This window comes from Malaclemys terrapin, chromosome 10 (assembly GCF_027887155.1).
Source record: "Malaclemys terrapin pileata isolate rMalTer1 chromosome 10, rMalTer1.hap1, whole genome shotgun sequence".
Classification (NCBI taxonomy): Eukaryota; Metazoa; Chordata; order Testudines; family Emydidae; genus Malaclemys; species Malaclemys terrapin.
The window spans coordinates 34,224,785-34,346,680 of record NC_071514.1 but is presented as its reverse complement, the minus strand read 5'-3'; the positions used below and the strand labels follow the sequence as shown (position 1 = coordinate 34,346,680).

Genomic DNA, 121,896 nt, shown 5'->3' with positions numbered 1-121,896 from the left:
CAAGGGCGGTCTGCGACCTATCCTGGACCTGTGAGACTTGAATTGCTTCCTAGCAAAACTGAAGTTCTGCATGGTCTCTCTGGCCTCCATCATCCCCTCTCTGGATCTGGGAGACTTGTACACCACCCTCAATCTGAAAGATGCGTACTTTCACATCGCAATCTTCGAGGGACACAGACGCTTCCTCCAGTTTACGGTAGGTCCCAACCACTGTTAGTTTGCAGTCCTCCCATTTGGCCTAGCGATAGCACCGCAGGTATTTACCAAGTGCATGTGATTAATGGCTGCTTACCTCAGATGTCGGGGTGTCCAAATCTACCCGTACCTTGACGACTGGCAGGGCAGCTGCAGGTCCCAGGTCCAAAGGGATGTTGCGATGCTGTTAGCCACTTGCCGTCGACTCAGCCTGTTGGTGAACGACAAAAAATCCACGTTAGTTCCCAGTACAGAGGCTAGAGTTCATCGGAGCAGTGCTCGACTCGACCTGCACCAGGGCATTCCTGCTGCTGGAGAGATTAGGGCACTGACGGACCTCATCGCGGAAGTGTCCACGTTTCTCCTAACCACAGCCAGGGTTTGCCTGCACTTCCTAAGGGCAAATGGCAGCTTGCACATATGTTGTGTGCCACGCCAGGCTCCGGATGCGACCCCTGCAGCAATGGCTGGCGACTGTCTACTCCCAGTCCAGGGACCACCTGGAAAAGATCTTTACCTTCCCCGGGGCGGTACTTACCTCACTGCGATGGTGGACCGACCCCAGGAAAGTCCTGGAAGGAGTTCCCTTCATCAGCACTCCTCACTCACTCAAGTTGGTTTCAGACACCTCGGCACTCTCTAGACCCAGGGTGTGTGGTCCCCAAAGGAAATGACACTACACATAAACATCAAAGAGCTCAGGGCGGTGTGCAGACTGTGCACGGTCTTCCTACCTCACCTGTCAGGCAGAGTGGTCAGAGTCTTGACCGACAACTTAGCCTCGATGATCTACATCAACAGACAGGGTGGAGTGCAATCCTCGGCCCTCTGCCAAGAGGCACTCCATCTCTGGGGCTGCTGCATCGACCATGGAATCCACCTAGAAGCGTGTCACTTTCCGGGTGCCAAGAAGATGCTAGCAGATCACCTAAGCAGGGACTTCTCCTCTCACCATGAGTGGGTGCTCCACCCAGAGGTGATCGGCATGAATTTCCAGAGGTGGGGAACTCCCCAAGTGGCAGAACAGGAGGTGCCACAGGTTTTGCTTCAGACAGGGTCTGGGCAAGGGCTCCCTCTCTGACACCTTCCTCCTGCCATGGACAGGAAGCCTGATGTACACGTTCCCTCCAATTCTGCTCATCAGCAAGGCCCTAGCGAAAATCAAGAGATACAAGGCTCAGGTTATCATGATCACCTCGGCATGGCCTCGCCAGCACTGGTTTGGGACGCTATCGAGCCTGGCAGCGAACCCTCCGTGGCTCCTGTTGAACCGACTGGATCTGCCGTCACAGGATCTCAGTCGACTCTTGCACCCCAACCTCACGTCCCTCCACCTCACTGCATGGAAGTTGCGTGGCTGAACCCTTAGGAACGAGCCTGTTCGGAAGGGGTCCAGAAGGTCCTCCTCGAGAGTAGAAAGCCCTCGACTACACAGACTTACCTGGCAAAGTGGACGAGGTTCTCCCACTGGGCAGCCAAACGGGGCCTCTCCCCTTCGCATTCTGCAGTACAGTCGATCTTAGACTACCTGTTTCAGGTTCCTCAGAGGTCTTTTTTCATAAGTTTGGTCCCCGGTTCCTCAGTGGGATCTCAGCTTGGTTCTGTCTAGGCTCACGGGCCTGTCCTTTGAGCCTTTGGCCTCGTGCTACCATCTCACCTACCGTGGAAGGTAGCTTTCCTGGTGGCAGTGATGTCGGCGAGGCGAGTCTCTGAGATACAAGCCTTGACCTCAGAACCACTGTACATGGTCTTCTATAAGGACACGGTTCCGCTCTGGCCCCACCCAGCCTTCCTTCCCAAGGTAGTGTCTACTTTCTACATGAGCCAGAACATCTTCCTTCTGGTCTTCTGCCCTAAGCCCCATGAGACTAGTGAAGAGAGGCGCCTTCACTCTTTGGATGTAAGAAGGGCCCTGGCTTTCTACCTGGATCGGACAAAGCCTTACCATAAGTCGACTCAACTTCTTATCTCTACAGCTGATAGGATGAAGGGCCTTCCGGTGTCCATGCAGAGGATTTCTAACTGATCACCTCTTGCATTTGGACCTGATATGGGTTGGCGAGAGTCCCTCTGCCGCTAATTGTCAGAGCCCACTCGACCAGAGCGCAGGCATCTTCGGCAGCCTTCCTGGCACACTTCCTGATCCAGGACATTTGTAAAGCCGCAATGTGGTCCTTGGTGCACACGTTCATGGCCCACTATGCCATCCCTCAGCAGGCCAGGGACAACGCTGGGTTCGGCAGAGCTGTGTTACAATCTACTCTATCCACCTCTGAGGGATACTGCTTTGGAGTCATCTAAGTTGAATGGTGTTAGCCCACTGTCCCTGAGCTAGCACACAGGTTGCTGAGAGTCCCAATTATGGTGAGTTCACGGGGGGTGGGGGGAGCCAGCAGCACTATATCTATCACAGCATGTGTGCGCCACTCCAGGGGGCGCTGGAGCTGGTCCTTTATGGATACTGCTGCAGGAAAAATTTCCGACACCGGGGCATGTGGCGAGCAAACACACCCAAGTTGAATGGACAAGAGCAAAACACCTCAAAGAACACCAGTTCTGGAAAAAGGTAACTGTCTTTTCTTGTGTCTTGCTTACAACACTTCTGCTAATACATCCCAGAATGATGTTTGCTTTTTTTGCAACATTGTTACACTGTTGACTCATATTTAGTTTGTGATCCACTAGGACCCCCAGATTCCTTTCCACAGTACTCCTTCTTGTGCAGTCATTTCCCATTTTGTATGTGTGCAACTAATTGTCCTTCTTGACGGGAGTACTTTGCATTTGTCTTTATTGATTTTCATCCTATTTACTTCAGACCATTTCTCCAGTTTGTCAAGATCATTTTGAATTATAATCCTATCCTCCAAAGCACTTGCAACCCCTCCCAGCTTGGTATCATCCGCAAACTTTACCATTTACTTTACTTTTGAAGAAAACTCAGACATTCCTACTTGAGATAAGCTTTTAAAGGAAAGTCTTACAATAGATATATTTCATATTAGGTGGGGGATCCAATTGTTCACTTGGTGTTTGGTGTACTGATGACATTCAGACTAATTTTTGCAGTTTTATTGTTTGTCAGTGTTTTGAGATGCATTTTGTATTAAATGGAAATGAAAGGCATGTGTGTGTGTGTGTGTGTGTGTGTATATGTATACATATATGGAATCATAGAATATTAGAGTTGGAAGAGACCTCAGGAGGTCATGTAGTCCAATCCCCTGCTCAAAGCAGGACCAAAACCAACTAAATCATCCCAGTCAGGGCTTTGTCAAGCCGGGCCTTAAAAACCTCTAAGGATGGAGATTCCACCACCTCCCTAGGTAACCCAGTCCAGTGCTTCACCACCCTCCTAGTGAAATAGTGTTTCCTAATATCCAACCTAGACCTCCCCCACTGCAGCTTGAGACCTTTGCTTCTTGTTCTATCTGCCATCACTGAGAACAGCCGAGCTCCATCCTTTTTGGAACCCCCCTTCAGGTAGTTGAAGGCCACTATTAAATCCCCCCTCACTCTTCTGCAGACTAAATAAGCCCAGTTCCCTCAGCCTCTCTCTGTAAGTCATGTGCCCCAACCCCCTAATCATTTTAGTTGCCCTCCGCTGGACTCTATCCAATTTGTCCACATCCCTTCTGTAGTGGTGGGTGTGGGGGGCGGGGGCAAAACTGGACACAATACTTGAGGTGTGGCTTCACCAATGCCGAATAGAGGGGAATAATCACTTCCCTCGATCTGCTGGCAATGCTTCTACTAATACAGCCCAATATGCTGTTGGCCTTCTTGGCAACAAGGGCACACTGCTGACTCATATCCAGCTTCTCATCCACTGTAATCCCCAGGTCCTTCTCTGCAGAACTGCTGCTTAGCCAGTCGGTCCCAACCTGTAGCGGTGCATGGGATTCTTCCTTCCTAAGTGCAGGACTCTGCACTTGTCTTTGTTGAACCTCATCTGATTTCTTTTGGCCCAATCCTCCAATTTGTCTAGGTCACTCTGGACCCTATCCCTACCCTCCAGCATATCTACCTTTCCCCACAGCTTAGTATCATCTGCAAACATGCTGAGGGTGCAGTTCATCCCATCATCCAGATCACTAATAAAGGTGTTGAACAAAACCAGCCCCAGGGGCACTCTGCTTGAGACCAGCTGACAACTAGACATCAAGCCATTGATCACTACCCGTTAAGCCCGACAATCTAGCCAGCTTTCTATCCACCTTATAGTCCATTCATCCAATCCATACTTCTTTAGCTTGCTGGCATGAATACTGTGGGAGATCGTATCAAAAGCTTTGCTAAAGTCAAGATATATCACATCCACCACTTTCCCCATGTCCCGAGAGCCAGTTATCTCATCATAGAAGGCAATCAGGTTGGTCAGGCATGACTTGCCCTTGGTGAATCCATGTTGATTGTTCCTGATCAACTTCCTCTCCTCCAAGTGCTTCAAAATGGATTCCTTGAGGACCTGCTCCATGATTTTGCCGGGGACTGAAGTGAGGCTGACTGGTCTGTAGTTCCCTGGGTTCTCTTTCTTCCCTTTTTTAAATATGGGCACTATATTTGCCTCTTTCCAATCGTCCGGGACCTCCCTGATCACCACGAATTTTCAAAAATAATGGCCAATGGCTCTGCAATTACATCAGCCAACTCCCTCAGCACCCTTGGATGCATTAGATCTGGACCTATGGACTTGTGCATGTCCAGTTTTTCTAAACTTGTTCTTTCACCACTGAGGGCTGCTCACCTTCTCCCCATACTGTGTTGCCCAATGCAGCAGTCTGGGAGCTGACCTAGTCTGTGAAGACCGAGGCAAAAAAAAAAAATTGAGTACTTCAGCTTTTTCCACATCATCTGTCACTAGGTTGCCTCCCCCATTCAGTAAAGGTCCCACATTTTCCCTGACCACCTTCTTGTTGCTAACATACCTGTAGAAACCCTTATTGTTACCTTTCACATCCCTTGCTAGCTGCAACTCCAGTTGTACCTTGGCCTTCCTGATTACACCCCTGCATACTCTAGCAATATTTTTATACTCCTCTCTAGTCATCTGTCCAAATTTCCACTTCCTGTAAGTTTCCTTTTTTTAGTTTAAGCTCACCGAAGATTTCACTGTTAATCCAAGCTGGTCGCCTGCCATATTTGCTATTCTTTCTGCACATCGGGATAGTTTGTTCCTGTGCCCTCAATAAGGCTTCTTTAAAATACAGCCAGCTATCCTGGACTCCTTGCCCCCTCATATTAGCCTCCCAGGGGATGCCCATCAGTTCCCTAAGGGAGTCTAAGACTGCTTTTCTGAAGTCCAGGGTCCATATTTTGCTACGCTCCTTTCTTCCTTTTGTCAGGATCCTGAACTCAACCATCTCATGGTCACTGCTGCCTAAGTTGCCACTCACTTCTTCCCTGTTTGTGAGCAGCAGGTCAAGAGGAGCACAGCCGCTAGTTGGTTCCTCCAGCACTTGTACCAGGAAGTTGTCCCCAACTCTCCAGAAACTTCCTGGAATGTCTGTGCACTGCTATATTGCTCTCTTAGCAGATGTTAGGGTGACTGAAGTCACCCATTAGAATCAGGGCTTGTGATCTGGGAACTTCAGTTGTCCAAAGAAAGCCTCATCTACCTCATCCCAATACAGGCTGCTAGCTTCTCATCTTTGAATAAGTGTGAATTTTTAATTAGTTTGTGGTGGTATCCTAGTTTTCATTTGTACAAATCACTGTCCATGCAGTTTACTGGACTAATCTTTGCAGTCTTGAGATAATCAGGATGTTGAAAGGAGACCTGAGGTTCATTGGCAGAGCTGTGCTAGGGAAGCTTGGACAGACCTGCACCACTACAGTTGAGGAGACAAGACCAGACTTGTCACTTGCCAAGGAAGATGTTTGACTCCCCATTCAGGAACACGGGACTAGCACCTTGGCCAAGCTTTTACACCAAAAGCTACTAGAACTGTTTTACAGCTCTTGGGAGAGAGTTCTGCAGCATATTCAGTATCCCAAGGAAAAACCCTGGTACACATTAGAACCTGCCAGAGCTGTTATGATCCACCTGGCAAGAACTCTGGAATCTAGGGCTCTTTGTTCTGACTCTCCCAAGAGCAAGAGAGTGGCTAAAGTATAGCATTAAATAGGAGCATAAAGCTATTTGTAAGTAGGGTGACCAGATGTCCCAATTTTATAGGGACAGTCCCAATTTTGGGGTCTTTTTCTTACATAGGGTCCTATTACCCCCCACCCCCTGTCCTGATTTTTCACATTTGCTGTCTGGTCACCCTATTTGTAAGCAACATGATTTACTTCAGCACCTAGAACAGTGGGGCCCAACCTTTAGACAGTACTGCAATATAAATGTAAATAACAGAATGATCTTCCCTGTAAGATTTTTCTCTATGTGATGGGCAGAAAAGCCGTTCATATCCTAAAAAAAAAATCTGCAAGGCAGCAGTTTGCTCATCTTGTCACTCATTTGCTAGACACTAGGTGAAGCAGATGGACATTGCTTTTGGTAGGAGGGTCTTGGATACTGTGGTAGCACCATGAGCCTTTGAAAGCTATTGCACACCTGGATTTGGGAGGATGGGGAAGAGGAAAGGAGGAAGAGATCATTTTGCTATCCTAAGGATTTCTCTTCTGTGACTATACAATGCTCTTCATTCTAACCCACCCTATACTTATAAGGACAAAGTCACTATGCTCAGTAGATGGCTTTAATCAGGAGAAGCTAATGATTAGTTAGTTATCTGATAAAGTAAAGCTATTTTTCCCACTTTAAAGCATACAGACCGGATTATGTTTCCAAGTGAGCAGTCCAGCCTCCTTCCTTGTGATTGAGAAGTCTAGTTTTGTAGAAAAAGATAAATGATGAGGTATTAATTTTACCCATCCATCATTATCATAAGTACAAAGTTCTTAAGAGGCTTATGATGGGTGGGGAGAGAAAGTTTGAGGCAAAAAGGTAGAGATTGGGATTAGTCGCAACTGATGTGTGTTATTGATATAATTCTTTTGGAATATAACATTTCTTGACACATTTAAAGTTTCGATTGCCTTAGATAAGTTACCTCCAGTATTGCTGTGTTCCTGGATATATTTAGTATGAAGTATAACGATGATTACAAGTTCTGAGGTAATGTTACCTAAAGCAAAAGGCTTTTAATGGCAACCGCTGTACGCTGGTCTTGTGCAATAAACTGAGCATCAGGAAAATTAAGGTTAGCTTATCTATACCCAAATGTAGAGAGAGGTGGACATAAGTCTTGAAACCTGGCAAGATACAAACCCCAGTTGTTTAAGAATCTGACCTATATTACAATGTATTTTGTCTAAGGCAGTGGTTCTCAAACTATTTTTTTCGAGGACCACTTGAAAATTGCTTAGGGTCTCAGCAGACCACTTAATGATATTTCCAAATATTGTTTGTACCATTAACTAACTATTGTAAAGCACTTTGGATAAAATTGCTATATAAAAAAAATCTTAATAATAATAAAGATTTTTTTGTTCTACAAATAAAAGCACACAACAACTCATATTTTAATATCAGTCGTCTTATCTTTCTAATGCGATGGATGTGCCCTTTCTCCCCCGCTGCGGCAGCCCCCAAGCTGGGGCTGGGAAGTCTCTCCCCTGCCACAGCAGTCAGAGAGCTGAGGCTGGGAAGTCTCTCCCCTGCCACAGCAGTCAGAGAGCTGAGGCTGGGAAGGAGGGCCGTCTCCCCCAGCAGCCCTGGAGCTGGGGAAAGTCGCCTCTTTCTCTGGCCACTACAGCCCTGCTCGTCCCAAATTCCCTCCACCCCCTCTTCTCACTCCACTGCCCCCTCCCACCTACCCCCTATTTCCCCCCCAAGGCCACCACCTCACCTTACATGTGCATCTTCTCCAGGGTCCAGGCATCTAATTAGTGGAGCCACACCTGCACGGCTCCACTAATTAGGTGGGCGACCCTTCATTCTCTTGTGTGCGGCCGCCCACCTTAGAGGGAACTATCTGTGAACCACTTGCACGGAGCTCGCAGACCACCGGTGGTCCATGGACCACAGTTTGAGAATCTCTGGTCTAAGGCCAATTTTAGACGAGATAAAGATAGTGCTGACCATTTCAGTGTAATCTTTCAGTATAATACAATATGTGGCATCAAAACCACATACGGTAGTACTGTGCTCTACATGTGTTGTTGTAACAGTTTGACTGCTGCGCACTGCCCTCCATGTGGTTTATTACTGCACATGGGTGGGGTTGGGTGTATAAAATCCTCTGATTTAGACAAATATATCATTGCTGTAGAAGGCTTTCGAAAAGAGAGTTTAAGGGCACTTTTTGTAAATGGGTTCCGACAGTTGTGTAAACAAGCTTCTATTAATGTTCACTTTACATCACTGTAAATAGTAATGTAAGTTTAAGCGTAAATTGTCAGTGTACATTATGTAAATAATGGTAAAAGCTTGGTTTGCACACATTTTCATAGCACTTATGGTTTAAATAAAGTACACTAACCGCTCACATGTAAAGTATAGTAAGTGACATTTGTCAGGAGTGAGATCTGCCTTAGCAGAAAAAGTGAACATGTGACAGAGAGAGGCTCATTACCTACTTAGAATTCATGATCCTTCTCTGAGAGAACTGGCACATGCATGATATTTCCTTAGAAATAAAAAGTTTGTTATCCATCCCCTTGGGCCCTGAGATTTGGATACATCAGCATACATGTTAGCCAAGCAAAATATACCACAGACTTCCCCACAATGAGGAAGACTCTCAGCAGGGTCATTATCAGCTAGTCAGGATTTACCATCTCCTTTGTGCCAGCACAGGGAATTTTCCAGTATGAAGGACCAGTGGTATCAGACAATCACCATCAAGGTAAACTCCTTACCCAGGTGAAATGGGAGTATTTGTGAAATTTATAAAATATTCTTTCATAAACAAAGCCAATATGCATATAGATAGGCTTAATTACAAACTGGGTGGAACCTCAAAATGTCAGTCTCTCTTCACATATATTGAATTACTGGAATCGGTCCCTCTTAGTGCAGTACCAGTTTTCTCACTGCTCTTTCAAGCATCAATTTTTCCCCTGGTTCGTGGTCTGGAATCATGTCTGCACTTCTCTCTGCTTTCAGCATTACTGAAGGACATTTTTCCTGGACTGTCTCCAGACCAGCCTGAGTTATGTTCCGGCAGAAATCCACATGGAGGGTTTGTAAAGAGGTCCCATAGAGGGTCACAGCTTCCAGAGTCCGGTCAGTGATCCGCACACAGTTTTCCAGTTTAAGTATCTTGAGGTTTGGGCAGCTCTTGAGAAGCAACAACAGGTAATCATCTGTGACATGGCCACATCCAGAAAGGGTCAGGGACAGCAAGTTTGGGCACCTGAAAACATGGTCATTGTATGTGAGACAGAAGAATAAGGTGTAGAATCCGCAAAAGCAATTCCCACTTAAAGATTCCCCAAATCAAGTTCTGAAAAGCAATGCAAAGCAAGCTCTTCCAGCAATGGTCTGGGAAACAAGACATTTGGGTTATAAATCCTGAATCTACCACTGACTTGCTGGGCAATCTCACAGAAGTCACTTGACTTCTCTCTGCCTCGGCCCATCTATTCAGGTCAACAACAACCTCTGAACCCTGTTCCTAGTGCCCTCGCACATTAGGGAATTCCAGCATCAGGGCCTGGACAGAGATTTTAATGGATACCTGCTCTGAAAGGACTTTGGTTGGCTGATAATAGCAAGAGGGAAGGAGCTGGCTTGGCCCTTCCTGGAAGATAAGTATTGTGACTGCAACTCAGAGAGAGAAATGGTCATCCCCCAGAATTAAGGAGCAGGGATAAATATAGACTGATATTAAGTTGGGGCCAACTTAACTGAGTAATTCATTAGATTTGATCAAAACTGCTTGGTTTTACTTAATATGTACACATCAGTTATCCTCTCCAGTAGCCACAATATTGAACCACCTGCACATATTAACACACACTCCACAAAGGGAGGAAAGGAGCACAGAGTACTTTTGCTTTTAAACTACTGCATAACAGATAAAAGTCAAGGTCTAATAATTAGATGTATGGAATCCACTCTCCTAATAAGTTTCATTTAAACCCTGCCCAGAGTCAAATGCAGAATCTTCTGAGGACACTTGTGCCAAATGCTAACAAAAAGGATCAGTGTCATTGTTCCTGTTTCCCTTCTATTAGCTCTAGAGTGACTTGTGCTAAATGTATGTAAAAACTGGCAGGACTGGTAGCTTCAGGATCAGAAGTTGATGGGAGATCTGGACTCTTTGCAGACATACAACCCTTCCATCCGAAATGATTTTTGACAGCTTCCTCAGGGAAGCAGTTTTAAAAGCACTGGTTTTACTATCTAATTTATTCAACTAAATCAGTTTTGAGATGGAGCTCCTATAGGATTGTTTGGATGGAATCTGACTACAGAAGTGCTTAATGCAACTTCTGATGGGATTGATATGCAATTCTGCAGCCAAAGTGGATGCTGTTGGAATCTCTGGAATTGAAGAATACACACCCGCACCATTTCCCGCTCCCATTCTCAACAATCATTTTGCTAATTAAAACCAAATAACTGGAAACGTTTCTTTAAAACTAGTTCTATCACAGTTACTTTTGTGATACAGGTACAGCCTTAGATATACATGGCTTGAAGAGAGCCACCACTTCCAACTCTGCCTGCCTCTGCGAAGAAAAAAAAAAAGTAATCAGTCTAGACTCTACCGTCATCCATTTGATTCCCTGTTGCTCTGACCATCTTTTGCACTTGGCCAACAGGTGTTTATATACAATACAAATTCAGAACTAGTGCAAGCTAAAAGGCCGCAAATATTAAAGTATTTCTAGCTCTCACGTTCTCTTTCTTGTCCCATTGGTCACTTAGAACTGCAGACTCTGCAGCATAAGCTCACAGTTTAAGGTGCAGGTGGTAGAAATCTTAGTTTTTAATTCCAGATCTAATCTAGCAGCAGCAATTTTCTGTTGTTGCTAAACTGTACAAGAAATGGCTGTGCCTCCGCATCGTTTGCTCTTCTGATTGGTGTTACTTTTGTCTTTGTAATTTACTTTAGCTAGCACAGCTCAAAGCTGCTGATGCAGTTGATTTGCACTGACGTCTGCTTTTCCTCACCGTACTGTCTCCTTGTCTGTATGACCTCCAAAGTAGTTTATATAAAGCTCAGAAATATATTTATAATCACTCAACCTCAGCATAGATAACATGGGCATCATCATTTTACAGAGAAATAAAGTTAGGCTGCTCTAACACAGAATAAAATGATGTAAACCTTAGATCCATCTACCTTCACATGTAGCTGCCTGTTACTTGTGAGGAAAAGTGGAATTTGAGCTTACCAACATGTTTAGGGAGATGCCAGTTTTATTCATAAAAAAGAATCCCCCTCTCTTAGAGATTCAATCTCTTGCTCCATTTCTGAGGATATTTTTGTCCTGCGCAGAACGGTGTTATTAAATAGTTCCTTAGTCACATTTTTTTAGCATGCATTGTCACTACTACCCTGGGAATGTCACATGCATTCGTCAAGCAAATGAGGGCTGAGGGAAGCCCAGTAAAATTCAACAGAAAAATGCACTACGTTTTCACTAAAACCAATTTCTTATGTGATGCTAAAACTAAATAATGGTGCTCCAAAGCCAGAATGTTTTGGTATTCAGTGTTCTGTTCCAGAAAGGATGTGTAAACAGTTAAAAGCTTCAATGCTTTCAATTTAATGACCTTAAACTTTACATTAGATGTAAAATTTCACACCCCAAGAACATACCTGTTGCAAACTTGTATTAAAAAATCATTGACAGCATTTTCATGCTTACGACAGATGTCTTTCTGGAATGTGTTTTTCATCCAGTCCTCAATGTTACACACCTTGACTCTGCTTGAATGCCAGCAGATAGACAGGTACCTTAAAGCTGGTCCCAAGAGAAAATTATCCTTCTTTAGTTCCACAGGAGAATGGAAATTCAGTACAGGCCACAGAAAAGGATCCTGAAACACTTCTAGCAATTTGTGACATGTCTTGGCTAAACTCTTTCTACTGTTTTTGTCCAGGAAAGAAAATAGGTGCAAAAGGCATTCCCGATTAAGCTGGGTTATATGCATAGCCCGTGCAGAGCCGTGCTCTTAGGAAAGAGGATCGTATATTCTGGCAGGGTGGACTAACAGCAATCCTGGAGGGGCCTGACCAGCCTCAGAATCACCACTGGGCTGTTGAACATATAAGGTTGTGGAATGGTGTTTATTTTTGGCCAACAACTGGTGCAGGAGTTAAAAAAAAAAAAAAAAAAAAAAAAGCAGCAGCTCAGAGTCCCACGTGCACCAGGCTGTTGCTCCATTTCTCGTCCAGGGGAATGGACTGGCCAAGTAGGAAAGAAGCAATTGAGTTAAATCAAATGTCTCCTTAAAAGGAATTATTTTCCTTTTGTCAATCCTGATGTTTAGCAAAGGGCTTGAGGCAGTTTAAATGAACGCCTAGTAGCCACAGCTGCAAAGGAAAAGCTGTGCAGGCCTCTGCTTTGGGGGAAAACCATGATATTCTCAACACTATTGTTTTAGCCTTGTTAGAAAATACTGACTATTCTAGGGGGTCTTGCTTATACCCTAACAGGCCCAAGGATCAAGTCATGTATTATTGATGATGGGATTTAAAAATACCTTGAACTAGATGTGGTGTTCAATAAGCATATAGTAAAACACACTTGAGCCAAGCAAATCTTAAGTGATTGGAAACATGTATTTAGTGTGAAGCTCTAAACCAAGCCGGCACACTGATAGCTTTAAATACATCAAAGGGTTTTAAGGTTTCCATTTACCTGAATTGAGCACCAGTGTAATTTCCTGCTGCCACTTTAATGATTAAATGCCATTGCCTGTTGTAACTGTTATATTTCCTATCACAGCAAGATCAGAACAGCAGTTCTCAAAAGTGGGCTTTTAGAGAGGGAGTCCCCATGACTTATCCTACATGGATGTATTCATGACCCTGATGTAAAACTTACCTTGAAGAGAACTACAGAAAATGTCTGCAGTTCTCTCAGGTTCATGCCTGTCCTGCTGGCCATTCTCAAGCTGGTGAATTAGCCACTTTCTTGCTGAGACATTGCATTTTAAGATACAGAATTTGTGATTTAGCCATGTTATAGGGTAAGTAAATTGTTCTGAACACCTCCAGTCACTTGTTATTAGTCTCCATTAAAATAAGTAAGTTAAAAAGTTTTATCATCTTTATAACCATGACAGAAAGATAGGGTTACCATATTTGGTGCCTCCAAATGGAGGACACTCCACGGGGCCCCGGCCCCGCCCCCAGCCCCGCCCACACCCCCTCCCCAACTCCGCCCCCTCCCCAAAGTCTCCGCCCCCTCCCCTGCTTCCCGCGAATATTAAATTCGCGGGAAGCCTGAAGCTGGTAAGGGGGGGTGTGGGGGGAAGCAGGCGCGGCCCAGGCTGGCCCCCCGGTGGCGCCAGCCTGGGTCGGCTCGGGCCCTGGGGTGCCAGCCCCGGCCGACCACCCCCAGCCCGCCCAGCACTGCCGGCCCCCGGCGGCCCAGCGCACCCCCCCCGCTATCCCGGACCGGCTCCCGGCCCAGCTCGCGGCCCGGCGCACCGCCCGGCACCGCGCCCCCGGCTCCCCGCCCGGCCCCGCGCCTGGCCCGGCACCATGCCCCCGGCCCCGCGACCCCGGCCCGGCCAAAGAGGCCCCGCCCGAGCCCTCCATCCCTCCCTCCCGATTTTCCTGGACATGCCCGGCTTTTGGGGATTTCCCCCCGGACGGGGATTTGAACCCCCAAAAGCCGGACATGTCCGGGAAAATCCGGACGTATGGTAACCCTAAGAAAGAAAACTTTACTAAGCCCTTTCCAAAGACACTGTAGCAATTTTTGCCTGAGTTAATGAATCTAGTGTCTAGATTGTTTTCCATCTCATTAATGGAATAATACATCCTTGATATTTTTATGCTTTTTGTCTTTGGTTTGTATGTGGCAATTAACAGATGAATATTAATGTATCTTGTGAGGTAATGGGATAAATTACTCAGCCTGGCTTCAGCCTATGCTCCTCAACACCACTAAACTGCTTAAGCTGTTGCTAGTGCCCTTGATCTAGGCATGGGAGAAGTAGACTGTTTGAAAGTGGAAAAAAGTACTGTAAAAATATAAAGCGGTAGTTAGGTGATGTCTAATCTCTGACAACAAAAAGTCTGGGGTTGGGTTTGCAGTTGGTACTAGGCAGCAACAGCACCCTCACTCTAAGGTGTGACCCAGCCTTTACTTCAGTAGATTTTAAACAAGAACTTTTTCACTTGTATAGCACAGAAGGTATTTGAAAAGAGGAACAGAGGGAAGCAGTGTGATTACACACAATTGTAGCTGTTGATATTGTAATAGGATTTTTTCTTCTATGTCTCTCTGAATGCAGGATTGTTCCTTTCAGGGTATTTATAAGTACATGGGCCAGTTGGCTTTTAAAAACATCCAGCACTGGAGCCTCTTCCCCCTTCGTTTAGGAGACTTTCCCAGCACAAAATGAATGAGGCTGTGTTAAGGTTTTCCTGCTAGTCATCAGAAATGTCCTTACATTACTTCTGCTAATTTTTTTGCCTCCTTGGAGTTTGCCCACAAATAATTGGAGGCCATTATGTAAGTTATTAAGCCTTTTTGTTCCAAAAGCACTAAGTGAACACCTAGCTACTGAAACAATGGAGAAAAGGCCTATGTGTGGTAGCATTGTTCATGCATTATCCCCCATAAGGGTCTGCATGCAGGGTAGAAAGTGGTGCATGAAAATAACAGCTCTACCAGCAGAAGGGGCTTAGGTCTCCACATCTCTGATAGTGGAGGGGCTGCAGCAAAAATGGTCTAACTCATTAGTGCACCATTGCTAAATGTGGTGGTAATTAAGCAGGCACCAGCTCCAAGCCACTGTTGGCTTGAACAAAAAGATTGTGGGAAGATAATATCTATGGTTGGATTTGGAAAGGAAGATACTCAACAGAGACCCAATGACCAATCACTAACTGGGAGGCCCTGTAGTGCCACTTCCATTTACAATATTTTTCCAGCAACGATTTGTTAGCAAAGGCATTTTGAGCCTCTCGTGGAGACCAATCTAACACATGATTTTGTAAAGTGTCCTCCTGAATTACTGCAGTGCTCACAGGACAGAAGTGAAATTTGAAAAACAGGTAGCTGGTAAGACTGTTTTCAGTGGCAAGACCATAGAAAAGAACTAAATATATTGTGGAATTTGATACTAAAGATGGCAATTTTGCATAGCTAGCTGAATCTCAATCCATTATAAATTACTTATTCTCCTCTAACATAGCTATGCTAAACCTAAATTGTCCGTTTGCACAGGGTTTAATAGGCACTAATAACTTCTGGTATTTGAGTACAATCAGTAATTAAGTAATATGGCTACAGTTACACTTTGAATTGAGCTTAGTTGCATTTAACACCTTCCTTCTTTCCCTAGAGGCACCTTGAAATTGTCTCTTTCTGTCAGGATCTTTCAAGACTTAGGCTATGGATTTCAATCTGTTCTTAAGCCTTGTCTACACCCCCCTCTTCATCCGACTAGTGCTGTCTACATCTGGGGTTAAGTTGGCATGGAGGGGTGTGGAATTTTCACGTAAGTGCTGTGGGAGGGTGACAACTTTTAGCATAGGCCAGGCCTCAAACAGTTATTGTGCCTCATGCACTGGGCTTCCTGTTGTGTGTGTATATTAAAGACAATAGCTTGAGGAAGGAACAACTTGGGGGTGACAGTGGCCTCTTCACAAGGAATTGTTAATTTCTATTGTAAAGCTAAAGTATTTGTATATAATTCCTGTTTCGTAGCATGAGGCAGTTGCTCAGGGTGGATGAGAAGGGGTCTTTCCCCCAGTAACTAGTAAGAGGCATTTCAAAACAAGAGGCTGTGATATCTTTGCCACCTATTCTGTAGTTTTACAGCAACAGTAGTGAAGGAAAGGGGGGAGGATTGTTGCCCCACCCACTGCTTTTACTTGTGAACAAACAGCCCCTGCTGATAAAGGGTTTTTGCTTTTGTGATCACTCTGTGCAGAACTTTATACGGTCAGGGCTATGCACAGGGTGTATTACTTTTGGTATAAATGTATATGCCCGGTGGAAGTTAAGTGCACTGTAAACATGCCAGATCCCAAGTAAGTCAGAGGCTAAATAGCAAATAGACGGATCTAAAGAAGTTTTGAAAAAATGCTTTTGGCATCAGCTATTTTTCAGGAGGTAAAGAAGCTGATTCTATTGCCCCTGCACAAGATTCTAAAACGCTGTTTTACTCACACCAAGTAGTAATATGCTGAGAACCTGGGGCAGGATAGGAAGTTTTTCACATTCTAAAGAGAGCCTTTAATGGCACATTTTCCATAAAAACATTTTATGATTGAGTTGTTACTTGCATTCACCCCATTAATGCACAGTCAGTGGTCCTCACAGAAACTTACACATTCATGGTAAACAATTACATCTATGGCACTACAGTACTTGATATTCTAAAACACAATGGAACGAGAGTTTTCAAGGTGCTGATTACCTCATTAGTAAGACACAGACACATCAGTAATGAAACAGCATTAGGCAAACTTTTGAACAAGTCTCATGCTTTCCATCCATCTTACAAATGGCTTTCTGCTTTTGATACAGGTCCACACTGCCCTGCACCATCAAGAAAAAGATTTAAACTCACTCCACATGACATCAGTGATCACTAGGAAAAGCACCTTCTGAATGTACTCCTTGTAGGAGCTCACCACCATACTGTATGGGATCAATCACCATGCAATCTGCTGAAGCAGGACTGAACAACTGGGAATTCCCCCTTTTGTTTTACATAAACTGCATCTCCAGTTGTAGATGCGACTTTAAACAATGAACACCACACCCAGACAACCTTTTTCTTTTGGTGTAGAATACTGACCAAGTTCTTGAACTGCAAAAACCATGTGTTTGCAGAAAGCAAATCAGACCAGCAGTGAATAACAGAAAAGAAACAGATTGGGCTTAAAATGTCCTTTTCCCCACCCTGCTCAAAAAAAGTAGATAAATATAGGATATATATGTAAGGTTAAAAATCTAATACTAAGCCAGGTGCAGTATAGGGTACTGGTTTAGTGCTCAGTTGCCTTTTGGGGGGGGAAGGGGGGGGCAGGGACGACACTGACTAGAATACAGTGGATAAGGAAAGTTCTCCACCAGGAAGAGAAATACTTGTGTTGCCACAAAAAATTGTTTATACTGTCCATCTGTGTTTGCAGTGGAGTAAGCTACATTAGGAAAGGATTTACAGTATACTTGTCCCATAGACGCATATGGCTGAGTTGTATCGGAAACTGCTTCAAGAACAAACTATGACAACTGCATGGTGTTCTGATGGCCATGTCCTAAACAGAATATGATGTATGCCATTGGCTAAGACAATTCACTTATGATACATGGAAAATGGTATTGAGAGGAAAAGTGTAAGACAATAATTGGGCAAAAAAGTTGATGACTCAAGACAGAAACAGTCGCCTTTAAAATAAAGGGAATAATGTTGATGAAGTTTACAAACAAGTTCCTAAAAATACAGAAAGGCACATTTACATCACTGGGTAGCTGAACAATATGCACTAAATTCACTGCGAGTTAAATAAATTGACCAGATCATGTCATGATTGTATTTCTGAACACATCTATTAAATTCTAGAGCAATTTAAGTAGCATATAGCGCTGGCTCAACTGCCAGTGGCCTAAGGTTTAATCCCCAAAATTACATCCTGAATTGCCATCAGTTAGTGGTGAAAAAATAATAATGAATTCTGCCAATTACCTTTTTATTGTGTTTAAATGTGATAACAGCTGCTGGTTCTGATCATAGGCTCTAGCTGCAAAGGTCCGAAAACAGTAGTTAACAAGCTGAGGGCTACAGTTTGAAGCAATGAATAATCTATTTATTGTTCAACAACAAAATAAAGACATCCTGGCATATCTGCCACTTAACATATCAAGTGATAGTCACTATTAAGTGTATAGTTTACATATTTTCATACACAATTTAGCAATATTGAATACTTCTGCAGTTTTATACAAAGCCAATTACTTTTTAAACGATATCTGAGACTGATCAAACAGGTAATTAAAACTTTTTTTTTTTTTTTTTGCAATTATCAGGTTCCCCCCCAGTCAGGAGTGCTGGTGCTTAGTCAACTAATACTGAAATGCATCCTACATCTACCTGCTGACTAACATGGCCCTTCAATGAGATGCAACCAGGGGAAGACAGATGTTTTTAATCAGTTAAATATAAACACACCTGTCTGGGAATATATTGTGAGTAAGAGGAGTCTGGTGGGCTAGCTGACTTGGCAGGCAGAGAGCTCCAGCCTTCCCACAAACTTTTGAGCTTATGGGAGTGTGGAGAAAGGCAGTAGGCAAACAGAGGAGGAGGGAAAGCTGAGTTCAGTGTCATTCAATCTATACTGGGCTCTTCTCTCTCAGCAGTACCAGAACAGCTGAAATTCCAGCTGCTAACACTGAATTCTTCTTCCATTAAGCTGATAAGAGGTTTAATATAAACAGATGTCTTACATTTCAACTTCAGAAATAATATCTGGCCTCTTTTGGTCAAGAGACCATGAGAAATGTTGAACTACTAATTAAATACTGCAGTTAGTGAGGGTATGCTCACCTAAAGGGGCAGTGTTAGCTCCACAATTTGCATGAACTGTAATATCCCTGCATATAGATTTGAATACACCTTCCCTACCAGTTTGAGCCTGAGTCTGGATTAGGTATAACAACATGCCATGCAAAGTCTATCTCCAAACCCATGACAAACCTGCCTTTCAGTCCTAAACAGATACTGGTGGTTTTTAATCAAGCTGAAAGGGGATGTGGGCAAATGGGAGTTATATTGAGACAAAAACCTCTCCTGTGTGAAGCCCCCACACTGAACTCTCATTTTAGGATATAAAAGGGACAGTGGCCCAATTCCATGGAGCCTGCTAGCTTCAAAAGCAAGTGCTTGCTATCAAACTTTGGGATAAATGCTAAAAATTGAGACATCACCCTAGCAATTCCATTTCAGTTTAAAAAAAGTAAATTAAAATCCCAAGACACGTATAAAGACACGTATATGATTAGGGTAATAATTTAAATGTCTCTTTTGTAGGGGAAAAAGTACAAATGAGAAACACTTGAATTTGCAGTACAAATACAACTGAATCAACTATTTATTTACAAGGAGTCCTGAAAGACAGCAGCCTTGATACACACTGATAGCAGCAATTACCCAGTCTACTTAATGATGCCATATCTCATCTCTTCTGCAGGCAAAGAGTGATTGTTCAGAGGTCACTGTTAAGTTTCTTGCACTGGGGCAAACAGTATGTGCAAGCAATTCCTTGATTTAAAAGTGATTCAATCTTATCTACATAACAGCTGTGAGAGCAGCATGAAATTCTATTGCTCTTCATAATCAGGAACACATTTCTCTTGCTTATAAAGAGGATACAAAGCTTCTCTGATGTAAATGTGCCTTTAGAAAGTGAGAACTGAAAACATTAATATAAAAATCAAATAACTAAGTAGTTCATGAAACTATATATATAAAAATTGAGTTATCACAACTAAAGCAGCAAATCAAAATATCTGCTGAGGTTTTCTGGTAGAACTAAAAAAAAAAAAAAGTTAGTTTGTGTCCAAGTTCAATAAATCAACTGCTACCATTGACACAACAAAACTAAAACCCACACGAGGAAGTTGAAAAGTGCACAATGAAATTAATAGTCTTGGATCAAGTATTTATGGAGAATTGGAAATGTTTTGTCCGAAGGACTTGATAAGTGAGTATTAAAAGGAGGTATTAAAGTTTATCAGATCCAGATTTGGCCTGCCGGTCCACATAGAAGAGGATGTAGGCCTTTGCCTTTACCACGGTCTCCTCGTCGGTCAGAGTTACAGTACTGTCATTGAAATGGAACCAGCGACCTTCATGAGTTGCATAGGCTGTGTAATGTCCAGAGCCAACGCTGAAAGCAATGAGAGACACAAAGTGGGATCAACAAAAGGAAATTTAGCACCTCGTTCTCCGCTGTACAGGACAAAAACAGGGCAAGTGCTAATAGACTATATTCTATCACAAGGCTTCACCCAGGTTGGGGGGGGGGGGGGGGGGGGAGGAGGAGAAACTGAACAGCCTCCATAATTGTTAGCTTAAACCCAAAGGTGTTTTAAAGGGTAAGAAAGATATTCCATGCAAAAGCATCTTTAATAGTGTCATGATTTGATAGCAACCACATGCAAACAATTGCTTCCTTTTTGGGACTTCATAAAAGGTATTTATCAAAGTTTTAGCATAATCCAAGCCCCCAAGTCCTTTTGCAAGCAAAACTCCCAGTGAACTTCAATGCAAGTTTTGCCTCTGTAAGATCAGGTTCAGTAGCATTTTAAGATAAAGTAATCATCAGCTTACAAACAGAAATAAAATTTGAGTTTTTACCATGTTCTGTCATTTAATTTTATATTCAGAATTCCTTCCAACTAGTTCTACCTGAATCCTGTTTGAGTTACCATGATTTCAAACCAAGCACACAGGGAAAGTGTCATCACAATGAACATAGGTTGGAAACTAACTGCAGTTTTTATACAGATCCCATGTCTTGGATCCTTGTACATATATTTAAGAACCAGAAAACAGCCAAGTTTCATTACCCATGCTGCCTCAAGACAAGGCCATCTCCCACTTGCATGGCTAACAGCTGTATCTTATATATCATCATAGTTCACACCCATCTAATTCATTCCAATCATGTCCAGTTTACACTGATGTCCATTACAACTACCGTTTTGTTTTCTCTGAGCTTTGAAGCCGCTGCCATGGGCGTTCTGTGGTGGTGCTAATGAAGACTCCATTTGAAAGTCACAGCGTTTGATTTAGTGCTACTACAGATTCAGACCACTCATCTTTGGCAGAAAGTAACATGGGTAGCCTGCTAGAGTGAACGTTTTCAAATATATGTTTGCTGAAGACACCCTCAATTCAACTGAGATAGAACAGTGAGTTCTTCTAGTGACAACAGCAAGAACTCCCACTATTAGAAAACAGCGTAGTTTCTTCTAAAGAATTGTCCCACCATCCCTCAATCTTGGGACTTGATTACACAATAATATCCTGGAAGAAGAAAGTCATCATGTCACTACTCCTGACTCTCAAAGGATCCATCAAAGTCTGCAAAATATCTTTAATTCAAAATACAATTACTGTCCAACTCCAGAGCATCCCAGTTGGCTCTCAGTTTGAAGCTTCACTCCTGTGGGAGAGGACCACTGCTGTCAGTCTGCCAGTCTAAAGTCTACATTGTTCTAGATGAGCACTTTCCCTTCGCATAAACCTGCACGTGCTTTCAAGTTGAATAAACGAACAAGAAACATTGAAATTTAGTTGTTAGTGGCTAAGTGAAATGTCAGTTTTTATGGCCACAGGACCTCTCACTCACTTTAAATACTTTCCAGAATGACTTTACTTTCCAATTTGAAAGAAGCAAATGGACTAGCCTCATTTTCAATAAGTTTAAGATTTCCACCTATTACTCAGGGGACAAGAGTGGAGATTCACAGCAGAACACCTCTGATATTTTGAACAATTAACATTTTTGGTAAAATGTTCCCCATTGGAATATAAAGCTGCTTTTTATTTCCATGTTAGCACAGCTGCTAACAGAACCGACATGCACATTAGGGATGAAGTCCTGACCCCAATGAAGTCAACAGGAGTTTGGCCGCTGCCTTCAATAAGGCTAGTACTTCACCCCAGATACTCACTGAGCATACTTACCCTGACCCATGATGTACAACAACAGCTGCAAGATCATATAGACAGCTTTCTGGGCCACTGTTCTCCGGCTGCAGTTCAAAGTAGAGAAAACAGCTTTTAAGAAGTCAACTGACACCTTCTATGTTCCATAACATACGATAAAACAGAATACATTTCCAGTGTATACATCAGCAAGAGTCTCTGTACCTCTAACAAGTAGCATTTCATGTCTAGGTCCCGGAGGGGAAATTCTACATATGTATCAACCTTGTTTCTCAGATATTCTGTCCAGTGAAATCGTTTCAAGTGTAAGCATAGCACCTAGTATTAAACATGAAAGAGAGTTCATTAGGTTAAGTCTTTGATTATGGTTACATATGTTATTGGTCAAGTTATTAATTTCCTTTAAAGTTTCACCACACACTGATATTTGCACTAACCTTTGGTAGTTTCTGAATCCAGAATTTTTTGGTGGATTTCTGTTTCTTTTTACATTTGTGGCACATATAGAGCTCTGTCTCATCGAGTTCTTCCAAGTCTGTAAAACTGCGAAGACAATCTAAAAGGAAGATAATTCAGAAGCACCAATAAGAGACCAAGAGATGAGTTCTGGCTGGTTTTTAGTGGGCAGTTACTCTTTGTAGGCAATCTCTTCATAAAGGCCAAGAATTGAACAAACACGGACCCACTAACCCTTACAGATCATTTCTGAAGCACACTGATGAGGTGGTGGGTGATGTTTGCACTGCTGGTGCTAGACAAAGGAATTCAGGAGCCAGGTCTTGTAATCCAGCCATTTTATAGTCCACTGATATTTTGATTTCTTCTCTCTCAACCTTATATCTCTGCTTCAGTGAAAGTCAATCTTAAACTGGATCCATGTAATTCTGAAAATAGTTAATTTTGGGCTCTAACTCAAGAAATAAGATCTCCCTCTCCCCAAAGGCACTATTAGTTCCAGATAAAGAACTGAGTGGGATATGGTTGCAGTAATCACATTTACAAACATTCTGGGTGAAATCCTGGCTCACTGAAGTCAGTTGAAAACCTATTGATTTCAGTGGGGCCAAGATTTCACTCACCACGAACTCTTACCCCGTAGTGTGCACATTGGTCCATTTTCTTGATTCTTAGTACGTTTATTTCTGAATTGACTTGGAATATCTAGTGAAAGGTCTAGGAAAGAAAAAATACAATTGAATTTCTTAGATCAAAATAAAAACTTAGTTCTTACTGAAGTTTTACATTGTAAAAATCTCAGCCCCATCACATATGTGTCAGATACATGAAGATTTAGAGCTTTAATGTGGTAGCCAATACTTTGAAAGAGAAAGATACCTTACCTAGGAATGGATCAAACTTTCTAGATTCAGTCCCACATATTAAGCAGTTTACTTCATTTTGAAGAATGCCTCCAAATATAGCTGTGACAACAGTAGAGGCTCCATTTCTAAACAAACCACCATGAAGGAAAGAAACACACAAGAATTTCTTGTTTTAGGCTGCATTTTACCATGTGAAATATTTTATTGCTTATAACATGTCAAAAACAATCAGGCAGTTTGGTCTGGGTGTAACAAACAAGAATTGGGTTCCTTTACATGGCCCTTTCACTCATCACTAGATTCCATGGAGCAAATGTTAATACAGCAAAGATATTGGAAACCTAGAAGGAACAGGAATCTATACTCTATGCAGGTACTCATAAACAGATCTTCAATGGAAAAACTAGATAAGCATCCCAAATCTTTTTAAAGGCTATGTTTAAATACAGTTCATTCTCTTCAGACCGCATACGATTTTAACATTACACGGATGTTATTTTTAAGAGCAGTTTTCTATGCGACAGCTGTCTCTCAAGGTAGGTGAACTAGGGTGTATTTTCTCTTTGAACCTGCTCCCTACTTTTTACTGCACATCTTTAGGGCTTTTTAAAGCAGGTTTCCTCCAATTTAGTCACCTCCAAAAAGACATTTACATTGCAAGAACATGCTAAATGTGTCATCGTTTCTTTGGTCATTCATAAGGCACTTACAGTCATCTTTTTGTTTTAAAAGCTCCAAAATAGGAGGAGATTCTTAGCTAGACACTAAGTCCATCAGGCCAAAGCAGCTCTACTATATGCACCATGAGATGTGTTCCCATAATGCAGTATTATATGAAGAAAGAAACAACCATTTTTCTGCTGAGGCAAGAGAAAAACCCACCCAATCAACTTGGGCTTGTCTGATACAAAACATCAGGCTAACTGCCAGGAGCACTGCTTTCTCCTGAGCTTACCCCTAGAAGCCATTACAAGGGTGGAGGTGGTGAGAAAGCTGAAGGACAATCGAAATAAGTAACAACTGGGGACACTGACCTTTTAAAACATTCTAGTGTAAATTCCTAACACTGCCACATTTTGCCATGTTCTTAATGAAAACAAATGTTTCAAAGTAATTAACATTACAGGAAACCAGAATAATTTGCTAGTTTATATTGTCAGGTTTCCAACCACGTGCCGGACGGCAGAAAACCTGCACCGTGAGATTACAAGCCACCTCCTTCAGACCTGATTAATAAACTGTCAATATTTCATATAAGGCAAGTTTACAGCACTATCTGTACACTGGTCTCATTGGGACAAATCTTTTTTTCAGACAAAGCTGCCGTTCAAGCCTCAGAATTTTTCCAGGCTCAGATCAGCTGAGGATTGCAAGGTTTTTTGGCCAGATACTCTAAACCCAACCCTGCAACATTCTGTATTCAAGTCTAACAGGGTTTTTAGATACAGTTGATTGTGGTGCATGTGTTTTGCATGAACCAAGAAATGTAATGACTAAAGTCATTTTATACTAAACAGCACACTCCTAGCCCTGTAAGACCAGTGACTTCAGGCATAACCGCTATATTTACAGAGTTAACTAAAAGTGGGTCATAGAACACTAGTAACATACTGTAATCAAGCCTATGCAGTACTCACCTGCCCTGCTCAGGCCTGTTTAACTTGTAATCCCTTTTCCTGCATAGATCAGGACAGATAGAACTCTCAGATAATCCTAACATAGGGAGTCTGCCCAGTGACCAAAATCCAGGCTGAACTGACTGTTAACATTCCTGCCTAAAGCAAAATAAATGTTTTGGTCTCAGTGCTGTTTTCAATCTAGCAGAGCACACTTAGAAAAAATAATCAGGAAGTGTCAGCATTTCCAGACCAAAAGATTTGAAAGGCACCCAAAAGTGCTTCACTTTCAAAACAGGGAATGATAGGAAAACGGAAGGGAAACCCTACAACATTATCAAAGGCAAATTAAAGCAGCAGCTGCTTCAAGGGTATCTCTTCGGTGAGATACAAATACAAATTGTTGTATTGCTAGAAAAAAAATCCAGTTATGGCAAATCTTGAATGTACTGCCACTTCCTGTTCCACTCATGTAAAAAACCTGTTGCCCATTTATAATTAACATGCCATTGATCAGTGTGTAATTTTGTTTAGCCTGAACTCAAGACAGTTGTATACAAAAAAGATGGGATTGTTTTTATTTTGAGAGACACTGAATCAAAGCGTCACATTCACAGACACCAGATAAACTATTTTATTTATTTTGACCAATTCCCATAACTACTATGGAAAAAAAAATCGATCCGAGACACACTAAGACTTGGGTGCTTTGACTAAGTGGCTCCACAGTGTGATGCTACTTTAGCTTATTTCTTTAGATATTTGTTTAAATATACAAAATAATGATGCCAAAGGGTAGTTCACTCCCCTGGGATACTTTGATTCATGCATGGAGCCCCACCATGATGGTAAGTTGTTGAAGTAATTAAAACAAATATCTTACATGCAACATTTGTTGCTTGCAGAGAGACCTGAATTTTCTTGCAAAATTACCGAGCGAGAAACACCATTAAAGCCTCCTTGGAGTTCCAAATGTAGATGGTCCAACAGGTAACGCATGAATTCATGGGCATCTTGTTGCTGGTATCCCCTTAACACAAAAATATTCAGACAATTTAAAGAGACTGCATCTTTATTTCTGACATATTGGCTCAAAGTAGATCCAACATTCAAACCAAAGGAATAGCCTGTTACTTAATATCTTACAGGATACACTTGTTTGTGCAATTTCTAATACTTTGGCTGTACTAGCCACATATCTCTGGAAGTCTGGAGTGAACTGATCTAGACAAGCTAAGCAATTAGTTTAGATCAGAGTGCAATATGATCTCAAAGACACAGCTTGTGTTACGCACATGTGTACAAGTGGCAGAATTCTAAACTTCCCACTCCTCTTGTCCATTTTTTTTTTAAAGACTTTAGATTTAAAAGCAAAATTCCTTGTTTTTTTTAAAAAATAGTGCTGGACACCAAGCAATAATTGTACATGTACTTGATTCTTGCCTCTTGAGCAGTTTTGACAAGGGATGGGCAGTAACTCTCACTACTGTGCAGCAAGCAGGGTTGGACCTTCATGGCTAGCCCATATTGCAGGGTGGGGCAGAGTCACACTTGTGCCAAGCCACTGCAACTGCTGACCAATTGTGAACCTATGTGGTTATGGAGGCTGCTACTGGTTAAGGCCAAGCACTTCTTTCAAGCACTTGAATTGGCTGGCTAACTTGGAGCAACCTAAAAGGGAACAGTAGCAGATGGAGGGGATCTCTCTTGATCCTTCCTTCAAGGTTGCACAATCACTCCCGCCCTTCCCCTTTGGGGTTATTGGTTATCAATCTATCACTCCATTTGTACAGGTTTGGTTTGTTGCATGGTAGATTAAGAAGGGATGTGACATTCATACCCATGGGGGAGACACAGGCATATTTGGACTTGGAAGTAACTGTGGTTTGCATTGAGTAGGTTTGCAGTTTGAACAGTTGCATCAGTTTGAACGATCATCATAAATGATGCACAACATACTAGAATCTTGGGCTGGGAAAACATGGTTTTACAACATACTTTTTTGGCATCTAAGAGATTCAGTAGTTTTTGGACAAAAGTTCTGGGCAGATTTTCTTCAGACACCAGACCCATCAATTCTCTTAACACTGTCAACTGGATCTCTTCTCTCAAGTAAAGGGTTTCATTCCCAGGCTGAGTGTTCTCCATAAGCCTCCTGCAGTAATGGCACAAGCTCTTTAAAATAACAGGGATGTATCCCCCATCCCTAGGCTGGGCTACAGAATGGTGTTTAGAATTGTATGGAGCGGTTTCAACTTCCACTCTGGGTAATCTTGCAACATTTGAGTGAAGAAATGTATTTGAGGTATAATTCTTCTCATTACATTTGGACTCAGACACCCTACTGACCACGGAAGCTCTTTAGAGTCTCAGAAGTACAATGGAAGCAGTAGCAGAAAGATGTTGCTCACACAAGAAGCAATCAGTACTTCACTGCTAGCTAGGCTGTAGGAAGCCAACAGCAGTCAGGTAAGCAGGTTTTTATAAGTTACCAGTAAGCTAAAGGATGTAATAATTCAAGGAAAGTCAGGAGGAATCTGTATGAATACATCATAAGACTCAAAGTGGGGGGACACATCCTGCCACACAATAAGTGTAACACATCATCATCACAGTAACAGATAGCTACACAACCCTTCATAGGATTAGTTCAGAAGTTCCCAAACCATGGTCTGCAGAGAGCTGCATTCTCTGAAGTTCTGGTCCTTTAAGTTTCACTAATAAGTTAAAAATCCATTACATATTATTCTCCTTTTCCATGTAAGCAACTGATGCAGTTACCACCAGGATATTATGTGAAGGAGTGGGATAGGTGGTGGTTTCTAAAGTCATGAAAGAAGGGGCAGTGTCTATGCAAAACTCTCAACAGTACGGAACACATCATAGAGTTGGAGAATCTGTGGTTTAGTTGAGTGAGCACAGAATGCGTAAGCTGGCTGACATGCCTAATGCAGAATGCAGTCACTGCACACCAAGCTTCCTACAAAAATCTCAGCCAAGGTTCAAGTGAACAAAACACTAAAACCTTAAATAAGCGTCCCACCTTTATCCCCGAACAAGCATAACAAGAGCCATTTCCTCCTAACCAGAGTCACAAGCATTACTCAGAGAAACTGCCTAGCTTTGCCACAACAGCAATGAGAGGCAGGGCTGTGAAATCAACCCAGGAAAACGAAGGCAGTTGTGACTCAGAACATTTAGAGCAGACTACTGCTGTGCGGCATCAAGCTGAAGCCAGTCTATGAACTCTTAAGATCAGCTTGGTTCCCCCTCCAATTCCTTTTACATCATCGGTGGTACAATTAAGTGCTTAATCTAAATGTTTAGAATAATTTTTGTTACAGTACAATAATTATTGTGCAACAGCTATGCACGCAAGATGTAAGCAGAGGCAAGGAACCTTCAATCCATTACTATGTTACAATAGTGGTTCCAAATTGTTACCCTATAGAGAGTTAGATTTATTAAAACCCACATCAAGTAAATATTTTGGAAGTAAAATTATTAATATTCCAAAATCTAAAATTTCTAATGTGTACTTTTCCTGATTGGTATTTATCTTCATCGGGTCATTAGAGATGGAATTCAGAATTAAAAAGATTGTCTGGTAAAGGATGCAATATCTGCAAGTTAACTTTGCATAGATACTAAACAGAAGATGTTTAATGTTTATACAAACTGTACTATCACTCCAGAACAAATGAATGAGGCAGAATTCTTTCCGAGCTGCGTGATCAATGTAAGAAAGACTGGGGTTTAAATGCAGTCATTAGAAGTTACTGAGTTAATGAAGGAATTGCTTAGTTTGTTTAATAGATATATCCACATTTTATATAGCTTAGCAGAGTTACAACAGAAGAAAGAAAATGTGTGGGAACAGCATTATCAGCAAGAATGTGTTACAGACAGCATTACTTAAGCCAAAGGACAGATATTTTAAATGAAATGGGACATATATTTGATCTGAAATGTGATGTAATTTGATTTGTAAATGTTTTATTGTTATTTACATTTATAATATAGCACTTTGTAAGGTTTGTATTCCGTTCACCCAAGTAAAAATATCTTTGTAATATTAACTGAACAATCTAAAATACAATGAACAAAGTTCCTGTGGTGGGGAATACAGCTTCTCACACAGACCTCAGATCCCAGCAGCACCTAAACAATTCAATCCAGCCCATCCACATATCAGCAAATGATACAAAAGGAACAGTCATCATGGGAAAAAACCCTCAGAATTCATGAAGAATAATAAACATACTTCAACCCACCAAGAGGCTACGGAGCTCTCTCTCAGGGGCAGCAGACCTGCCATATTAGACTGCTCAAAGACCAAGCTTTCATAGCAGAGATACAGCCTGCAAAGGCACACTACAGTTTGCCATCATTCCACAACTGTATGACTGTATAATATGCAATTCCTAGCCATGCACTATATTCCCTATTCCGTATATTCCCACATGGATTTGGAGAGATCTACACTGCAATATCAGCAATTTCCAGTTGCTTTCCACTATACTACACTTTTCTATTAGGGAGACGGGGCCTATGGCGGCGAGGGTTGGCAGAAGATGCCACAGTTAGCTAAAACCTCTTAAAGGCTGAGATTCATGGGAAAACTAACCAACCAAATCTCATCTCTAAGGCCTCTCCATCACTCCACCCTGCGCAAACACAAGCAGCATAGCTGGCCTCATTGCTGTCACGTCACCAGCTCCAACCCTGTCCATCTATCCTAAGCCCACCCAGCATGTAGCCCCTCTGAGCTGGCTAACATTGCACAGGGAGACGGGGGATTCTAAATGGAGCACCAGTAATTTACACAGCATGATGCAATTCAACACAGAACATCTATTTTCCCCCTCCAGCCAAGGCTGCTGCCCCCTTCCCTCCTCCAAATGCAGGGGAAAACATAGCGAGTGGCTGACTTTTCTTTCCATGTGGCTTACCGCATTATTTTGCTTCACTCAACAGAAGGGCAGATATGGCCGAAGGAAGGCAGAGTGCATAACTAGTACCTTTCACTAATGAAGTGTTCCTAGACAGCTGGTGTTACCCGTGGGCCACAAATTCTCCCTCTCCCGAGGGTGCCACGTTCCCAGAAGAGGGCAGCACTTTATGTTAAAAGCCATGATAGAACCCACAGTGCTGAAAATTTGCTAGAGAACAGATTTCCCTGCTCAGTCACACAAGAGCTGTAGGGTAGGTTTATTACTGATAACGGGGTAACTCATCAAGCATATTAGAGATAATGTTCTTATGCCTAGAACGTTTTGGCCATTGCTTGAAGCCACTGGTATCAAACTTCCTTGATTCTCATAAGCCAGTAAAACACACATTAGGCAGTGTGAAGAATACTAAAGATGGCCTTTTATTATCTGGGTTATTCAGCTAAGCATATGTGTTCACAGCATCTTTTCAGCACTGCTGGAGATGTAACAGATAACAGAACATCTTTACTACCTGAGAACATGGAGCAACTTACCTTCACAAATCCTAACAGGTTTCAGTGCTCCTTTGAAAGAGGTTCAGGGGCCAGGACAGGGAGACCTTGGAGAGGAATGATACTTTGATTTACTTGGGTAACTTTTTTTTTTTTTTGACAGTGTGCGTAACACCCATAGACTCTTATAGCCCTTACTTAGAGTTACATTGGCAGTAGCTAGAATGTTTTGAGAATCAAGGAAGTTTTGCCCAGTATGTTTTACTTAGAGCTATGGCAACTGTATTTATTTTTTTTAATATCATTCCTATCATAGCCAAAAGTTTAGGTTCTGTAAATTCCTTATTCTTGGTGATGAACCATAGGACTTTATCTTGGCTCTCCTGCCCCTAGAAGCAAGCCATTACTCATCAAAATTATGTACTCTAGTCCCTGTATACAAGGGATTTGTCTTCTCTGACTCTACTATATGCAGTGTGCCTACTGGCAACAAGCAATTATCTCGATGAATGAAAGTCTCTAGATAAAAGTGAAGTCACATTTGAAAGCTACATTTGTGGGCACAGGGGGAGGCTGCATGGAGTATTTTCCAGAAGCCAGATTAGGGTACAGGTGGCATAAGGTTACATTCAAGAATATTGCTCTTTGTCTTACGGAACTTACCTAAAATTTGGCATGATTTTCCAAACGACATAAAATAAAGATTCTGGGCTAAATGCAGTTTGGCTCCCTTGCCATAAAGCACAAAGCGTCTTTCTAAACTCTTCAACCAATGAACTGGGGAGAGAAAGTAAAAATGAATTAGTGTGGATTCATACTCTAATCTACATTTTCAGGACTTCAGTGGTACGAATGTCAAAGAATTTCCTTTGATAAAAATGGTTCACTTGGTAAATCATTTCAGCTTCTTATACAATGACATATTCCAAGTCCCTACAAATTTTAGGATCTAAATCTAATCCACAAAATTGAAGGGGTAGAGAAGACAGACTAGCAACATTGTGAAATCACAGATGTTAAGGATGGAAGTGGGACAGATTTTCCATCTAAGTTTTCATCAATGTAGTATCTAAGCACCTCTAAAATTGTACCTGTAAATCTTGTGCGCACAATTATTTGCATGTTGGTGAAGATTCAGTCCACTTGTTCACCTTAAAATTCTCTCAGGGTTGTTGCCTATACTATAATTTAGTGCTAAAATGTTTAAATAAACTAAGCCCAAAACTACCCACCTCTGGTACTCTAGCAGACATTTTTTCTCCTCTCCCACAACTCAATACAGTATTTATTATTCTTGTTTAAGGTACTTCAGCCAATTTTTTAAAATCCAAGCTTCTGTGCTAATTTTCGAGCACATTGGAAAGAGTTTTTCGAGTAAGATTAAGAAGCACTAGGTGACACCTAGTCCAGTTAAGTTAATAGTTCCAGCATTAAATATATTTAACGTCACTCCAGCACTGTTTGATGGATGCTAGTCTTCTCTCCTGTGACAGCTACAAGAACACAGTGGAAATTATGTAAACATCTCCACTTGTACAATACACCCAAATAGCACCTGGCACTACCTCTTTCAGTTTCTACTGCTACTTCTTGAAGTTCAGTGCTAGCAAGAACTTACACGTTGTTATCCCCTTGACTCCTGGTATGGTAAGTTCGCCTGCCAGCTGTTTTCCCATTCCGCAACTCCACGGCTGGCAACTCTTTGAAGTAACAGCAAAACTGCTGAATGTTACTGTAGGAAAAAGAAATGAGAGTGAGAAACGTATAGAATAGATAATAGGAAGGATACGTGTGTGCTCTGCACAGTATTCTTTGGAGATGCTCACTTGGCTTCTTAAACTAGTTCTTATAACACTGAATAGGTCAAGTTTCCCATCAAGAGAACTAGTCAAGTTGCATCTAGTGTTACAATATAATTATCTACTCAGCACATGTACAGTGGGCACCACTAAATGGCATTCACCGGCCCAGTTACCTGCAACAATTATATCTTTTCTCTCTTCTGATTAGGAGATACCAAGGTTCCATAATTACTGAGTGTTGAGTTCTTACATCATGCTCACGGTAAACAAATCCATGTCTATAAGTGGCATTAATATTAATGTATCAGTAGACTTTAATATAGTTCATACCATTTAGAAAGAACTTAAAGCATTAGAAACTGATTTACAGACTACATATAAAAATCATTTCCCCATCACTGTTATGCCACCATACCTCAGTGAAACATAAAAATTGTAATTACACAGTACAGTCATAATACTTAACAGTTAAGGGCAGGAATTGCATACAGCAATATAGTATCTAGCTGGAACTACAGAGGGATAGGGAAGGTAGATGGATGGCAAGTACCTAGATCATTAGAAGGGTGAAACAGTAGGTCTGACATGATTAAAAAGACCAGGGCCCGATCCTCAGCTGGTTTAAATCTGAGTATTTCCAATGTAATCAACAGAGCTATGCCAATTTAAACTAGCTGAGAATTTGGCCTTGGTTTTCAGAAAGAGGCCAGCAATCTACTGGCTGAAGAGTACGCATGACTCCTGCCAGTGCACATGTAATTGCATGCTCAGATGTAGGTACCCAACTGTCTCTCTACCCAGTGAGAATTTGGCCCTGAGGATGCACCATCTGATGCATTTTTACTGTGAATATGTGCAAAATACTTGTACAAAGTTAAATTTTGAAGTTACTTTTTGTGAGCAATACAATGATGATTCAATTACACGCGTTAACGTTGGGATGAGGAGGGCAGGGGCTGCTGCTGTTACACAGAAGAGCGTGCACTTATGGGGTGAAGGAAGGGTCCCTAAGGTCACAAAGATTTCCGTGCAGCTCTCAGCCAGGCTGCATGACATTTTCTAACTTGCATTTTAAATAGATTCACTAGTACATTAAAGGGGGAGGGGAGCAAGAGGATGACATAATGGAGACCAAGCACAACTCCACAATAGGCCCAGTCTCCAAAGGCCTGGACAACAAGGGTCAAGAATCGGGTTTGCCTGTCTGGTCAGAGTTCCAGTGGCACCATGCCACTAGAGCACCTACAAATCTGTTAGTGAGAAACCGGGCCCAGTAACCAGACACTCAAATTATATTACCATTTCCCAGTGATAACCTACCCCCTCTCTGGAGACACTGCATCCCTCCGAACACAGACAATCCCTTCAATGCAGATGCCCTAACTGATCCCTCACCCACAAAGGGCGTCATGTCAGACCCACTACCCTTCAAGCTAAACATTTAGGGGCTTCCTCTGAACATCATCGCTACTCCTGAATCAATCACTGGGATCGCTTTGGAAAGCTCCTCCCTCCTCCTGGAAAACAGAGGATGTTGCCAAGGCAGCACCCTCCATTCCGACAGGTCTATAGGGCAAGAGTGGGAAGCGAAGTCGCTGGCCTTTCTTGCCTAGCACTGAAGAACGGATACCACCAAATCAACCTCCAGCCCAGGGTGGGAATTTGATTTGATGATTGCATATAAAACATGATGGATACCTGAGAGACTGAAGGATCGCATTCATGAAACACGTGTTCCCCAGATTGCGAAGGCCTGTAGCACAAAGGGCATTGGTGCTCCCCTGGGAACCAGAAGAAAGAGTAAGTCAAAAGAGACAAACAGCTACCCCCGAAGCACACAACAGTCACCTGTGCAGCAGGGTACATTCAAATAGAACTAACGACAGACTGTTTGAGCCAGCTGGGAGCCAAGCCTACAACATGACTAGCTCAAAGGATCTAAAAAGGTATTTAACTATCTACACAGGTATTAAAGGGGTACCTTAATTGGATTGAAAAATTCCCTTTTTTACCATCTAAATAAACCTTCAGAGGACATTTGGGAATCTTAATTGTTTTGAGAGAATGTTTTACTTACTCTTTATAACAATCCACTCTAGGCTGTTGGGTGGATTTTTCAAGAGCATCTGAGGGTATGTCTACACTATGAAATTAGGTCGATTTTATAGAAGTAAATTTTTAGAAAATTGATTTTATACAGTCGATTGCATATGTCCACATTAAGCAGGCGGAGTGCGTCCTCACTACCGTGGCTAGCATCGACTTACGAAGCGGTGCACTGTGGGTAGCTATCCCACGGTTCCCGCAGTCTCCGCCACCCATTGGAATTCTGGGTTAAGCTCCCAATGCCTGATGGGGCAAAAACATTGTTGCGGGTGGTTTTGGGTACATGTCATCAGTCACCCCTCCCTCTGTAAAAGCAACGTCAGACAATCATTTCGCGTCAGACACCAAGGTGATTAGAAGAGCACAGCAGGGCGCACTGCGCATCAGAGAGGCTTTGAAAACCAGTTTCATGACTGCCAAGCTTCGGCGTGACAGTTGTGTGTGTTTCTCCTTGATGCAAACCCACCCCCTTTGTTAATTTTAATTCCCTGTAAGCTAACCACCCTCCCTCCTTTGAAATAAAGTAACTATTATTTTGAAACCATGCATTCTTTCTTTATTAATTAAAAAAAAAAAAAAGAGAGATAGATAGATAACGGACAAGGTAGCCCAGGTGGAGTGGGGGAGGAGGGAAGGACAAGGCCACATTGCTTATTGTGGCCACACTAAAAATCAAACTGTTTGAATGACAGTCTTCTGTTGCTTGGGCCATCCTCTGGAGTGGAGTGGCTGGGTGCCCGGAGCCTCTCCACCCCCTCACCCTCCACGTGTTCTTGGGCATCTGGGTGAGGAGGATATGGGGAGGAGGGGAGGCGGTTATACAGTGGATGCAGCGGGGGTCCGTGCTCTTGTTGGCTTTCCTGCAGCTCCAACAGATGCTTCATCATGTCAGTTTGCTCCCCCATTAGCCTCAGCATCGCGTCCTGCCTCCGCTCTTCGCGCTCACTTAATTCTTTCCTGGCCTCTGCCACTGAATGCTTCCATGCATTAAGCTGTGGTCTATCAGTGTGGGAGGACTGCATGAGCTCGAAAAACATGTCATCACGAGTGTGGTTTTTTTCGCCTTCTAATCTGCTATAACCAGTGGTGAGCTGGAGCCGGTTCCCACCAGTTTGTGGGAACCGGTTGTTAAATGTAGAAGCCCTTTTAGAACCGGAACTGGTTCTAAAAGGGCTTTTAAATTTAACAAAAGCTCCAGCAGCTCCCTGCCCTGCCCCCGGCCCCAGCTCACCTGGCTCCGGCTCCGCCTCCTCCCCTGAAGGTTCCCCCTCTCGGCTTCCCGCGAATCAGCTGTTAGCGTGGGAAGCCTAGGAGGGCTGAGAAGGAAGCAGCAGTTTCCTGCAGGTGAGCTGGGGCGGGGGGCACGAGGAGGGATCCAGGCGCCATGTGGCTCCAGGCGGCACCGGTCCTAACTCCGATTCCGACTCTGGCCGAGCAGCTTGGCTCCGGCCCAGCCCCCGACTCAGGCCCCAATTCCAGGCCAACCCCCAACCCCAACTTCGGGCTGGCCCCCGCCTTCGGGTCGGCCCCTGTCTTCAGGCTAGCCAGTGGCTCCGGGCTGGCCCGCGGCTCCAGCCCCCGGCTTCGCCCCGGCCCAGCCCCAACTCTGGGCTGGCTCCAGCCTGGCCCCCAGCTCTGGGCCGGGGCCCGACTCCGGGACGGCCAGCGGCACCGGCCCGGCCTCCAACTCCAGCCTGATGCCCACGGCTCCCAGTAGCATGGCCCCCATCTCCAGGCAGCGCAGTAAGGGGGGCAGGAAGCAGGGAGGGAGTGTTGGATAGAGGGCGGGGGGGTGGATTAGGGTCGGGACTCAGGGCCGTCAGAGGGTAGGGGAATTGAATGGGGACAAGGGTCCTGGGGGGGCAGTCACGAAGGAGCAGGGGTGTTGGATGGGGTGGTGGGGGGCAGTCAGGGGCAGGGGTTCCGGGGGTAGTCAGGGGACAGGGAGAAGGGGTGGTTGGATGGGGCAGAGGTTCCATGGGGGCCATCAGGCATGAGAGGAGGGGTTGGATGGGGCAGCAGGGGGCAGTTAGGGGACAGGGAAGGGGGTTGGATGGGGCAGGAGTCCCGGGGGGGGGGCACAACCCCCTCGTGGGGTGAGGAGGAGGGAACCGGTTGTTAATATTTTGGCAGCTCATCACTGGCTATAACCTCAGGGACGGAGATGATAGGGGGAGCGTAGAAACATTCTATGCTCTACGATTCTGGGGGGACTGCATGGTCACCTGTGCTGCTAAGTTTGCCATGCTGACCAAACAGGAAATTAAATTCAAAAGTTCCCAGCGCTTTTCCTGTGTACCTGGCTAGTGCATCGGAGTTCAAAATGCTGTCCAAAGCAGTCACAATGGAGCACTCTGAGATAGCTCCCAGAGGCCAATACCATCGATTTGCGTCCGCACTACCCCAAATTCGACCCAGCAAAATCGATTTTAGCGCTACTCCCCTTGCTGGGGAGGAGTACAGAAATCGAATTTAAGAGCCCTTTAGGGTTGACGGAACGGGGTTGGTTGTGTGGACGCATTCATTTTTAAATCGACCTGACGCGGCTAAATTTGACCTAATCCCTTTGTGTAGACCAGGCCTGAGTTAGGTACCCAATTCCCAACGCTTTCCAATGGGAGCTGCATTCCAATCTCCCTGAGGCACTATTGAAAATCATCACACCCTGAAAATGAGATCTAATTCCTTGCCAATTACACATTGACTCCCCCACCATCATGTGGTATGGGTTGCTCTTTTAGGACTCCTTATGAGACCTCAGCACTGGGCTGCTGGCTTTTTTGTTTTGAAGAAAAATAAACAAGATTTTGGGGAAAACTACTGAAATTAAACAGACTGTACAAGCTGAAGGGGTTGGGGCAGGAGTGCTGGAGAGAGCAGGCATTTGACATTGTTGGCCTACCAACTGTTGACAGTTTAGAGGAATGCAGCACACAGGATAATTTGGTTTTGTAGCTACTTTTATTTCTAAATCTTTTGCACTTGTGTTTTAGTTGCCAGTCAAAATGTATACATTACATAAGAGCAGCATGATGAACTTTTAACTTTACGGTCTCCAGAATGGTATGTTAACCAATCGTCTAACAACAGGAGTTCAAAATCAACTCTAGTCCTGACAACAAGAGCAGTGTGCTTTCAAGTAGGGACAATGGGAGAAAGCTTCTGTAATTCAGACACTGTCCCCTGGCTTGTGTCTTGATATCATTAGAGAAATTAACACTACCACAAACAACATACAAAACTTAAGTCTCAAGTAAAGCCTAAAGAGCGAACAGCATAAGAATATTTTATAATATTTAGATAGAGAAGTCAGCATTAGATAGAAAACTCAGCATTTTAGCAGTTGAGTAATTGCAAGAGCCTATTTTTAAAGAAGGTGTTGTTTCCAACATACAAAAACCTCACCCCCACAATGCCTTTTAGTACACTTCTCACCCCATCTCTGGTTAGACAGCATGGCATTATTGCAAACACCCTGTGCCCTGCTTTTTCTAGACACTGATCCAATGTGCCAGCACAGAAAAGACCATCAGTTGCCTTGGGCAACATTCATGTATTAATAAAACAGAGAAAACAAAGATAGCTCAGACTCTAATCTCCATTCAGTTATAATCTCCATTCAGTTAGTATGTTCTAATTCAGTCTTCTCAATTGCTATACATCAGCTGTAGTTTTATTTCTGATTTTCCAGACACTGAGAATTCATGTGATTCTGTAGCCAAAAAAAAAAAAAAAAAAAAGCCTGTACAGTATTGCAAATGCTTCCCCAGTCGTCCTGAGAAATGTTCTTATCAATTGAAGAAGGACACTAACTAGGCCTGCCAGTTTTGAAAGTAACTAAAACCACAGACGTTCCAAGACAGCAACTCACTGCCAGCTGCTTGGAACTCTGGGCATGCAGAGGGAGCCAATTAGGAGTATGTCCACACTGCAATTAGATACCCATGGTTGGCCTGTGCCATCTGGCTCAAGCTAAGGGGCGATTTACTTACGGTGTCGATATTTGGGCTTGAACTGCAGCCTGAGCTCTGGGATCCTCCCCGCCTTGCAGGGTCCTGGAGTCTGGGCTCCAGCCCAAGCCCAAATGTCTACACTGCAATTCAACAGCCCCTAAGCCCAAGTCAGCTGGCACTGGCCAATCATAGGTTTTTAATTGCAGTGTAGACATAGGAGAGCAGCTGTACAGCTGTCCTACCAACCACACCCATCCCTACTTCCATGCACCCTCTGGAGAATTCCTGCCTCTCCGAGTAAGCTATCTGTGTGGAGAGGCAAGTTTATGCATCAGCAATGTAGCACCAGCAGCTGAGAGCTACTACTGCAGCTCCCACGGGTCAGGTTCCACTCCTGCACTGCATTCTCGCCCTTCTTTTAATTTTTTATACAAGCAGCCCCACCAAGCTGAGAGAGGGCAGAGTGAAGCTGAAGGTGAAAGCGGTATGCCCTCTATCCAACATCAGGAGACAGGTACCTATAAAGTGGGAGCAGCAGGCAAGATGAGAATAGAGACAAAGGGTAACATTTTCAAAAGCACCTAAAGACACTTCTGAAAAATGGGACTTAAACCCTTTTGAAAATTTTACTCAAACGTTTATTAAGAACCTGAGAATGGCCATACTGAGTCAGAACAAAGGTCCATCTGGCCGAGTATCTTGTTTTCCGACAGTGGCCGGTGACAGATGCTTCAAAGGGAACGAATGGAACAGGGCAATTTATTGAGTGATTCATCCCATTATCCAGTTTCAGCTTCCAGCAGACAGAGGTTTAGGAACACTCAGAGCATGGGGTTGCACCCCAGATCATCTTGGCTAGTAGCCATTCTTGGACCTATCCTCTGTGAGCTCATCGAATACTTTTTTTGAACCCAGTTTTATTTTTGGCCTTCATGTCATCCCCTGGAAATTAGTTCCGCGGGTTGACTGAGCAATGTGTGAAGAAGTACTTCCTTATGTTTTAAACCTGCTGTCTATTCATTTAATTGGGTGATCCCTGGTTCTTATGTTATGAGAAGGGGTAAATAACACTGCCTTATTTACTTTCTTCACACACATGATTTTTATAGCCATCTATCATACCCACCTCTCAAGTCATCTCTTTTCTAAACTGACTAGTCCTAATCTTTTTTAATTTCTCCTTGTATGGAAGCTGTACCATGTCCCTAATCATTTTTGTTGCCTTCTCTGTAACTTTTCCAGTTCTAATATATCTTTTTGAGATGGGACAACCAGAACTGCATGCAGTATTCAAGTTGTGAACGTACTATGAATTTATAGAATAGCATTACGATATTTTCTGTCTTATTATCTGTTTGTCCCTTTCCTATTGGTTCCTAACATACTTTTAAGGCTTTTTGACTGCTGCTGCACATTTAACAGATGTTTTCATAGAACTATTCAGAATGACTCCAAGATCTCTTTCTTAAGTGGCTACGGCTAATTTATAACCAATCATTTTGTATATATAGCTGTGACTTCCCTCCTCACCATGAGCATTACTTTGCAGTTATTATCAACACTGAATTTCATCTGCCATTTTGTTGACAAGTCACTTGGTTTAGTGAGATCCCTTTGGAACTCTTCACAGTCAGTTCTGGACTTCCCTATCTTGACTAACTTTGTGTCATCTACTAACTTTGCCACCTCTCTGATTACCCGCTTTTCTTAATTTGCAATTACCTCCTTAACTAATAGGGAGGAATGGTTTGTGCCCTTTTCTTCTGCAATTGACAATTTGACTGCAATACTCATATACCAGACAAGAGGCTGCCTCTTACCTATCTCTGCTTTTCAGCCCAATTGGCACTAGTTGTTTCCTAGTTAGCGGATGCTGCTAAGCAACAGGGAAGCTCAAGCACTAGGTTAGTGTGATTACAAGAGGACACCAGCAATTTTTAAAAAAGAAATAAGTCACCTCTCCATTAGAGGAAGGCAGAGAGATACAACAAATACATGACATTTAGAATTTGAAGCCAGATTATAACCACTTTAAAACTAGGTCAACATTAGGCCCATTTTGAGCCTTGGTAAGTTGACGAAGCCCCTTCAAGCACTGAAAGCGTTGTACTTACATTTACTTTTAATAACTTGCTGTTCAGAGATGAATTTTCCAATAGTTTTCTCTTCCTATGTCTGTCTGCTGTAAAAGCTGAACTATAGTAAAGGAATAAATTAGTTAAAACATGTTATTTATTATAAAAAACAATATAAAATGGACAAAGTGAGTGTGCATTCTCTTAATGTCTAACCGTTACACATCAGATCATTAACATTCAAGAGCAGAAAGGCCTTCCCCAGTTTCAACGTATGCTTTTATAGAGGTACAATAGACATTTAATATTTGTCTTAAAATAGAAAAGATACAAGCTCTTCTTTTAATAGTGTCTAATACAGGGGTTCTCAAACTGGGGTTTGGGACCCCCCAGGGGGTCGCGACGTTATTACATGGGGGGTCGTGAGCTGTCAGCCTCCACCCCAAACCCCGCTTTGCTTCCAGCATTTATAATGGTGTTAAATTAAAACCACTTTTTTATATATTTATAAGGGGGGGTTCACACACAGAGGCTTGCTATGTGAAAGGGGTCACCAGTACAAAAGTTTGAGACCCACTGGTCTAGTATCTGAATTAATGTAATTATGTTATGCTATAGTGAGTACCCTGAAGCATGTCCTAATTATCTTGCAACTTCTGATCTGAAAACATACTTCATATTTTTTTAATCAAAGGGACACTTCATATTGAATTTCTCCAGTGGCACTTCTTGTCTTCCGAAGTGTCTCTCCAGAGCTTTAGAAAGACACTTTAAAATAAGTGCAGAGCCAAACAATTTAAGGCAGAAAACAACTTGAGCCATAAGCTTTGCAGTTTCTCTCAGACAAACACTAAAAGACGGTTACTCACCGTTGTAACTGTTCTTCGAGATGTGTTGCTCATATCCATTCCATTAGGTGTGTGCGCGCCGCGTGCACGATCGTCGGAAGATTTTCTACCCTAGCAACACCGGCGGGTCGGCTGTGGAGCCCCCTAGAGTGGCGCCTTCATGGCGCTGAATATATACCCCAGCCGACCCGGCGCCCCCTCAGTTCCTTCTTGCCGGCTACTCCGACAGTGGGGACGGGTGGCGGGTTTGGAATGGATATGAGCAACACATCTCGAAGAACAACAGTTACAACGGTGAGTAACCGTCTTTTCTTCTTCGAGTGCTTGCTCATATCCATTCCATTAGGTGACTCCCAAGCCCAACTTAGGTGGTGGGGTCGGAGTGAGACATTGCTGTGTGCAAAACCGCTGATCCGAAAGCAGCATCGTCTCTGGACTGCTGCACTAGTGCATAGTGAGCTGTAAATGTGTGGACTGATGACCAAACCGCTGCTCTACAAATGTCCTGGATCGGAACTTGTGCCAGGAAAGCCGTCGAGGAAGCCTGGGCCCTCGTGGAGTGAGCGGTGAGGTGCGGTGCTGAGACACCTGCCAGGTCATAGCAAGTCCGGATGCAAGACGTAATCCAGGAGGATAGGCGTTGTGAGGAGACCGGTGAGCCTTTCATTCGGTCGGCCACTGCAACGAAGAGTTGCGTCGTCTTTCTAAAGTGCTTTGTGCGGTCAATATAGAAGGCCAGGGCCCTTCGTACGTCCAGGGAATGCAAACGTTGATCCTGGCGAGTGGCATGTGGTTTGGGATGAAAGACCGGGAGAAAGATGTCCTGGTTGATATGAAAAGGAGAAACCACCTTAGGGAGAAAGGCAGGATGTGGACGAAGCTGCACTTTATCCTTGTGAAAAACTGTGTAAGGGGGCTCAGATGTAAGCGCCCTGAGTTCAGAAACACGCCTTGCTGAGGTGATGGCTACGAGGAAGGCTGTCTTCCAGGATAGGTACAGAAGTGAACAGGTGGCCAGTGGCTCGAATGGAGGACCTGTGAGCTTGGAGAGAACCAGGTTGAGGTCCCACGTCTGAACGGGCTGACGTTGTTGTGGGTACATCCGGTCTAAGCCCTTGAGGAATCTAACGACCATCGGGTTAGAGAATACCGAGGACGCGAGTTCCCCTGGGTGAAAGGCCGATATAGCGGCCAGGTGAACTCTAATTGAAGATATCGCCAACCCCTGCTGTTTTAGGGAGAGGAGATATTCCAAAATGAGAGGAATGGGTGCCTGCAACGGGGACATGGCTCGTTGTTCGCACCAACAGGAGAACCGCTTCCACTTGGCCATGTACGTGGTGCGTGTTGAGGGCTTCCTACTGCTCAGCAGAATCTGTTGGACAGAGTGCGAGCATTGCTGCTCTGCCTGGGTGAACCATGGAGCAGCCACGCCGTGAGGTGGAGTGATTGCAGGTCGGGGTGACGCAGCCGGCCGTGGTCCTGAGAGATGAGATCCGGACACAACGGAAGCGGGATCGGTGTCTGAACCGAGAGTTCCAACAGTGTGGTGTACCAATGTTGTCTCGGCCACGCTGGAGCGACCAGAATTACCTGTGCCTGGTCTCTGCGCAATTTGAGCAGTACCTTGTGGACCAGAGGAAACGGAGGGAAGGCATAAAACAGGTGGTCTTTCCAGGGAAGGAGAAACGCATCCGAGAGGGAGCCCGGAGCTCGACCTTGTAGGGAGCAGAACACGTGGCACTTCCTGTTGTCTCGAGATGCAAACAGGTCTATCTGGGGAAACCCCCACTTCTGGAAGATGGAATGTATGACGTCCGGACGGATAGACCACTCGTGTGTCTGGAAGGACCTGCTGAGTCGGTCCGCTAGAGTGTTCTGGACTCCAGGGAGGAACGATGCCGTGAGATGGATTGAGTGGGCGATGCAGAAGTCCCACAGGCGAATGGCCTCTTGGCATAGAATTGACGAACGTGCTCCTCCTTGCTTGTTGATGTAAAACATGGCCGTGGTGTTGTCGATGAGAACTAACACACATCGGCCACGTAGGAGGTTGAGAAATGCCTGGCACGCCAGGCGCACCGCCATCAGTTCCCGAACATTGATGTGCAGGGCTAGCTGGGGTGCAGTCCACAGGCCCTGGGTATGGTGTTCGTTGAGATGGGCGCCCCAACCCAGAGATGAAGCGTCTGTGACCAGGTGCAGAGAGGGTTGTGGGGCGTGAAATGGCATCCCCTCGCAGACCACATTGTGATCTAGCCACCAGGTGAGGGAGGTCAGGACCGAGATCGGGACCGTGACCACCATGTTCAGGCTGTCCCGATGTGGTCGATATATTGACGACACCCAGGTCTGGAGTGGGCGAAGCCGAAGTCTGGCATGCCTGGTTACGTACGTGCAGGAAGCCATGTGACCCAGCAGGGTAAGGCACGACCTCACCGTGGTAGTTGGGAACGCCTGGAGCCCTTGAATGAGGCTCGTGATGGTGCCAAATCGGTTGTCTGGCAGGATGGCTTGTGCACGTCTGGAGTCTAGAACTGCGCCTATGAATTCTATTCTTTGGGTAGGTTCTAGAGTGGATTTGTCCTTGTTGAGTAGGATGCCCAACTCGTTGAATGTGTGCACTATTATGTGGACGTGAGCTTGAACTTGCTCCTTGGTGCGACCGCGTACCAGCCAGTCGTCTAGGTACGGGAACACCTGTATCCCTTGCCGACGAAGGTACGCTGCCACGACAGCCATACATTTCGTGAACACTCTTGGGGCCGAGGATAGGCCGAAGGGAAGGACTGCAAATTGGTAGTGCACCGCGTTTACCACGAATCGCAGGAAGCGTCTGTGAGGTGGGTAAATTGAGATGTGAAAGTATGCGTCTTTCATGTCGAGGGCGGCGAACCAGTCTCCAGGATCGAGGGAAGGGATAATGGCCCCCAGAGAGACCATGCGGAACTTCAACTTTACTACGAATTTGTTGAGTCCGCGCAAGTCCAAGATGGGCCGCAGACCTCCTTTGGACTTGGGGATCAGGAAGTAACGGGAATAAAATCCCCTGCCCCTTAACTCTATCGGAACCTCCTCTATGGCCCCCATGGCCAGGAGCGTAGAAACCTCCTGTATAAGAAGTTGCTCGTGAGAAGGGTCCCTGAAGAGGGACGGGGAAGGGGGGTGGGAGGGGGGGATAGAAGAAAACTGGATAGCGTATCCCCTCTCCACCGTGCGGAGGACCCAACAGTCCGAAGTTATAAGGGACCAAGCGCGGTGGAAGTGGGAGAGACGATCCTGAAAGGAGGGGGCTGGATCCTGGGGGATGACTGGGGCGCCGTCCTCGACCGCACCTTCAAAAGTTCTGTCTAGGACCTGAAGGTGGTCTTGGTGGCCCCTGGTTCTGACCGGGTTGAGGGCCAGCCCATCTTCTCCTACCACCTCGCCCTCGCCTCCGGGCCGAGTCTTGTCTCTGACGAGGCGGGGGGGGGGGGGTAGAAGCGCTGAGGCTGCGGCCTAAATGGTCTGCGCTGAGGGCCCACAACATGCATCCCCAGGGAGCGCATGATTGTTCTCGAGTCCTTGAGGCTCTGCAGACGAGAGTCCGTCTTGTCCGAGAACAATCCATGTCCCTCAAAGGGCAGATCCTGTAGGGTTTGCTGCAGCTCCGGAGGCAAACCCGAAACCTGAAGCCAGGAGATCCTGCGCATAGCGATACCCGAAGCCAGGGTCCTCGCAGCTGAGTCTGCTATGTCCAAGGAGGCCTGCAAGGAGGTCCGAGCCACCTTCTTGCCCTCCTCTACCATGGCCCCAAACTCTTCCCTGGACTCTTGGGGAATCAACTCCTTAAACTTTCCCATAGAGTTCCAGGAGTTGAAATTGTAGCGGCTCAGTAGCGCCTGTTGGTTTGCCGCTCTAAGTTGTAGCCCTCCGGCTGAGTATACCTTACGGCCAAACAAACCGAGCCGCTTAGCCTCTTTTGATTTAGGCGCTGCAGCCTGCTGGCCGTGGCGCTCTCGTGCGTTCACTGATTCCACCACCAGTGAACACGGTTGGGGGTGGGTATACAAGTACCCATAGTCCTTAGATGGGACAAAGTACTTCCTTTCCACCCCTCTCGCTGTGGGTGGGATAGAGGCAGGAGTTTGCCATATCGTATCCGCATTGATTTGTATCGTGCGGATCAGGGGTAACGCTACCCTCGATGGGGCATCCGCTCCAAGGATATTCACGATCGGGTCGTGCACCTCCATTATCTCCTCCGCCTGCAGGTCCATATTACGGGCCATCCTGCGCAGAAGATCCTGGTGAGCCCGAAGATCTATTGGAGGTGGGCCTGTGCACGATGTGCCCGCCACTGCCTCATCCGGAGAAGAAGAGGAAGATGCCTCCGGTGGAACAGGATCCAAGGGCTGGTCCTGGTCTCTCTGTTCCTGGGCTGGAGCATCACCTGCGCCTGGGTCCAGGGCGTCAGGTGGTGCGGACACAGAAGCCTCCATGCCCCCTGGCGGAGGCCGCGAAATGGTAGACTCCGGGGCCCCTCTGATGGAGTGACCGGAGCGAGAGGTCGAAGCAATTGGAGCCCCTTGCGCCTGATGGTACGCCCACGGGGTCCAAAACGACCAGTGAGATGGGCCATGAGAATGGTCCTCTGCCATCTCCTGCCAATGGCCCAAGTCCTGTTCCTCGGCTTGCCCCTGAGGGGGGTATGCCGATCTCGAGAGGTCCTCCGAGGAGTGGGACTCCGATCTCGATGGCCACGGCGGTGCCGAGAGCGTCGAGACGATTCCGATTGGCTGCGGTGCCGCACGGTGCCGGTCCGGAGATGATCTATCTCTACGCGGTGCCGGCGATCGGTGCCGGGACCGCGACCGGTGCCGATGACCTCGTCGGTGCCGGGAGTCGGATCTGGACCTCGACGAGGACCTGGAGTATGCCCGGTGCCGGGAGCGGCCTCTCGACGTCGAGCGTCGACCGTAGCGGTGCCGAGAACTACGTCTCGACGTTGATCGGTGCCGACGATCATAGCGGTGCCGAGACGTAGAGCGGTGCCGCGAAGAAGATCTTGGCCGCGAGTACGACCGGTGCCGAGGCGATATTCGGTGCCGGGACTGCGAGCGGCGTGGGGACCTGCTTCGGGACCTGGATCGGTGCCGAGGTTCCAGCCCTTGCGATGGAGGGCGCATCAAGGCAGGTTTCCCCCTCGACTGGACCGGGCGAGTCAACGGTGCAGTCGGTGCCGGTGGTTGAGGCGGTGCCGGCTCCGTGAGAGCTATTAAGTCTCTCGCCGCCGCGAAGGTCTCTGGAGTCGACGGGAGGCACTGTATCACCGCCGGTCTCGGTGGAGACGCTATCTGCACCGGACTCAACGGCCTCGGCGCCGGAGTCGACGGTGCTGGAGGCACCTGTTTCCGGTGCTCCACCGGCGGACGCGGCTCTACCCCCGGCACTGGGGGAGCCGGCGTCTTCGGCACGGATGTCCCCGTCTTATGGGCTTTTTTATGCCCCGGGGATAATGACCGCGCCGAGGCACTGTTTGCGGTGCCGACGAGGTCCGGTGCCGGGGAGGCTTGTCTGACGCCACTCGCGTGGTCGTCATAGCCGATGCCGCCGGGGCACTGCGCACCGAGGTGCTAGGTGCCGGGGCCTGACTTGTAGATGGAGCGTCCGGACTAAGTGCCGCCTCCATCAGGAGTTGCCGGAGCCGAAAGTCCCGCTCCTTCTTGGTCCTTGGTCTGAAGGCCTTACAGATCTTGCACTTGTCTGTTTGATGGGACTCTCCCAGGCACTTCAGACAGGAGTCGTGCGGGTCGCTCGCGGGCATAGGCTTAGCGCAGGAGGCGCACTGCTTGAAGCCGGGAGCGTTGGGCATGAGCCCGGCCCCGCGGCCGGGGGAAAAAGGGGGAGACGACCCCCTTAATCCCCTGAACTACTTAGAACAACTAGAACAACTTTTAAACTATTTAACTATTTAACTATAAACACTAGAACTATAACTATAACTATAACTGTGATACAACAAACTAAGCTAGGGAGAGTGGAGAACAGCTAAGCAGCGCTCCACAGTTCCAACGACCGTCAGGGGCGGTAAGAAGGAACTGAGGGGGCGCCGGGTCGGCTGGGGTATATATTCAGCGCCATGAAGGCGCCACTCTAGGGGGCTCCACAGCCGACCCGCCGGTGTTGCTAGGGTAGAAAATCTTCCGACGATCGTGCACGCGGCGCGCACACACCTAATGGAATGGATATGAGCAAGCACTCGAAGAAGAACAATATTATATCAAAAAAGTCCATTCTTAGAAAATTATTTGGTGTAATGCACTAAGGGCTTCATATGTTGCTAATCAATGACAGTCACTTACACTAAACATACTTTTATAGCCTTTAAGATAAGCTTTTAGAAGACAAAGTGCCCAAGTAAGAAGTGAACTGTCTTACAGTTATTCAAAACAGCTGGAAACCTGTAAGAAGCACAAAATAAACTGTTGAGATGCTACTGGTTCATGAGAAATTATGCAGTGCACCACTGCTGTGTGATCTAATGTATCTAGATCCTCCACTGCTGTGTGCAAAATATATCAGTGTTTGTCAGGCCAGGGTGAGGGGAGACTCCCAAACAACAAGTTCCTTCATAGAAATGTGCATCATAGGATAACAGTGTTCCTCCAAGAGTGCTCTGGCACCAGCCAAGAGGCAAAATCTAAAATATAAAAAACCTAAAGACAAGTAGCATGCTATAGCAATGTTCTTCAATATTTCCTTTGCCGTTTCAAGTCTATAGTTTAAATACTTTTGACCATGAAGTCACTGCAATGGGCTTTCACCTTGGGATATGGCTACTAGCCATGAGTTGGCCTTGACAGTGACAACCTTCACCTCTGAAAAACTAAGTTGCAGATTTTCTCCAAGGCTTCCCTAAATATTAAATACATCCCTCATCCACATGTTGTACACTTGTTATCAACCCAGCAAATAATGGAATGAAAAACAATGAGTGTTAGTATTTCCTAGCCGCATTCAAATGAGACAGCAGATGGAAGTGGAGAGGGTCTCTGATTAGGACAATGCCAAATGGGAGATTCTGATGCCAAAGTGACACATTTAGCGTACCAGTATCAGAAGATTTTCCAACATCACAGCCACTTGTTAGTGGTGTTGGTGTCTGAACTCTGGGGCAGCCAAACAATATTTGGAAGAACCTTTGAGTGCCTAGACTTCCACAAGATATTTTGCAAAGTTTCCAAGTAAACTATGAAAGCCCTAATATTTTGCTCTCCTGAACTGACTGCAGCATGTGCATGATAAAGATTATAATATTTCTCAGTAGAAGAGACCTAGATAAGTCACAATAAAGCACTGCTCTTCTGTAACTCAGTATACAATTATTATAAGTTCATGAGCTTTCCTCATCTTCAGATGTTCAGAAACCAGGCCACGCAGTTAACATTTATCAGGATATTTCCCCCTTCCATTTCCACTTTAAGTGCTCTGCTCCAGCAACCAAATCTTAATTTTGGGAACCCATGCCTGCTTCTTGGCAAGACGTTTCCCAAGATATTCTTGACAAGGACTGAATGCCTCAGTCAGCACATAGACCAGGGGTTCTCAAACTGGGGGTCAGGATCCCTCAGGGGGTCGTGTGGTTATTACATGGGGGATCGTGAGCTGTCAGACTCCACCCCAAACCCCGCTTTGCATCCAGCATTTATAATGGGCTTAAATATATAAAAAAAGTGTTTTTTAATTTATAAGGGGAGGGGGTCACACTCAGAGGCTTGCTATGTGAAAGGAGTCACCAGTAAAAAAGTTTGAGAACTTCTGACATAGACAAAGCTGCTTGTTAATTGCATTTCAATGTAGAAGTCATCCCAACCCCGTAATCCTGGTATCTCTTTTAGATGATGAAAAGGCTTGTACAAGGACAATGTACAAAAAGAAAATCCATTCAAATTAAACAATATCCAAGTCCACTCAGAGCAGGGAGGGGAGTGGTAAGCAGGTTACTTACTTTTCCAAGTTCTGTAGGTGCTCCCTGACTTTCTGTACCAGGCCCAGCTTGGTATCATTCACTACAAAATCATCACAGCGATAACTGCAAGAAAAACAATCAGCAAGTGTAAAGGGTTTCAGTGACACATAGCACTTCGAAGCCTGGATATAGCAGATGAGCTCACATGACTATGTGAGCAAGTACTGGAGGCAATAGGTATTTAGGGTAAGAGTTTTGAGAAGTGGGTTAAAGAGTTTTGAGAAGTTTGAGGAGCCGCAGGCGCACTAGCTCACTATCCGTCCACACTGGCAAGGCACGTAGAGTGCTCTGACTCCATGGCTAGAGCACTCCTGGTACTCCACATTGGCGAGTAGAATAACGTTTGATGCACCCCCGCTGGAGCGCCCCAGCGTCAGTGTGAACGAAGTGTTGGGTTATTGCGCTCTGATCAGCCTCCGGAAATGTCCCATAATCCCCTTAAGTCAAGTGGCCACTCTTGTCATTGTTTTTGATATGCCCTTTGAAAGCTCCATTTGACATCCAGCATGCTTATCTGCTCCGAGACAAAGCAATCATTACCGTGGAATGCTGTGGGGGGAGGAGAGGTTTGTTGCTGTCTGAACTTACAAGACAGCATGCTGACATGCTCTCAGCCCCTCAAAAAACCCACTCTCCCCCCCTACACACAACACACTCCCTGTCACACTCCACCCCACCCCTCCATTTGAAAAGCATGTGGCAGCCACTTGCATACTGGGATAGCTAACACAATGCACTGCTCTCTGTGGCCGTTGCAAGAGCTGCTAATGTGGCAATGCCAGCATAGGCGGCGAGTTATATGGGCCCATGGTGTGCATGTTCCACCAATATTCCTGAAGGTGGGGCCAGCTCCACCAATGTTTGGGCCCCAGGCCCCGTGCTTTGGGGTGCTCTCACCTTGGGGGCAGCTCCCCCCTTCCCCGGAGCCCCTGCATGCTGCGGAGAGTCCGTCCCTCCCACCCCCCGACCCGGCTCACAGTCCATTGGCCAGGAACCCCAGCCAATGGGAGCTGCAGGGGGCGGTGCCAGAGCTGCCTGGTTGCGCCTCCACAGCAGGGAGGGGCAGAGAGCGAGCAGCAGGAGTCTGTCCCTGTCAGACAGACACAGCCAGTGAGCTGGGAGGTTGTGGGGACAGACAGACACAAGGACATAGCCGGGGGGTTGTGGGGACACACAAATGGAGCCGTGGGCGGGGAAAAAGGAGCAGCGATGGGCACCCCAGGGCTGGCATAAAATACACAGGACAGATGGAGCTTCCTGAGGGGGCTATAGCAAACCTCCTCTCCCCCGCCCCCCTCCGCAGCACAGACCCAGGCTGCAGCTGGCTCCGTCCATCACTCCCCCCAGCCCCACAGAGACCCACACAACCCTCTGCCCCCCCCGAGAAACCCCCAATGGCCCATGACCCCTCTCCAGAGAGCCCCCCTTTGTGCCAGACAACTCCCCTCCCCCACTGTCTCCCCTGCTCCAGAGCTCCCTACAATCTCCCCCTTTGCCTTCCCCCTCCCCCTCAGCCCATTGGCCAGGGGGGGCTCCCAACCTATTGGCCAGCACAACCAATGGGAGCTGCACCTGAGGCAGGGCGCCTGCTTGCAGATGCAGACCTGCCTGGCTGTGCCTCCACAGCATGGGGCAGGGGAGCCACAGGTGAGCAAGCCCCGGTCATCATGATCACAGGCACAGCAATTCTCTGGATATTTAATTTCACTGAGGCAAGTAATTCAATCTACTCTTCCTTTCCTGACAGTTTGTGGCTTTTCCTGTAAGAACTCTTACAATTTCTTTGCAAAGAAGTCCATTTGTAGTTTTTTCACTTGAGAAGTATATTTTCTGCTTGTTCATAAGCTCATTTATTTTGTTAACTCGGTTTTATAGGTAATATAAAAAGTCACTTGAATTATACCTATTTTTTTCCATTGGTCCAAAAACACATGGAAGATGTGCAGATTTTTATTTCTGTGGGCCAAACCACCCTGTGTAGAAATATAAATGTCGGAGACAGAAAAGCTCTTTAAGGGTAAAGGTCCCTTCAGGAAATTGTCCTCAAGTCATTCATTCTTCTGGGCATTCCATTCTATTGTTCCTTCCTATAGTGATACAGGTCTGTCGCATCTTACGCGCATTTAACATGTGCGATTTCAGCTTTCCGCGGTCGGCAAAAACAAAAAACAAAATCAAAAGAAAGAAAAATAACAATTTTAATACTGTACCTGTAGTGACAGCGATTCCGCCCACCATTGAACTCAACGTAATTTTGACTATACGCGGTTTTCGCTTTACGCGCTGACCACGGAACGTAACCCCAGCGTAAGATGAGAGACCTGTAATGATCAGTGTTTCCACCCACAGGGGAGAGGCAGAAGACTGGGTCAACCCTGCAGTGACTCTGCCTCTACTCTTGTTCTCTGTCTGCTCCCTCTACCAGCCCCTTTGGTCTCCCTAAGATTGCCCCTACGATTACTCCCTCTGGGTCTTCTTTCTCTGGAGCTTCTCGTGAAGTAAAGTCTGTCATTACAGGCTCTTATCTCTGTAATGTATTTATTTTTGATGCATTTATTAAGTGTTAATTAATGCCCTGTGGGAGTCCCCTTCAGCCCTCTGTATAAATTGATCCTCTTTTTTCCATATGTTTTGCCCATAGAGTTTTCTGCAGCCCTAGGGCAACCAGCAGTAACCCCTGTGCCTTTGCAATGGGGTGAGGGAAGGAGACCATGGGTTCCCTATTTATGTGATTTGCAAGAAGGGTTATCATTCCTCAAGTTACCAAATGTGTTTAAATGATACAAGTGCCTTGTAAAATCCCAAAGCAAGCTCATTTTCATTTCTCATGTAATAATCTCATATACAGTATACACACATTTTTCATTAATTATATGAGTTGAATTTATTATTAATTATTATTACTATTATTATTATTAGCTAGGTTACTGTTTTTTTTTTCAATGTAGCAAAAAGTGTGCTATTTTATGGGTTGAATGATTGAATGACATAATTACCCCCCCCAAAGTCCGCCACTAAGTCCGGTAATTTTGTCAAGTGTTCGTCGCACAACATGCTGGTGCCTACCCCTGCCTTGTGCTTCAGGGGGTCACGGGATCCAGGGCGGCCTGGGGACTTAGAGGGGGGCCTGGCGCTGGCAGCAGCGAGTGACCTGGCTCCAGGCCACTCCGCTCCACCTCGTTGGCTCCCGGCATTGCTTGGGGCGGGGGGCTTTGGGGAAGAGGCGGGGTGAGAAGAGGCGGGGCAGAGCAGGGTTGCTCGCTGCTGTCGGCACCAGGCACCCTGCTAACTCCCCAGGCCACCCTGGAGCCCACATCCCCCTGAAGCGCAGGGCCCCCCAAAGTGCAGGGCCCGGGGCAGTTGCCCCGGTCCGTCCTATGGATGGGACGGATCCACTTGGGCAGCACCAAAAATTATACAAACCTGCCGCCCATGCACGCCAGTGCACTGGCAGCTGGCAGTGTGGACAGACTGCAGTGCTTTCCCTACTGCGCTCTAGGAAGGCTGGTTTAACTCAAAGCGCTCTACATCGGCAAGTGTAGCCATGCCCTAAATTTCCAAGTCCTGGTCCAGTGCCTGAACCACAAGCTCATCCAATAGGTTTTTGTAAGATGTATTTCCACTACAAGTTATTTGTCTAAGAAGGTTTTATGTATGCGCTGTACAATGGGAGCGAACAGCATGGAAATGTCTAGAAATCAAGTAAGCATTTGGAAGCTGTCAGGAGAAGCAGCAGCAGGGAGACTGCTATTAACAGAAACCATTAACTGTGTTGTGTAAAGAAAGAGCCTGATTCCCCAACTGCCTTCATACCGCATGCAAAGTGAGCATAAAATTCTATCAAATCAAAATGGCAGCATTTTCACCCCCTCTGCAGAACTGACATTACACAAGTCGCATGGTAGTGAGAATCAGGCCCCACGGCATTTGTAACACAGCTAATGAACAAATGCTAACAGAATCCTTACAACATAGAACAACTTCAACGCATGTTTCACAGCAGTCTACATCTTCATCCAAGGGGAAGAATCTCTTAATGAGGGCAGATAGCTCATGCTGCTTTCCTGATTAAGCAGAGTCCACTATCAAAATCTACACTTCTGGAGAAGCTATATTCCACACCCACGGAACAGCTCGCTATACTTTAAACCTGTAATTTGACATGCAGTTAAGATTACGAGCTTCCCAATACTGTGCATCAAAACAACTGCAAGATCCACTCTCAGGCAGCTCAAGCTTTCCAAAGGTCTCCCCCGAAAGAACTCTTCATTGCAAGAGCCTGCTCTAAGAAAATACACCAGCTGTAACTAGTGAGAACAAATTCTACAGCATGCAATATTGGTGTTCACAGTTACTAGGTCTACAATAGCGAAGCTGACAATGATAGGAAATGGAGCTGCCTTAGAAAAGGTCTAGAAAGGATGAACCAGAACCAGAGAGGAATCCTGCACACATGAGGAGGGGAGGAGAAACGTCATCGTTGTTTAACGTTTCTATTGCAGTACTGCTGAGGCCTCACCCAGATTACGGTCCACTGTTTAGGCACCATATAAACATGTAGTGACAGTCACATCAAGAATTTTGCAGCAAATTCTTTAAAGATACATGCACAGCTAGCAGCCTCTTTCTAAAGGGAGACTAGGCCTTCAGGGAATGCTTGCAAAAACCGTCTGAAAAATACACGCTCCACTCTGTCTTTTGTCTTGAGGTACAAGTAAATGTGCACGCACATTTGGGGAGGAGGAGAGGAAGATGGGAAAAAAGATTTATGTCCCACAGAGAAGACTGCTTCAAGAGGATATCCCCGACTGCTCTCAGCCAAGCCTTTCATATTCCCCTCCCATATATGCACACAGAACAAAGGAGACAAACCTTCCCCTCCATGAGTTTGATGCAGAACCACTCAGTTGCATCCCCTTTGCTGCTTGTTGGGCCAGTGATGATGCAAGTAGGCAAGGGGTGTCGCTTCAAAAAGATGCATCAGCCAGGGATCTGAGAGAAACCCAGACTCCAGCCCTGAACAACCCCCAGCCACGTGGAGGCTGAGCCAGGCTGTATTTCAGCCCCCAACACCACCTCTGAGCAATGGAAGCAGAGTCAGTGCAGATGCAATGCTACTTTGAGCCACCAGAATGCAAGGACTGCACCCTGATGCTTCCCATAGGAGAACCAGTACAGTACAGGGGCCGGAGGGAAGAAAGGGGCAAGGTGCATTCTAACTGCCCTATGTAGATCCCATTGATGCATGCCAGAAGGTTCCTAGTGCACATTAGTATAGTACTGAATCAGACGAGACTACATGGACGCATGCTAGCTTTTAGAGTGTGTCAGCAGGGTCTACACAGGGCATTTAGAGCACTCTACAGTTTACAACCCTCTGGCATGCACTGCCACCCCTGTACACTAGCCCTTAGTTACTCAATGAAAATGCACCCATCATTTTATCTCCTATGCAGAGCTTAAGGAAGAGCACTTTCTATATTTTAAATTTATTTCCTTGTGTCTGTTACAGCTGTCCCCCTGCTGGATTTGAGTGGCCGCAGCCCGCCATGGAACTGACCAAAGTCACAGCCTGGCCCTGCTCATGGAAATGGCTTGTGCAGACTGACTGGAGCCATTGCTCTGCTCAGGGAGGTGGGGGCTTTTTCGCTCCTTTGTTCGGACCCGGCTCGGTGTAGGGTGCTCTGCCCAGGTATGCAAGACCTAAAGTGGCCACATAGCTGAGCACGAGTCATACCTGTGACTCAGAACTTGCCCAGACATGTCCTGTGCCTACCTGCAGTTTCCCTGCCTTCTCTCCTCCCCTGGATTAAGGGAACCAATCAAAGTTACTGGCGGGAAACTGCCTGAATTTGCCCTTAAAACCAGACATTTTCTGATCAGACCCCTGGAGAAGGTCCTTGCTTTGCCACCTGGTCTGATCAGTTAGGGGTCTTTGGGGGGCTCTCACCCTGCTCTTGTTTGTTTCTGAACGTACCCTCGTTTTTAAACTCCCCTCCCATGAACAAGGAATTTGTGCCTGGAGATCTCCTGATTATTGTAAGCGAATCGAGTCCTCTCTGCGTACTCTGATGCTGAAACTGCTGTTCCTGCTGCTGCTTTGGGGATTGGTAAGGAAAAACCTCTTGCACACGCCCCTTGTTCTAGCTGCTGGCTTTCTCATGCAGACCCAAGCTAACTCCTTGGTCTGTATCTGTAATCTGCTTCTAGCTCCTTTGCTGCTGGAAATAAGCCTGGTGCAGCCACCACTAGTTAAACACCCCCCCCCCCCCTTGAAGCTGTATCCTGGGCACACACCACTCTACCCTCTGGAACTACTCCTAGTATAAAGGGCACCCATTAGATTAGATTTAGCCTTTAGTCTAGATAAATTGTAATTTCATTTTGCATAGTTGTGGTTAAGTTAGGTTTAGAAAATTGCTTGCATTGTACTCTGTAAGTTAGGCTTAAAGAATTGTTGCATTGTGTTTTGTTACTTGCTAATTTGTGTAGTCTTGATTAAGTTAAATCATAGATAAGATTTTGCTGTGTTCTGTATAATTGTCTCTCTGCTGTTTAAACTTGCAGCCTGTCTGTGTCTGTCTGTCTGTCTCTCTCAATCCCTTCCCCCAGGTGCTCACCCTGCTCCTACTGCTGCCAGACCTCAATTGTATTACTGAAGTCTAGCATAAAACCCCATTGGTTACCCTTTTTCTCTCTAATACCCCTCACATTTTACATTTACACCACTGTGACATATTTTTATCTAGAGTTGTTGGTTATTTAACACATTTTACCCATAACTGTTAGTTGATTATATGCTGCTGTGACACACCCTTTGCATAGAAACCGTTAGCTACCTGTTACATTTATACTTCAGTGTTAATTGGTTACCAACTGTATTGGACCCCACTATTGAAACCCCCTATCCTCTTTACTAAAAGAAACCCCTCCCCAATTGTCTACCTTAACAAACCCTATATCCCTCACTATTAAATTTTCCCTGTTTTTGCATTTTCTTAATAAAGTTTATTTTGCACCCCACCAGTGCAGTAGTTGCCCCCCAAGATCCGCTACTTGCTGGCAGGGTCACCTTGAAAATATTTACTTTCTGAACTGTAGCCATTTCTCTCCTTTTCCCTCTAGTATAAGACTTGCTTTGTTTTTTTAAAAAGTGTGAATATATAATAATCAGCTCAAGTTACTCCCCTGCTTGTCTGAATCAGTGCTTTGTCAAAGTGTCTACACGAGACACTTCAACGATTCACAATATTTTCACTGCATTAATCTGAGATTTTGCTGACTTTTTGAACTATTACTAGCCTTAATTCAAATATAAATAACTTGCCCTGTTGTAGTTTAAGTACGTTTGGAGTTGAAAAATGAAGGGAGCAGAGCACCTTTTTGCAGAAAGTGATATCCACAAGATCAGCTTGCACAGGATTTCTGCCAATGCTATATGCAAGAGAAGAAATTCACTCAAATTTCTTAAAACAACTAAGATTTCCATACACTGAAAATAACCCAATTATCACTTCCAAGTATGAAATATACAGCCACAGAATGGCCATTGTCAATATAAGGAAACTGATAAAGAAACAGGTTTTCTCCATTTACGTTACCAGTGACACCCTATTATGAAAAAGGAAGGGTCCTGTTAAGTTTGCTTTACCTTTCATTCATTTATGCTTTTTTAAGTAAAAGTACTTTGCTTACATTGGTCAGTTTCACTTCCCTGCTCACACTAACTGGGTGCTGCTGTGTTTGTTTCTTCCAACAGAGCCTACCACTTTAGGGCAAGTTACACACATCACAACTCTGAATCACTGGAAAGGATGGAGTGGATGGATGCTGGGGTGGCTTGTGTTGTTCCTAGCACCAACATGCCCATACTCCTGCCTGAATGGGGACATTAGTTACCTTGACTCCGTAACAGCCTACATCTGTAAACAGGTAATGAAAGCCAACCTTAATGAAACAGCAACAGAACATTTCATCTCAGATGAAGGAACTACAACGCCACTAATATATGGATATAACAGGCTGCCTGCCACTAAATATACAATTAAATGTTCTTTTAGTTCTCAGGTTCATGTAAGTCCAAACCCTGATTTTGAGACTCAGACACAAAATGGTTTATTTTTTGTTTGTTTGTTTTTAAAGAGACTTAGAAAGCCTGTTTTCAATACAAATGTTTTCATAGTACTTCAGAATTAAATGGACAGTTCTTTTAAGCCATTGTGAACTCAAGCACTACTTTACTACAGAAAGAGTGGAAAAATAAAACTGACTAGAAACAAAAGTGAAACTGGTAAGTTTAGATTTAAACCAGTAAAAAAAAAAAAAAAAAAGAGGAGCAACAGCAGCATTGGAACAATAGCACAATGGAAACATCAAAATAGAAATCATGTTTAAAATCCAATCTACAATTTTTTAGTTTAAGAAATAATGAGATTTCTACCTAAATGCCAGGTGAATATTGACATGTTCTTTTAATTTGTGATCATTAGGATTACCACAGATTGAACTATGTGCCACTTGGCATATTGCAGATGTGCAGTATGCTTTTAACAAAGGTTGTATGGGATAAAGTGTGTAGTGCAGGGTGGGGGCTATGAAGAATACTTCCTTATATGGTTTAGCATGGCATTTTCCCCTCTTATATACTTTCTATTTTTAGCATCTCAGCTTTAAGTCCCAAGCCTAGTCCCTCCTGGCCCCCATAGCTGCTAAAAATGGCCTTAAGCCATAAATGTACTGCTCCGGGGAACTGTTAAATTTAATGCTGAACAATATCACTAGGTCACAAATCCTCAAGGTGCTTTATAAATCTTGAATGAAGTTTAGAGACATACGGTTAAGGTTAAGAATAATTAAAATAATCAAATGTCCTTGATCATATTAACACCTTAAATTCCTGAATTTAAAAAAAAAAAAAAAAAAAAAAAAACCTTAACTTACTTTTCATAACTAATGCCACCTGCTTTTTAAATTCCACTCACAGTTTATACTTCAGTTTCACTTACTGGTTTTCATGCACTAGCATGAGCAAGTGTTTAGACAGCAGCCATCACAAAGTAATGTGTAATTTTTCTTTTTTTTTTCTTCATTCATTCAATCTTCAAATGTAAAAAAAACTTCATTTTTACAAAACCTATGTTTTGAGCCTTAATCAACAGAACCATATCCCTTTAAGACAGGGGTTCTCAAACTGGGACCCCCTCAGGGGGTCATGAGGTTATTACGTGGGGGGTCACGAGCTGTCAGCTTCCACCCCAAACCCCGCTTCACCTCCAGCACTTATAATAGTGTGAAATATAAAAAAATAAGTGTTTTAATTGATAAGAGGGGTCGTACTCAGAGGCTTGCTGTGTGAAAGGAGTTACCAGTACAACAGTTTGAGAACCACTGCTTTAAGAGAGAACAACAAGACTGAGAAGTCAGAAATTTGACCTACCAGTTGCATCTGGGATAACACGCACACAAGAAGCATATTACGCAAATATATGAACAGGACTCTTTCTCCTGCTCTGCTAGTCATCTGTATGCATGTTAGAACAGAGCAAACAGATTTACAAGAATCCTTCAGGAAATCTTATACTTCAGGAAGCAGGCTTCTTATAAATATCATTTTACTGCTAGTGCACAGGAAAAGAGCAGAAGAGCATAGCAGGGGAAAACATTTTGTGCTAGCCTGAGAAGCAAAACCTCTACTCCTTGTAAGCATATAGTGGCTGGTTAGAGTAAACTGAAAAGCCATTTACCTGTTAAGAACTGAGTCTACACAGCTCCTGAAACTCATGCTCTCATCCCCAATACAGGGAGCTGCACTCTACTGCTTCAGGAGTTAGCAGAGGGTCAAAATACAGAACCCTAAACATACAAGGAAGGGAAGATTTGATTTTCAAATATCTTTAAAAAAAGAAGAACAGGAGTACTTGTGGCACCTTAAAGACTAACAAATTTATTAGAGCATAAGCTTTCGTGGACTACAGCCCACTTCTTCGGATGCATATAGAATGGAACATATATGCATCCGAAGAAGTGGGCTGTAGTCCACGAACGCTTATGCTCTAATAAATTTGTTAGTCTCTAAGGTGCCACAAGTACTCCTGTTCTTTTTGCGGATACAGACTAACACGGCTGCTACTCTGAAACCTGTCAAATATCTTTGTAAATGTATTCAAGAGTATTTCTTACACACAGCCCCCTCTCTATACATGCGGTGAGAGAAGGAAGGCACATCTACTGGCTTGGGAAATTCCCCTTTAACAAGCTACTCTTACCAGAAAAAGGACTGAACATTACAGCAGGAAGTCACTGCTTTCTAGTGTCCTAAACTGCAGCTAGAAGACATACTAGAAATAAGAGGAGATTTACATCCCATTTTATTTTTCAATGTGTGGAGACTGATGTCTTGGGGGGAAAAAACAGAATCTGCTGGAAAACAAAATCCTTTACACCCAAATATTTACATATAATGTTCCTTCTAAGTATTTTTGTATGTTCTCCAAAATGTGGGATATTTATGAAGTGTCTAATCTCTCAGGCTGCAAAGGTAGCTTCAGTAATGGCACTGCTATTTTTTCAGCTATCACAGTCCTACCAGCATGTAAACAGCCGAGAGTCTGAGACTAATTGCAGGAAACTATTTGATCTAGTTTTAAACAAGGACAAGTGTAGAGTCCTGCACTTAAGACGAAAGAATCCCATGCACTGCTACAGACTAGGGGCTGAGTGGCTAGGCAGCAGTTCTGCAGAAAAGGACCTAGGGGTTACAGTGGACAAGAAGCTGGATATGAGTCAACAGTGTGCCGTTGTTGCCAAGAAGGCTAACGGCATTTTGGGCTGTATAAGTAGGAGCATTGCTAGCAGATCAAGGGATGTGATCATTCCCCTCTATTCGGCATTGGTGAGGTCTCATCTCGAGTACTGTGTCCAGTTTTGGGCCCTACACTAAAAGAAGGATGTGGAAAAACTGGAAAGAGTCCAGCGGAGGGTAACAAAAATGATTAGGGGGCTAGAGCACATGATTTATGAGGAGAGGTTGAGGGAACTGGGATTATTTAGTCTGCAGAAGAGAAGAATGAGGGGGGATTTTGATAGCTGCTTTCAACTACCTGAAAGGGGGTTCCAAAGAGGATGGATCTAGACTGTTCTCAGTGGTGGCAGATGACAGAACAAGGAGTAATGGTCTCAAGTTGCAGTGGGGGCGGCTTAGGTTGGATATTAGGAAAAGCTTTTTCACTAGGAGGGTGGTGAAGCATTGGAATGGGTTACCTAGAGAGGTGGTGGAATCTCCTTCCTTAGAGGTTTTTAAGGCCCGGCTTGACAAAGCCCTGGCTGGGATGATTTAGTTCGGGATTGGTCCTGCTTTGAGCAGGCAGTTGGACTAGATGACCTCCTGAGGTCCCTTCCAACCCTGATATTCTATGATTCTACATCGAGGTTATGTGCAAACTACAAATAAAATTTAGAATACCTTAGCTATGCATGTCAATACTAGGGTATGACATTCCAGTGCACAGTCCAGACCAGCGACATTCTAGGTCACCCTTGCCTGCAACCTGGGGAATCTCACGTTTTGCTGCTGTAGCTCCCAACCTGGGCCCCTCACAAACAGCATGCAGGTCACCCCCCGAGTGTCTGTGTATAGCTGCAGCCTGCCAGCCACCCTCCAGTCATACACTGGTTTCCACCAGCTTTGGTTACCACTTGCAAGGTGACCCCAACACACTCCCAGTCCAAATTTTCCCGCCAGAATGGGTATTCTGCACTGTCCAGCCCTCTCCTGGACAGCTCAGATATTTCTGGTCCATTGCCCCTCTAAGGGGATCAACATCCAATAGTTTGCTACTTTAAATGGAGTTACCCACACAATTCAATTTAAAACACAACACTGGGTTAGTTTTGATTAAAGACAAAAACAAGTTTATTTAACTGCAAAGGTTTTAAGTGAGTACAAGTATAAGCCATTGAAGTCAGAAATGGTTACAAGAAAAATATGTTTCCTTAGAACTAAAACTTAAACTAGACTTGGTTCAAGGTGAAATCCCTTACCCCATGTTTCCAGTAACACTGCTGAACAAAGTCTCAGGCCAGGATCTGCTCCTAAGTCCAAAGGCTGTTTTCTTTTGTCTTTAGGTGAAAGAGAGAAAGATGGATAGGGAGGACCACCCTGGGGTGTTTTTGCCCCTCACTTTTATAGTCTCCCTTTTCCTGAGGGTTACCCCTAGATAAAGTTTGTCTCTGTCCTCACAACATGAATAAAGAGTCTCAGGGGGAAAGAGGTTTCAAGCTGTTTGCTAAGATACAGATCTGTTTGTTCCTGCCCTCCTCCCTTGCCAAAGAATGGCCACTTGTTAGGCGATTGCCCATCAACGTTCCTGACACCTGGCTAGAGGCATCAGCTAGTCCTTTGTCTTTGAGAAACTGGTTTACCCAGACTTGTCTGGTAAACACATTTCAGACCTAATTTCAGCTTATGTTTATAACTTTACTACATACATTTCATGATAATATTCACCAGTGAGGAGTTCGTTTTCTGATATGTCACAAGGCATATTTTATACAAAGATTATTACAATAGGTGTGCAGAGCAGGGGTCGTCAACCTCTGGCACGCGGCTCGCCAGGATAAGCACCCTGGCGGGCCAGGCCAGTTTGTTTACCTTCTGCGTCCGCGGGTTCGGCCGATCGCGGCTCCCACTGGCCGTGGTTTGCCGCTCCAGGCCAATGGCGGCGTCGGGAAGTGGCAGCCAGCACATCCCTCGCCCCTTCCCGCAGACCCCATTGGCCTGGAGCGACGAACCGTGGCCAGTGGGAGCTGCAATAGGCCGAACCTGCAGATGCAGTAGGTAAACAAACTGACCCGGGTGCTTACCCTGGCAAGCCGCGTGCCAGAAGTTGCCAACCCCTGGTGTAGAGTGAAACCCTAGGTACGCACGCCAGTCTGAGGGACAGAAATGTTCAGGAGCTTTAGGAGTTCCGGAACTGCTGATCCAAATCTTAATTTTTGTATGATTACAAATATCCTTGTCCCTATTGTGTGTACGTCTATGGCACTTCCTAAAAGCTGACGAGATGATGTGCCCTCTGGTCAGCGGAGAGCCTTCCTGCAGGCTAAATGGGGGCTTGTGACATAGTAGTGAAATGAAAGCTCTCTTTGCTACTACACCCAGGGAAACGAAATAGCAAAGTCCGCTTTCAAAAAGCCAGGCAGCCTTCCCCACACACAGCCTTTCAGCTTTAAAGCTCAATGCACAAACTGCAAGGGGGAAACAAACCCTTTGTGCCCACGGATTTAAGAGTCAGAAGTAAAATATCAAGATTTTATTTTGTTATTCTGACTTCTGAATACTAGTGGCTAGCCACACTGTTTGCATGACACACCAACATTAATCCTAAACGGATGCTCACTTGAAAGGCACAGTGTCACCTAAATGTGATTTCCATTATACTGTCTACGTTTATAAAAAGAACAGGAGTACTTGTGACACCTTAGAGACTAACAAATTTATTAGCACATAAGCTTTCATGGGCTACAGCCCACTTCTTCGGATGCATATAGAATGGAACATATATTGAGGAGATATATATACACACATACAGAGAACATGAACAGGTGGGAGTTGTCTTACCAACTCTGAGAGGCCAATTAAGAGAAAAAAAGAAAAAAAAAAAACTTTTGAACCTTTTCTCTCTCTCACTTAACTGGCCTCTCAGAGTTGGCAAGACAACTCCCACCTGTTCGTGCTCTCTGTATGTGTGTGTAAATATATCTCAATATATGTTCCATTCTATATGCATCTGAAGAAGTGGGCTGTAGCCCACGAAAGCTTATGCTCTAATAAATTTGTTAGTCTCTAAGGTGCCACAAGTATTCCTGTTCTTTTTGCGGATACAGACTAACACGGCTGCTACTCTGAAACCTACGTTTATAAAGCCACTGAGTAACATTTTAAAAAGCGTTATATTACAGTAGTTAATCACAACTGGATTCCACCTAACAGTTTACATAAACTGGTAAGCTTTAGTTGAGCAACAGTCATTGTTCTACAGACTGAAGTAAATAGTTACAGGAGCATAGAGAAATCTGAATAGTGTCAGCCTGAGTCTAGTCCAATTTTTCTCTCTTCCATGAGCACCACACAACAAAATATAAATTGGAATTGATCACAAGTATTTTGAAGTAAAGACTGTATAGAACTAGAACTGATGCACTGTGAATTTCTGTACTGGATGCTGGTTCTCGCCCACATGTTCCAGGAGATTTACAAAATAAAATGCTGACCACGCTGAATGGCCTATGGAATCAGTTTTGATAATGTCCCTAGAAGACACCTGCTTTAGACCAGACGCTGCTATCCTTTTCCGAATGCTAGAGTGAAAGCAACGAGGCCTTTTGGTGAAAGCAGAAGAATTCTGCTTCTGTAACATGTCCAGCTTTGCATAACTTTGCACAAAACGCCACCTTCATTTCCTAGTGAATTATAGTGCAATAGTAATTCCCCGGGGCAAAACATTTAGTTTAATTCCAATTCATCCATAATATGACTCAAATCTTTTACTCAGTTTACTGCGGAAGAAGCTTTGCATGCTGCTTTGTTTCTCTTTTACTACTGATGCAAGTATCCTATCACACTTCACTGAGCCTCAGTAAGCGTGAGCTCATAAGTAGCTTGTAAATGTATTTCATTTTAGAAACGGACTCCGTAAAACACTACCTCAGGTACCTTTCTCACAAGGAGCGCTGCACCACTTTCATAGTTCTGTGTTTGGAGATCACATTATATAATCTCACAATTTCCTTTATCAGCTCTGAGCTTAAGGCCTTTTGTTTAGGAAAATGAAATATTCAGACAGCTTCACTCTGAGATTTCATTGAAACTTCACAGTGAGATCAGATATGCAGTTCATAAAGTCTCAGCATATTTTGACAGATTATATAGACAATAAAACAGTCCTGCAAAACAGCACCTGAAATATCTGTTTTCAAACCTGTTGCGCAATTAAAAGATATAGCAAACATTCCAAATATTATCCAGATCAAATTCCTATCCACATGCTTACTTTGATGATGAGCAGAGTACAGAATATGTAATGCCAAGAACTTCATTGCAACATTAAGACTGACATGTTAACAGTGTAAATCAGGAAATGTAGACTTAATCTTCACACAGCAACCCCAACTCTGCTGCTTTGTGCATATACAATAGGGTTTTTCAATACATTATCACACTGGGCCATATGCTCTTCATTTGGCAGAGAAATAAAATATAAATGGAAGTAAACTCCACCTAAGACTGTTAAAACTGCGTTCTCCTCTGCCTATCAATTCATATAAAGCATTTGGTATTGCTGCATGTATTACATAAGCCTTAACTCTTAATTTTCTGACTTGCACTAAACCAGGTGTAGGCAACCTATGGCAAGCGTGCCGAAGGTGGCACATGAGCCGATTTTCAGTTGCACTCACGCTGCCCGGGTCCTGGCCACCAATCCGGGGGGGGCTCTGCATTTTAATTTAGTTTTAAATGAAGCTTCTTAAACATTTTAAAAACCTTATTTACTTTTCATACAACAATAGTTTAGTTATATATTATAGACTTATAGAAAGACACCTTCTAAAAACGTTAAAATGTATTACTGGCATGCGAAACCTTAAATTAGAGTGAATAAATGAAGACTCGGCACACCACTTTTGAAAGGTTGCTGACCCCTGCGCTAAACAATTTCTCTTGGCTGAGACCACTTAATACAGGGTTCGCTGAGGACATTTAATATGGAACCATTCCTTCTTACAGCAGGACACCTGAGGCATCAGAGCATGGATATTAAGTCACCTGCCCAAAATTTCATCTTATTCAGAGGAGGAGATCTGTCCTGTAGAGTTATGAGAACATCACATTCAGAACTACACAGCTATTTAAATCCCATTCTGCCTTTCCCCTTGAGCAATAACATATGTAGCAACAATGCTGAATCCGAGAGGAAAAAAACAACAGATGCAGTCAACAATTCTGCGTGGGGTGGAGAAGGGAGAAAGATGGTGAGCATCACTTCCACAACACCACTCCCCGCCTTTGCTGTCTGTTTGCTCAGTTTACAGGGCTATTGCTAGCAGAGCAAACTCAGCCAGGGCTGCGTTCTGCTTCTTATATCCCCATTTATAAAGATTCTGCTATTTGAATTTGGTTGACAGTTTGATTTCGCACACAAGTAGGTTCTAGCTCCCTCTCTCATAGCTGTATTGCTCTGCAAAACTTCCATCAGGAAAAACTAGTCTTTCCACCAGAAAGTCAGCAGAGAAGATGACACAAAGGCACACACACAGGAAGCAGATCCGTTGGGCAAGAATGGACTGGTACTCTTATTTGCATTCCAAAGATACGCTCTATACGCAAAAATTGCCACAACTAAACAAATCCACATTATACACATTTAAAAACCTCCTGTATGTCACTTGTAACATAGGAATCTAGCTTTAATTACAGATCTAAAATACATCTCAAAGCAGAGAGAGCTTTCACATACTGTTTCTATTTCAAAACAGCAAAGGCTGAGGATATGTATACTATGACTTTAAAAAATATATAATGTTTCTCTATGTTCCAAATGGGTTACTAATACCTGCACATCAGAATATATAACAATGTCATGAACTGACATGCTGCAAATATTTACTTACCAATATGTACTGTAACTACTGCAATCCATGCACACAGTATGCTGAACTTTCTCTTGCTTTTCTGTTTTCTTATGATTGGTTAAAGGAATCTGTGCATCTTCATAATGTTTCTTTGCATGGCCATTCACATATCTTAAAGAAAGAAGAGACCACAAAAAAACTCTTCATATTTTAAACAGTTATTTAACCAAAGCTTAAGGGAAAAGATATAGTAGTCTTAAAAAATAAAAAAAAATAAAAAAAAGTACTCCCAAATGCAGCTGTTAGTGTGTTAAATATGCAAGTCACCTCTATGAAAAAAAATATTTAAGACTTTGCAATTATAAACGCTGGCTAAGCTCCTTTTAAAATCTCTCCTCCTCTCCCCCCAACTCTCAAGCATGCGCGCGCGCACACGCACACACACACACACACACACACACACACACCACTGGTCTCTAAGCCAACCCCTGCAGATGAGTCTCTTATGACCTGCCACATATTTGTATCAGGAAAAGAATGTTAGCTCTCCTTGTCCACATTAAGACATCAGCATTTAGCTTATCCCTCTCTGCCCCAGTACGTTTTTCCTACAGCCTGGCTCTTTTTCCTTCCAGTGCTCACCATGTCTGCAATTGCTTTAACTGAACACTAACTTCTACATACAAGCTTCAGTGCTCTGCAGACAGTGATTTAAAACTGAAGCTCTTGTATTTTATTGTGAAGTCCATGAATTTGGGAGGCACTGGGCCTGAGGTCATGTAATGAAGAGCAATTTAAAAGTCTGTAGAACCCTTCATATACAAAAAGCATACCAGGTGAAAAGGTGATCATTTTCACTCCCAAAATTTGAGGTGCTCCCATTAATCTAAGGCTGTCCGACAATAGGGAAAAAAAGTTTTTAATTTGGAAATGCAAGAGATACTTTTGTTGCATTGTAATTCTTCTCTCCTCCCCAAATCTAGGTGAGAGAACAATGTGGCACTTCAAGTGAAGATATGGGTGGCTCTATTTTCTCTTTTTGTATTTTAAATGTTACCTGAACAAAAGATCCTGCTGGTTCCCTACATCCTAGAGATTTCCAGACCACAATGATGGTGCTTTCTCATTCAAAGATGTTTAATTCCTGGGTTGACAGCAGTTTTAAGATCTAACGTAACTGAGTAAAAATTTAATTCAAATCCTATTAACTACATATAACAAAGGTTTGGTAACAACAGTAAAAACCACACAGAATGAGTAAAATATTCCAAGTTATGGATTTCAGCCTTTGATCATTCACATAATATGGTGCTGTTTCCCATCTCCCTCCCTCCAAGCTATTAACTTTTGAAATACAGGAAAATCAAAGAGGTTTTTTTGTGCTGAAGCTTTTGATATGAAAGAAATTATTAAAGTAGTTACCATATTCTTACCTCTACAGCAGTGTTTCCCAAACTTGGGACGCCGCTTATGTAGGGAAAGCCCCTGGTGGACAGGGCCACTTTGTTTACCTGCTGTGTCCAGGTTCGCTGCTCCAGGCCAATGGGAGCTGCTGGAAGCAGCGCAGGCCGAGGGACGTACTGACCACCACTTCCAGCAGCTCCCATTGGCCTGGAGCAGCGAACCGCAGCCAGTGAGAGCTGCGATCGGCCGGACCTGCGGACACAGCAGGTAAACAAACCGGCCCAGGCCGCCAGGGGCTTTCCCTACACAAGCGGCATCCCAAGTTTGGGAAACACTGCTCTACAGGAACAGGCAGTTAAAGTAAAGTGAAAATAGAATGTACTGGGATCTATCTAAGAGAGAAACTCACTAAGCTTAATGGTGGTTTTCCAGGACAAAAACCTGGCAGTGCATGTGGTAAGACCTCACTTTAAGTGTTTTTATTTCCCATAGTCTTTGTCTGAATGTGACAACCAGCTAGACTAACCTCAGACATGTACATCTCAAAACACATTTACCAGCCAATTTCTACTAGGTCTTTTGAAGTGTGAATTATCATCTCAACCACTACATTGTTGTATGTACATATTTCTATGTATTTCAATGTACACCAAAATCAGATAAAGACACACCTGCACCAGCTGCTGTCAATATAGCCATGGGAAACTCTTTTATTCTAAGGTACCCTGAAAACACATTTAAGATCTTTTCAGTTTAAACTGGATACTTGCTATCTCACAAAACCAGCTGGGCAAGATTTTGATTTAGAGAATACCAAGAAATACCTATTTGTTTTTAATCTGCTACAGCAGAAGCAGCTTTATTTTGAATCAATCTACTAATCAGTCAATGCAGTAAATTCCTTTTGTAAATATAAAAGTGTTTCAAATATTATGGAGGTCTTTACAAGAAAAAAATGCAGTTCCACTGCCACTGTGTCTTCTGCTTGAAACAGTTCCATTGACACACCATATTAATTGCTACTGCAACATTAATAAGCTATTTTTGCTTTTAAATAAAAAGAAAAATACCTCATCACGCACGTATGGGAAGTAGAGAGGCGTGTTCAGCATACGTGTATAAATCGCTGAACTGCAATAGCTCCTTTGACACTATATTCCGGTGTGGAGGAACAATGGAACAGGGACATTCAGACATCCTTTGGAGGGAGATTGTTTTAAATAGAACAAGAAGCAGAGGGAAGGTGATGAAAAGAGTATTAAAAAGGGGGGTTAAGTAATTTCCAAATCAATATGTGCTGTACCTACCTTCCACAATGGACACTTGAACAAGTCAGACAAACCCAGGGACTTTTATTGGATCGGCACACTATTAAACAAAAAGAAAGTCAAGTGAATTGGCTGTGATATTACAGTTATAGAATCCATCTTGTGAGATGGAACTAGCTCTCCTCTGGCTCCATTTTGACTGTATGGTTATATAAAATATCAAAATAGTCATGTTAATCTAGAGTAGGGACTGCAGGAGAGGTGGCTGATACCAAGGCATGTTAGTCTTCCTTCATTTTTAATTTCAGGCACAGGCATTTACCTACTGTTCATATTGTTAAGGATCACATTTTTGCTTCTGCACATTCAGCTCTTGTACTATATTAGTGACAAATCTCAGACTCAGAACAGTTAGTAAATTTACTCTTCATTATATCTGCAAATATGTCGAATATTGAAATGCAGTTTTCCTTGTAGGGGAGAAAAGTTTTAGCCCTAAAATTTTACCAACCTTTAAAGGGAGCACTGGGCCAAAACAGACATAGTTTACAGTAAAACTCCTAACTCCATCCTAGATTTAGAACTCCAAGAATTTAAATAACTGACTTTTCACCATTAATAGTGCGTTTCCTTTTTTAACTTCAGTCAGGTAGGAAAATAAAAGTAGACAGGGCAGTTTCACTTCTTAAGAGAATGTTCCATTTTCTGATTCATAAGCAAAATGCTGTTGTGTGGTAAATTCACAACCCCTCACAGGAATATTTAAATGTAAAATCTCCAATATATTCACTATGGAAAAAAACACTCCTATTCATATATTGTAAAACTTATTTTAAAGAATCTACAGTATTTGATAGTGACTATTTCAAATTGTTCTCTCATAGACTCAGACCAGTGGTCCCCAAACTGTGGGGCGCGCCACCTTAGGGGAGCACAGTGGAACATCCAGGGGGCCATGGCAGGCCTGGACCAGCCCCCTCGGGGGGCAGAGAGGGAAAGCCACACATCTCCGTTCTTGGCCCCAGTTCTGCTCCGGTCCTGGTCCCAGCCCCAGTTCCAGCTGCCCAGACACTAAAAGCGTGGCTCCCTCTCCCCGTCCTGCCCCACTCACCCTATACCCCACCCCAGTTCCTGGGGGTGTGTGAACTGGGTAAGAGGTGGGCAGAATTGAAAAAGTTTGGGGACCACTGACTCAGACTTAAGGTCAGAAGGGGCCATCCGGATGATCTAGCTGACCTCCTGCACATTGCAGGCCACAGAACCTCACCCACCTGCTCGTGTAATAGACCCCTAACATTTGGCTGAGATACTGAAGTCCTCAAACCATGGTTTAAAGACTTCAAATTACAGAGACTCCACCATTTACACTAGTTTAAACCTGCGATTGACCCGTGCCCCATGCTGCAGAGGAAGGTAAAAGTCGTTTGAGTGGTATGGTGGAGGAAAGCCCGCAAGATTCATTTTTAAATATATTATTGTTACTAAGGCCTGGTCTACACTTAAAACTTAGATGGACCTAGCTATGTCTCTCCAGGCTATGAACATTTCTCACTCTGAGTGCTGTGGTTACATCAACCTAACCTCCTACCCACCTCCCAGTGTAGATGCAGATGTTGTGCCGCTGTAGAAGTGTAGTGTAGATGCAACCTACATTTTCACTTTTTTTGGTTTTGTTTTAAAAAACAACTGTTTACATAATTTTTGTGACTCTACAGTGGAAGATTTCACATCCCATTTCTAAAGTTGTACTGATCCCATAGATGATACTGGTACACAACAGATAGGACAGAATGAGGCAGGACTGTGTTGGTTTGTATTTCAAATTAAAAAATAAATGGGAATGAAAAAGTGTTTGTCAAGTGAAAAAGAACAAGACCGGTCCTTATAAAAGCACAGGCTCATGACAAATCCCTCCTCAGTCCATGTAAATTATAAAACCTCAACAATTGCCCCTCAAATAGAAGAACCCTTTAGGTTGGTAGAGGATAGTTGTATCAGAGGGGGGCTGCTTTGTGCAGTTGACAAAACATAGCACTGAGGGTGAGGAAACAGATTCTCTACTGCTTGGCAATTCCTGCAACACATTTGTTGGAAGGGTTAGGCTATCCTCCAACTTTCAAAGCAAAGAGCTACGGATCTAGCTGGATGTCAAAGTAGACTTGACTCACTGGGATTCTTAAAGTCATAGAAAGTACCATATATTCAAGAGAAGGGGGGGAAAGAGAAACAATTATTTGGGCTATTTTGCTCATGCCTGTATTCACTGTTGCCATTGGCTTTTTTGAATGCTACTTTAAAAATATAGGGAACAAAAGCATTTTGCAAAAATGCATCTAGAAGAGAGCTACGTCCTACAAACAGCTTAAGACATTTTAATTAAGCAAAAAGCTTAATAGTAGTAGTCACCTCCCTCAGTCATTAGACAAGCTCAGGAACCTTGGCTGCTCTTGAACTTAAGTGCCCACTACAGCAGTTACCAACTGAGCCGTTTTGCTGTATTTTTAGAATGGCCTTAAGTGTTTAGAAAAAGATGTTAATATCTGAAAGAGGGGAAAATAAATCTGTGCTGCTACAATGCTGCCTCAAATAATGAGTCATTTGCCATTGTACATTACCATCAGCTTGCTTGGAAGTGTTGAAACTATACATTCGATCACATAACGGAGGGAAAATTCTGTCTTCTACAGTGTAATCGCTGCAAGTGAAACTTGAATTCTAGTTAATTATTTATATAGCACCCAAAGCAATCAAAGGACTTTACAAACAAAAAAGGAGCAATGGACCCTTCCCCAAAAAGTAAACAATCTAACACCAAATGTACAGACTCATTCCAGTGAGTTTCACACTGAAATCCTCTGTAGTTAAGACCATTCAGAAGAAGAGTTCAAATAGTGTAGGTTTCTTCCAGTTTCTGTGTCCCATCCTGATGAGTAACACTTATCAAACCTTAGTCATTCTGTTCTATGCAGGCTGATGGGTGCATGCTCATCAAGGGTCCCTCCCTGCCTCACCCTCGTGTTCTTTCTTGTGTGAGCACTTATGGATCTTGTAAGATATGTTATTTCACACAGCTCTCCAGAGTATTCCAATGAAACAAAAACAGCAGAGACAAAAGACCCTACTTCCTTATAGCATAGAGTTGTGGGCTTTGACTATAGAAAATTTCAGTGTGTGTGCTGCATACAAACAAAGCCCCAAATTAATAGTTTTGTGGGGGGCATGGATCAGCGTTCATGTTGAGCTCTCCATCAATATCCAGCCCAGCCCAGGCAAGCTAATAATTCAACCAGTGGACCAAAACCTGAGGCACGTTGCACACACACTAAAATAGTTTTGTTTAAAGAATCCACTGCATTAACTCATACACACACGGATCAGGAAGAGCAGGAGACAAACAGGAAACAGCCCTTATAAAGTGCCACGTTAAGAACCCGTGTGATGCAGTACCCATGGAAGCATTTGGCATATGGCGTTAAGGGTATGTAATGAACTCTAATCGGCTGCCTTGCAAATCACAGAGTAGAAATAACCTAAGCCATGTCTACCACAGACTTTATTTCACAACCTGGATGTGAGGAAACAGCTCCTTAACAATGGAATAAAGATAAAGAAAAAGTTATAAAACATTGGCATAACAAGAGCAACACTCTGGGATGAGTATGAAGTTCAGCCAGTAATTAATGAAGTCTAGAAGCTGGTTGAATAGGGACCAAGATTAAGATCGTTGAGCAGTTTCCAATAACTGCTCTTTCATTCTTTATAAAATAGCTTATTAAATCTACACAGGTAAATTTACCAGCACTACTACACAGGTATAATTATACAGCAGTAGTTACACTAATGTGACTCCCCATATGGACACATTTTGTACAGTTTGTGTAAAAATACTTTTTATTTGGAAAAACAGTGGCTTGTTTTCAGTCTTGCTTATGTCAGTACAAGCTAAATCCAAAAAAAAAAAAAAAAAAAGAAGCCGCCGCCCCGGTAAAAGAGCATCCATATGGGGGGGAGAAAGATCAGTGTAACTTTAACAGTATAATTATACCGATATACCTGGTGTAGACAAGACCTTGGGGGGGGAGAGGGGGAGACAACAGGACTACAGTACTGAGCTTCCAGGGAAAGTTGCATGTAGAGAATAATGTTAAAAATATTTGGAAGCACAATTAGAATTGCTTTCACTTCCCCTATTTTTTACCCCATTCTGTCTAATAGCGACCCACTGCTCTGTTTTGTTAAGAAAACTGTCCCTACTTCATCTTTCTCAGAAGCTTGTCTGTCTGGCACATAAGACGAGTTGGGCAGACTCCAGCAGCAGCCCTTGAGGGGAAAAGGAATAGCGACTCACAGGGAAAAACGTGAAATAGCAGCTGTATTGCGTGATGCATGAGGTCACAGGATAGACTAATCAAGCCTATGAAACCAGGCCAAGATTCTCCTCTACTATCAGTTCTACAAAGACTTGCGGAGATAAAGAGGGAGAAGAAAGAGCTGCAAAACAAAGGCTGGAAAATGATTAATAGTGGTGGGAAAACAAAACTCTTCACTAAAAATATAAAATTTATACATGAAGTCTTTAATCAGTTTCATTTTGATGGAAATTTTCCATCAAATAGAACTCTGCACTTACGCAGGGCCTTCCATCGGAGGAGCTCAGAGCATGGTATCAAGTACGAGCCACATTTCTCAGAAACAGAGGTCAAGTGACTTGGCCAAGGTCACACTACAAGTAGCTGGCAGAGCTCTGATTAGAGTCCAGGTCTGCTAGCCTCTTACCTTCTTTACTTTGCCTGTCTGTACAGTGACAGATAGATCATTTGAATTACTGGTTATTAAAGTCCTTAATGGAGTTGGCTCTGGCAACCCTGAAGTCCTGCTTCTTGAACCTTGTACTAACAGACACTCTGCTCACACATGCTGTTGAAAAGATCCCATTTCTGCTACTGAAGTCAGAGCTGATTGCACTTTTGCTATGGTGGGCTCAGGTCCGGCTCTAGGCACCAGCGTCTCAAGCATGTGCTTGGGGTGGCACTTTTAAAGGGGCGGCATTCTGGCCCTTTGGGGCAGCACTCCAGCCCTTTCTTTTGCTTTGGCAGCAGCACTCCAGCTTTTTTTTTTTTTTTTTTGGCTTGGGGCGGCAAAAAACCTGGAGCCGGCCCTGGATGGGCTAAACAGTGTGGCATTCACTACCCTCTGAAACCCATCTCATTTCCTTCCTTCTTCAGTGCCTTACAGCTCTCCCCTCCCCAAATGGATTTTAGAACAGCTGCTGACTCCATATTGATTATCTTTTCTTCCAATCTCTTTCCTTTTAACCTTCATTTGTTTCTATACTTAATTGGGTTCATGATTATTTTCCAATCTATTTCCAGCACCCTGAGGGATTTATATATAAATATTACTACTTGTTCTGGATTTTATTGATGCCAATTAGTATTTTATTAATTCATATGTTGCCGTAGTTTCCCTTGACTGGCACTCTTGAAAAGAGTGTGCACCTACAAAAAGGGAGACTACCTCAGGCAACTGGAATAGCTACAACCATACAGGGAAGCAATGAGTACTAATATTTACACTCATGCTAAAGTCAGAGGGACAGAAGTGTCCCAAAAACACCTCCAAGCAGAATGCTACAATTTTACAGAATTAATCTTCTAAATTTAGTGAAGGCTTCCAGGATTTAAAAAGCCAAGATACCCACCCAAATGACTTATTTTTGACTATATACACATCTTAAAATGAGTATCTGTTTTGAATTTAACAAATTGGATGCTATCAACTCTGGTTGAGCAATTGTAATGAAAGCTGTTTTGCATGAGTAAGAGAAAGGGGAAAAGTGTTATGAGGAAATTTTCAAAGTGCTGGGTAGGAATTTAGCCACAAACCCCACCCTAAACAACTTGACTAGGAGTTGGCAAGTTAAACATTATGTGCTGCTTTAAAAATGTAGGGGTAAAAGTCATTTTCTAGGTCTCATGCAATAGCTTGATGTCGCAATATTTGAGTTATAAATACTATGGGGATGTTCATAGGTTTCTGCCAGCCCAGACCCAGTTGCACAAAGCAGGCCTAAAGCAGAGTAAGTATGACTGCATGTTGTTTGTGAAGAGTTTCTAATCTGCAAAAGTAATTCAGCATCAATATTTATGTAAAACTCAAAGAGGAAGTGTACTGGGAAAATTTGCAATTTAAAAATGGTTACTTGGTCATCCCTGGTATAAACTAAATCAGTGGTTCTCAAACTTTCTTTTTTCCACGGACCACTTGAAAATTGCTGAGGGTCTTGGCGTATCACTTAATGATCTTTCCAAATGTTGTTTGTACCATTAGCTAACTATTGTAAAGCACTTTGGATAAAAGCGCTATATTAAAAAAAAAAATGTTTTTTGTTCTACAAATAAAAGCACACAACTTATATTTTAATATCAGTAGTCTTACCTTTCTAATGAGATGGATGTGCCCTCTCTCCCCCGCCGCAGCAGCTCCCAAGCTGGGGCTGGGAAGGAGGGGGGTCTCTCCCCTGCCACCAGCAGCCACAGAGCTGAGGCTGGGAACAAGGGCCATCTCTCCCCGACAGCTGCAGCCCTGGAGCTGGGGAAAGTCGCCTCTTTCTCTGGCCGCCACAGCCCTCCATATCTCAAATTCCCCCCACTCCCACTTCTCACCCTACTGCCCCCTCCCATCTACCCCCTATCTCCCCCACCCCCCCGCCCCAAGGCCACCACCTCACCTTACACGTGCATCTTCTCCAGGGTCCAGGCACCTAATTAGTGGAGCTGTGCAGGCATGACTCCACTAATTAGGTGGGTGGCCCTTCATTTTTTTGTGTGCAGCCGCCAAGGCATGCACCATAGAGGGAACTATCCGCTGACCACCTGAATGGAGCTTGCAGACCAATGGTGGTCCACAAACCACAGTTTGAGAACCTCTGAACTAAATCATCTGCGAAAGAAAAGGAAAAAAAAAAAAGGGGGGGGGGGATTGCTCATTTCTGATGCATCAAGAAAGCCAGAAGAGGTTGGGGTTTTGGTTTGGTATTTTCCTTTTAATTTCCCTGCTTATTACGCTTATCAGAAATTCAAGTCTCATCTACATATTGTTCCTGTAAGACCCTTTGGACAACCAATGAACTAGTAAGAGGATATCACAGATACTATTTACAGTGTCAGTCCTGCAATAAGCATCACTGCAGATGGATCCCTGCACCTTTGCAGAACCTTCCATGTGAACCTAAACTATGATGTCGTCTTACCAGTGCCCCAACGGGGATCTGCATGGGCACGAATCAAGCCTCCCCTAAGCTCCCTGCAGGATCTGGGGCCAAGGGGAAATCTGACTGATAGGAAGTGATTTTTAATTAGACTGTTTAAAATGTTTTGTTAACACCCATTTACCAGGGAAAGGAGAAAAGAAGGAAGGAAGGCAAATTAATGTCTCAACTGTCAAAGGAATATTTTTCCCAAGGAATCTAGTTTCTCAGAGTTTAACACCCTGTACAAAAATGAGTTAACTGTTCTTTTAATGGCACATGCTCTCACGTGACAAAGAGATGCATAAGAATAAATTGTTGTTTATATCAAGTCTCTGGCTGGTTGAGACTTCACTTAAAATTACAGATTGTGAATGAGGTTTTCAGAATTACAGTAATACTCCCACCCTCACCATAAACCTGCGAAAAAGTCAGTCTCATTTTTTCTGCCATCTGCCTTAAGCATCAAAAGCAAAGCAAAGCAATGATGAAGTCAGAAAAAGAGCTGGGGCCACATTTTGTTTTCCTGCTTTCACTATACTCATGCAGACACTAATACACAATTGTACATTTGCAGTATGTCCTGATATTTGCTACTTGTCACTGTAAGTAAAAGCAATGCTTAGTGTAATGCAAGAACTTTCCTGACTGGCCTAAGTCAACTGATTTTGAAAACATCAAACTGAGCATAGACCTGCCAAATAACTGCTGAATAAGAATTCAAAAGTAACATGATGGGAAGTAAACACTCATTCCCCAAGAATAAATAAAATAAGGTAATTAAAGTACTAGAAACATGCTAGCATTGAAACATGCTCATCAGAGAACAACAGATTAATTTCTCCTGTTTACAATCCACTTCGTAAATTGCATTCAACTGTGCTGGCTGCAGCCCTGATATTTTGTGATTACGTAAGCAATTGAAAAACCTGGTAATAGAAAGATACAGCAAGGTCCATATTTGTTTGTATTCTTTAAACAGATACTGGACGAGCAGACACTCAGGTAGGGGGAAAAAAAACTGTAATTACGCTATAACTTCTAACTCGGGCTAAACAGAGATACTAGTTCCTGAGGAAGTGGTTAAACAAAGAATAGAGAACCAGGCCAAACAAAAATTAGACACTGCTAAAACTATGGCAGTCAGTCAATTCTGGCTTTTTTGTCAGGGGCTGTGGAGAAAAAAAGGTCACAAACATCACTAACATTACACAAGGATGCTTCTTTAATAATAGCGACAAGATTAGTTTTCAGTTTGCAGAAATGCCATATTTTTAGGCAATTCATTAGATTTCTAAACAGTATAGTAAGACTTGGCAGGATATTTTAAATCAGAAAATTTCCATACTAGGTTACTCTTTGCACCCCACAAAACATTTCTATCCTTAACTTAAATATATAGTGCTATACATTCCACCACAAAATAACTAGTGCATTTTCCCCCACCATTACTTTAATCTAGCAAACTATATCATATATGATTTTACTTCTAAATCTGTTATTTAATCTCAGCTTCTATCACATTTTGAATGATCAGTATCTGAGGGTTTTGTTGCTGTTTAATTATTACTAGTGCAACATTTACTTAAATGTAAATGTAACAATTCTTGAAAGTAAAGAGTACATACGTTTACCAAAAAATCAAGCCTTGTCAGGGAGACAAGTATTATACAATACAGAATACAGTAGCACACACCTAAGAGATTTTACACCAATATAAAAACAATAAAAACAAGACACACAAATCAGACAGCCAATTTCAGAGAGAAGCCAAGGAAAACCAGAAGAGATTGCATTGCAATTCTCAAGATCCGACCCATCTCTTAAGGAGAGGAATCCTCTGAATCCCCTAGCAGTCTGAGGTCACAATGTATTGGGGGGGGGGGGGGGGGGGGGGGGGGGAGAGATTCTAACAGCCTATTTATTTCAGACCATCCCCCTCTATTCTGCCGGTCTGACACAAAGGAAGCCATCAAAACATTCTGAGTGAACAAGATACAGGAAGAGAGTTTCAAGAGTCCACCAGACTAAAATGTTACTTACCAGCTGAAAGCAGAAAAGTAAGGCTATGTCTACACTACGAACCTTACAGTGGCACAGCTATACCACTGCAGCTACACCACTGAAAGGTCTCCTGTGCAGCCGCTCTATGCCGACCCCCAACAAGCAGCGGTAACTATGTCAGCAGCTGTCCACACCGGCACTTTTATCGGTGCAACTTATGTCCATCAGGGTGGTGCTTTTTCACACCCCTGCCAAAATTTTAATGACAAAAGTGCTAGTGTAGACAAAGCCTAAGTATCCAGAGTTATCATTAGCCATCTAAGTCCCAGTTCCTGCAATCTGATCTGCCCGAGCAAACACTTGCACCTACACAAAATTCCAACGGTGTAAATGTGGCTCAGTCCAGGCACAAGGGTCTGTCTGTGCAGATCTAGTGTAGGTGCAGGGCCTCAGAGAGTACTGAGATATTTTACAGGAAAGGTAAATCAGTATCAATTTGCAATATTCTAGAAAGATTAGCCACCTTTTGTGAAACTGCCTTATTTAGATAGGTTACCTATCAGTATTTTAACTAGAGCCAAATGGTTAACAAAAAATTTTAAGAGAAATTTCACAGCCATATTTGTAGAAATCCAGATTTAATAGATGGGCTCAAAAGAGAAAAGTTTTAGAAGAGAATTGGTTTTACAAACTATTTAAGACTGCTGAGTGATAAGCGTACTCACCTATCATATCATGTATAAAACAAAAAACAAAATTAAATCCCCACTTACAAGCAAGGAAATTACAAAAGGACACCAAGGCTTACGCTGCCCCCATAGTAAGCAAATTATCAATATCAAGTATAAAGTAGTGCATATTCCATCACAACACAAAAGCCTCTACTCTGATCTAAATGAAAATAGTTTCTACTAGTAATCTCAGAACATAAACAAAACACAAAACTCTTAGCTGGTTTCCAGAATTGAGGGAGTTGGTTTTGGAAACCACTCAATATTTGCTTTAGGGGGGAGGGGGAAGTCATTTATTTGTTTTATTTTTCTAAATATTTTTTTGCACAGATGAATGAAGATAAATAAATGGGAAGTGAAATGGCATCAGATTACTAAAATTAAATGATTTGTATCGGCCAAGTTAACCCTGGCTCCCAAGGCCTAACCTACCTTCATTCCAAATACTGGTAAAGAAGGTTAAAACTGCTTGAACCAAGTGTAAGACCCAAGCCTTGGACTCACACTGTACAGTTCCGCAGCTCCTGCCTAAACCACTAGACCACAACGCCTTTCAACTGAGTTACTGAACCTAGCTAAACCTTAACTACCCCATCTAAAAAACAGACTAATAATACTTTGCAATTACCTAGTGCTTTTCCACCATCTTGAAGGGTGCAGGGAAGGTGGGCGAGCTTTATTAGCCTAATTATAATTAGACAACTGTAATTAAATTGATTCCAGTCTGCATGATTCACTGTGCTATAGTGGTGAGCTCTGTATCTGCCACCTCAGGTGAGGATGGCATCAGCCACAAGCTTTGCATGTCATCTATACTTCTACATCAATGGTTCTCAACCAGGGGTACACATACCCTTGGGGGTATGCAGAACTTTTCCAGGGGGTACATCAACTCATCTAGATATTTGTCTAGTTTTACAAAAACCTATATAACAAGCACTAGTGAAGTCAGTAAAACTAAAATTTCATACAATGACTTGTTTATACTGCCTCGATTTATATGCCTCTGCTAAACCTCCCTGTCCACATTTCTTCCTACCCCAAGGGGGCGTTTGGAAACATCCAGCAGAAAGATTTTTAACTAGATCCTGGATTTTTTTTTCACTTTTCAGAAGTTGCCTGGGCGAATTCAGATATATACAAGTATTCTTCACTGCCATGTTCTCTTTCCAGAAAACTTCCCTGACACAGAAATACATCTAGTGTCCAAATAAAAGCAGCACCTTTAACATCTAATCCCTGAAGACTGTCTCATGCACTGGCCCATGTTAAAAATCTGTTTCATATTTTGTGGTGCAATATGATTTTTTTGGGCAGACTGAGGTAGTACAAACAAACTTCATAGAGAAGTCATTTCAAAATATATTAATTTCAAATAGTATTTACTCAATGTAATCCAACAAGACATAGTTCTAAATATTTGCAAACATTAAGTTCTCTTTTTGAAATTGGAAAAGGAATCAAAATCAACGTTATATTGGGAGCATGGGGTTGCCACATTAAATATAAAAAAATTATCCCCCCTCCATAAAGAACATGCCTGCTGTGCTGAGACTGGAACTCTGATCCTTCAGCTCTAAAAACACAAGTCTCTACTACTAGTGCAGAAGGAAGATCTCTGCTAACCAATACCTCTAAAAATTCCTTACTTTCTTTCTAGGCTGAACTAGCCAATAGAGGGCAACCTGCTAACAGATATGTAGGGACTGTCCATCCATTAAACATCTAAAAATTTCCATTTGGTTTAATGGAAGCAAGACTGGGTCCAAAACTAAAGAGCACAAAACATTAATGAGCTTTGCTTAATTAGAACCTATTTTCTTCAGTTACAGCTGGTACATGAGCTTTTAAGGAGATATACTTATATCCTTCTACAATATACAAAGTTTGAAAGGTTATCATCAAGCTATTCTTGAGCTGAAGGAACCAAAGAAACAAACACTACTGTGCTTTGAAATTTGATTTAAGTGACCTTTAACTCAAACAAGTCTAAAAATGTTTTTGCAAAGAAGTTCTCTTCTTTAATTTCAGAGTAAGGCTAGTAATTTTTAGGCCAAACCAATTTTCTAAGGCAAAGTTATAGAAGAAAAAACAGAAAATTGGGACTTGGTTGCAACCCTAATCCCACAAACAAATCCCCATGCACCCAGACTCATATCCTCACAATGTCACTGAATTCAATGAGACTCTATGGGGGCTTAAAGGCCTGGGGCCATCTCAACCTGACTGAAGAATCAGGGTCTTAATATGGAATGGGTTCTTTCTCTATATATGATTCAGTGGTTTTTTTCCTATTATAGGAACAATTAAAGGAAATTAGGAACTTTGCTCTCTCCTTATGAACTATGGCAGAGACTAGTACTGATGAGGATGGAGAAGAAAAAAGGAGGAGCTGAGCTGAGAAGCTTCAAATCTGTGGACATGTACTTTTAGAGCATATTTGTCTTGGCACTGCTTACTACAGTCCAAGATTGCAATGCCAAAAAACACAGTGTGGCAGGATGCTGCTACCTATCCAAATGAATAGAGAACAGTGTAACTGGTTTATGTAAGGAAAAACATAACCAGCAGTCAGTCAGACCCAATAAACTCCTAGCCCTGAAAATTCTCCCACTTGCATTGATAGCATTTGGGCTCTCATATATAAATGAAATAATTAATGACAATTTGGAAGACAGCAGATTAGCAATGCCATTTTGTAAAGTTATTTTAATTGGGTAGAAAAAGAGTCTCATATTTCAGCATTTGGATTTCCACTCTAATCATATTTCAGTAGGCCAAAATTATTTACCCAAGCTCGCTCTCTCTTCTACTTTTTTAAAATCCAACAGACACCTGGGAATAGCATAATATGAGGCTCTGAGCAAATGCTAGTTACAGCTTTTACTGCATCACAAGCTACCATGCAAAGATAAGTTCCAAGCAAATATATTGAACTTCTGCAGGATATACAGTTCTACAGCAAAAGGAATCCTTCAATATTTCATAAAAACAACCATGTGTGTTATTTTAAAAAACAGGTATTCAGCTGATAGTGATCTGAAGTATTGGAGGTTTTAAGCATACTTGAAGTGCAACAATTTCCTCTTACAAGTACTGAATATTTAAGCAGAGACAATCCTAGCTGTCATGAGTTTTTCTAGAGGAACATTTTGCAATTTTACACTGCACAAAGCATCAATTCGTCTTCTCCATGCCAAAAAAGTTGGCAAGACCCTTCAAGCTTGCACAGGTCTGCTTGGAAGTGTGCTGTGATAGGTGAGATATGGTTGGCTGCGGTCGCACGAATGAGTATGTGAAAAGGTGATAGGAAAATACCATAGCTGAGCTGTTGAGAATCTTTTTTATAATTACATGGTTTGCACAAGAGTCCTGAGAGTGTGGCATGTCATAAATTTAACTGGTTTTGCCTGGGATTATTGCCAACATCCTAAACCATCAGAAATTACAGAAAATAGAATGCATGGAAACATTTAGCTCTAATTGGAAGTAGCAGAAATCTGCAAACAATATTTCATGTGACAGTACTGATTAGAAGGGATTTTCAGCATGTTTATGCACAATTTCTGCCTTTCCTAGTGATTTATCTCATCTCTTCCTTTCATGTTCTTTCACAAGACCCACTGACCCATTGCTCTAAGCAATTAAAAAAAAAATCTTTAAGATAGACACCCACAGGGAAGTTCTCACAATGCATTGTGTGTTGTCAATTTATTTAGATTGCAAACTCCACAAAGCAAGGAACGTGCTGCCTTTTGTATTTCATCTTGCACAGAACACACTACCAGGCTTCAAATAATAATCTGGGGGAATGGGGCTTGCTATGTTTTAAAGGGTGGAATTTGCACTCTCCAGTTTCTGAACTATACTGCCATGTTATTTGTGCTGATTAAAGTTCTAGGTGTTGTCTAGAAATGGACACTGGCCCTTATTCTTTGATTTGGAGCAGAAGACTTCAGATTTGGCTGGGTGTGCTCACAAATACTGCCTTTTATTATTCTCACAGTTCGCCATCATCAATCAAGAGACCACCAAAGGAATCTTGACTGCTAGCTTGAAAGGAGCTGTTAGCAAAGGGACTGTTAACTTCAAAGGCCAATACACCTCTTCAGTCTGGTGCACGCCTTCCCCCCAACCACCCTATCTCTGATAATGTTATTTTTCAAACGTCAGCTGTGTAGTGCAAATAGCATTGTTATATTATTGCACTTCTCATTAAAATGTTTTGAGATGCCTCCGCATTATACAATGAAGTGTCATTGCTATCAAGATTCTTTTGGGGGATAAAAAAAGTATTCAATCCGTGTGCATCGATCAATCTAACATTTAGAGGGCCTTTGAATCCAGGGTACCTGAAACAGTCCAAACTCTAAGTCACTTCTTATAGTAAGGACCCACTCTCCAAAGTATTCCAGAATGTTTTGTTGTGGTTGGGTCATATGGCAGCCAAAGTATTCCCTATATATCAGTATCTTCATTCTCCTTTTCAGAGGAAGGTCAGCTAACTCAGAATGGGACAGATCACACATTCTTTGGAGATACTTTTGGGCCATGTTAGAGGTCGGAGCAACTGTGGAATTTCAGTATAAAAGGAGGGAAGACAATTACCTGGCTAAATATTTTTCTCCAATTTAGGACAACAAAAGACAAATAAAGAAATCCCCCATTTATCCAGCCTTATCCAGTCCCAGTAAGTCTTGACAACTTATGAAATTATACAGAAGCCATTTTCTTTTTGAATGGTATATTACCATTTAGCAGAACAAGCAAAGAATAAGATTCCTGCTAATGGGGTTCACTTCTTAGGCAACAAAGAACAAAAACAGAGGTGACAATGAGGAGTAATTGAAGTTTTATTCTCTCATTTTTGAAGGAACAAAAACATCTATCACAGTCCTACCTAAAACAGCTGAGAACAATGGTACATGGCACAGAAATTCTGCCATGGGCAAATCTTCATATAAAAGAGATCAGAGTTCTTAGGAAAAATTGGGATCCATTACCACCCACCACAAGTTGACTTCTGTGGGCATCATTCAAAGTGCAACTGTCACTGAAATGATGGCAGATAAGAAAGAGTATCCTGTGCACCACTGCAGAGATCATGTAACACTAACAAATAATAGCCTATCAAGATAGGCAGCCCACATGGGAAATGACACTCAGACTACTAAATATGGACTAGAGTAGTTTCATCTAGCAATCCTGTGAAGGGACTGAAGAATTCAATTAAGGAGAGTTATGAGCAATTTGTCTCTCCTGTAATGGATAACTAGCTTATGTTTTTACTGAATGTTTTAAATTTAGTGTACTAACTATAAATGTTTCTTTATCCATTTAGGAATTAATACTGTACTTCTGATTTACCTGTCCAAATAATTTATATGGGATTTTGTTATTGTTTCTAGGTTTTATTAAAAAACATGAAACTAGTGGGAGTGCGCTCCTGGATACAGCACCATTATAAATCTAGTCAGTTTCTCAAAGAGTTTAACTCCCTCCCACTTCCTTCCAACTGTAATAAATCAGTTCAGCATCCAGCACAGTTCCCATAAGTGCTAGCTTGGTGGACATGCACTTGCCTGACAAAGGAAAATTCGTTCTAATCGCTGAACTTCTTTCCTCAGAAAACAGCATGTCTATCAATCAAACTTCATCTTTCTGTATGAAATGAGACTTTCCACAACATTAACGTTTTCATGTTTTCTAGAAGACTGGCTCTCTTTTTAGTTAAACAGTTGCATTAACAGCTTAGAATATTTTCAGCTTTGGTAATGTTATCTTTCTGGTGTTCTTTGAAGGGTAAACCTTAGTGCCATATGTCAGCACCATGAAGTGAGAGATCCAACCATAAGGGCTGGATTTCCAGGTAAAGAAATATACAGAAATGAACAAGTTTTCCTTTATGCACTCTCCCTCTCTAACTATTACTCTGCATCATTCCACTGAAAAACAAACTCTCGTATAAAAGCAAAAGCTCTAAAGAGTAAAATGACTGGTTTTACCAAAGAAAGCAGCAGAACTACCCCACCTTGGCTCCAGGAAATGCCAATCATAGAAGAACTCAAGCAAGCTGCAGAATTGGCCCACACTAAAGCAACCATGCAATAGGACAAAAAATTAACAGCATTCCCACATTAAAGGAAACAACTGAAAACTTAATTAACATTTCATTGTTCCATGGACTATATCTCAAACGACGCTTCCTCCCACCATTGCCCATAGACACAGTAAGGGGGGGGGGGGCATCTTATTGTTACAAACCCGCCTATTGCTACACATAGTAAATGTGCTAGGGTTTCTTTTTTACAATGAATACAGAGAAGAATGTAAGCTAAAATGACAGCTACCATCAGAGGTCTTCTGTTTGAAAAACTAGCAATAATTATGGTGTCATTAACTAGTTGAATTTAGAGCAGCTTAAGCAGAGCAACCTTCAAGGGGAAAGCTTTGAACAAACAATATCCGGACACAGATGGTACTGAAGAAATAATACAAATGTCATGGATACATATTTGTGTTATTAAGTCAATGTGCAGAGCCTGGTGTTGACTCCTACACATTCCTCCTGCACTATCCGTCTAGAATGTGTAAACGTTCATTTATATTGTGTAGATTTATACACAGGATCACACTCCACTATTACCCACCACTCAATCTACTGGCTCCTTCAATCTATATAACACAGTGATGTCTTTTTCCCAGCCCCCCAGTACTCCCATCCAAACCCCATCGTGCAAAACCCTGGACAAATAAAAATGTTTTAAAAATAAAGACAATGCTTCTCAGGCTAAGCAGCTACTTTTACACTGATCCTGCGAGATTCACAGGCCCCTTTCTCCACATACCCTGAGCTCGGCTTCCCCGGGATAGAGACGAGCGTGCTGCTCCTCGCGCAAACAAAGGGGGCTAAGAAGAGAAAACCTGGAATTCCTTGGCAGGAGAAGCAGCCATGAGCCGGGGGGGGGAGCAGACACTCTCCCCGCCGGCACATGAGCTCAGCCTGCTAGACCCTGCCCGGCCCAGAGCCCGCACAAAGCTCTGCAGGGAGGGACCTGTGCAGCCGGGACCCCCGAGCAAGGCCTGAGGGGTGCGCGTGGCGGGGGCAAGCGATGGCGGGGGAGCAGCTTAACGCCCCGCGAGGAGCTGCCCCGCTGGGGGAGGGGAGCTTGAGCCGGGCACCGGCTCTCCAGGGGTCCGCGCTCCCGCCCCAGCCCCTCACCCACGGAGCCCGCCCCGGCCCAGGCGGCAGCGGGGACAATGGGGTCCCCGGCGCCCCCTCCCCGGATTCAGCCCGGCCCGCGTTGGGGAGGCGGCTCCCGGGCTCCCTCCCGAGGCCGGATTGGGTCGGCGGGCGCCGCCTAGGCCGCGGGGCCCGGGGCCTGCCGTGCGAGCCGCGCCGGGGACACTCACCGCTGCAGCACCAGGAGGAGGGCGAGCCCTGCGGGAACCGGGCCGAGGCGGGCGCGATGCAGACGCTGGAGCCAAGGTGCGGGCACTCCATGGCACAGGCGGGCGGCTCCTCACAGCAACTGCGCCCCGCTCACAACAGCCATCTTAGAGCCAGCGCCGCGATCCGCCCGCCGGGCCTTCCGCGCCGCCCTCCCGTCCGCGATCCGCCCGCCGGGCCTTCCGCGCCGCCCTCCCGTCCGCGCGCCGCGATCCGCCCGCCGGGCCTTCCGCGCCGCCCTCCCGTCCGCGCGCCGCGATCCGCCCGCCGGGCCTTCCGCGCCCCCCTCCCGTCCGCGCGCCGCGATCCGCCCGCCGGGCCTTCCGCGCCCCCCTCCCGTCCGCGCGCCGCGATCCGCCCGCCGGGCCTTCCGCGCCCCCCTCCCGTCCGCGCGCCGCGATCCGCCCGCCGGGCCTTCCGCGCCCCCCTCCCGTCCGCGCGCCGCGATCCGCCCGCCGGGCCTTCCGCGCCCCCCTCCCGTCCGCGCGCCGCGATCCGCCCGCCGGGCCTTCCGCGCCCCCCTCCCGTCCGCGCGCCGCGATCCGCCCGCCGGGCCTTCCGCGCCCCCCTCCCGTCCGCGCGCCGCGATCCGCCCGCCGGGCCTTCCGCGATCGGCCCTCTGCACCTCCCTCCCGTCCACTCCGTTGCGATCCACCCGCCGGGTCTTCCGCGCTGCCCTTCCGTCCGCGGTCCGCCCGCTGGCCCTTTTGCGCTGTCCTCCCGTCCGCCCCGCCGCGATCCACCCGCCGACCCTTCCGCGCTTCCCTTCCCTCCGGGCAGCCGTTGGGGAGGGGTTTCTTCCAAGCTCCGCCCATACAATAAGCTCCGCCCAGATTCTTTGAAAGGTGGGGGACTGCTGCCAACACCTGGCTATTGGGGTGGGGTTGCCTGGTGACCATTTTCCACTGCAGCGTCCGGTCACATTTAATGACCGGACACTAAAAGTCTGCTTACTGTTGGCTGGGGGGGAAGTGGCAGCCTGTTGCCCGGCCCTGAAGCGGCGGCTCCTGCAGCAGCACGCATGCAGCAGCTCGGGCCACGGGTTGCCCCTTTGAGGAGCACGGTTCACAAGCCTGCAGCAGGTTTCAGAGTAGCAGCCGTGTTAGTCTGTATCCGCAAAAAGAACAGGAGTACTTGTGGCACCTTAGAGACTAACACATTTATTAGAGCATAAGCTTTTGTGGCCTACAGCCCACTTAGCAGAGGACAGTGCAGGAGCCCATGGCAAGCAGAGTAAGGGGCTCCCAGCGGGCATGAAATGTGCTCCAGGAGGGAAGGCTGCACTGCCAGCCAGCACTTCCCCTGGCCACGCTCTCAGGCACACCTAGCTCACCTCCGTGGGAGTCGTGAGCCAAGTGATGGTTTCAGGGATGCTGGTACTGGCTGTGGTGCGTACCAGCTGTTCCCCAGCCTGGCTCGTCAGAGAGTCATCATCATGGTTTAGGGCAGGAAGGGCCCATCAGATCATCTAGTCTGACATGTATATCACATGCCACTAAGCCTGCCGAGCACCTGCACATTAAACCCAACAACCAAAATTAGACCAAAATATTACAGCCCACTATTATGTGCCACAAGCAGAGAATAGGTGGGACCGAGGTACCCCCATGCCCAAGGACCGTACAATGGCAGGGAAACGATTACTAGAGAGATACCCAGATATTCCCAGCAAGTGTACTGCATGCCCACGCTGCAGAGCAGGGCCGGCTCCAGGGTTTTGGCCGCCCCAAGCAGCCAAAAAAAAAAAAAAAAAGCTGCAATCGCGAGTGAGGGACCATCCGCCGAATTGCCGCCGAATACCTGGACGTGCCACCCCTCTCCGGAGCGGCCGCCCCAAGCACCTGCTTGCCAGGCTAGTGCCTGGAGCCGGCCCTGCTGCAGAGGAAGGTGAAAAATCCCCAAGGTCTCTGCCAATCAGCTGAGGGGAAATTCCTTCCCAACCCAATATAGAATCGTAGGACTAGAAGGGACCTTGAGAGGTCATCTAGTCCAGTCCCCTGTCCAGTCATCTAGTCCAGCACTCATAGCAGGACTAAGTATTATCTTGACCAGTGGTGAGCAACCTGTGGCCCATCAGGATAATCTGATTGCGGGCCGTGAGACATTTTGCTGATGTTGAGTGTCCGCAGGCATGGCCCCCGCAGCTCCCAGTGGCCGCACTTCGCCATTCCCAGCCAATGGGCGCTGTGGGAAGCGGTGACCAGCACGTCCTTGCAGCCCGCCGCTCCCATTGGCCGGGAACAGCGAACCGCAGCCACAGGGAGCTGCGGGGAGCTGGGCCTGCGGATGGTCAACGTTAGCAAAACATCTCGCGGCCCGCAATCAGATTACCCTGATGGGCCGCGAGATGCATTGATCTAGACCATTCCTGACAGGTGTTTGTCTAACCTGCTCTTAAAAATCTCCAATGATGGTGATGCCACAACCTCCCTAGGCAATTTATTCCAGTGCTTAACCACCCTGACAGTTAGGAAGTTTTTCCTAATACAAACGCCCCCGGGTTACGCAAACCCGATTTACGCAAATCCACACTTATGGAAAAAGTTCCATAAGCTAAAAATAGGGGGGGTTTGACGTATTTTTTTTTGCGTAATGGTCGGGTATACATTTCCAACTTACACAAAATTCAAGTTACGCAAGGCGTTTTGGAACAGAATGCTTGCGTAAGTCGGGTAGCGTCTGTATCCAACCTAAACCTCCCTTGCTGCAATTTAAGCCCATTGCTTCTTGTCCTATCCTCAGAGGTTAAGAAAAACAATTTTTCTCCCTCCTCCTTGTAACAACATATGGCAATCAGTTAGATCCTGATCATGTGAGCAAGAACCAGCCAGCCACACACCTGAGAACATGCTCTGTACCACCTGAGCCCTGGCCCACTCAACCCATCTCTGGCCCACTTCTGCAGTGGCCATCTGAAATGCTATAGCATGAGCTTTAGAAACATGAGACATAAACCAGAAGAGAGTCCAAGGGCTGTTGAGCTTTGTCCCCTACTATCACAAGCAACCCGTCATACAACTGCACTCATAAATTTGTCTAGCTCTCTTTTTCTTCCAACATAGGTAAATTGTAGTATTGACAGGTCCTGAATATGGAACACAACTCTTGTTTTGTAGGTGTAATTAGTTCTATATATTAACAACATGGGTCACTTTTTTAGATCAATGAGAGAAAGGAAGTAGATGCCTTGGCTTTAAGACCTTCACTTGGTTATATGGTAGGAAGCTGTCACTGTCTCCTTGGATGCAGAAGGACGTACCTGTCAAATGACTGATATACAGGAGCCCAGGAGATTCAGCCTGTATCAAGCAGAAGAGATCTCATGGTGAAATAGGTTATTATATGGTATCCAGTACTAACAGATTTCAGCTGGATGCAATACAGTGGTGGAGGGTCTGATTGCTGATGGGGCCAAGGAAGCTTTAAGAGAAGGGATGAAGCACATCAGAGAATGGAAAGAAAGCAGAAGTAAATAAGAATAAGATTTTTTTAATCAAAATTATATTTTTTCCTTAATCTCATTCTCTCAAATGGCTGAACTCTTTTTGTTGAAGCTTTCCAAAAAATTCAGTCTGAAAATGTTCAGCCCAAATGGTTATAGTTTGGCAAAGTTATAAGCCACTAAAAACAGGGTCTTATAAGGGACAGTATTGGGTAACCTTAACTACCAACTTTACCTGAGGTAGCAATCCCCTATCCAATAATAGGTGGTATCATCTTGGCCTCTAATGTCCACATGCACTCAGCCCCCATGCATTTACTATAGCTCTGGACATTTAAAAGTAAGCATGAAGCAGACTAAATGAAATTTGTATGTGGTGAGACAGAAGTTATTCAAGCCATCTCTTATTTATGGTGGTACAGCCCATGGTGCTTGCTTACTCTGAAATCTATTCACAGGAATATGTCTTGTGAATATTTTTCTATTTTTGAAAAAGTGCAGTGTGTTAATTTACATTAGAGATAAGAAGGTGATGCTTCTTCTGTACCTTCTGGGGACTGTTCTCTTGCTGCAAATATATTTGCCTTACACTTTAAAGAAAAACAGTTACTTGACTTAGAATTTGGCTTCTTTAACATAAAGGAAGCAAACTTCCTGTTTCTGTAACATAAAGGGCACAATTAAGTGATAAGAAATAGTGCAGGCAGGCAGGCAGACAACATAGAAGGCCATAATTTAATGGTTCAGCAATCTGACAGCTTATATTATATCAATACAAGTGTACTAAAGAAAAAAAAAACAGTAGACTTTCTACAGTAACATGCAACACTGAGCATTGTAATAATGGGGGCAGTAAAGATCAGAGGATTGCCTGTTGCATTCCAGTATTAGAGGGGTAGCCGTGTTAGTCTGGATCCGTAAAAAGCGACAAAGAGTCCTGTGGCACCTTATAGACTAACAGACCTATTGGAGCATAAGCTTTCGTGGGTGAATACCCACTTCATCAGACATCTGACAAAGTGGGTATTCACCCACAAAAGCTTATGCTCCAATAGGTCTGTTAGTCTATAAGGTACCACAGGACTCTTTGTCGCTTGTTGCATTCCAGTACTTCTGAGGAATGTACTTCTGCATTCCTTTGCTCTCTCTCATTTTTGGCTGCATTCTGCACTGCACATGGACAATTGGCACAGGTACAGCAGGTGACTTAAGTGTTAAAGCACCATTTAATAATGCAGATGATTTTGGAACTACCATCTCAGTAAAGATTCTCTGATGAGGAGTTTGGAAAGCATCTCATACAGCGCACTACTGAGCCACAAGAAGTCTTGGGAGAACATTGTCTTGCTAATTAGCATTAATGGAAATTCTGCATGTGCCTGAGGCGAGGAGAACAGACTCACTAAAAGCACATATGGTCCAGTTACCCACAACATCATAAACAATTTAGACTAAGCTCTGTGGAGTTATTCTTCATTTCCAGCTGTGTAGCTAAAAGCAGGATTTAGTTCAGAGATACAGTATTTTGAGTTAAGTTAGCACTAGTGCACCCTGACACTAAGCTATGGGATTTCTTACATATGTCCCTCAAATGGGATGAGAGCTCTCCCATACACTGGTCCGGATGAATAGGATGTATTAATCCCAGTACGCATTTTATAGGTTCTTTAGAAAGTATAAACAATATTTCATATAACAAAACCATATGATACAAATCAAGGAATTCACTGCATTAATCCAAGGAAATAAGAAGGTTTTTCTTTCTGGTTAGTACATTTCCATATTAGCCAGGGGCTTATTTTGCTTCTTTTCTCTAGTTGAATATTTCTTCACTCTGGATAATTAAGAGACAGAGAGATTAAATTAGCGCAACCGTTCCATTGTAGGTTCATTCTCTTTTCCAAACAATGCATATGTTTAACACTGTCCCCTATTTGTCACATTGTTTTACACAAGCCAACAGAAACCTATCCGGCTCCCCTTGAAATCAAGAGGGATTGTCATTAACTTTGATAGCACCATGATTTGGCCTGCTCTACCTCTTATAAAAAGTATGCGAGGCTGAGAGTGTTATGCCAATAGCACACTCAGGGGTCAGGAGTCAGTTAGTGGAGATGTTTACAGGTAAAATAAATACACTGGGGATGAATGTGGGCTAAAGATATAACGCTGCTGCAAAACTCTTGTTTCTCCAGCTTCTTCTATATTTTATTTTGAAGCACCAAAACAAAGTCAATTAAGTCTGATTTGTTTTTTTTTTTTAAAAAGCAAGCTTGAATGTGGATCTTGGTATGAATCAAATGCTTGAACTCTAGCAATTTATTAGTTCAAATTTTCCTTGTTTCAACAGGTTTGCTTCACAAGTAGAAAAATATAGGAGCAAGAAATACCACCGCAGGACTACCCATCCCATAGACTGTGTAGCCTAATGAATTAAGGCCAGATCCTCAATGGTATTTAGCCTGCTAACTTCCACTGAAATCAATGGAAGTTAGCAGCCTAAATACCTTTGAGGTTCTGAGCCTAAGTGTCCCCTCTCTTAATGATCCAGTATTTAAACCCAGTTAATGTTGTACTCACATTAAAAAATCCCCTTCCTGTCAACTAGATAATACAGTTGACCACTTTCTGAACATTATCTAATCCAAATTATTTCATATGTAAATAACAAGGCAAGTGGGAAATAGAACAGTTCAGCCATACAAAGACATTGGGGTAGATCTGCAGATGCTGTAAATCGTCATAGCTCTACTGAAGTAAATTTATTATTTACTGAAGTCAATGACACTATGACAATTCACACCGTGGAGGATCTATAAGCACAGCCACACTGGAAGAGTATCAAACATTGGAACAAGATAAAATGAGACCCACCTCCTGCTTGTATCAGTTTGGGTTTATGAACCCCAGGAAGATGCCAAACTATCCACAGTTGCATTTTAACTTGCCATGTGAAAGCTCACTCTAATAACATAGCTTTCCTTATAGCTATCACTACCTCATTTGATTTCCTCCCATGCTTTTTTAAACTACGAAAAGTTTTTAGATTATGTTCATTTTATAATACATGTGCTAGTCTCGATGAGTGTGGAAACAGAGATTGAGATTGAGCCACCACCCACCTCCAAAGTGAAGGTGAGTTTTTATCCCCTTGGAGAAAAGTCACTGGATTTACAATAACACATACAATATCCACAGTCCCAAACACCTGTATTGAATGGAATGCATAAGTCTTACATTTTCTGAATGAAAATGGTGAGTGCAGATACTAAGATAACTGCTGCAGTACATCCCACAGTGATTCCAAGCACCAAGCCTGCAGGAAAATCAGTGCATGGTTAACTGGAGAGAATAGATGTCTTGTGTCTTTACATTTTGTTTCACCAATGACAGAGACAGAACAGAAGACTGAATGTCTGAGAAAGCAGCCAGATTGTGTTGGTTTCCACTGCTGCCTGTGCACCAGTAGCTTCAGGGCAGAGCTGGTGACAGTGCCACCGCTCTACGAATGACTTCGTCTTGTGTTACTTCTGCTGATGACAGAAGCAGCCCTTCTATATCCGATTCCTCCAGTACATTGGATACACTTTCTTTGGTACCTTATTGCACATCAGGTGCCCTGTCCACAGTAGGTGGACAGTACAAGAACTATCACCTGTCAATTTACCCCATGGAAAGGCAGGTCAGTGCTGAGCCATAAGCCCAAAAATTTTGACTTGTGCTAGAGTGGGCAGCCATGGTATTAACTGGCAGCAGCAACAAGGAAGTTATTCATGTTCTGGAACCTAAAGATGCGATTGGTCCCCTCCATTGCCCTGGTAAAGGGGAAGAACACCACCACAGCATGCTTCCCTCCCTCTGAATATGGAGTTGGATCTCAGAGGGAGGGAGCCTAGCCAAGGAGCAGCCATGGCCTGCAGCATGTTCTCCTCAGGACCTGGTGTATTTCTGATGGAGTAATGGATTGAATAGGGTGGCAGATGTGAACGGGAGTTACTACTGCTGGAGATGGGTCTAGCATTCAGCTTGTGGAGGGGAAAAGGGAGAGACTGGCCCATGGCAGCAAAGATCTTATGGAAGCCTTGTGGCCCTGGTGTAGACCGGTCCTCAGAGAGTAGGCCAGAAGGAAAGAACATCCTCTGGAATATATAGGGGGCATGTAGGAGGGATGCTCCACTTTTCCCACAGATCCTCAGATTCCATGAGATTTGCAGACTTCTCTCTCCCCACTCCATGAGGCTGTGTATCCCTCCACTCAGAGGGAGAATGTGGTTCTGCCTTTCCCCCCACCCAGGTTTGACTTTAAGATGGGAACATCAGAGCATCTCATATTATCCAACAAGAGGCAAATCCTCCGCCTGACTCCACAGCTGTGAAGATGCCCATAGCACTGGAAGCAGTGGGGTGGGAATACCAGAGGTATGCGTGGGGAGTACGATCACCCTGCATAGCACAGCAGTTCTGCAGAGGGGCCCTGCCTGGTAGTGGACCAGTCAGCAAGGGTGATGATCAGCTAGGAGCAGGTCATCTGTGGGGGACACAGCAGCCTGGGCGAGAGGATTCCTCCCTTCTGGGGGTTGAGCAGAGGGTTTACCCCCAAGCATATCAGATTAAATAACCTGCATCCCTGAAACAGTGCTTCTCTTTGGGTTTCTCTGCAACCCCTCAACTCCCTTGAGAATGCTATCTCAGCTTCCCAAGACCTCAGCTCTGGATCCCAGCATGATTCTGTTGGTTGTGTATATTCCCATGAGCGCGTACAGCAGTTCAGCGTCAAACAATATGAAAAGCAGAAAGTTGGAAGGATCAAAACAGACTAAACAAAAGATCTGCATTAGAATATCCCAAAGCCCAGTGGTCAGGACACTCACCTGAAGATGGCAGATCCCCATTCAAATCCAGTTTCCAACTCAGGCAGAGGGGGACCTAAACTGACCGTCTCCTACATCCTGGGTGAGTACCCTAACTAGGCTAAAGATTATAAGGGAGCTCCTCTTTCCCTACCCCCTGCCCACAGGCCATTTTGTTTTGGGCTTTGTGAGCCACTTAAGAGGCTGACTGCCTAACTTCCCCCAGTTTGTGGGCTGCCACCAGAGCTAGCCTGCAGTCTGGTCTTGGCACCTATCTCTGAGAAGAACAGGGCTTAGCACACACACCCTTCTGGTCAGCATCTCCCATTGGGTACCTTAAGCGGCTCCCTCTCTAGCATCACACTCTCAGGTGCCTAGCTCTTCCCATTCATTGTATAGAGCACCGAGGCGTCTAATTCAGACTATGTGGATTGCAGTGTTGTTTCTCTGATTTTCTAGGTGCCATGACACTCAGCGTTCCAATGCCTACGTCCCTTCCTGGATCTGAGCCAAACCAACCAGGCAAATGGGTCAATTGTTTTTAAATGGCCTTTGTTAATTTAGTGGGATGATATTTATGATTAATATTTATGAATTTTAACCTGCGTCTGTCCCTTCAATGTAATGTAATTTCAATTAAGTTGTTCCACTGACATAGTGGGAAAGTAATAGGAGACCATTAGAGCTTACTGGAATGATTGGCTACCATTGCAATTCATTACTTTTAGAATAAAATAATCCAAGTAATAACTGCTTCAGATAGCATTGACTGGTGAATTACTATTAAATAAAAAGGTATCAGCTTACCTACATCAGGCCCTTCATCTTCCTTTCCTGTTTGTTCACACGCAGGAGCTAAAAGCACATACATGACCACACATTGGTCTTTGGCATTATGATAATGAATTCAGTGTTATTTTTAGCTTCCTTTTTCATTGCAACCCCAATTCAATAAAGCACTTTAAGCACATGCTTTACTCACTTGCTTATGTGCTTTCCTGAATTGTGGTGTTTTTGAATAAAACAGAAAAGCTAAAGAAGTTTCTTCATTAGCTCGAATGTAGCCAGACTGATAGCTTGTAGAGCAGCCTTTAGTGGTCAAGGTAAGTTACAAATGCTTGAGCAAGTTTGATTACATCCAGCAGAGAGCAGTGGTGTACACAAGTTATCAAATACATGAAATTGTAAAAGGCCAATTTTAATGTCACACAATGGGTATGCTTGTAATGCAGTCTCTTTGTCTATTTAAAAATATCCACTTTGAGTGTTTGGAAGAAGGAAGTGTTACAAGTGACTTGTCAATAGAGGAATAAAATGTGGATTGCTGGGGAGAATCTGACTAGGAAGATTAGCTGTACATGATCTCTGGAATGCTGATAACAAGGAATTCAGATTAAAATCATCCTTTATGTTTTATACAAAGAATAAACATGAAACTTCTGTAAGAATACCATCTGATTGAGAGCTGGATCCGACCATCCTTATTCAGATTGTAAGGTAACAGTTTGAAAGTAACAGTCTAATTAAAATGATGGCTAAAAAAATCCTATGGGAGCTATGCACAGGGTGCATTTCTCTTTAGAATGTGGCCCTAAGAATCAGTGCTACAGCATAAAAACATCTGCTGAGCATAGCAGAACACAATTCGTACCCAACTTAAAGACCTACGCATAATGTTCTGCTATAGAATATGTGCAGACAGCTACCATGGACTTCAACAGGAGCCATCCATGAATATCTAAAGCCAGAATTGGCTAAGTTGGTAGCACTCTGCATATTCAGGGTATTTATACTAAAAGAAGTAAAATACACAAAGGTCAGCTTCATGATTGTTAATGTCAGTTGTGTTTTTCAGCAATAAGAGAGAGAGAGACAGACACTACGTCTCTGAGAAGCACAGGTAACTTTGGCAATAAAAGGATATGAGGGATAAGCAGCAGCCACACTGACAAGTCATGTTTTGTCGCTAGTGTTATTTATTGCGTAGGCAGTTCCAAGGATGGCCACCTGAGGTCAGTCAAGGTGTCGGCTCTCTAATACTTACATACAAAACAAATATTAGAGGACCTTAAGGTTGTAAAATCAGGAACTCAAACAAAATTAATTTAGGCCCCCGTGCATATGCATTATAATACAGTTTTAATTACATGATCTCATGCCATATTCCACAGGAGTCCTGCCTCATTCAGTGCACAGGATGAATGTTACTCAATTAATCAAGATTGTGTAGGGAATTGTGCTGTTGTCTGTAAGACTATTGGCCTCGTTGCTGTAGAAAGTTTGAAGGCGGGGGACTGCAGGAAGAAAAAGGAGGGTCTCCTGGTTAAGGCAGTTGAATGCTGCCCTGGAGAAGTGGATTCTACCCCTGCCTCTGGCACAGATTTCTATGTGATACTGGGCAAGTCATGTAAACCAAGTTTTCATAGATGGCCATTAAGTGTTCTTTATTTATAGATGCCCAACTTGAGACATCTGGGGTCTGATTTGCAGAAGTGTCAAGCACCCACAACTGCAGCTGAAGTCAATAGCAGCTGTGCTCTGAACATATAAAGTGATAAATATTCTGAAAAAATCAGGCTCTAGGCATCTCAAACTGAGCATCCAAAATTAGAAGATACTGGACAATTTTGGTCTTCACCTCTCTGTGCCTCAGTTTCCCATCTGTACAATGGAGAGAATACCTTTCTACTTCACAGGGGTGTGTGTGTGTGTGTGTGTTAAGATAAGTTTATTAATATTTGTGAAGCACTCATATATGACAGAGATGAGTATAATAAAAAAAATGATGCAATTAATTCTTTGCCTCAGGTCACCGTCCCATGCTGCACTGAATAAACGCCTGGCTTGGACAATTTCAATGTAAACAGTTAAAGTTTGTCCAAGTTATCAGCACCTGAAAATGGGGTTTTATAATGGAACATATTAGGCAACTGTAGCTATTTGCAGTGCTACCAGCTCTGCCTAAAGCAAGTCACACCTAATCAGGACAGTGGGTAATGGACCTTTAGATGCCCACATCTCTATGTGAAAGCACCATAGAGTGCACTGTACATACCCTGAGCACACTTCCGGCAACATGTTGTCTCATTAACAAATCTATTTCCATTTCCTGCACAACCTCCATAAATGAAGGGCCTACACTTCTTCAGCACATGATCAAAATACCACAACAAGTAGGTCCCTTTACAATGTCCAAGATCCTTCTCCAAGAGGCAAACACGGTCTGTATGAAGAACAAAAGGTTAAAATAAGAACGTTGGAGATGAAGCAACTCTGAATTAGCCTAATCTGTTTTCTTTCGTTCTGATCTGCTTAGCACCATACAGTAATTTAAAATACAGGATTTCACACACAAAACCGCTGAATTCAAAGTGATATGATCAGTTTCTACTGACCAACATATACTGTAATAAAGTCCCTTAACTACAATGCATTCCTCAGCCAATCTCATCCTCAAATGTCTGCATAGAGGGGCTCTTCAGTGTTTCTCCGGAAGATTATCAAGTCTGGGCTCTAGCAGACTAGTTTGTTATCAATAAGAAAGCCAGGGTTACCTATCATAGATATACTAAGAGGATAAGATATACAACATATTTGATTAGCTTAATGGCAGGTGTATAATGGGCCAAAGTCTACTCAGTTACACCCATTAGTTCAATGAGGTTGCACAGGTAACCAAGGGCATAACTTACTCCTGTGTGTTAGTAGGAACCAATTCCTCTATGACATGTGGTGTAGGACTTGAAAGTCTCATATCCTGGCCCAGACTTCTTGCACATACACAGCAGTGTGGAGTAGTAGATAGGACAGTGACCTAGAACCCAAGAGCTCTGGGTTCTGTTCTTGACTCTGCCACTGATCTGGTGTGACCTTGGGAAAATCACTTCATGGGGGAGTATTCTAGTTTTAAGATTTTAAATTCTCTGGGGTATGAACTGTCTCATGTGTTTATATAGCAAGTCCCTGATCTCAGCTGAGACTTCTTGGTGAAATTATAATATATAACAGTGTATGGGCGGGGGGGGGAGAGGAGGAGCTATTTTCCTTCAGATCAAGCCAGCGGTGTTATATATTTTAGGAAAGAAAGGCTGAGACCGTTGAGTGAGTGACACATCGAGTTCAGAATGTCTATCCCTGGTTAAGAATCTAAGCCTAATGCACTTAAAGAGTATTACACATGATTTCTTGGTGGTATCACCAACAAATGCTTTATAACAGCTTTTTTGAATTATAATGTTATAAGTCACAGCCCCTTTTCAAGAAGAGGAAAAGCTTTCAATAAAAAACTTGTGTGATCATGTTCTTATTTTTGTAAATTTAAATGCTAATTTTAAAGCTACCGATCCAAGGCTCTTGGCCGTCTAATACATCACTAATACAATGAAATCCCAGCAGCTTTACAGTAATCACTCAGCAGCTCAGCCAGCCAGCCACCTACAGGAGCTCCCCCTCTACCCTCCCCCTGTATTGTTGTAGGAAGTACATACTCAGAGCCCTCTCCAGAAACCCCATCAAACAAATGCAGAGCACCCAAAGGGTCACCAAGTTCAGGCCATTTTGGACCAATGAGGGAGCAAGTTTCAGAATCCTGGAACCCTCACAAAGCGTGCCCTGCCAGCTACCCCCTCTTTTATAAAAAGGGGGGTCCAGCTGACTGCAGTTGTTGCAGTATTCAGATTTAAGAACACACAAAGTAAAGAGACAATTGATGCTTTCTTGGATAGATTATTTCCACCCCAGTTCCCTATGTGTATTTCCAGGGGGCACCCTGACACAAAGTAAGGTAATTTCAAAGCCCAGAATTGATCCCCTTCATTCCCCCTCTTTATACTGTAGCTCTGAATGAAACTATCTGAATTTCCACTCCATGGGTTTAATGGTTTTCCTATAACACTCTGAGGTGGGTCCCTTCCATTCCAAGTGGCTTATTCTCAGTGGTGATGACATTTTTTGCAGCATTACAATTGTAATAGCCTAATAAGGATTCTCACAGTTGTAGAATATGTACATAGTCCCATAGTGAAAAAAGCTGTATTTATTCTAAACTCAAATTCAAGTATGTATCGGAGATCTACAGAGCAATTGTATTCCTGTAAATGTGACACAAGAAACAGATTGGAATTAAGGTAACCTGATCAAAATTGCTTATTATGGACAGGATCCATACAGGTTGGATAACACAAAAGATTCTCTAGAAAGAGTGGGACTCAGCGTTCTGCTGACATGGTCTATGGCAGAGTTGGAATTATAGACCAGATCCTCAGCTGGTATAAACTGATGTAGTTCTACTTACTTCAATAGAGCTATACACTGATTTACACCAGCTGAAGATCTTGTTCTATTTGTTTTAAACCACATTGAAAGATTGTTTTCCTCTCCTTCATACTGGTAACTCAGGGTGACTAAAGGCACAATGTGATGATGTGCCACTCTTAGAAGAAATTTGACCTTTCCCATGATTTGTGTTTTGCCCAGAGTGACAGTTCTTTCCTGCCCTTGACAACACCTCAAAACTTTGAGACAACTGTCGAAACATACCTGATTTTGTCATTTCTGAGCATATCTGCAAAATACAATCCCTAGAATGGACATTTTTAAAGGCTACTTTGAGATCTTGGGTAATTGGTGATGTGAGCTCAGAGAATTGGATGCCTCCTTCAGAGGCAAACACATTCATTCTCACACTTCCACAGCACAACCTGGATAAGGAAATAATAATCTTTACCAGGGCTTTGGAGCTGTGCTCCAGCTCTGCTCCAGCTCCAGGCAAAAACCTGCAGCTCCACTGCTCCGCGCTCCAGCTCCGGGCTCTGCTCCAAAGCCCTGGATTCTTTAGTACCTTCATATAAGAAACTCTTCAGAGCAACCATGTAATTGGCAGGACAGTGTCAAGAATTATAATTGTGAAGATAAGCAGTACAAATTTGCTCCAAACTTGAGCCCTGAAGGAAGGCAGATGAATTCAAAGGCACTGATCCCATAGAGCACATTCTGGTAGCAGCAGTACTTACAGCTGCAGGAGAAATTAGCAATAGTGGAGCACTGTGTACAGCAGACAAGACAAGGAACTACAATCTCTTTTCCAGCTGCAGAAAAGGAGCTTTGGGGGAAGAAATTAAATCCTAGGCAGACATTCACAAGATCTCCCAAAGGCCTTGCCTATCTGGGCCTGTATTACAGATTTTACATTAAAATGATCTCAAGGATTCCAGCAGAAGTCTTTTTGAACAACTAAAGTATTTCCCTTGTAGTATTTGCAACCCAAACCTTGCTTCATCTTCGGTCATGCATTAGCACAATGCTGCAGAGTATAAACAAAGGAGAAAGTGACTATATATTTCACTCAGTTTGCGTAAAGAAAACAGAAAAGAGTAAATGAAATAAGCCATCTCCATTTTTTAAAAAAGTCTCCAGTTTTAATTACCTAAGATGTTATTCATAACTGGTAAGGAATTCTTTTAAACTGAAAGTTCTCCTATGTTTTGCAGTTTTACATACCAGTCTAATCAATTGTTAAACTGCCCATCTTCCTCTATGCCACAGTGTGAGTGACATCAGGGTGAAAGCCAACAGGGTTATTTCCTTTAACTAGCTTTAGGGCTTGCTAACACTTACAGTAACTGCTTATGTAAATTTCATGTGACAGTCTCTTCAAACGCAATCTTGCAAGTAAAATCATGGTTGTGTACTCATGCTTCTAACACTATTAAGTGTTCAGGAGTATTCATTACATCCTTTCATTGGTCAAAATAGATCATTGTCTATCTAGCACAGGGGTTCTCAAACTGGGGGTCGGGACCCCTCAGGGGGTCAAGAGGTTATTATATGGGGGGGTCACGAGCTGTAAGCCTGCACCCCAAACCCCGCTTTGCATCCAACATTTATAATAGTGTTAAATATATTTTAAAAAGTGTTTTTAATTTATAAGGGGGGGTTGCACTCGGAGGCTTGCTATGTGAAAGGAGTCACCAGCACAAAAGTTTGAGAACCACTGATCTAGCGCAACTGATTTCATTCCACTATGACTACAGCATTATGAACATGTTTGGTCTAAAGATTTTGGAGAGGGCTAGTTAAGTAAGCTTGGGTGTATTAAACAAACAAAAAAAGCCTGACTCATTTTACATAAAGTGCACTGGGGATACAGATATGCATCCGAAGAAGTGGGCTGTAGTCCACGAAAGCTTATGCTCTAATAAATTTGTTAGTCTCTAAGGTGTTCTTCTTTTTGCGGATACAGACTAACACGGCTGCTACTCTGAAACCTGGGGATACAGAGAAGAACTCTTAGGTTCTCACAAACCTCCTGCTGAAGTGGAACCCAACACCGTCCATTAGACTGAAACATTTGGCACTCATGCTGTGTTGGAGTTAACCAAATCAGTCAATCAGAGAACAAAACCACAAGGAAAATGTAAAGGAGCTCTTAAGTAATTTAGGAGCCCAAGTCCCAGTTAGCTAACTAAGTCACATGGGGAAAAACACAAAGCATGAACTTTTGCATTGAAAATATTGAATACTCAAACTGTTTTCAAGTTTTAGATTTTCCTCCCTCCATGAATAGCTTATGAACAACTTTAAGTGAAATAGAGATGAACACTTCATAATCTATCTGCAAAATTCAACTAATAAATGATGTGTTACAAATTATTTGCTTGTTGCTAGTATATACCAAAGCATTTAGAGTAGAAATAGAAAGAATGGAATGAAAACAACAGAAGGGAAATTTAGGCTGAGTCTCAGGGGGGAAAAGAACAAGTCTCCTAATAGCAAGATCTAGTAGGCTATGGAAGAGACTTCCAGAGGAAGTGGTGGATGAAACCTTGTCCAATCTATTTATATATGTCCCAAGCCAAGCGCTAGAAAACATACTGCCAGGAACCATCCTGCACTGGTAGTGAGATAGACAGGGTGAACTAATGGGTCTTTTTCAGCCCTAATTTCTGTTTGTACAGTACACAGCAGTAGAAGCATGGCAGCTGTTTCTGTGTCTGTAAATTGTAACTGTACACAGACTGTATCATTTCCCCCCCTACATTAAACAAGTATGTTTGTAGCCAAAATATTCTGCATGGTATTTCTCCTGCACTCTTTGTTGTAAGCCCCAAGGCATTTGCCTCTGTGCTGCACATACTCAATTCTAGCTTTGTTTAAATAACTCTCCACTGTTCCCTGCATATATCTGATCCTAGTGCCACTTCGCTCTACTGGACGTATATGAACAAACAGGTTTGATGGCTCAGAACACTTTTGTCCTGGTCAGTTTCTATTCTAACGTTGTGAGCAAGCATCTCTGGGCAAAATGCCTCACTGTTCGCAGGGCTAGCACAAGGCCCTTAACTTAGGATGGGCTGAAATGAGACTTGCCTGGTAATTGGGGGGCATTTCACCCTGGGATAGTTGAGAGGGAATCCTAATTCATACACTCATAGACTTGTCCATGGGACAGACAAATGGGAGATTTCCTGGGACTTATCCTTGCAACATTCCTAGTTCCTTCTCCTTTACTGGATGCAAAGTAATATTTCAAGCTCAGTTGTTCCCAGTGTTCAGCTGCAATCTGAATACAAAAGGCAGAACTGGCTCAAACTCCCTTTCCCCCAGGCCTCTGCCTGTTTCTAGTACTGAAGTAGGCCTTTTGAAGGTTTGTTTCCAGTTCCAGATGGAACTGGAAGAAGAAATGGTAAAAGACAGCAGGAGGAAGGGGTGGTTATTAGGATTTTTCACCTGCTCTGAAGTGGGAAACCATGGGAGTCTCCTGAGAAACTACGGTATGTTCTTCATTAGTTTCCCAAAGCAGTTCAGATAAGCACCCATACTTTTGGTTGCTTATATACACAGCAAACCCAAACTCTGAACTGACTGACAATATCCAAATGAGAATAAATCAGCCACCAATTTACAGGGCCTTAAATAGAGACCTTCTGTGGAGTGCTGGAGAATGACCCAACACCTCATATCCACAGCCCTTAACTTTTAGACGCAGAGAAGGACCCAAGTCATAGTTTGGATCTGGACTTGCTTTAAACACTAAAAATAATGTCCAAGACACCCAGATGTAATTCTAGTAGTTAAGGTGGTGAAATCTTGCCAGGGGGAGAGGATCAGGAAGTTACAGTATTTAGTATGAGCTGAATTTTTAATGTTATGAAATACTTTAAAGGCTGGAATTTACTACTAGCACCTTGAGGAATGTAGTGTTACCTCATAGGACAGAACTAAACTAAACTGAAAGACTAGTAAAAAAAACAACCCAGAGTTATCTCCATCAAACATTTGACAGTTTATGTAATAAGGCTGAAGAGCCAGAGAAGTGTTTCCTATTTCAGGGTTGGCAATATTCAGTTTGGCACCAGTTACATATCTAAGAGCCAACATCTCATAATCTTGCAGAGCTAAAAAGAGGAGTTTTTCTATGACTGTAAAGGGGAGATCCCCAAACTGTCCAGTAGAACATACAGCACTTGCTTCTAGCCAGCTCTGAGATACCAGACTTCAAATCATGTCCAGGAAAACCATCTTTAGGAAATTTTAACAGATTTTTAAATATGTACTGACTATAATTTCTCTCCTTCTGAGTCCTACACAGTTAGACTCAGGGTCAATATTGCAGGAATTTCAGTGGCCATCAGGGATCTCCTCCTCCAGCTGGCAGTAGTATACAAAGCACACGTCATCTTGTTTCAGGAAATACATACTACCACTACCACTCAACAGTCAATCCCTGTCTTTGCTGTTGTGTCCCACCTCCATTACAGGGATATTGCCTGTACCTAGGATGGCATCCTACGTCAAGGAAGGCATTCCAGCAACTCCAGTCTCATCATCGGGTCCAAATGATATAATAGAATGTCAGGCTATAAAAGTGAAGGACCTGACCCTTATCAATGTTTACAAACCTCCATCTGCCAACTGGCCAATTCCTCTCCTCCCCACTTTCTCAGGACCTTCAGTCTACTGTGGCAATTTTAACTTGTACCGTTCCCACTGGGGATACACTGATGATGATGTGGATGGAGTAAAGCTAGAGGAGTGAGTGTTGATGGTCAACCTGCAGCTTCTTTATGATCCTAAGCAGCCATCACTTTCCATAGCAACAGATGGGCTTTGGGTTCTTCTCCTGACTTTGCCTCTTCTACTATTAGAAGAAGCTATGCTGAGAATGGAAAAGTCAAAATAAAGGCCAATCTGACTTACCATCATCCGGATAGATTTGTTCACCTAACGTAGAGCATCTCTTCATACACTGCCTGTCAGTGAAGAAGCGATTCCCATTCCCACCAGCACCGTTGTATGCAAATGGTTTACAGCGATCCGTGGTTTTATCATAGTAGAGTCGGATCCCAATCTTGTCTCCACGTATCCCTTCATCCACTGGCTCATTACATACTGCTCCAGGAAACATCAAAATGGAAAGCATGTTACTCACAGACAAAGTCTACCTAGTAATATTTACAATGGCAAGAGGTGCTAGTTTATTCTGCTGTAATTTCCCCATTTGGCCTGATAATGTTCTTATTGCTACACTGAAGTGCCATTTTAAGTCTGCTTGCCCAGTGTTCTTGCTGAGAGCGACCTCATGGTAGAACTCTTACCAAGGTGTAGCCATTGCCCCAAGGGGTGTAGGGTGTGGCATGAGGAAGAATCTCCTGTGGAGAGGCTGCAACACCATTCCAAAAGCTGCTTCAACCCAACAGCTGCACCGCCAACACATTCCCTTCCCTGAAGGAGTGAGGGCCAGAATATTTAGACTGTCTAAATCACTTTGCTTTGAAATTTCTAATGATAAAAAATAAGCAGAATAAATTTTGTAAATGCATTTTGTAGAAAAGTTTTTAAAAAAACAGTCATCTTTCAGGCCTTCAGACAGGAAAAAGGCACTAACTCAATTTCTCCTCTCCCCCCTTTTGCTGGTCACCTTTAGAGACTAAAAGCTATGACAGTAGCTTCTTTCATGTTAGTTTTTAGAGCCAACCCTGTTAACAAACAGCCAAAAACCAAACAAGCTTTTTATATCTCACTCCAAAGCTAACAAAATACCAATTCACTGTGCTGGCTGGACCACAGCTTGCTTTGAATTTCTGCACCAGTGGAAACTGTTCTACAAGTCTGACATTGGGGTAACCTATTTTAACCATCCAGTAGTGACTTAAAGCACAGGTTCCTATCAGTCTCAACCCAAAAGACTAAGTGGTTAGTAAACATGGAGTTGGGTAAGGGTTAATAGCTATCCGTCTGGTTCCATTTTAAAATATACCATTAGCTCAGATGATGGGCAGCTGACACCAGTGAGTCACATCAGACAACTTAAAGATATTTTGGAAGAAGCTGCAGAGTAGTTTGTTTGCAATCACAAGCAGACTGTTTAGTTCTTTGCTTTTGTTTTGCATTCGAGGAAGAGATGCATAGAAATTAACGAGCAATATTTCCCTGTTCTTTTGGCTTTTTTATTTGATTATGGGAAAACATATGATTATGAGCATATGATTATGGGAAAACATAAAGCAGTCAGAGCATAAGACTTTGCACAGCAATGTAGACCCTCCAGGAGGAGTCAAGGTTATTTGGGGACAGATTATACCCATCCATTGCCTGGTAATGCTAGAGGGGAGAACACAAGACGACAATATCTGCTCCCTCTAGGGCTATGTCTACACTACTGTGGTAAGTCGTCCTACTGTAAGTTGACGTACCTTAGGTCGAGTTACCACGGGGTCTACACCGCGGGAGGTCGACGGGAAAAAATCTCCCATCGACTTACCTTACTCTTCTCATCGGGGGTAGAGTACAGAGGTCAATTGCAGAGCGACCTGCAGTCGATTTGGCGGGTCTTTACTCGACCTGCTAAATCGATCACCGGTGGATTGAGCTCAGAGTGTCAATCCCAGCTGTAGTGTAGACCTGAAAGGGTCAGGTATAGTCAGTCTCTGTGCTCTGATTCTATCAGCACAAGCTGACCAGAGGAAGGATGGAATGGGACGGTGAAGTCATTGTCATTGTCCCACCCCATTCCTTTTGCACTGGCTAATGGTGCTGGCCAGCTGCAGAGAGGGAAGTACACTGCATCAGTGAACATTACCTCTAATGTACAGACAGGGAATTGAGGCAGACGTCAAGAGTCAGCGGCAACGTCAGGAGCTGAAATCTAGAATCCTGCAAGATGAAGAGCCCTGAGCCATCATTCTTTGTTGTGCAGGCCAGGGTCAAACTGTAATTGCCTTAAAGACTCCGCTCCTCTTGGAAAAGCTCAGTCTGAACATAGCTCTTGGCTACCCATGAGCCAGTAACATGAAGCAAGCTGATGGGAACAGGCCCTGCCAGTTGACAAGGACCCTGTGCTCAGCGTAGGTCATGAGGCACTGATTAGTGATATTGGTTTGTTGTTACCCTCACACACATTTCTGAGTCAACGGCCGGCCCTCATTGCTGCTCCTTCTCTCACTTCAATTGCCCACAATGGCTACTCAGGCGTGGGTAAGAGCTGCACTTACCACTGCAGCCCCCTGGATAATAATCCTACCAATGACCACTATGCACATAATCTGCCATTACTTGTATGGCCTTGCTACTCTCTGTGCACCCCTGTCATGCACCCCTCTTGCTCCAGCCCTCAGAACATGCAGGCAGAGTGGCCTGCACACTTCACAGAGTTCATTGCTCTGAGAAGTTGCTGAATACTTGTGCTTTGGCTCGCTGCCTACCTCAATCAAGCGCGGTCTGAACCGACCTTGTGTGCTGAAACACCCTCTTCATAATACAAGACCTAAGTCTGCCTGCGCACACAGTCTCCTACTCAGCTCTCAGAGCCAACACAACAAGCACATCCTGTGAATGAAGCAGATGGAGCAGAGACACTGCCGGGAGGCCAGTGACAAAAATGATCCTGTTATTATAGGAGTTATTTATGGAGGGATCCAGAATCAATACAAAGTACAGTGAGAAAAATGCTGTGTTCCGTTTTTAGCAGGAAGCCTTACTAAACAGTACCTCTCGCTTCTTGGCTTGCTTACTGTCTGGCTCCCTTTTTATCCAGGCTAAATGGCTTTCCGATGTATACAGCCAGGACAACTATAGTGATTTACCATTGCACACCTATTATTTGGTTTCTATCTAAAGCTGACGTGAGAGCTCCATGCATTTACACTCAAGGGACTGCTGGAAAGGTCCCTTCACTTTCTCAGAAAATTTGCTGTTGCCACCGTGGAAGAATAATTCCCCCACCCACATCTCACCCACTTCTCCACATGTACAAAGAACCCTGTTAGTCACAGCACTGACCACAGAACGGCTCCCTCCTTCAAGATTAGTTTGTTATTTCACCATTTCTCTACTATGAAACTGCCAATAATCTAGGCTCTCATTTATGCCTTCTTCACTTGGTGGCAGACACCACTGTTTGATAGCTAGCCAGAAGGCTTGACAGAGAAGACTATTTTTAGTACCCAAACCCTGCTGTGCACCCTTCATACTACCAGCACCCAGCATCCCATGGGAACTCAGATGCTCAACTCCACTCTGAGTACAGTGAAGGATCCTCATTAAGATAAACCAGAAAACTAATTTTGGTTCCAAATAAGAGGGTGACCCTAAATCAAGCTGACATGGGACATTCACAAGCTGCCATGAAAGACCAGGTGTGGGGCCAATCAGGGCCGGTGCAACCTATTAGGCGATGGGCACTAGCATTTGGGGGGTGGCATTTTCTTCGGCGGCAACCACAGCGGCCAGATCTTCGGCCGCCCTGGTCGTCATCAGCATTTAGGCAGAGGGAGCTGGGGCAGGGGGGCACGGGGAGGGCCGCCTGCAGCAAGTAAGGGGGGGGGCAGCACGCAGGGGAACTCCCCGCCCCAGCTCACCTCTGCTCCACCTCCTCCCCTGAGCACGCCACCCCACTCTGCTTCTCTCCCTCCCAGGCTTGCGGCACCAAACAGCTGATTGGCACTGCAAGCCTGGGAGGTGGGAGAAGTGGAGCAGCGACGGCGTGCTCAGGGAGGAGGCGGAGCAGAGGTGAGCTAGGGTGGGGAGCTGCCGCACAGCTCCCTGGGCGGGGGAAAGGGCACCTCAGAGTGTAGGGGGGTGGGGAGCTGCTGCGGGGGCAGCGCCTCAGGGCGGGGGGGACGGGGAGCTGCCACAGGGCTCGGGGAAGGCGCAAGGTGGAAGTTTCACCTAGGGCATGAAACATCCTTGCAACGGCCCTGGGGCCAATGTTTGGATGAGGACTACAGACAAAGAGGACGTTAATAGGGTTAATATTACTATTTTTCATCAAGCTGCTTTACAAACAGCAACTCATTAATCCCCACACATCCCTTGTGGGGGGAGGAAATCAGTCCATTTTACAGAAGTGGAATGGACACCAATTTCCTCTTTGGCCTTGGACCTGTCACTTTAACCTCTCTGCTGACAGGACATTTGTAAAGATTAGTGAATGTTTATGAAGTACTCTGAAGACAATGGGGGAGGAGACAGGTAGACAAAAAGCATATCATCATACTGTGCTCTTAACAAATCCCCTTGCATCAGTTAAACTGGGATACAGTGACATGCAGCAGGACTTGATTTTTTAACTTGCAGAAACTGAAAACACTGGGGAAATGTTTCTCATAACACCAAAAAACAAGATTTGAGAGAAGTAAAGCTTTGTAGAGAAGAAACTTTCAGGGGAGCAGTACCTCTTGCATTCTTATTCTGCTCTGCTACTGACTTCCTTGGAGGAAGCCACTTAACCTCTCTGCCCTATTGTCCCCGTGTTACAATAGGAAACACTTACCTCTCACACGTGTAAAGGTTAATCAGTTCATGTTTGAGAAGAGCTTTGAAGATGGAAAGTGTGAGATAAAGGCAGAATATTGCATTCTAAACTCATTACCCACAATTTCTTATCACATCGCCTACCACTCATAACTTATAGCAGGTCCTAGGCTGAATGCCAGATGGGATTTGCTTTGAGATACCCATGCGCTTGCAGATGTTCTTACACCTCATCTTAACCTGTTTGGTGCTGGTTTCCCCTCACATGATGTCATTTGAAACAGACATTTAATCGAGACTAAAGTACAGTTCAACTTATATCAGGTAAACTCTGACATTTAAATAATTTAAACCAGCAGAGATTTTAATTAATGAATAGACTTCTGTCATAATTACAAGGTTCAGCTGTGGCACAATCACATTTTTAATTTCCTAGCTAGATATTTGCTCTTATCTTTATATTGTCAGTTCTTTGCAATCTAAATGGAGTCCAGAATGTCAATGAGTTCACTTCAGCAAGGCTGAAAGAGGAGCAAGGAGAAATGGATTAAGTAAGAGGCTTAAGAAGGCAAGAGTCTGAACAGAGAGGAACCTTAGAATGCTTTGTGTGAAATACCCAGAAATGTCTGTAGGAATGTGGTGACAACACCTTTCTGCCAGCTACAAACTAAAGGTAAATGGAACTTCTGATAAACATAATCAGATGTTCACACAAATGATCCATTCAGACTTCCATAGCAATTGAAAGTCTACGCCATACATTCAGAGCTGGATTGTTTGTCTAACCCATCCTTTATCATCTCAGTGGGTCAAAGATCTGTTTATGGTGAACAGTAATGTACAGACAGTGACTATGTTATGCTGTATTGAACACACACACAACATCATTAAAATCACCTAGTGCAGAGGGTAATAAACCCAGCATACAGAAGGAAAGTAAATCAAGTCTCCAACCAAAGCCTTGTCTGTTTAAGTATGGCTGCACATAAGGTGAAGCTAATCCACTGTGCTGAACATCTTGTGTTCACTCCCACCAGCCTCCGGACAGATCAGGGGTTTGATCATGCAGCATTTCTCAGGCAACTCATCCTTGCACAAAGGAGCCATTCAATTGAAGTCAAAGGATAAATGTCCTTAATACAAAAATAGCATTATTACTCACAAATGCTTAACATGTCAGTGACACAAATAACTCAACCAATGGAGAGCAACATAAGGAAGGCCCTTCCACCAGCCACATCTCTTAAAACTTGACGGCTGGCAGGCAACTAGTAAGTGTAGATTCATTGTCGGTGCATGTCTCCAACCATTTTGGAGTATCTGTCTTTCAAGAAATTGTAGGCTGCTTGAAATAAAGGTCTTGAGCATGTCCTCTTCCTGTTGTGAGACTAAGGGCTAGACCAACCAAGGGATTTACATGCCTAACTGCCACCTTACGCACCTAACTCCAAAATTTAGATCCTCAAAACCCCACATAGCCCTATAGGCACCAAAATTTCTGCCCATAGGCATGTGCAAAGCCACCTAACTCCTGACACCTCTAAGCAGCTCCGTGCCTAACTCTTGCCTGAGCCCCAGTGGCCTTCTCAAATGAGGTATTACCCCACATTTAGATGGCGGTGGTAGTCTCTCTCTCCCTGTCTCTCCTCTTGAAGCTGTTCCACTTTGTATGAAAAGCTTAAATATTCAGTGCGCCACTGAGAGAATGATAACGACTATGTAAGCCTAGCTGTTAGGGCATTCACCTGGGAGATCCATGTTCAAGTCCCTGCTCCAGCGAATATCTAAATAATTTATAATTTAGATGAGCTTCAACAAGAGAGCTTAAGAGAGCCACACCCCAGCCTATCACATAGCTCAGTGGTTAGGGCCACAGAAAGTTGGCGCCGGTGGGTGGTTGCGCCCCCCTGCCCCCAGCCCAGCGCCGACTCCGCCTCCTCCCTGCCACTATTGGACCCCTCCCCAAATCCCTGCCCTGGCCCCACCTCTTCCCCGAGCGTGCCATGTTCCTCCTACTCCCAGCACTTGCTGCGCGAAACAGCTGGCATGAAACACGTGGGAGAAGCCAGACAATCACGATGCTCTCAAATAAACTCACACAGGAAAATGATAAAAGACAAAAATATCACACCACCTGTGGGTGAACACTTTTCACAAAGCAATCACTCTATATCTGACCTATCAGTCCTCATCCTCAAAGGAAACCTGCACAACACTTTCAAGAGACAAGCATGGGAGTTTAAATTCATAACTTTGCTAGAAACTAAATATCATGGACTGAATACAGACACTGGATTTATGGCTTATTACAACAATCCATAACCCACTAACCCGCCCCAAACTACTCCCTTCCTATGACTGGAGAGGTGTTAACGGGCCACTTCACCGTGAAATATGTCCTAACTATTTATGCTCAACAATCTATTCCATCTTGTGTTTAGCTGTGACATTCTGAGTAAGGGCTTGTCTACACTTAAAATGCTGCGCCAATGCATCTCTGTGCCACTACAGCACTTCAAGAAAGACACTATCTGTGCCAACAGGAGGGCTTTTTCTGTTGGCATAGGTAATCTACCTCCCCAAGAGGCAATAACTATGTCACTCTCCCATCAACGTAGTGCTGTCTACACCAGTATTTAGGTCAGCATAACTGCGTCGCTCAGCAGTGTGGAAAATCCATACTGTCTGGAACTCAAGACTAATAGCAGACAGGTACAAAACCAAGCACTGTACTCTGTATCTTTATATAGAGTCACATGGGATGGGAAAAAAGTGTAGACAAGTGGTTCATTATACATATTGCAGCTGAGGAGCAATGAGCATATTTAAAACAATCAAGTCAAGCACCACATGCAGAACAATCCTACAGCAAAGTAAAAGGTGGCCTCAGATTAAATCTAGAGGACTATTTTTTTAAAAAATTGGGCATGCATTAGCATAAAATTCTACATGAAAGTATTGCAATTCTGCATACAATTCAGTGTGTGATTTCCATCATTTGCTGGTTTGGATGAATATTTTATATACCTAACACTTACATCTTCAAAACTGTAAATGAAACTTCACCAAGCTATTGTCAAAAAGAAACCTAGTGAAAATCTTAATTTGGGTGTATTTCTTGCAAGATAAATGTTAGACATGTTAAATATGAACAACAACGCACCTGGATTATGCACTTTTAGTCAAAACTTGAGCAGGCTCCAAGTATTTGATGCAGATCTATTATTTTGTAGTCATGCAAGTGGCAATGTATTGTATCCATGACAATACAATACTGGACTGGATAAGTAACATTACGTATATTTCTCAAGCCATCTTTTCCTAAAACTGATCACAACTCATGTGAAAAGAAACAAATCCAAAAACACTTGGCACACATCCCTAATCTCATTTGAAATATTCTGCTAGACAGCCATGAAATGGTGTTTACTGGAGAGAATAATAATTCCTTGTATTTATGTAACACTAGTTAAAGAGGTGACCACAGCATGCTTATACTTGTGACGGGGAAGATGGAAAGTATATTATGCTATGGACACTTCATAAAAAAATGTCAGAAGGCAGGTGAAAAGTAACTTCTGAAAAGGGAATTTGAGGGAGGCAGCATGTAATTTACAGGTGGGGATTTGGCCAGGGCATTGGATTTTTCAATTCCTTCCGAAAAGCTCCATAACCATGTAGTCTACAATGACCAATGGTCAGCACCTTGGTGTTGTACATCATACAAAATAAAAAGGTATGTTAAAGAAAGTAGCTCTCTTACCTTCCAGTCTTGCTGATGTAAAGAAAACAAGGCAAATACAAAATAAAACCACAGTGAGCGCAATTTTACAGCTGTTCATTGTGCTTCTGGACCCACATATCCCCCCCTTGCCTTGGAAAACACACTATCTACTGTCCACACTGCTTATCTGAAAGTGCAAAGTTCACTTCAAAGATCAATCTTTTTGCCAATCATAATGCAACAGGCACTAATCATTAATAGCTAGCTAGCTATTGTAAAGAACTCTTACGTTTCTTGATCCATTCCTTCTGATAAATAAAATTGACACCCCCTCTCCTCCCAGCTTGTTTGCTTTACAGTAGACTCTTCTGCCCAGAAACATAGAGGCTCATTGATCAGGGCCGGCTTTAGAAAGTGCGGGGCCCAATTCGAACAGTTTCGACGGGGCCCCGGCAGGGATCACTAAAAAAAAACTACGTAAAAAAAACACGTGGGGCTTGTACTCATCGGGCGGCGCTCCTAGTCTTCGGCGGTGGGTCCTTCACTCGCGCTGGGTTTTCGGCGGCACTGAAGGACCTGCTGCCGAAGACCCGGAGCGAGTGAAGGACCCGCTCCGAAGTGCCGCCGAAGACCCAGAGCGTCACCAGGTGAGTAAAAATTAAAAAGGAGCCTCTAGCCAGGGAAGGGATTCTCGGCCACTTCTTTCTCCCCTCCCCCCCGGCAGCCCTGCCACTGGGCGTGGGGCCCTCTTAGGCGCGGGGCCCGATTCGGGGGAATTGGTGGAATTGGCCTAAAGCCGGCCCTGTCATTGATAAAGAGTTTTCTGGGAGAACCTTCATCCTGATCTAGTCATTCATTCTGCTAAGGTGGCAAGAATCACAGTGACCAAATATACCTTGCACCCAGGAGGACTGGACCATCACTTTTCCAGAGACTGAAAAAAGCAACAGAGGGTCCTGTGGCACCTTTGAGACTAACAGAAGTACTGGGAGCATAAGCTTTCGTGGGTAAGAACCTCACTTCTTCAGGCTTGCATCTGAAGAAGTGAGGTTCTTACCCACGAAAGCTTATGCTCCCAGTACTTCTGTTAGTCTCAAAGGTGCCACAGGACCCTCTGTTGCTTTTTACAGATTCAGACTAACACGGCTACCCCTTTGATACCAGAGACTGAAGTTATAGCCGCCCCTCATGCACTGGCTGATAGGAATAATAGAAGTTACTGCTGAAAACTTACCCAGTTCCAGTTGAGAATTGGGTTTTGGAAGACAGCAATACTGTAGGTCTATTGGCTCCTCAAGCTACTGGTCCTCCACTAGAAACCAAATGCAAGATTCAAATTGAATCTACTGGAATTCCTATTAAAAGTCAGTTCCATCTGTAATTGCTCTTCATCCCCTCTGGAATTATGTTTCTGGGCTTCTCTTGTGTGGCTGCGAGATGTGAAGCAACAGGATAAGAATGGCAGCAGCTGAAACTGAGACAGAGAGGGTTTGAAGACAAAAGACTGGAATGCTTTGACCAAAGTAAGTTACATATTTCCAAAGGGAACCTACTGTCTCACAAAAGCATATGCCTCCCAGCTTCTCCCTTCCCTAGCTGGTTGTGCCCATTGAACTCAAAGGTATATGCCCAGGTGTAACTGAGGGCAAAATTCAGCCCCTGAAGTTTGGAGATATTTGGATTCAGGGCTTTGGTTTAGTCCTACCTCTATTTACTAGAGCTATAGCCCCATATATTTGGGCTACTCTCTCAAGCAAGCTCATCTCCCCTCCAGAATACTGCGAGATTTAACTAGGCCCCAAGCCTACGTTTGGCACATAACAAAAGGAACTGATGCTTTCTGATACCTGGCTTAAAAGTGCAGTAGGAGTCCTAGGTATTATTGTGCTATGAGCTCTGTTGCTCTCACCCCCCCGTATGACAATGTGTTGCTTCCCGCAACAACGCTGCAGGCTGAAAAGCAGCAGTAGCAATTCAGCAGAGCTATTCCTCCTACATCAGTGATTAAAGGAAGAGACTTGTATGTTTACATGAAACAGATATCAGATCTTGTTCCTGCCAGATCCTGGGTCACTTATGAGAAGCGCCCGTAACCAGCACTGCAGCCAGACCCAACAAGAGCTTGGTTGTTATGATGACCGGCAAACAGGTTTTCACCTGCCAGTGCACATTGTTCCAAGAAGAGGGCATTTCTAGCACTAAAGACAAAGGGTGCATGCTGAAGGCTGCAGCTACTAGGGTTAGTTTCTGAGGGATACATCTGCTTCACTTGTCAGGCAACAAAACAATTTTTTATCATCCTTCAGTAGGGTGGTTATGATTCTTCCAAGGATGTTAGACAACAACTTCCTTTATTGCCTATTAATTCATAAATGCAATTCTGAACAGGATGAGAGACATTAAGGAAATCAGTGTCAAAACAACAAGGAACTCACTCAACACAAAAATACCCCACGTAAAATCCTGTCAACTGGAACAGTCTGGAACAGTCTAGTTTAACAATGGACTGCCCCCTCTAGGAGTCTATCCAAAGATGAAGAGAACAAAAATGGATGATTTGCACAAACTATTTAATCTTTAAAACTAAACATGCTGCAGAGGTGGGGGCAATGGGCATTGGCACTAGCCTGACACCAGAGTTTATGTTCCGATATAGATCAAGTGTAGACTCAGCCTAATCCCTCTGTTTATGCACCCAACAGAACTACCAGCCAACTGGGACAGCCGAGTGATATCTAGTGTCTTCTCTAGAGAGACTCTAGAGCCACATAAAAAAGTAGGTCAGAACTGACAAAGCTGGGACCAAGACTGGCACAGCACCCACCTGCACTATGCCTCATTGCTATATTAGTTACATTTTAATGTGCACTAGTCTCAAAATTTTACAAAGCAAATATCCCATAGGATACCACTAGGTGTCACTATGAACCAGAGTGGTTTTGATATTTCAGAAGCTGAATTAATTCCTTCTTTTGATTCTAGCTGATCTTTTTGTTTCTGTTCTGTTTCCAGTATGCACTGTACCTAATAGAAAATCTGTTCAGCTGTTTGCTTTTGCTACTTAGCCAAATGATCAATACAATTCTTTTATGCGTACATATCCATGGAACTTTGATATTGCTCACATCAAAGGATTTTCCCCTCAATTTCAATCCCATTTAATTTTTAAAGTTAAAGACACATTTTTCAGTCAAGCCATTTCAAAGTTTGCAATATGCAAACTCTTACTGTCTTAGACAAGTCGCCAAACACTTGTCCTTAAAATCAGAATGACTCCTCCCCCCAACTCCATCATGATGCATCTTCTCGTGCTTTTCATGGGCGAGGTGAGCCATACATTCACAGTGGGCACTGTGCTAGCAGGATGATTAAAGGACAAAATGAAGGTCCAAGCCACCCAGCTCCCATTAAGATAAATGAAAAAGACTCCCAGTTACTGCTGGGAGCTGTATAAGGCACTTAAGAGTCACTCCTAGAAATCCAGTTTGTCTAGGAGGTCAATAAGAAACCAGATTAGTAAAAGCAGGTTCTCAATAAACAGCCTTATTTCTTCAGGCTTTCGAGTGGGTTGGCTACCATGGGACTGCAGACCCGGGCCAAAAAGAGAGCTCCAAAGTGGGTCAGTTGCTGTCACGGGGTCATATGAACAACACTATCCAAAGCCTAATGTTCTTACAAACTAATGAAATTACCTCATTGACCAATGATCAGGCATTTTGGAGACCATTTTAATCCCCAGATCCCCAATTTAACTCCTTGCTAGAAAGGATTCCTCACACACAGAGATAACCTTTCATCTGATTATTACTTACTTGGGACCATGTGACAACTTTCTGTGAAGAAAAAAATTTAAGGAGCTAAATATGAAGAAAATCCACAAGATACAGTAAGTCATTCATAGTAAATGGCAGCATAACATCTGTTCCATGAGAAAACCAAGATGTGGCAAATTACAGGGGTTGTTGCTATGGGAGCGACATAATCCACATATGACTTGTTTGGGGACACTCTGTAACACCATGCTCCATAACAGGGGCCTACAGGGTAAAGATGGGCATAAAGATGCAGAGAACATTTCTGAGCCCTGCAATCTGAAATTGCTATGAGTGTGCGGGCCACACATCAAACACTCTTTTCCCACTTATTTCCCACCCAAGTCCATTAAGAGCTTGATATCATACATCAAGGTGTGTAAGGCTGATAAGGTAATGGCAAGTTCAGGGCTGGCCTTACCATGAGGCAAACTCTACCCAGAGTGTAGAAAATTGTGTCTGCTGCTGGTGCATATGTATTCTTTCTGCTCTAGATGCACAGAGATGGTGGAGTGCTGTGCTGGAGGAAGGAGGGCACAAGAGACATAACAGGCAGGCAGGAGAAAAGGAGAGAGGGAATAACAGAAAGCAGCAGGAGCTGCAGGGAGAGAGAGGAGGAGGAGCCTCTTATGTACCTCTCTAGCACCCCCAGGAGCCTGGACTGATTAACACCAGCTTCTCAGGGAGCTTCCTGTTTCCTGCTGCTTCCCTGAACCCACTGGAGGAGAACAGGCAGTCAACTGAAGTAGTAGGAGCCAGTTAGGCCTTAAGATGCTGATATCTTCCCTCACTCAGGCCCTGCTACCAGCCTGCTTATTTGTCCCCTTCAATTGAATGTTGAAAGCCACTATAGCTGGCACAGAACAGCAGTCATGAGTGAAAGAAGAAAACGCCCCTCTGGGGCAGCATTCAGAAAAAGAAAGAAAGCAAAGGAAGCTTTTCGGTCTAAGCAGGAAGGAGCTCTCCTGAGATACAAAGACACAAATGTTCACGATGAGCCTTCCGGCCACAGTGAGGATATGAGTGGTGAGGAGATGCCTGATCTTCCAGTTAGTCAGAGTGCAGGTGACCTAGCAGCATCCATAACTCCATCTCAAATGGATGCACATTCCTGAAGAAAAGTGTAGATCAGAGAAAAGAGTGGTGGAGACACAAGAAACAGCTGCTGCTGAGTTTAGTTCCTTAAGTCTAGATGATCCAGGACTGTGGACCCACTTGAGCAGTAGCCTGAGGGACTTCCTTGTACTGCATGGGCCACAGCAAGTGAAAAACTTCATGTTCCCCAAAGACAATGAAAATAGAAGTTTCCATCGAACACATTCCTGGCGTGAAATGTCCAATGGTGACAAAGTGGAGAGGCCAGGGCTTATGTACTCAAAACCCCAGAATGCTGCATACTGTTTTTGTTGCAAACTGTTTGAAATAAATGTTGAAAGCAAGAGACTCCAAGGTGTTGACCTTGATATATCTGGAGCAGTGGAACAACTGGACAAAGCAAAGTCATACCTACAGTCTTACCAGTCAGATGAGGGATTTCAAAACGTTCTGAAGTGTGCACAGAAGTTGGCAGAGGAACTTCACACTGAGGCTATTTTTCCACCCATTCAAGAATACAAGAGTCACCGAAGAAGAAGACATTTTGATTACGAGGCACGAGATAATCCCATAAGAGACCCCAAACAACAATTCAAAGTTGAATTCTTTAACCAGGTGCTGGATTGTGCAATACAGTGAGTTGAAGAACGTTTCATGCAGCTCAAGGAACACAGCAGTATATTTGGGATGTTGTATGATATTCCAAAACTCCTCACTATACCTGAAGAAGACCTACACCAGCAATTCAGGGCACTAGAGACAGTGTTGACACATGATGACATCCGGGATATTGATGCAAGTGATTTAGGTGATGAACTGAAAGCTCTTTCAAGATGCATTTCAGCAGGATCAACTCCAAAGTCTGTTCTGGAATATATGTGCACAAATAAGATAACCACCCTCTTTCTAAATGCTTTTGTTGCTCTGCGCATACTTCTAACACTTCCTGTAACAGTTGCCAGTGGAGAACACAGCTTCTCCAAGCTGAAGTTAATAAAAACACATCTATGCTCCACAATGACACAGGAGAGGCTGGTCAGCCTTGCAACCATCTCAATAGAGCATGAGCTGGCCCAGACTGTGGACCTTCAGCAGGAAGCAGTTCAAATCTTTGCAATCAAGAAGGCACGGAAAGCACCACTTTGAGCATTCAAACAGATAAAAATGCTAGTGTTTACTATGCAGACAAGAAAAGTTACATTTGCTGTTCAGGTGTTTGAAAGTTAATTGTTACTTAAAATTTTTGAACCAGGCATTTTAAGTTGTTAGTTCTCCTTTATTGGGGTAGGTAGCAGAGCAGCACCATGAGAGGGGTAGAACAGGAAGAAGGCAGAATTGAGACCTTTCAAAGTTTTGGCCCAAGTGAGGGGTCATGGGGGCTTCATTTGAGCTCCCCACCTCAGGTGCCAAAATGTTATGGGCCGGCCCTGGGCAAGTTACTGAAGTGATGTGCAGTCTTTTCTGCAGAAAAAGAATGTTGTTTCCAGGCTCTCCCACAACTCCTCCTGCATTTCCACAAACCACATCTCCCCAGTGCCATTTTTCAGTTGTAATTGTTTGCTGTCAACCCAAGGAGGAATTTTGGGAAGCACTTGGGCTTTCGAGGCTGCATGTGATAGAAAGCTGCTCTGCTCTTCCCTCTGCACATACAACCACAGAAAAACACTGCCCCCCCAGTTACTTTTCTGTATGCTACACAAAACCCAGCAGGTCTTACCATTTTTATTCTCTCTAGAATGCACTTTGCCACTGGGCAACTGTCAATTTTCAGCTTAACTTCTACCCAAGACAGAGCTAAAGTAGAACTTCCCCAAATTTCAGCTGGGAGTTGGCAGGGAAGGGCCATGGATGAATTTGGATCTGAACCTCCAACATCTGATCTGAATTTTGAGGCCATATCATTATAATGGGACCAGATCCTGCCACTGAGTTGTACTTAAGTCTCCCCTTGTCTTCAGTGGACCAACAGCAATTTATGGTCTAATGTGAGAGTCTGGAAAGTTTAAGCTACGCCATTGGATGTTAGCATTCAAATTTATATAGTATTCTAGTACACCCTGCTATATATTAATAAGACTTAAAGAAATGGGGTTCTTGCTTTGAAGACTTAACAATATAAAAACACATGTACAATGCAATACAAGACACAACACTGAATACCACCTTTAGAAGTGGAAACCTTCATGCAAAAGATGGCTTTTTTTTTTAAGTAGAGGAAAAGATCTTTCAGCATATTAAATTGGAAGCCTGGATAAACAATATGGGGTCATATGAAAAGTAGCACAAAGCTGGTGTGAGTAAAGGACAAAAAAAGCCATAGCCATAAAAGATGCTTAGGTGGAGGGATAAGCAGCATGGAGATCTGGGCAGAATGATATTTTTGTATTTTTCCACATAATGTATGTTAACATGTGCAAGGGTATCAGGTGCTTCTCTGCAAGTTACAAACCTAGGGCCAGATTCTTCGTTCTTAATTAGCCCCTTTGAAGCTACTCAAGAGGAATAAGGGCCTCAGAATGTGGCTCAGTAATGCTACGATATCTTCAGATGAAAAGAGCTGCAGATATGAAGTTATGTTATATTATGCCTCAACACCTTACCCTCTACAAGCAAAGATTATCCCCACTTTATAGCTGTGGAAAAAGAGGTAAAAAGATGTAAGATGTCTTGCCTAAATTCACAGTGACAGAGATAAGAAGAAGTGGGCTGTAGCCCACGAAAGCTTATGCTCAAACAAATGTGTTAGTCTCTAAGGTGCCACAAGTACTCCTGTTCTTTTTGCGGATACAGACTAACACGGCTGCTACTCTGAAAAGAGATAAGAACAGATCCTACAACTCCTTACCCCGAGTCCCTTGCTCCAACTGCTAGACAACGCTCCTAAGAATTTCTGTGGGAACCTCAATTTTAAATATCCTTATTATGGGATTATAATCTCGGTTTTACCATTGCACTAAAGTAATTCTGTTTAGCAGGTAGAAAACTCAAGCTCTGCTGTGTCATATCTATTACCGTTTCTTCATACCTTGTTTCTCCCCATAGCAGTTCAGTGACAACATTCTATCCCAGCACTTTAATTCTCATCCAAAAAACCTGGCTCATGCTTTCCCAAGGCTCTCCAGAGCAATGACAGCAAGGCTGCGTCTACTGCCATTGGCAGGCATCTGCTCATTACCTCTGCAATGCTTAAGCCAGAAACAGGGCTGGCTCCAGCCACCAGCCGACCAAGCACGTGCTTGGGGCAGCACCTTGGGGCAGGGCGGCGCTCGATTTTTTTTTTTTTTTGGATTCGGTGGCGCGGCACTTGGAGGGGGGGCGTGGGCTTCAGGCGGCGTGGTGCTCGGGGGGGCGGGGCTTTGGGCGGCGTGGTGCTCAGAGGTGGGGGGGGGCTTCGGGCAGCACGGTGCTCGGAGGGGCAGGCTTCGGGCGGCGTGGTGCTCGGAGGGGGATGGGGGCTTCGGGTGGCGTGGTGCTCGGGGGGGGCGGGGCTTTGGGCGGCGTGGTGCTCAGGGGCGGGGCTTCGGGTGGTGCGGTGCTTGGAGGGGGCGGGGCTTCGGGCAGGGCTCAGGGAGGCGGGGCTTTGGGTGGCGTGGTGCTTGGAGGGGGTGGGGGCTTCGGGTGGTGCTCGGGAGGGCGGGGCTTCAGGCGGCGTGGTGCTCGGAGGGGGCGGGGCTTCGGGTGGTGTGGTGCTCGGAGGAGGGGTGGGGGCTTCGGGCGGGGGCTTCGGGCGGCATGGTGCTTGGGGGGGCGGGGCTTCGTGCAGCATGGTGCTCAGGGGGGTGGGGGCTGTGAGGGTGGGGGCTGGCGCGGTGCGGCGCTCGGAGGAGGAGCGGGGGCTTTGGGCGGCGTGGTGCTGGGGGGGCGGGGATTTTGGTGGCGCTTATGGGGGGGGGGAGATACAGCGGGGTGGCGCTTTTCTTTTTTGCCTGGGGCGGCAAAAAAGTTAGAGCCGGCCCTGGCCAGAATGAAAGATTCCAGTGTGCTGGGCAGCCATGACTTCTCCAAGTTACATTGGAACTTACACTGGTAAAACACCTTGAACATGAAGAGCCCTGAAAGAAATTAAAACACCTCACTTTGCAGAAATGACGTTTACAAAATTTAAGTAAACTTCAGTATTAAAACATATTTCAAAGGGTAAAAGATGTACTGCCATGAGCACAGTTATTTGTAGCTAGACCCTTCTGAGACTGTTTGTGCTTAGAAAGCCATAATCCTTTAATCTTTGTCTGTATAAATGGGAAGGATAAAAAAAAGTTGGGCACATCATTATCTAAAACA

The 121,896-nt window shown here is 44.0% G+C and overlaps 3 protein-coding genes and 1 long non-coding RNA gene across 6 annotated transcripts; all 4 read right to left on the bottom strand.

Moving 5' to 3' along the window:
• Positions 1-317: 317 nt before the first annotated feature.
• On the bottom strand, positions 318-7,955 carry LOC128844281 (uncharacterized). The gene is made up of 3 exons (XR_008446455.1): positions 1,637-7,955; positions 734-1,346; positions 318-406 (listed from the first exon to the last, which is right to left on the bottom strand). It is a non-coding gene; the product is annotated as an uncharacterized LOC128844281 (long non-coding RNA).
• Positions 7,956-9,068: 1,113 nt separating this feature from the next.
• FBXL22 (F-box and leucine rich repeat protein 22) lies at positions 9,069-12,378 on the bottom strand. Its single transcript, XM_054041861.1, has 2 exons — positions 11,979-12,378; positions 9,069-9,560 (listed from the first exon to the last, which is right to left on the bottom strand). The coding sequence occupies exons 1-2, from the start codon at positions 12,311-12,313 to the stop codon at positions 9,215-9,217; spliced, it is 681 nt and encodes a 226-aa protein (XP_053897836.1). The 5' UTR covers positions 12,314-12,378; the 3' UTR covers positions 9,069-9,214.
• A 5,761-nt stretch (positions 12,379-18,139) lies between these two features.
• USP3 (ubiquitin specific peptidase 3) lies at positions 18,140-86,085 on the bottom strand. Of its 2 annotated transcripts, none has more exons than XM_054041893.1 (15): positions 85,905-86,085; positions 68,547-68,607; positions 65,875-66,006; positions 49,186-49,269; positions 40,387-40,468; positions 33,912-33,994; positions 32,030-32,143; positions 31,075-31,188; positions 25,849-25,995; positions 23,368-23,474; positions 23,120-23,200; positions 22,465-22,583; positions 22,232-22,345; positions 22,046-22,113; positions 18,140-20,240 (listed from the first exon to the last, which is right to left on the bottom strand). In XM_054041893.1, exons 1-15 carry the CDS (start codon positions 85,993-85,995, stop codon positions 20,075-20,077), a joined length of 1,563 nt encoding a protein of 520 aa, XP_053897868.1. In that variant the 5' UTR covers positions 85,996-86,085; the 3' UTR covers positions 18,140-20,074. The 2 variants fall into 2 exon arrangements, with proteins under 2 accessions (XP_053897868.1, XP_053897869.1); XM_054041894.1 differs by lacking the exon at positions 85,905-86,085 and adding an exon at positions 68,310-68,437.
• A 5,001-nt stretch (positions 86,086-91,086) lies between these two features.
• LOC128843887 (kunitz-type serine protease inhibitor bitisilin-3-like) lies at positions 91,087-112,862 on the bottom strand. 2 transcript variants are annotated; one of them, XM_054041007.1, is made up of 6 exons: positions 112,748-112,862; positions 104,431-104,622; positions 97,289-97,456; positions 95,041-95,088; positions 92,621-92,699; positions 91,087-91,217 (listed from the first exon to the last, which is right to left on the bottom strand). In XM_054041007.1, exons 1-6 carry the CDS (start codon positions 112,824-112,826, stop codon positions 91,151-91,153), a joined length of 633 nt encoding a protein of 210 aa, XP_053896982.1. In that variant the 5' UTR covers positions 112,827-112,862; the 3' UTR covers positions 91,087-91,150. The 2 variants fall into 2 exon arrangements, with proteins under 2 accessions (XP_053896982.1, XP_053896983.1); XM_054041008.1 differs by lacking the exon at positions 92,621-92,699.
• Between the last annotated feature and the right edge of the window lie 9,034 nt (positions 112,863-121,896).

Bases quoted from the DNA above. Each gene is read 5' to 3' on its own strand.
- FBXL22 (XM_054041861.1), bottom strand. From the start codon at position 12,313: ATGCATATAACCCAGCTTAATCGGGAATGCCTTTTGCACCTATTTTCT. The intron at 9,561-11,978 runs GTATGTTCTTGG...CCATGTTTTCAG, and splicing joins TTAATACAAGTTTGCAACAG to GTGCCCAAACTTGCTGTCCC.
- USP3 (XM_054041893.1), bottom strand. From the start codon at position 85,995: ATGGAGTGCCCGCACCTTGGCTCCAGCGTCTGCATCGCGCCCGCCTCG. The intron at 66,007-68,546 runs GTAGGTACAGCA...TCTTTCTTTAAG, and splicing joins TCAAGTGTCCATTGTGGAAG to ATATGTGAATGGCCATGCAA. The intron at 22,346-22,464 runs GTTAGTGCAAAT...GTTTAATACTAG, and splicing joins GGATTCAGAAACTACCAAAG to GTGCTATGCTTACACTTGAA.
- LOC128843887 (XM_054041007.1), bottom strand. From the start codon at position 112,826: ATGAACAGCTGTAAAATTGCGCTCACTGTGGTTTTATTTTGTATTTGC. The intron at 104,623-112,747 runs GTAAGAGAGCTA...TTCCTGGAGCAG, and splicing joins TACATCAGCAAGACTGGAAG to TATGTAATGAGCCAGTGGAT. The intron at 97,457-104,430 runs GTAAGTCAGATT...TTCTTCATACAG, and splicing joins ACAAATCTATCCGGATGATG to ACCGTGTTTGCCTCTTGGAG.